Source organism: Zonotrichia leucophrys, chromosome 7, assembly GCF_028769735.1.
Source record: "Zonotrichia leucophrys gambelii isolate GWCS_2022_RI chromosome 7, RI_Zleu_2.0, whole genome shotgun sequence".
NCBI classification, from domain to species: Eukaryota; Metazoa; Chordata; class Aves; order Passeriformes; family Passerellidae; genus Zonotrichia; species Zonotrichia leucophrys.
In genome coordinates, this window is record NC_088177.1 from 19,039,002 (window position 1) to 19,167,090 (window position 128,089).

Here is a 128,089-nt window from a genome sequence, read left to right on the forward strand (position 1 = left end):
AGCTTGAGGGAAGGAAACACTCTGTGAAAGCTTTTGTTGCCACTCTAAACCAGCAAACTGATTAGGCAAAAAAATGGAGGGAAAGATTCAACAACTCAAACCACATGCCCTGTTCGGGACTTTTTTGTCCTGCATTAAATAAGCTTAATTAGGCCAGTGTCATTACTGAAGTCTGACTGCTTCTTTTCTAGTCAGTGTAAAGAACAATCCTGCTCTTCGTATACTTTTTGACACACTAAAGTGTTTTAGCTAAAGCAGCAACCCTAAATATTAATGGAATAAATTGACATGACTTAAGCCTTTGAAACCATTTATCCTCATCTCATACCCAAGCACCTCTTAATGGAAGTCAAAGGCAGTAGAGTTTAAAAAAAAAACCTGAAAAAATGTTATGTTCACAGCAGGCATTCAGTGAGATTTCACACAATCACACCTGCACATGTGAGGTAATTAATGCTGTTACTCTCTGTACTCAGATCTATTCAGTGGTGGTTCATTCTGCCTCCCTCCAACAACCTTAGAGCTGCAGTGCTGGGGAGAGTGCCTTGTTTACATGGGCTAAGAGCTGCCAAAACATCGCTGCCCAAAAGAGCAGCACCCAGACAACACTTGGATGCAGTCATGAGGGGCAGCCAGCTTTACTTCCAGATGTTTACTGCCAACAGCTTGGGCTTATAGAAAAGAAATCAAACTACCAAAAGCCCCCTAAATAAACAACCAACCACTGTATTGATATTAAATCAACTTAGAAGTACACAGCTAGGTTGTTCAAAAAAGGATTTGTTTTACAGTCCTGCATCAGGCACACATTTTTCTGCATTATCTCTCAACATACCAGAACAGGTAGTTTCCTAACCTATTTCTAAAACAAGAATAGTTTTGTGAAGATTAGGACTGAGGAAAAAAGTCCCTTTCAAGCTCCTACTCCGCATTCATACACTCCTCTAATTTAGCTAACAAGAATGAAACAGGTATCAGAAGTTTAAACAGCTTTGCTATAGCTAAAAGAGGAAACTAATTTCACATTTACATGGGGAAAATGCATCCTTGCAGAACAATGGTTTCAGTACAGTGCAAATTTTCTTACCTGCAAACCCCACAGAATATGCCATGTTCAGCTCATGTAGAATTTCCAGAGGGAAAGAGTATTTGTTGGATGTCAGTACAGCAAGTAACCTCACTGCCCCAGCTAATCTATGGACATCCTCTCCTTTCTAATCCGCAGAAACCTAACCTTAGAACTACTCATTACCAGGGAGAAGAGAACAAATCCCCTTAACCCTTTTCTAGCATAAAAAACTACATCATCTCTCACCTAAATAGCTTCTTATTCTCATCAATTTTCCCAGTCAATAGGGTGCTCATCACTTGGGGTCTGTCTGGAGCTACTGTGCCTGTGATTGCAGTGAGAATCTGCAACACCAGTGTTGATCTTCTGTGGCTGGTTACAGGATTTCTGCCGCAGCACAGGAAATACTTGGCTTTCCATTAAAGAGGAAAGAAAAGAGAAAAAAGTAATTACCCTGAAGCAATCCAGCTGGAAAGGTCCTGCAGGTTAACTCATTTCTTTGTTAGTTACAGCAATGCACAAATCAAAGCTGCTCTGCACTGATTTCCTAACGCATCCCAGCCCCGATCGGCTGCAAAGTGGAATCTGTGTCAGAAGCACATTTAATCCAGGGATTCTCTTCAGCTAATAACTGAGCTATATATCAGAAGGACCAAAAATAATCCAGCCCAGACTGTCTGCCTCCCTAATTCAGCCAAGCTCAGTTCATACGTGATACCACTACTTTTTCTAGGAGATTGAGTGTATACATACATACCTCTCTCTGTGTTTATATATGTAAAGGCAGATGTATCCTCTGGGGTTTGTAGTTCTCAGCTTTGCACCATTCACAGCCAATGAAGTTACACCATTATAGTTGCTACATATTCGTAGCTACACCTTGTTCTTGAAAAGGAGAAATAATACACAAGACTTTCCCATTTCTAGTTACATTTTTGGTTTAAGGCACAAAATCAATCTGGGACTTCATATGAAACAAAATGTAATATTAAAATCCTTTCTTCTGAAATATCCAAATACAAAAAAAGGTAATTCAAAGCAGTTACAGGGGAAAAAATCAATCCCAAATCTGTTTTTCATGGTTACAGCTCCCACAAAAGGCAAAATAAATCCTGAACTCAGATCTTCTGCAGATGAAAATTGCCATTGCTTTACTCAGCTGTTCAGCATAGCCGCATTTTAAAGGGCAGTTCTGTTCCTACAGGTTTAAGTTAATTTTATTTTACATGGAGTTACAAGAGATGATTTCATGGAAAGGCTGCATCTAGTGCAAGATGAAATGTTTGAATTTTGCCTTGTCTTTCATTATGGTCTTCACCCCTAGTTGTGTCTTTCCCGCTTCTCAAGTTAGCTTTTTATAATATATTTATTAATATTATTGCTTATCTCTCCTTGAATTATTCAGTATAATTTAAAAAATAAGATTAAGCCAACACCAAGTTGTTTGTATACATGAAGTCCATTCTATATTTTTTCATCACTATAGTCTTATGCAACTTAACAGTAGTTTTAAATATCATTGTTCCAGAATTACCCTTTCCCCTTCTCTGATAAAACTAGAAATAATTTTGAAAAGACCAATTACTTTTACTTTTGTATGAAAACTGCTACATTGTAGCTGTTGTTCAACACAACAGTATTTTGGCATATGGGTTCTTTCCATTTAGATGCCCATATACAAGCCATGACCGCTATTTCAAAACACGACAAGCATTATCTATGGAGTCTAACATAACTTAAGCTATTATAACATTCTGTAATCTACATTTGCCCTCCATTTTGGCTTTTTTTGAGTCAGTCCTGGCACCTACAGTACTTCAGTTACCCACCAGTGTTATTGGTATAAATGAAGTTAGCCATAAACCACAGAACACACACACACACACACACACTCACAGATTCCCTTCCCCAGGGAAATGACTTCTCTGCAGCCTCCGAGGTGAAGTGCTCCAGCAGGTGTGATCAGGATCTTGCTAAGGGACTGCAGGGAACACCTTGTAATTAGTGCCAGGAGAGACAGCCCAGTGTTCCTGCTCCGAGTGGGAAGCATGGAAGCGCCGAAGCTCTGCCTCAGAGGCAGCTCTGGCTCGGCACAGGCAGCACCAGGAGCCACAGCAGAGTTCCAGACCCTCTGGAGCAGCCACCCCAAGGCAGCCTGTGGGGTGAACTTCCCAGGAGCTTCCCTGCAGTGGGAAGAGCTTGGCATTGGTGCCAGGAGTTCGCTTCTGAGGCAACAGCTCTGCATGCTAAGCCCTCCTTCCCAGGAAGGGACTGGACATCACCTGCTGCTGAGGAGGGGAGTGAGAGAGGCACCTGGTGTTAGCCAAGGCCAACCCAGCACATCTGTGTAAGAGCACCTTTCTTCATCGGCCCACAAGGGCTGACAGAGACAGTGTCTGTCCTCAGGGTAAGCAAACTGAACACTGCACAGCATTTCATTCAGTGCCAAAATCTGAAGTGGTCAGTGCCTTTTATTTATTTCATAAACAGAAAGAATGGTAAATGCCTGTATATTTACAATTCTAGTAAATAGAGAAGTCCATAACAGTGTGATTATTTCACAACAGCACATGAATACTGCATTCAGCAATGCTGTTCAACACAGATACCTCAAAACCGTTATCACCAAACACACTATAGGTACCCATTATAAATACTAACATATTTCTATTTTCTTAAATAAACAAACATACAGCTTAATTCAGGAAGACCAAATGGTTCTGTGGTGCAATTCATTCCCTTTAAACATTTCTGCTGACAAACCAGGAATAATAAAAACAAACCCACTGCTTTGGAAGCCATGCGGTCCAGACTCTCACATGTGTTCTATGTAGATGCCATGCCTTTGTGCAGCACGGGTAATTTAAAAGGAGTAAATTATCTTTCTGTTAGAACAGGAAAGTATTTCTTCTTGGTAGGTACTTGACAAACCAAGTCTTTAACTTCACCACTTCACAGAAAGCTGGCTGCAGTCTTGATTCAGTTGAATCTTAGAACTGAGAGTTCAGAAGAAATAACTGAATATTTTCATTTGTAGCAGCAAAACCATAACCAAGTAATTTCTAAGGGCCATTTCAGGAAAGAAGTGGTTATTAGTGAAGTTCCACTGAGCAAATTATCCCACAGAGGCAGGTTGTAAATGATGGTCTAGGTCAGTTTTTCGTGTTGAATCTGGTAGTAACATGCCTGAATGAAAACAAAGCTCAGATTAGCACAATTGCCAGTTCACAGCAAAGCATCACACACAAAAAGGTTGATTTTTTTCCCTATGCAAGAAAACGGAGGACAAGGCTGTCTACAAGCAGTGATGCTACGGTGGCACTCAACACATGAGAACCTTCTGATACATGAGCTAGCAAAATGAGCAACAGGAGACTAAGTTACTAATTATATCCAACACCTAATCAAGCAAGATAGCATGATTTAGGACTCCATACTTTCACAGCCTGTCTTTGACAGAAGGACTCAAAAATAGAAAATATTTTTTACAGGACAAGGATGCAGGGATGAAACAATTCAAAAGCACTCAGAGTGAAAAGCAAAGGGTTTCATCACCCTGACTGCCTGTTGAGAGTTATTCACTTCTTAATGATGGCTCAAATATGCACTGGGTCAGGTCAGCCAGGATCAGAAACTTTATATAATGTCTCAGACAACATTTGCACTCATGGCAAATTAGATTCTACTTTGGCTTCCACCATGTAGGTTCCTTAGTAAATATGAACCAATGCAAACCTTCCTTTTTTGCAACATTATGAAACTAATAGGTCTTTTAAAAAATCCTCTGGAACTCAACTTTTTTGAGTTTGCACAGACAGAAAATGATAACCTAACACTTCAGTTTAAGATTTTTCCTTAAACTTGAGATTAACAGCCTCCCTCCAAAACAACACCACTAAAAGGCTCCACACTGCTGACTTGTCCCAAGATCCACGTGATAAACCGTTTTGAGGTACCAAAACAATGTATTTCTATTATGAATGTCTGAGTGTACAAGAGGATATTCTTCCAAACACATACTCTTCCTTTTCCCATACTTAAAAAGATAAGAATACTTAATAAAATGTGGAGAGTGACAGTGTGGGGTTTTTTCCCCCTAAAACTGCGTTCTTGGAAAGTCTTGATGTAATGTTAGTCTTAAACTTTAATGGAATGGCTAATCTCCAAAGAAGCACTTCATTTCAGTTTTTATAGGGAGAGTAAGGCTTGTTAAGTTGCAGGGGAATGACAAGTGAGCATTTAGAACACTCCAACAGTAACCAATATTACCTTTGAGCAATCCACATTTGCACATTACACCATTTTTCTTAGAGGTACCTGCAATTAGGAGGTTAGCCAAAACTTTACATTAAATTTCCTTGCCTATCCTAGTAAAAAATTTCAATTAAAGTCAAAGAAGTTATAGCCTAATGTTCATATAATTGTCCTAAGCTGATCTTCATTGCTAAAAGCTGATTATTTCCAAAGAAAGCCTTTAATAACTCCGAATAATTTTCATACCTTCAAGGTAGTGAACATGATGCCTTGCTCCCCATGCTGGAGATAGGGATCCATCAGGTCCTCAATTAAGTGCACCTCAGACCCCAGATTCCTTATCCTGCCACATGTGAGAGTGGGAAAGTGAACATGGGAACACAAGTTGCCAGTATAATGTTTCTGAATTCTGAATTCAGGGCTTTTTCACAATAAAGACTGTTCAAGACTTTTTCAGACCAAAGCAAACAGTCAAATTGGAGAATTTATAGTTACAAAAAGCCAGTAAGTAATCCTATAACAAGCAGCAGGAGTGTTTAACACAGAAGTCCTTGTCCTGCCTATGCTCACTTAAGACTGATGCCACCCTTGGTGCCTACCTGGCTCGTAGCACCACATAGAGAAAAACAGGAAATAAGTCATCCATGGACCACAGAAAATCTTCCTGAAGGGTCTCAAGTACACTCTGGGAGATCTCTTCAAAAGTCTGTTGGATCACCTTCAGCTTGTCAGCTGGGGTAAATGTGGTACTGTTTGGAGAGCAAAAGCAAACCAGGATAACAGTAAGCAGTGAGAGATCTGCAGCTAAATTAGGAAGGGTTTGCTGGCCACCATGGCCCTCCCCGTGCCCATGGAGGTCAGTCAGACATTGACACTGCAGCAGCCAGGGCTGCCAAGGCTGCACAGAACCCAGGTTACAAGCACCACAGCAAGGCACACTGCTGCAAGGGAGACTCTCTTCACACTTTTATGGTGTTTTAATATAGTAGTAAAAGGGGAAAAATTCCTTTCTAAAATATTCCTAATTTCTTAAATTCTTGCGCAGCAGACACAGAAAAGCCTCCCATGCTCAGGTGACTTGACCACAGCTGTTTGGAAATGCACATGTGTATTTGATAGATATCCTTATGCCCTTGATTCTAAATGGTGCCCCACAGACACCTTTCAGTCGTGTTCATGAAGCAACACTTCATTCCCCAGCAGGAGAATTTGCATCTTTACTCAGAACTGGAAAATGTCTTAGTGACTTCTCTTACAAAGGTGAACAAAAAAGAGTGACATGTAAAGGATCCCAGTCAAGTAAACCAGATACTACTGTAGCAGGGACAGTGAAACACTGAAAGACAAATTACAAAGAATTACCTGATTTGCTGTAAACATTCAACAGCAGAGGCAAAGCAGGCATCTTTTGTGTTTGATGATACCTGTGTAATTATGGTAAGATTTATCAGGCAGGTTCAGCACCCCCACTGTTCAGTGTTGAGGCTCTTTCAACAAGATAATGATTAAGAATGTAAACTATACATGTTTTCTAAGCAGAAAGTATATAATGATATAACTCTCTTAATTAAGCAGCTTGAAAATCTCTATGCTAGACATTCATTCTCACACTTTCATAACTGGAGACCAAGCAAAGGTCTCTTGATTTCATTGCCAAGTCTGTCAGTGAGTGACAAAGCTGGCCTGATGGCCACTGTAAGAAATCACAGAATGGCTGGAGCTGGAAGGGACCTCTGGAGATCAAGTCCAGTGTCCCTGCTAAGTCATTACTATAGTATTTAAATAATAGGGAAACTTAAGGGAAATATAATAACATGGCATATCTTAAGCAAAGAGCTTGGCCAAAAATTCTTTGATCACTTTGATGATTTCAGTTTCAGATTTCAGAAAGAACCACTGGGCAAAACATGTAAACAAGGCCCAATGAACATACCTTTCTGCTCTCTCCAAGGATGGAAACAGTTCCTGGCCAAAACTTCCTGCAAGAAACATAGTCCACTGAGAAAACATAATCTTGATGTATTGTTTGCATTACAGGAATGAAGTCATTGTGTTCTGAGACACAACAGCCCTTCCTCCAGGATCAGCTACACCTCACACAGGTACCCAGGAAACTGTAATTTGAAATGTCTCTGATTTTGGAGCAACATCAATGTTTACCTCGTTCCCATCCCTTCCACTTCCCTGTTTTGGAAGAGGGAAGGTCTGATTCACTCTCAACCCTTCTAATTAGCTTGAAGACATGTCTAGATGCATTTAAATCAGAGAAAATACTTTAGAAAGCTGGGACTTTGTTTTAGTTGCTTTACTTAATGCCATGCCATAACCTGTGGCAGTTTCTGTTTTGCTGTACTCACGCTTGCACTCCCAGGAAGCTGAGAAGAGCCAGGTCAGTCTGTTTGTTTAGGCGCAAGACGCATTCCCAGTAAATGTCCTCCTCACGCTCGTTGTCCAGGGCATAGAGCATAAACAGAGGGGGATAGAGGCGTGGCAGTAACACAGGGAGCAGCAAGCCAAAACTGGTTACCACGTAGCTGCAACAAAAAACCAGAAGGGGTGGTTTGCAAAGGAAGACATAAAAAACCTAGTTATCTATAAAAATTGAATGAAAATCATTGGAACAAATCTTTCATGTATCATGAGCCTATTCTATGAGGGATAAGAGTAAAGAAATAAGTACAAATCCACCAAATAGCAACTCTGATAAGATTATAAATTACCTCCAGTGCTCTTATTCAAAACGCTTTTCTGAAGCCCAGGCTCAAACCTTAACTTGCTTACCCATAACAGACAAAAGCAAAGAACCACTGCACGGACAAGCACGAAGCGCTTATTACAACCATAACATGGAAGTTTGCTTATCAGAATGTCATCACAACCCAAGGGGAAGAAAAACCACTGCTTAGATCCATCAATTGAATACTGTTTATCTTTCTTCCCCCAAAGAAGAAAAAAAAAATGCAACAAATGCTTTGTTTTTCCTTTATGTACCCTGGCTCAGGAGATTCCGATCTGGAATCAGATTTCCCACTGCAAAACGATCGCCTTCCTTTTGGCTCCGTTGTCAGAAATGGAATTGTGCTGCCCTCTTCCGGGAGATCAGGAAACAAGAACCTAAAAGGCAAAACACGTAAACGCATTTGAGGTCACATCAACACGTTTCCACAGATCTCAGCACTAAGGCAAGACGGGAGAAAAAAAAGACAGCAAAAATAATATATGGTGGGCTAAGACAGCACAGGTAACACACATAGAGTACCAGCTCCCTGGAGGAAAACTTAGCCAACCCCTCCCTTACAAGGACACCTTTCCTACATTAACATCACTTCCCTCCAGACGAGGCTTCTAACTGTTAGTAATTTGGAGTATTTCTGCTTTCAGATTGGCAGGACACATTCTCAAGAAGCTAAGCCAGTTCTTCATAGGAAGATTGTTCATCCATTGGTAAGAACTTTAATGCTACATTTGTAAGAACTTTATGGAATACACTGGGATCCCTATCCTCACTAGTGTTCTATACCCTTTGAACACTGTCTTTGCACAGCACTGATATCCACAGACACTAAACTGTAAATCCATATTCCAGGTGAGCTGCTTACAGCCACATTTTGAAATACAATGTAGGATGTAACACACTAGTTTAGTTTTTCCATTTTTGACAAAATATTCAAGACTCCTTAAAAAGATAGGAAAATACAAACAACCCCTAAAATTAAGTTACAACGCCAGCACCTTTAAACTGTACAACACTAGACGGCTTCAGTACATGGGGCAGCTTTCATGAATTCAGCAGCAGTTTGAAATGAGTCTCATTACCTGACCAGCTGGAAGATGCGTTTGAGGTAGGACTTGATCTCCCTTACAGCCTCCTGCAGCAGTCGTCGATTGGCTCCCACACCAACATAGGTCATTCTGTAGACAGCTACCAGCGTTTCCACCAGCTTGCCCAAGGGGTGCAGAGGAGTATCACAAGCCTGAGACAATGTATATTAAATGGCCAGTCAGATAGGTCAATGGCAAACAAGTTTAAAAAAATGGAATCCAAGACAGATGGGTGAAAGATTCAACAACAGGCTTTCAAGAAAATATTACAAGTATCTAAAAAATGAGCTATATTTAACAAATTGCCATTTGAATTATAAAATTTCTGTGTCAGCTAAACACAATTTATAGGAGTCAAGACAGTACAAGAACTTGTGCTACTACTTGGACTAGTCATCTGCTCAGTACTCTTAAAATCAACATGCAAAAATTAGCAAGTATTTCAAGATGCTTTGCTGGGATCCAACATTAAAGAATGAAAACAGTAACTGAACAGAAAGTGACTTTAAGAGATCATTCATTAGGTATTCAATTATTTTAGTCTTAGTTGTGTACTTCAATATATTAAGTGATGAGCAAACATGAACTATGGATTACAAGAGTGCAAATATGGAAGTAATTAGAAAAGGTATTACAAAGTGAGCTTGTCATGCCTTATTATGTGAGCGTTTCAGTCACAATACCTTTATCAAATATTTTTTTATATTTTCATATTTTTCCAGGGTGAAGGCACCAATGTGTTGTGGAATGAACTCCAAACTTTCCAGTGTCTGAGTATGTGAGCGGCTCAGTAATTCCGGGCTGCAGTTTAAAAAGACAGACATTGTACAGGCTGAGACACACAATGGGGAAAAACCCCTGACATGAACAACTCAACTAGTAATAAACACCAGCATGTCCCTGAAAGGGTTTGTAGTGCAGAGCAGTAAGGTTATGATTTCACTTGGGATTTGCTGCTGCTTTAACTAAAACTTGACAGCCAGTTTCAAGTTTAGAGCTGAGTGCAATTGCAGTTTCCCTCTCCATCCTCCCTTGCTTGGTGACACATTCTCTAGGAGCCCACCTGTCTTTGTGCTGCCGTCGGTTGGTGGTCAGAGCCACCGCAATGTTGTCCCAAGCCTTCCATCTGTCCCCCTGGCCAGGGCTCTCACAGCCAAGCTGGTTCCAGCATTCTTCAAATACTGCCTTCCATTTCTCATCAGGGGACACTGCCAGGATCCCAAGTTTCCGCCTAATAAAATGACCAGTGGGTCTGTTAAAATCAAATAGCAATGAAACAACACATTCAGCTTGAAAACCACCCATGGCTAATGTCAATCTCATCTCTCACAGTTTTACCAAAAGCTGAGAAACTTAACAGACTCTACTGTGAGCCAAGTTTTATCACTAAGAATAAAGTTAGAACCTACTACTAATACCTACATTAGAGGTCAGCTATGAACCTTAGTTTTACTCTTTCTTGCATCCTTCCAGGAAATGGTACAACAAAGGGCTGGTGCTTATCTTTATCACTGGTATCCATTCAGAAGCCTCAGGACACATTTGTATAGCAAGCACACAGCATAAGTAAGTCCCAAGTATCTCTCTGTCCTGGAGTGTCCAAGTAGCACAGCCACATAGATACCAAGGATGGCTACACAGCTTCTGACCCTAAAGTAGCAGCTACAGATAATGCTGCAGGGCATGTTAGGGATGTGCTGATAGAGAGCAAAACCAGCTCAGGCATCCTTTCACTGCCAGACAATGCTCAGGGATCATCTGTAGCCAGAAGAAAACCAAGAGCTCTTTGCATGTATATAGATAAAGATATTTCAGACATATAATGAATTTGCGGCTTTGAAAAGCTTTCTCAAAACAAGCAAGTGCTGTCAGGGTTAACAGGTCTATCTTGAACTAAATCAAGTGTCAGAAATTGTCAAACCTCTCATTAATGTTTCTTCCAGCATATTTGAGATGAGAACTAGCAACACAGGTAATTTCCCCATGCTGCCAGTTTCACAAAGCAGAAAAAGTAGGCTCTAAACCTTTTCAGAAATTATACCAGAAGATTTTCAACTTGAAGACAGTCAGAAGAGGATAGATGAAACCCTTATTTCACAAGCAATCCTCAAAAATATGTATATACATTTATTCATAGACTCCCTACTGGGGTAAAAAGCAGACAGCTGCAAAGGCTGCAAGTGTTCAGTTCAGCAGGGAGGCTCTGCTTAACTTGCATGCTGTTGTAGGTGTCAGCACTGTCAAAAGAAATTACCAGTGAAAGCTTCAGGAAGCCAACTGACAAGTAATCTATGTAAAAATATTAGAGCTGTGTTTCCCATTTTAATCTGAAATTTCAGAGCACGTTTCCAAGACACTGAATCCCACACAGCAATTGCTAAACCATTACATGGTGCTACCACATACCAACATCTCACCATCAACTCTTTACTTTGCTTTCTTTTACTCAAAGATACATCAATTAGAACTTGAACATGTTCTGGTTTTTTCCCCCAGAAATAATTAAGCAAATTGCCCTAAGGCATCTGCTATACAGAGGGGTTTACAGATACTTTTCAAAGTGATCTTTGCCATAGTATTAAAATGTTTTTCTGCAAATCAGCAACCTTCTATTTTCTTACACACTGTTTGGAAGAGGTGGAGGATCTAGTCAATTCTGTCCAAATATATCCCCACTGGCATTATTAAATGATAAAATTCATTAATTTGCTAACAAAGTAATTGGCAGAAGGCAGAGGTCTGTTATCAACTTAACCATTCTAATGGAACTTAAGTCTTTCTCAGGAGCTCAGAAGTCAGCAGCAGCCATGAAGTCAGGTTCTATCAGTCAGTTCCAACATAAACAAAAAAAAAAATTTAGACTGCTACATCACAGTAGCAGCACATCAGCTGTCCTGTAATTTCATGCCATTATTTGCATATTCAAGTAGTAATTAAAGCAAGAATAACTGTAACAGTATGTTTATCTTATTTTCTTAGCAGCAAGAAAGAGGAAAAATGTTTTCAAAACCTCACTGTTTCTTTGGAAGAAGTATTTTTGACCGGTCTTTGAGAAAAGACAATCTTTCTGTTCCTAAGTAATACTGAACTACATTTATTATTTAAAATACTAATTATTTATTATTCAACACTCACAGTGCTTTAGGCTTGTCCTTCTCATTCTCATACAGACTAGGTTTGAAGTAGGTTCCTGTGATTTTTATTCCAGATCCCCACTCTCCACTGAAGAGACCTTCAATATAATCTCCATTTGGCAAGGTCAGTGTTCCCTTGAGAAAAGATAATAAAACATTTAACTAAAATCCATTGGGAATCAAATGACAACCTTTTTATTTTCTTAGATGGTTAACAGTTTACAAGTGACAACTGCAATACTGACCTTTCCACTCAGAGTCCAGTTATCTGAAAATTCCCCCTCATAGACTGTATCATCCTCAGAAAGCAGAATTCCAGTCCCCTACAAAAAGAATCATAAAGAACACAAAGCAGCAATTATAACAGAAGGGCAGACCAAAGATGTAAAGATACACTTTAGAAAACCTGTTTTTAATTCTTAGCAAATAGTAAATTCTAAGCTCTTTCTGAAGTAGTCCTAGGTTAGAGCAGGGACAATAAAGGCAATTCTAAAAGCATGGCCAATAGAAGATTAGAAGAACAGAAAGTTTCCACAGCCTAACACACACTCATCTGCCTCAGAAAGCTGCCACACTTAGAGGAGAAGTCCCTAAGCCCAGGGTCTGGTGTCCAACTCACCATCATTTTGTTGCTGCTGAAGGCTCCTTCGTAGTACAGTCCAAACTGAGTAACCACAACACCATTGCCTTGGCAAACATCATCTTGCCACATTCCCATATACTTTTCTCCTCTGAAGAAAAATGAAGTGGGGAAAACAGAGCCTAAATAGTACATCTCTACTCTTTCTTTGGCTTTACAGCCACAATGACCATTACAGAAATCATCAGAAGAGAGTCACAGAGCGCTTGCTTTGGGTCTGTCAGCTGAGGTTCACCAGACTCTTTTTGATACAAATAAATTAGAGTGAACTTTCTTTTCCAATTCACATTTCAAACTGGCCATATCCAAGCAAGCTGATGAGCTGAAACAGTGCTGCAGCCCTGCCAAGCCCACTGCACGCCCCAAGGAACTTGTGCAGCTTGTTTTGCCAAAGATTTTATTTCTTTTACCTAAAGTCTGATGGCTCAAACTGAAGAGAATAAAAAAATCAAAAGAAACCAAGCTATTCTTCTTGGGGAATAGGAAGGAGACTAGAAAGTCATACATGATGTTTTTGAAATGTTAAGAGTACAAATATTGTGAAGAAACATATCATATTTTACCAAGTTTCTATATAACAGCCTAAAAAAGGTCACAACATAAAAAAAAATATTATACAATTAAAGATTGCTTACAAATAAACATCAGCCTCTTTCAGATATTTAAAATACTTTTGTTTCTTTATATAAGTGCATAGCTGTCAGGCTAGAGTTGTTTGAAACTTAGTGCAAGTCTCAAATATTTCCAAACAACCTATTTTTCCAGTTGTTCTGAAAGAGAATGTGACATTTTCCCCATGCAATTAATAAAAAATTAACTTCTCAAGGCCTTTTTTTCTGCTTTTAGAGGAAAACTAGTCATTGATTTGATACAATTCTGCTTGTTACCAAGCATTTTCCTTGAAATGTACCCAGGAAAAACTATATTTATAGTAAAGAGAGTAAGTCCAAGCATTAAACTAAGCCCAGGGGTGTTTCCCAGCTGACTGGCCCCATGGGGTGGCAGGAAGCTGCTCTGATGATTCATCCTGCCAGCTACAGAGGCCTCTGCTGGGTGAAGGGCCCTTGGAGAGAGATTGTGCATGCCCAGTTACTGGGATGGAAACTCAAAGTCCCACTTGTTCAAATAACTGTTTTGCAAAAATGACAGTAGGCAATAGTGTCTGCAGCTATTCCTTTTTAGTCTGGGCTGCAGAATAAGTGCAGAAAACAAATCCTGAGGACACAAAGATACACAGATTACCTCCCCAAGACCAGAAGCAAAACTGCATCAGGGCAGCTCACTCATGTTTGAGTACTGCTGGAGTGAAAAGCAAATGCCACACTCCTCCTTCACCTTGAATTAACATTGCATTTACAAATTCTGGAGGTGAGAGGATTTGCAAGAAAAGCTGGTATCTATTTGTCCCAGGGAGATAAATGACTAAAGAAAGTATGCAGACACGTCTTGGCACTACAGAGTAAGAACAACCACCAGCCCTGAGCAAGACTAAGTGCAAAACCAACACGAGGAAATACCTAGAGATGTTACAACAGCTCTGTTTCAGAAAAACATCTCCCCTTTACACTCCAGACTTTTGCCTGCTTGGCTTTTCAAGTGGGCTTTCAGTTAACCAGCAACAGTTCCTTGGGCATTCACCAAAAGCTCTTTCCAGAAAAACAACCATTAAATTGGTGACAGAAAGACAGATTATATTGATGTGTGCTCAGGGTTCATTTACTGCACATATTTAGTGCAAGTCTGTCTCTGAGACCATCATTTCAGTAATCTGCCCTGAGAGGAAGCATCTTCCCTCCACTGCACTGGGAGAATAAGCCAATGGAAAACCTGAGCATGAGTTGAAATTCATGAGCACCATTATCTGCCACTGAACAACCCAGTCTCATAGGCCTGAGATGAAAGAATACTCCTCACATGAATTCTTAACACTTTCAGCACATGCACAACACAACGCCTCAATAAGACACCATACTCAGAGCTAGTTTTCAGGCAGGAGTATGACAGAAAACAAGACAAAAAACCAGCGCAATCCCTCCACCACTCACTCCAGAAGCAGCACCAAAAAGCAGTTCCTAGACTCATTTCTTTATACCATCAACCCAGAAAGCCCAGCAATTAAGAAGAAAGAAAAAGACATGCAGTATTCCTGGTACTCACAAATCAAATCCTTTCCTACTCTTTTTGCAATTGCATACTCAAGTTTTAAGGATTGTGGAAGCATTACCTTGTGATATCATCAAAAACTCCATAACCACTCTTCTTGTCCATTATCCACTGTCCAATGAACATACTGGGAGAAGAGGAGGTCAGCTTCCCACTGCGCAGCAGCCCGTGCCCGTGCCGCATGTTATCCTGGAAGCACCCTTCATACACCTCACCCGTGGCATAGCTGCAACAGCAACACAGCAACAGCTCAGAGCCCTTCATCTGCTGCTCTGCTGGGGGGCTGCTTTGGGAGCTTCTCATTGATTTGTTTTGCTGAGTGCTTCCCCAAACAGATAAACCCTCTCTTTTTCCTTCTAGGAACTGCATTACAACCACATCAAACAGCAACTACAGTTAAAGTATGTTTGGGATAAAAGTGATCCTTTAATACAAGTCTTTGGATGTTTTATTGTTTTAAAGCCACTCTCTGCCCAACAAGCAAGGCCATTGGAGGTGATACTTATGTCTCAGAGTAAAGAATCCTCTCTTATTGCCAGGTAGCAGCAACATTAGAGCAGACATTAACAACTGACCACTGTACAAGTTGCATTGTGAGCAAAGCCGAAAATAAGCTACACTAACTACAACCACAAGTCTGCAACGTAGGAAAGCTACACACAGAGCCTTGGTCAGAGCATCAGCCCTGCTCTCCTGCAGCCATGCAGTGCAAGCAACACAAGTGCCACAAGTTACCTGTACACTCCATGCCCACACATTTTGCCTTCCTTCCAGTATCCCACGTAATGGTCCTCTTTATTCAGTGCTTTGTTAGGCACTCTGTATTCCCCATACCTGCCAGGGCAGAGATGGAACACAAGCAGCTGTAACACCAGCACATTTCATTAATAGAGCAATTCTAAAATCAGAATGCTCTCTCTCATTTTTGTGCATCTTTAAATACAGCAGTCACAGATGACAGTTTTTATAAGAGAAAGTAAGAATTCAGCATCACTAGATGGTCAATTTAGTCCATACTGCTCTCCTGTTTGATTGCGACGTTATAAATACTGCTCTCACAGCCACAATGCAGTGTTTTTCTCAGGCCATGAGTCTTTTCAAATCATAAGACTGCTTCTACCTTTATTATTTTCTTCAGCTCTTGATAATTCAAGTACACTCTATTCCAGGGAAAGATAAGGGCATGTATTGCTATAGAAAAATTTTTTCAAAAGATGCTAGCTTCCAATAATGCTCAGTGACAAGGAATTATTCAGAGTTTCAGTATGCCTGAAAAGAATGAGATACACAACTGTATTTATTGATTTTCATCTCTTGAGGAGATCAAAATCCAGTTCTGAAGGTTCTCCTCAGAACATGTCCTCCCAACATGACACTGCTTTAACTGCTGGGACAATAACATGCATGCTGAAATACAAGTATACACATTTGATAATTTCAGCAATTACAGCTAAATACTAATCCATTTCTTTCTGGCTGGGACTTGTTTGCAGTATTACCATCTCCAACAACCCTAAAATCTCCAGGAGTTAGTTACTTAGTTACAAATGACCAAAGCTCTAATCTTGTTTTATAGTTTGACATTACACCAATAGCCAAGAGGAATTTTAAAAAGCTGTCTGTGGTCAGACCCCATTTCAATTCCCCTCCAACCCAGTATTTTGAAAATATATCTCAAAGTCATTAAGACTTCTCACATATTTTTATCCTGCCCAATACAAGCATGTCTGCTCACAAGATGCAGATAAAAATGCCTTTGGAAATAAATTAATAACTCAGCCTCAACGGTGTTCCAAGCAGATTCTTGGCAATGCAGTCCACAGATTAATTCAAAGCTGTGTAATATATTGAGTTATTTTCAAGTGGTTTTATTTGTTTCAGACCTTCCATTCAGCCTACTTTCTGTCTCCTCTGTACTAGTATCTTCATCATCAAGATCACATACTCTCATTAGTTTTCACCCAAACCCTGAAGTCTCAGTTCAAGATTTTGTCTCTTTGCTAAATTACTAAACCTTTGCTCTACCAGAAATATAGCAAAGAAAACACTAGAGAAGATGCATCACTATGTTGTAAGACAGGCCAGTAAGATTCACTGCAAAATCTTTAATTAAAAAGGTTTTGTTGTTTGCTCCTACAACAAAAAGTATTTCTTGCCTGGCTCCACAAGTGGTTAGGATATCTTACCCATCCTCCAGCCCAGTCCGGAAAGTCCCAGAGTACATTCGTCCATCTGCCCATTTTAGGATCCCTCTGGAAAACACAAACCCATGCAAATATGTAAGATAATCAGTTCATTTTGCACTTTAAAAATACCTTCTGTGAGTGAGCCTACTTATTGCTACAGCAACCACTTCATTTTGGTTTCAACAGCTGCATTCCAGTGCTTTTACCTTCCATGGGGTTTTCCTGAAAGCCACCTCCCATCATAAACAGCATCCTTGAATCGAGGGTCCTTGTAGAAGGTGTATTTGGCACTGCGAGAAATAGGAGGTTCCTGTCTTGGCACATTCCCACCAGCTCCATACAGGACCATGTCAGAAGTCCCTCTAAGGGCCTGATCCACTGCTTGGCTTATTGCCCTCAGCCACTTGGTCTGAAACAGAAAGTGGTTCATGACAGAATTTAGCCAGCAGCTGTCTTTGCACTGGCTCTCACCTTTACAGCAAGCACAATCGTGCCACTGGCACTGCTCAGCACAGTGCTGTGCACTGCAACACTGCTACACTCAGGCACCGGACACAGCCAGCCTGCACACTCAGCTGCAGAAAGACTTCAGTACTGGGGAATACTCAGGAAAATCCTTCTCCAAGTTTGATTTCACAACGGGGGAAAAAGCCTCATCTGTATCACTAAAGCTGTTTTAAATTTATAGAAATGCCCACCTTTTCCTGTGGTGTTGAAGAAACAAGAACAAATTGCTCTTCAGGTGTTGTAATCTTCAACCCATTCCTACACAGGGAAAAAGTATTTTAATCTGTGAAATTCCATCCTGAAACCCCACGATTTCTTAGAGCACTGATATTGTGCCTTCTCTTCCCTACCCCAGCTAGCATTCCCTTAAAGTTAGCAATAAAAAGAAGCAGCAGAAAGAAGACTTGCTTTCCTCTCGACCACCTTAATCTTTCTGATGTTTACACAACTGTTTTTAAGACACAGAAATACATTTTCTGAAACAAGAAAAAAGGGTAGATATGGCTGCAATCACTGCATTCCACTCCAAGTTCACAGTAATTGGTTACAAAATGCTCATCTTTTCTCCCAAAAGATCAGCATGTTTCAGCACCACAAGCAAGAATACTCACACATTACCAGTCTCTTCCGAAAGAGCTTCTACCCACAGTGTGGACAAGGGGAAGATATGGTGTGTTGAGAACTGTAGGAAAGGAGAAGGGAAACATCACCAGTTACTGATCCATTAACCCAGCCCCACTTTTTTCCAAATGGTTTATTTTTCCCCCTTTGTTTGAGAACTAGGAAAAACTGAGCATTAGGGACTCTTTCCACCAACTTTGCTTCAAGCAACAGCCAACAGAAAACATTGGCCAGCCACAGGCCAATGCAATCAAATGTTAAAAAGACACATAATGTCAGATTTATTTTTACACTGGAAAAACTTCACTACATGCAAAATATGTGGTGTCTGAAGCAGAGAAAAGGTTTTCTGGCTGCAAGCTGGCTCACCTGCGCATGTACCAGAGCATCATTGAAGAGGATGAACCAGTTCACAGAGAACCTTCCCGCGTGCTGCAGGGACAGGGCCCGGTTGCTGCTCTCGCAGATCAAACGCCGCTCCGGCTTCCGCAAGGAGTCCTGCAGGAGGGCAGCACAAAATGACACAGTCCCACTCCTCACTGACTGTGACTGAAGGTCAGTGCTTTAGTCTTTCACAGGAAAGCTTTCCAAACCTTTCCAAAGTAAAGAGCACTACAGCAACACCAGCTGGAAAACACAGCAAGTGCAACTGGGACAGCAGCATCAGTAACAGACACAGGCACTAAGAGCAAGAGATTCAAGCTGCAGATGGACTGGAAATCATCACCATACCGTCATTTTCCCAGGAAAGGTCTTCCAGAAGCCAAGGGTGTATTCTGCTTCTTTCATTTTTCTGCTAAGATGGACAGCAAGGTTCTCATAACATGAACTAGAATCCTGCAGCTTCTGGTATTCTGGAGATGCCTGTAGGGCACAAGGTAAGGCAGAGCTGAGGGTGCTGCTGATCCCCTGTACCAACACCACCAACCAAGCTGCAACACAACTGCTCATTTTATTAAATCTGCACTAAGGGCATGACAGTTGGTCTGGGTAATAAGCAGAGCAGACAGTTATTTTTTTGGTCACATGTTCTGTTAGTGTCCTGATAGTTTTTAAAAATCACAAGAAGGTCCCTGAATGATACAAGGAGAATGATTAATACACAATTACATGATCTACTTTCTTGCACCTCAACAAGCTGTCCCAGAAGTAGTACTCATAATTGCAGGAACAATACTCTAAATTACTAAATTACTAATTACAATATTGGGCTAAATGTACAAGTAGTTACTGTGCCTGTTCAGTCATCTTTTATTTCAAAACAAAGTAATTATACACATCTAAATGGGCGGTAAAAGTCTAATATATATGTATATATATGTAGTGTTTTTTGTAGAGTATTACAGCCAAGGGTAGCTGCAATGATGCCAGATGAAACTGAAAAGCAACAGGCAAACACCAAAACAATGTATTTGCAATTAAGCACTCAGGCACACAAACAAGTTCTGGCAGAATAACAAGTTTCTACCTGTCATGTGATTTGTGCAAGTGGTGTAAGATTATGCAAATAAATCTACAAGATCTTCCCTGCAGCAAATACAAGTTTGAAGTAGCTCCTCTGAGGAATAAAATGGTTTTAATTACCTGGCATTTGCTTCACACAGTTACTTCCAAGCTATAAGTTTCATGTGTTTATTTATTGCACTATAGATAGAAAAACCATCCTACCACTTCAAAACACGTGGCAAGCTTTAGCAAAGTTCTGGCATAATTATGAAGTCGTCCAAATGGCATGAAAAACAGAGCATTCAAAACTTCTACTAGCTGGAGGTTTTCCTCATTCTTCTCAGACAGTTTCTGTAACAGCTCCTGGTTTTTACTCAAGAAGTCCCTAAATGATGGGACCATTGGGAAACAGAGGGATGAGAGAAGAAAAAAGACATTAAGACATCAGTGATGTGTTATGTAAATGAGCCCAGATTGCCCCTTTTTGAATTATCATAAACCAATAAAAATTGTAAGGGCAAGTGCATGCACGCTGCTTATTCATCTATTTACAATTTAGTTTCAGGAAGTACAGCAGTAAAGATATGTAGCTAAAACTGCAACACAAGACTTGCTTTTTACTTCTAATTTCATATGCTCAGTCATCAAACTGGCTGAAGGAGGTTGACTATGTTGCTCACTTGGAGTGTAACCAATTGCCTTTTTCCTCTTTACCACTTGATGAGTACAGAACAAACAGGTGGGAAAGACATCCCCATTGCTTTTAGAGTAGCAAGTTTCTAACACTCTTGATTCATGCAAGAAGGCCTGAAAGAATCCTAACTTTGCTCTAGTGCACTTCCCTAAATATACTGAAATAATTTCTTCTCCCTCTGTTGTTCAAGGCAACTGAGCAGTTCTTCCCCTAACTACAGAAATTACATCCTTCCTCAGAGAAAGGCAGGAAATCTGTTCAATCCTCAGTCTGATTTCCAAGAGGGAGAACTAATCTAGTTCAGAGAAGAAGAGGGAAATGATTCTGAAGACAATAGATTAGCAGATAAACCCAGAATTTCCTCATTAAAAGGAAAGAACATCTATTTTTCCCTCTCCTTTGCTGTAGGTGTGTGCTCACCAGTGCTGGCACACAGGACAGGTGCACTGAAACACATCCAGCTGGGAAACAGTTAAACCACAAGTTGCAAGAATCAGGTGAGGCTGAGAAAGCAGGCCCCAGGGACAGCAAAACAGATCAGAGTTCACAGCAGGCTCCCTAAGAATGCTACACGATTAGTGAGATGCCATCTCACACAAACTACTGTGCCTTGTCCAGGTCTGCTAGTGGTACTTAAGAACTGTTACTGAACAAGCCTTAGGAATAAAGTCTTCCTTTGAGAGAAGACTGTTTTTCCTAATTTTAAATTTATGCCTCTGGACAGCTTGCTATTTTTAATTTTGAGATACTCACATGGAGGTTTCTCTGTTGAAAAGCATCAAATAATAATAGACACTCATTACAGCTTGTCTACTGTTTTAGAGGACATCTCAAAAACCTGCCAACTATGGAGACTTCCATTGAAGCTGGCACCTTTTTTAAAGTCAGGACTACATCTAATGCATTCATGCTGCAGAACATCCATAAAAATGGGCTGACACCATTAACCATTTACTTAAGACAGTATCCCTCAGGGAAGGAGTGGGGGGGAAATTCATCATTAGCATCAAAGATATTCTTAACTTTCCTTTGCAAGAAGCAGGACAAAACTTGCACACATCTCTTCTCTGAAGTGTTATTTACCTAATGAGACCCTGGTTGCAGGAGGAGAAGCTGTGACACCCAGCAGTGACAACTGAGGTGATGAATTCAGCACTGGGTTATTTCAGTATGAATTATAAACAAGCTTATACTTGAACTAAGATTTCCTCTAAGTCACCCTAAAAATCCTGACCAATGAAAAAAGATTCTCAGTATCTCTCAGCAGGGTGATGCTGTATTTAGACTTTGGCACTGATCCTCAGAGGGCAGAATATTCTTCGTCCTAGGTACCAGCATTTCCAAGAACTTCCAGTACCGTAATTTACACTGCATTCAAAGCGCTCCATAAACATTAACTGAATTAGTCCCAGTTACAGAATTTGTGAAGGAAAGGCAGCAATTCCACAGACAAATTAAAAATTACCCTCAGTACAACTTCTTCAGAGCACTAGGGTGAGAGAACCAGCATGACTACTTTATTTCCTAGGCAAAAACTCTACAGAAATAAGAGAAAAGCTTCAGGATCTGGAAACCTCAACTGTACTGTCTCAGTCCTTCAAATACAATTCCTTCCTCACATTTACAGCATGAAATAGGGCAAAGAAACCTTGAGAGGCAGAGAAGATGCACAGGCAGAAATATTTTTGCATCATTTTAAAGCACTTCCATAAACTTAAAGAATTCAAATGAAATTAATTCATCTAATCTACTAGAGCTAATTTTCTTTGGTATTTTCTTGACAGCAATGTCTGAAAGAATAAACACTAACACTGAATAATGATGAACATTTAACTTCATTTATCTAAAGTTTTAAAAAATCATGACCTGAACTCTGTTTCTTTGAAGGAAATCCCAATAACAAGCTTTTTTTTCCTCCTTTCTCCACCTTCAAGATGAACTAAATGAACTCAGCAGCATTTTAACCTAAATTCTTTATCACAGTTAAGAGGAGGTAACTTTCTCTTTATTTGAAGGAAAAGGAATTAGTGTACTCAAGTATGCTGAGAGCAAGTCTCTGCATGGTCATTACTACACACATGCCCTCTCAATTCTTTACAGTTAATTGATAAAAATGTTCAAAAAATGGTAAAGGTTTGCTTACATCGCTGGCTTTGCAAGGAGCATAAATCCTCCCATTACGAGGAAGTTTGTTACTGAAGTACAATACCTGATATAGGGAAGAAAAAGATCTTCAATTAGAAGGTGAAAACATCCCAGAAAGCAGCAACTGTTGAAATGTCCAAGAGTTTATGATGACCTCTGTAATAGCTTTTACTACACAAGTTATAGAGTACTTGAGCAATACTCTGTTACTGAACACTTGGCATTCACCTTCCACATGGAGCACTGAACATGCACTGCTACACATTTCTGCTGCCATTAGCACAATGCAAAGGGCTTACTTGACTTTTATTTTTGTTTCTCTCAGATTTGGGTGTGTACAGGATAAACTACCTGTTTGAACCATTTACTACTACTAGCTTCTAATTACAGTCAGGATGGAAATTTCAAGAGAGGAATTTTCTCTTTTCCTGCTATTCAACATTCTATGACTTCTCTCCACCACCATTAGAAAAACAAAACAAAACCACCTTTTTCAAGGGAAGAGGTCTCTGCTTAGCACATTTAACAGATGATACTTGTGTTGCCTGACTGATCCTTGAAAGATACTCATGGTGTAACACCAAGGCTCTGATGCCATACACATAAAAACATGTAAGCAATAGGGAGCAAAGGGGGAGAGCAGAAGACAAGCAGTAGTGAGAACAGAGGTTAGGTACTTCAGTCTTTGAGGAAGAAAAAATTAAAACCTTCTATTCATGGTAATGAGAACCAATTTTGAAAATCTAGGTTACAAGAAAAATTCAAGTTGAAGACTAAGTAAGAAAATGAGAAAACACATATTTAGATTTATGAACAATCTATATGATAAACAAAGATGGAAGCTTCTTTTAGGGTGATACAGCATAAGTTTGTCACTGACCTAGCAAAAATGTTCTTGGCTGTGTCTGTGTTCAAAAAAAGTGCAACTAGTTGTCCATCAAACTGCTACTGCATAACAAAGTTGACAACAACTGCATAACAACAAGTAGATAATCTCAAAATTTTGTTTCCTTAGATATTTTTAGATATCTGGTAACGAAGGCTACATTCAGATACAACACTTTTAAACTTTCTGTTAAACATTATTTTTCACCAAAACCTGTAATTATTAAGTATGATGAGACTTCTGTCACATTTAAATAAAATCGTCCAGAAACTAGAAGTTACTGTCAGGAAAGCCAGAGAACAGGCTGAGTACATAGATCGTCTCTCCCAAATGCATTAAGCCAATAAAAACAATAACTAGGAAAATCCAGACTTAATTCTCAGTACTAAAGCAGCTCCAGCTTTTGGGGGACAGGTGTAATGCCAGCTGTTTAGCAGGCATGAGGACAAAAGAATTTTTGTCTGGAAGACAATCTTTAGTTAATGGCTACTGGAAAAGCATTTTGTAACCTCAACAAACCCCCAAAGGCAGCTCTAATTAGCAGCAGTATAACGTGACAAGACTTAACTAGCAATGGTAAATCTTGTCACATTATACTACACAAGATCCTTAATAAGTGGTGAATATTTAGGTTTATAGGCAGCAACCAAAGAAGAATCTGTACCCAGAGTTTTACACAAAGGAAGGTGATGCTGTTCATGCGCTCCACTGGTGAAGACTTGGAAATACATCTCACTAAAAATGAATCCATTTGTGTAAAACTCCACACATTTCTAAATCACAACAATGCAACAGTCACATAGCTTCCTTATGACCTACTTTCCCTTAACTCAGGGCCTGTTGCAGTCAGTAGGTTAAGCCTGCAGAGACTCAAGATGAGAGGGAATTGGATACTTGCTCAGTGTAACTATCCAAAAAGAGACTGGAATGCTTCAGGATGGCCAAGCTCCTGGCTTCTTTTACTCCATGAAGAAAGCTACTTAAAGAAGCTCCATGTTGACCAATGAGATAGCACAGCTTGCTGAACCTGCTTGCCATTTCCTGCAACAACTGGATTGCATTTGCACTGCCCAAATTATCTGTAACAGACCAGAAAGCAATTTAGCTTACCTTATGAAAGAGCAGCACCCAGTAACAGAGAAAATCTCGACATGGTGCTGTTTAGATGTTTTATCAGTATTTTCACCTCACGAATACATTATCCAGGATCAGAAATTCAACAGTTTTAGACTAGATACAGCTCAAATAATGAAGGTATTTCAGGTGAAACCATCAGGAAAGTGCAAATATTAACAGAATGAACACTGTCAAAATGCAACTGTCTTTCACCTTTTCATCCAAACAGGGAAGAAAGCAAGAGCTTAGTTTTATCTTGAAAATATCAATATCTTATTAGGTTTAAATTTTGCATAACAGAAACTGTAGGGGGAATGATATCAAGGAAAAACATTAAAAGAAGGTCTTACCTAAACCTAAAAGAGGTCTAAGAACCTGAGATTTGATCTCACTCAGTCTGAAATAAAACCTTCTCTCGGTAGCAGCCAACTCATGCAAACTGGCAATATATCCCATTACGTTTTTGTCAACTAAGGCCAGACAGTTGTCACCACCAGCTATCACATTGCTTATGTACCCTATCTGAAAGATGAAAAAGAGAAAAGAAAAAAACAGCAGCTTTAATGCTTTTCTTTTTACACTCCAATTTTAAAATAGAGTAATGCAAATAAAGCATATTTTGAAGAGCTAAGTGGTAGTAATTGATGGTAAGCATTAATTACCTTCAGTGACAAACAAACCATTCAATACTGTCTTAATACAGGAATGACAAAAGTTGAAGATACATTTATAGCCACTGCTGTTCATTTTCCTGACTCTAACAAAACCAAAAGACAATAAATACATAAATCATCTTTTAAGGTGGCTCATACTACCAATCCATGTTTAAGAGACAGTGACCTTCAATTCAGTACATCATACATTTCTCCCATTAAATATGAAGAATATAATTTATTAGAGCTATGACTATGCTCTAGACAGGTCCTTTCTGGACCCAGAATATGTCAATTCATTGATAAGAGTCCAGTTTATTGATACTGCAATATTCCTAACAGTAGTACTTTCTTTCCACAGTAGTTCAAAGCAGAATTCTTATCTAAGGTCAGCACAAGTGCCACTGATGCATTGTGGTTCCTCATGAATTTTGGCTCACAGGCAAAAGTGAGTAATTCAGAGTTTGAGCTCTACTTTTATTTCCTTGAATGCTAAATAGAGGATTCCTTTGAAACACTGAGCCAAAGTTGTTCAACAGACAACCAATTCTTATATGCAAGAGCCTACCAGTCACCCTTGAAGAGAAGGGAATGGCTAGCAGCAGTCTTACAGAGGGCATACAGGTGTGTGTGTCTGCATGCACAGACACATAGTATCTCTGTCCCTCCTCAAAACACTTCCCAAACAGCTTTTCTGCTCAATTTAGGGAAATAGCAGTCATACTACCCAGAGGAGCTAAGGCAGAGACACTCCCTACCCTCACAATTCCCTTTTTGTTACCTTAAACTCATGTTGGTCTGAAACCACACACAAACTGGAAGAGGACATGTAATCACAGTTCACACTGCTACCTCACGCCAACCCCAAGGCACATGTAAGATTCAGCTTCATGAAAAAAGCTGTGAGAGGCACCTCCTGTCTCCCATTGACATCAAATGTACATTTTTGCTCAGATCTCCCTTTGCACTCATGTGAAAGGGAAGGGTAGGGAAGGAGAAGGTGCAGAACTCACGGGGACCTTCTGCCCAGTCACTAACAGGAGGCAGAATGGAGCAAGAGAACAGAGCAGCCTGTGGCCTCAGCCTGTTGAGAGACAAGCAAGTGAAGAGCAGTAGCACTGAAGCCTGGACACAAAGACTGGTGAAGCAGAGCACAATAAAAGTGTACATTTCTGCAGCACACACAGATGTAAGGTAATGGATTAACACACTAGAAACACCTCCTTGTCCCTCAAACAGAAGGGAAGGCCCAGAAGCAGGCAGGGGAGAGAACAATACTAACTTGACCTCCTCTCTGCCCCCCATCCAATGTGCTCCTCGTTTGACTACCAGGAACCAACCCTGTGGCTTGGCACCCTTACAGTTCATCCAGCCACCAGCACCACGCTGTTTCCTAAGAGCACCAGTATGATCTGTACTGACTTAAAGGAAATAACACTCACCTTACTACAAGCTACCAACAAAGATGGACTCTTAGAACAGCTATTTTCATTCAAATTATTTTCTGTTGATGTCTCCTGGCCACAGTAATATAATCCAGGCTGGAAGTCTTTCTCATCTGCTAAGAAGAGAGAATAATCTAGTCCTGCTGCTGTAGTCCAAATACCATCACCGCACACCTAAAAGTCAGGAGGAAGGAAGACATTAAAAATCATCATCCAAAGCTGGAAGGAGAGAAAAGTATATAACTCTTCTAGCCACACATGTACATAATTCACCTGCCAAGAACAAACTACTGCAATAACCAGTCAATTTTTCAGCTTCAGTGTCTCATAACATATAAACTCCTTGCACATGTACTGAAGACTCTTTCCAGTTTTCTTTCTAATGGCTGATTTTTTTTGCCTTTCAGTTACAAATCAGTTTTATTTTTAAATGGGCATCAAGTGAGTTTGATTAAAGTGGAACACTATTCTCCTCTCTACATTTAACTGGGAAATCTATATAAAGTTGGGAGACAATGAATCTGCTGTACATTGATTTGCATAAGGCCTAAGCAGGACAACTATGCAGCTAGCTTTCCATTAAGATGAACACTAGAAAACATGGGAAAGGCTGTGGTCTAACCCAAAAATTGTTATTTTGCTATTCACTCAATGTGGTGAAAAGTTCAAAACAAAGAGAAAATCCACTGCCAAAATTCTGCAAAGCTCCGGAAATAAGGAAACGAACAACAAATGTGGCTGTGGTCCAGCCAAGCTAAAAACACAAGAAACAATTGTTTAGAATAAAAACAGAGTTCTGAAGTATTCACAAGTTTCAACACTGCAACATCAATATCAGAGAAATCAAACCTAAGGTAAAAGTGAAATCTGATAGGAAGATAGAACAGTCACATTTCTGAGTTCTAGAACTTCACTGTGGTAAAAACCAGCGGAAGTCTGTGAAAATGATTTTTTGCGTAGATTTTCACAAGCTCATCGAAAGATCATTTCACAGCATAAGCCAAAGAAAACCAAGGGCTCTGTTATTAAATAGCACATAGATCCATGAACAGGTCCTTCTCAGAAATTACTCTGCATTCACTTGTACAAGAAGAGACCCTAAACTGAAGGAGAGAAGCACAGAAAACAAAGTACCTTTGCAAGACGAGGGACGGTTGTTGGGGAGTTCAAGTGACCAAGCTGGCCAGAGATATTACTGCCCCAGGAATACACCTGCAAGAAGCAGTGCTGAACATCAGAATGTACATTTATATACATGGCAACACACTGAACTGTGGTAGTACAACACATCAAGTGCAAACACACAAGTCAAGGCTATAGGAGCCATGTACTGAGAAGCATTTCCTTCATTTTCACTGCCTTCCTACATTCTGAGATTGTCTTCTCATATTCAGAAATAGAATGCATCAAATCAACTCACAGCAATCTTTAAACATAATGTTGATGGTACGTGCAGAACTTGGGCAGAAATACAATTTACATTCCACAACACTTCCGTGCTGCCTCCCACAAACAGGAACAAAAGTTTAGAAGCAAAAGAAACTAAAAACTAGAAAAGACCAAACATGATAATTATGTCAGAGAAACAACAAATGGTAACAATGACTTGTACCTGGGATTTGGCAGTGAGTGCTAAGGAATGATGGCCACCAGCAGAGAGGTGAATCACTTCCTTACCATCAAGGCTTTTCACACACAGTGGCTGAAGCCTGTCATTCCCCAGAACCCATAAGGTGAGGGAAGAGGGGTAGAATGTGGGAAAAAGAAAAAAATATTATCAGAGGTACTGTTAATGTGGAAACACTCAAGGTTTTATTTCCTTCCCCAAAACAAATTAGAAAAAACAAATATATATGGAACCTTCTGGCAATAAACCAGCTTAGTCAAAATGATCAGGAAAGGCAAAAGTTGATGACAAACCTCACCCCAATTTGGACAAAGCCCAAATATCACCAAAACTGTTACTGATTACAAAGGGTAAAATTGGAATTGATTGATGCTCAGTAACAACACAGCATAAAACATATTACTTGGAGAAACTTAGATCACAACACCTGAAAGAACAATCAGATACTGCATGGCAGATGTTTAAATTTGAGAAGCTGAGAGTGTTCAATACTCAAAATTTCCTAGCAATCTACTGAATAAAAAAACATTTTTCAAAGATATCTCACCTTGGCAGAACATCACCATGCCCTAGCTGTCCTTCCTTGCCCTTCCCCCAGCTCCACACCTCTGTTCTTAGAGAGGGCAAAAGAGCATCAGCTTCACCACTGTAGGTTGGAGTCAGAGCCACAGTCCTCATTTTTGCCCGTCCTACCTTCCGTAAGAGCCTTGGGGAAACTGAGCAGAGGCCAAGAATGAGAAAAATTTCTCATCATTTTGGTAAATGTATCACTCAGATTGTGCATTACACAGTAACAGCACTACTTAATAGCAAGTGATCAAAACTTCTCGAAGCAGTTTTAATTCAAGCCTGAGAACAAGGGTTGACAGGTAAGACAATAGGTTATGGATACAAAGAGGTACCACAGGTGCTAAAACCAGGTAGATATCAAGTAGTTTTTACCAGCTTCTAAAATATAGCAGACATATGAAAACCATGCAATTATAATGAAGCAAAGGAACCAAAACAAACTATACATTAAAGTGTTTTGAAAAAAAAATATATCTTTGGAGTGAACAGAAGACTTCAGTACTTCCTAAACCTCCCCTCAAATCCAAGATCAATATAGAACTAAACCATATATACATTCAGAGCAATTAACAGAACTAAATTCTGTGAGGGAACAAAGTCATTAACTTTGAAGTTCAGCAGTGGGAACTGGAATACTTATAGGTCTCTGGCTCAAAACCAGCTCAGAGCAGTGCAGATTACAGACCACAGATTTTTATCTTTGGCTACAAAACCACCATGAAAGATCATTTGGCAATATGACTCCTCCAATATGCTCACTTTACCTTATTTTAACAAGAAAGACCATTTGTAGACCCCCTGTTTTTGGTTTTCTTAGCATGCAGTATCTGCTAGTCTTCACTCTCTCCACTGCTTTCAAGCTTTAAGGTATCATTTAGAATTCATACACATCTTTGAGAGATCATTGGATTTGTGTTTAATAAATATTTGGGGTTTTTTCACTTACAAACCTCCACATTATTATAAGTTTTCCAGTGTTTTTCCCCAACATGCTTGTTTACCTTGTGACAACAAGCCAGGCAGGGAAAGCCTTCGACTCCCTCCTTCAGATTCCTCTTCTCTAATATCTACTAGACTGGAACTCTTCTTCCCCTGCATGGATTCCAGCCTGACTTGCTCCTCTCGGCTGTCCTTCAGAGCTTCGGGCCCCGGGGACCTGCTGCCCGACTGCGATCCCGGCTCACTCGAGGATGTGCCATAGAAGTTCATGACTTTCTTCAGGGACAAGGCTCCAGCCTCGTAGGTGGCAGCGACTCTCACCCCAACTGCTGAGGCACACGAGGCCACCAGGCTGTTCAGGGTGGATGTGCTGCTGCCTGGGGGGCCAGGGATACAAGCACTGAGCTGCTCCTCGTGAGATGGCTAAAACCAAAGGGAAGTGGGAAACTATCAGAGCAGGCAGCACAATAGGATGATGATACACATTCACTATTCAAACCACAGGCGAGACTGAACACCATATAATATTTATTATAAATGTTTACTGTAAATTATAGATGTATTTTAACTGTATATAATATAAATTATCCAGATTTTTTATGCTTAGGTGTACATCTATTGCTCAGAATGATTTTTTAAAGGTAGCACCAAGCACCATTTCTAAAAGGACTGGGCTTTGTCTGTTACACCTGCCCACATAAGAGACTGTAAGTCTGGGGTTTTTAAATACCAACAAAAAAAGGCTCTTTACACACAAATATAAGAAGGGATATAATTTTAAGCTTATTACCAACTTCTTTGCCACCAATGAAAGTGCATCAGTGAGCATGCTCCATTTTGAGAGAGACAAGAGCTCTTTTCAATATGTAAAAGGTAAACAGCAATTCATGGATTCATTTTGCAAGGCCTATCTTAAAACCAAACTGGGCTGTGTCTCCTTACACCGTTGTTGTATCCATACAAGGCTGAGTCAATAACCCTCAAGTCACACGAGGGACAAACTGACTGAAGGCAATTATTAGCCCCAGCACACCATTACCTGTAATAGCAAACAGCTGACCCACCAGATAAGAAACAATGCCCAAAAGGATCTCTGACAAATAGTTTGAATATTAAAACAAAGACAGCAAAGTCCCATTTTCCCATCTAATACACAGTGGAAAATGGTATTATTGCAAGTACTACAGCTCATTTTATTCCGACAAAATAATAACAATCTTTGACTTTAAAGCTTAGGTTAAAGGACTGGGATTGGTTCTATTTACTTCATTCCATTTCTAAAAGGCATACCTAGCAAAGCAGGAAGGAAAACTTCATTTGTGTAGGAAAGCAAAGAAAAATGAAGGATTTTACTAATGCTGAAACGTTACATTAGACCTCATCTCTGCTCTTCACCTTTATGTCAATAGTGGAAGATTCAGTGAATCAATTCCAGTCTTGATTCCTGAAACTGTGCAAGGAAAACAGTGCTCTGGAAACATGCCAGGAACAAGGAACTGACAACGGGAGCATGGATCTATGTGTTTCAGTCATTTCTCAATGCCGGAGCTCTTGCAAGTGTCTGAGGAGCCCACAACTGCTAGAATGCATTCATTACAACAAGAAGCAAAAGGAAGAGCAAATGTATTTATACAACATTCATTTCTCTAAAGGAAGTTTTCCTCAGAGAAAGAAAGCATAACTTGCTGAACTACTAAGTTACTGGACAGATTTTAAAACTATGTGGTTTTGTTGCCATCAGAGGCAGTAACAAAAATCAACTATTTTGTAGGTATTGTGAAATTTATTTCCCAGAACCACTGGGGAGAATATTTTACTGCAACTACTAAAAAAATAAATAAATTTATGTCTGCACAACACTTTAAATGACAAAAGAAATTTTCAGTGTCTGTTTTGCAAATTAGGCCACAGAGCAGCAGGGCTCCTCACAGGACAGCAGTTAAGTAAGGACTGCCAGACTGTGCTGCAAGATTCTGGATTAGTTTTCTGTCTAGTAACTTTTGGGTTCTATCTTCTTCCCTTTCCCCTAATCACATTTCCTTTTTTTTTTCCCCTCTCTAAAACCCAGAAAAAAGTATTTTGTCAGGGAGCCACAAACAGCTCTTAAACCATCATGTCAAGAATTATCTGAAGCTTACTGAGAAATGAGTACTTGACTGTTCTGCTATAGCACCAGAACAGTGTTGTTAAATGATTTTCCATGCTACACAGAGTAGTACTTACACATCTCCCACTGCTTTTTACGAGTTTGTGCCACCCCTACATTATTACCATTAGAAACCTTTTGGTCAAACCTTTTAGCAACCTGCAATTCAGAATTTTAAACTGATTGAGAAATTAGATGGATTTGTGAGGGATTTGTTCCAGGTACAGAAATTAAACCTCCACCTTAAAGGTAAACTGGATGAGTACCAGTAAGATATACTGAATCCTTCTGCCCCACACAAATGGAAACCCATGCATGAGGAAACAGAGCATGGAAATTGGTTTATGTGGTTCTGGTACTGCAGACCACGAGGAGGAGAGATTAAAGCACTGTCAAGGCTGCCCACAATGAAGGCTCACAATTGAACAACAGTGGGGAACAAAAAAATCTTCCACTTAAAAGCTGAGGACCGTCAGTGAAAAGCCACTTGGAAACTATAAAAACACCATAGCTATATTAAATTTTTCATTTGTAAAGAGAGTAATGTTGTCACACATGCAACAGAAGTTATTGCAAATTATAACTGTGCTGTGATTTGTGATTAGGTACCAACCTGATCAGGCTCTGTAGAGATGTTTTTATTCAGGCTCTCATTTAATGAGTTATCTGACAAACCAATTAAGTACTCTTTCCCATCTTTTTTGTCCGAGAACAGAGTATTTCCCAAACTTGAAATTCCACTGTCTTCCTGTCCATGGCTGCTGGAAAGGCCACTTGGTCCATCAGAGTCTAAATCCACGAGCCTGTGTTGTTCCACAAGTGGTTTCTGACAGTTTTCACTTTGGCCAGCTATTACACCTTTCCCTCCAGGGGTGTCCGATGAGGGACAGAAAACGTGGTTTTCTGGCTGGTTATCAGACAGTGCTACACCCAGCGGGCAGCAGTGACTATCTGAAATGATGACATGATCTTCCTTGTCTGTCATGGTAATGAGAGGCTGACTGCAGTGATTGCATCTCTCTGGGATGGGCTTCATTTCCTGCACGGGGAGGCATTGTACCAGAGCCAGGCTGTGGTAGGCTCCACAAGCAATCTGGAGCACCACACGTCCTGCCAGGTGCTCTACCTTCTGTGGCTTTGTCACTGGGAAGGTTGTTGTTATGAGGCCGAGCTGGCAGCCACTCCCCCAGGCCCATATCTCTCTGCTCAGCGACAGCGCCAGCGTGTGCTCCTCTCCACATGCCAGCTGCAAAATGCGCACGGACAGCAGAGGGCTGGTTTCAGAGTCACAGATACTGACCACCTGGGGCTGGGGCACACAGGGCTGGTTGGCAGCTGCACACTGGCCAGCAGAGTTGTCCCCCCACATGTACACCACGCCGCTCTCCGTCACCGCTCCATTGTGGAAGCTGCCGGCTGCCACTGTAATGATACGATGGCCAAGCAAAGTACTCTCTAAGAGAGGACTGTTAACGCATTCCTCAGGTCCTGATCTCCAGGACAGCTTTCCAAAACTGTAGACCTCTCCACCTGGGAGGGTGGAAAAAAGAAAAACAAATCCTAGTATGAGTGTAAAACCAATTGTTAAACCAATGCAAAAATATGAAGACTGCTTCAGACAAACAAATATGAATTCCTAGCTTAGTCCAGGCTCAACAAGACTATAGCTATTGATATAAGAAGGCTGCTGGTTGCTCTCTGCAATTGCTGCTGTTAAGTTCTACACCTCACACTAATGTTACCCAGTGCATGCATGCACTGTTAAAGTAAGTAATGCTTTTCTGCTAAAAACTCAATTTAAGTGAAGCGAGTTAAGTGTATTCGCTGGTCCTTTCTAATTTAAGAACATACTAAAGGACATACAAATGTGTATGAAAAGCACAAAGTACAGTCCTCATCTTCCCAAACACACATCTAATATCACTTCTAAAAGAAAAAAACTTGACAATAACTGAAGATTGTTACTGCCCTAGATCAAACAATTAAAGTGTTTATTACCTTCAGTTAGAAGTAAGCCATGGTGGATTCCAAGGGCTGCCTGTAACACTGTCTTTCCACTGAGGCCTGGGAGCCTTTCTGGAGTCACGGAGCAGGAACCAGCCTTCCAAACATAGACCAGGCCTCTCTCTTTGGCTCCTTCTGCCTCTTCTGAGCTACAAAGATTGCATGAAATTGGAACACAATCAGGATGAAGTTTTCCATGGTTCAGTAATGCCTGTGTAGGAAAGGCTTGGTAGTTCAGACATTAGCTTTACTTTCAAGCCAACATATTTAAATTACTATTATCAAATTGTAAAGTAAATGCTATTTAAATGAAAAGGTGTCTTCTGTTTGAAACCATAAGCTTTTTTCTCATTTGTACTTGTCCATGTACCAATTGGTCCCATTAATAGTGTGTTTAAAACATTACACCTGTAGGAGCTCATCCTTTATACACTTTCATTTCTACCTCTAGAGATAAATCGAGGTTTTGATTGTTTGGGTTTTTTTCCTTCTTTGTAAATTCTTAATGAGTGGCCCAGATTCAAATGAGTCAGCTATTCAAATCAACTGAACCATGAAAAAACAAATATCCTGAAATAGTGTGCAATTATCAGGGCTTGCAGGAGTGACCGGAACTATGCAAACTTCAACACACTGTGGTTTGAATGCTCAGTCAGCAACTACTCCAACTCAGCACAAAGAAATTCCTCGGAATTTTGACAAGCCCACAGTTTTAACAATTTGAAGAATCCCTTGATTTAAATACAAAAAGTTATGTTAAGCATCAATATAGCCTACCTTAAATTAAGACTAGACTTAAATTAAGAGTCAAGCTTAATTCCCTAGAATTTTATATAGACTAGACTGTTATCTACTCAGAAAGAAAAAAATAGGTTTAGATCCTAATTAGACAATAGCCAAGTCCCTCACTCCCTTCATAAATCAGCTCTTGCAGCTTGACATGAACTTGTGGAATTAAATATATTAAGATGGCAAGGGAAGGTTTGACAGTCTAGACAGTCTTGTCTAGAAGAAAAGGCACAAGAAATAAAATGTACTCCAAACCTGTAGCAAACCCATAAAAAAGCTATTCTGATACACCACACTGCAGGCAAACTCATGCAAGTAGCCCTGTTCCTGCAGGCCATGGATCTGTTAAACTGTACTTTGTTAACTGTGGTGCACAGGATGAACCTCTTTACGCAATCTGCCTCTGAAACATTCAAGTTAAGAATAGCTAGGAAACCAAATTATCTCTCATAGCTCCTGTGTCCATCCCAAATATCTTTATTTTTCTATAAAATAGAAAGAAAAGAAAGAAAAAATTTATAGGGTGACAGTCTAGAACTCTTCTAGAATTCAAGTATAGTAAAGCAAACAGATTTAAAATGCAAACAGATTTAAAATGCAGAGTCCACCTTGCACTTCAAATACATAGGACTTGTGTTTAGAATAGAAGTAAATTTAAAATGCACCAATCAAGGAATATATACACAAAGAAAAAAAAAGGCTTAAAATTTTAATATCAATATAAGGATATTTCACCTAAGATAAAAATATAGATTTTACACAGATGGGCAAAGCACTCCAAAGGATACAAAATTATAATATTGAGAATTTTCATCAATATATTGTACATCAAATCAGTTCAACACCCGATATTTGTGCTTTTATCCATTTAACAGGTCTTCAGGAAACAGTGTAAAACAAATCTGGACCTCTACCAAGTATCTCAGTGCAAGAAAAGCCTACTGGAGGACTACTGATCCAGAATCAAAATTCACAGGGGCAGGTACCAGACAGGATGTACTGTTCACTTGGGACTGCTACTTTCAAGTCTGTAGCCTGTGGCTATGGCTCCAGAAATTACAACCATCAGCTTAAAAAAGAAGTTGCTGTTGTAGCAACTTTAGTGTTCCAGCCACAACTGAAGCTAAGATAAGAATCTTCCCTTCAGTGGAAGTTTTAGTACAAGTTACATAAAGAGTATGCTGATATCACTTGATTTTCCAGGATGACCATGAGCTGCTCCATTTCAGGGAGCCTCTGTGGTCTCACCTAGCTGCTCATTCTCACCTTCTTTCCTGTGAGTCCATCTGTCAGTGGCAGCACTCCATCCCCACCAAATTGCTCCTCTTTCAAAAGGAACAATAGAATTTGCACAAACTGAAAAACATAAAACCCAGCAATTTAATCACAAACAACATAAAACAATAACAACAACAAAACCCAAAAAACCTTCAAAGGTTTAGCTCCTGCATTCAATAAATAAACACTTGCACACTGCCAGAAGGGATCAAGTATTTATATTTAGTTCACTCACACTGAGTTGGCAGACAGAAGCTAAACAGCCAGACTCATCCTAACTGCTCAGCTCACAATGGCTCTATTGTAAGGACAGAATGAACAAAACCTCATTCAAAGGCAGAAATTCACATCCATCTCTCTATACAATTCTCATTACACCACTCAAAAAACACCAAATTGATTCATTTTCAGTCATAAGACAGAATTCAATACTCAGCTAAATTTAAGGTGAATAGATTTGCATGAGCAGAAAATGATTAGGAGTTGAATTTGTAACTTAATTCCTGAAGCAAATCACACATCACCATCGCAGGTGCAATAGTGCCTGGGCAGAAATGCAGAAAGCAGAGTCCAAAACATTTCTTCATGCAAACTGGTAGCAGAGTGCCTATGGAGATAAAGACAACCATGGAAGACAAGGGGAAAAAAGTGCCTGCTCTAGCCACAATTTCATCCTTTCAGATTTTGCATTTTGCAAGTTCACCATCACACCTTTCCATCCTCATGAAGATAACTTTGTACTGCTTTCCTTGGAATAAAACAAAGCCACAGTTAATATTTGTTTCTTATGAGCTGTTTGGCTTCTTTTGGTATTAAAAGAACTGTGATTTCTCTTGATCTACTCCTTACTATATGAAGTATTACAAATATTAGTTACATTAATGCATGTGTATAATCACATTTATTCAAAGTTTCACATATTAATGCTTTAGAGCTGTTGCTTTATTATAGTTGCTGTCTGATATCCACTGTAACAAAACAGAAAACAAATAAGTTAGTATAAAAATTAAGACCCAGAATAAGTCATCTGAAGCTTTTTTATGCAGAAATATATATGGCCAGTCATGAATACAAGAGACCAAATATATTCAGACCTGTAACTCTCATACAGAAGTTTCAGAGCACACTTGGAAACAGTAATCATCAAGTTGATAAATAATTAAAATAACTAACAAAACCTCCAACACTTCCACTGGAGTGCTGTGAATAATGAATTACCAAGGAGACCTTCACATATAGAAACAACTCAGCATACAAACAATTCCAGTCCTGCAGATACAGGACCCTAAGAAGAACGATTTGGGCTTCAGAGTTGGCAAGGAACAGATCTCAAAAAGATAAAGCTTTGATAGCATGGTATTGTGATAAGTCATATACACCCTGCTCTAAAAAACCTCAAAAACCCCAAAAACCAGAGCATACTTTCTAGGAACACAGACACACCAGTCACTAGAAAGGTTCTGCTTTCAAGACAGCCTCTCCTTCCTCAACTACAAAAGGAAAAAACCACTTACAATTGTAAAAGTTAACTTTTAAAATATTAACAAAGTAGTCTCACAAATACAAGGGAACTGTCATGTGATGCTTCAGCAGCAGAGGTGTTGATGAAACATCAAAGGAAAATGGAAGTGCATTGTGGAACCATAATGTGTCCTTGCTCAGAGCAAGTAAATTTAGGGTTTTCTTCAGCCTACTCAAAACCACCTAAGCCTACAATTCATTCTCTTGAAAAAGCCAGCACCCCTCCTTTGTGAAGGACTCTAGCTTCAAATAAAATGACTCAGTGGATCACTGAATCAAAGAGATGAACATCTGATAGAGTGATTGAAGTACCAACAAATATACCATTTACATTGCATATAGTTATTTGAGGTTAAGGAACTGAGGCCTAAAATTCTTGACTTCTAGAATTTATGGACTTCTTTAAGAATTTTTTTCATTTTCATGAGCCTCAACTGCAAAAAACTTTATTGTAGTTATCATGAAACCTTCTGATTGTAACAAAATAAAGACAGGCATTTGATTAGCTGTTTTGCAAGATCTGCCTTCAAAGCCAAATTGAAAAACTATTTACATAATTCTTAAGTAAGAAAGCTGCAACAGTGGCAAATTAGAAACTAAGAGCATGACAGATATTCTTTTCTTTACAGAAGCTCACACTTCAGGTTGCATTACCAAGCATTTCTGCATATAAGGGAAAACAAGAGTCAAACTGTCTTCTTTCCACAGAGACATATTTAAGGCATTTTGAAATCACTTTCAAGTTCAGTTCAAGTTCTTATTCACTCCTAGGACAGCACATTATTCCCATTTCACAGCTAATGCAAAATACAAGTTGCTTTGCCACAGCTACAAACTAAGTAAAGTAATTGTAATAGAAGGTTTCTTCCTCCCAACAGAAACATGTCGCTTTCCTTGCTTACCCTCACATCATTTATACATTGTTTCCTTTCACTAAGTTTACCTGAACTGTTATTAGCTGTAGCATTCACGGAGGTGAACGCCCAGGCACCAAACAACACTGGTGCATGGAAGCTCAGCGACACCAGCACCTCCACTGCTCCGCCCAGACTTTCACTGTTACATTTTGCTTTCAACGCTGCAAGTGCAAAGCAGCAAGGAGTGCCAATTATGAAATGGATTTGTGCTACAGACAGATGGTCACTGGCATGACACTGATGTCATACTCTCCACTTCCAAAGTTAAAGGCTAATTCTCCAGAAATCCAACGCTCCCACACCATAACAACTGCCACGGTTGGGAATGATGTGGAGCAAACACTTCTCTCACTATCACAGACTGTGCTCTTCGTTGACCAGTTTTAAGCAAGCACCACAGACATGAAGGTAACCTCACATTCACTGCTGAACAGCAGCAGCTGGTATGCCCCTGACTTTGAGCAACACTGGAACTCCCATGAGCCTCACGTCAATAAACACTGCAAATATTTCTACAGCTTTCATACATGTTTACTTACGTATTTCCAAACACATTTTTAATACATTTGTTGCATCACATTTAGCAATAACTTGCAGGACCAAGACTGCACATTTGTCATACAGAATTACCTACTCAGGTTCTGAAGAGGTGATCTCCAAGTTTCCTCATTCAAAACACAGTTGTCAACATCATTTACTATTGGCAACTGTGGCTTACATACAATGTGTGACTGGTTAAAGAAGCCCTTGTGTTTTGGTCAGCATTAACTACTGCTTTTAACATTGTGTGATTAGGATCTGCTCAGAACAAAACAAAACAATTGGCTACTGAGAGACAGTAGAGACCCCTTTGGATGAGGGCAAGGGTGCAAAGCTTTTAACGCCAGCTCCAGCGAATGCAGGATGGTAGCAAAATAAAGCAGTAAAGAAGCCGGGGGGGAAAACTAACACAGGTGAAAATTAACTGCTACAGCATGCAATTAAAATTTACCGCACTCGTAAGAGACATAAAACATCTGAATCTCCTTCTGCCTCTTTTTTTTTTGATTATACCTAAATTTTGCACATTCTCATGTGGTTCCCCGTCTGAAGACAGTTCACTCTGCAGAAACTGAAAGTGGTAAGTACAGCTAGTTTACATAAGCTGCTGCCCTACAACAGCAGTGATTACTACAAATCATCTACGAGCACCCCGGTTGCTCCCTATTTTCGTTCTGGAAGAGGAGGCCTGTGACAGTGACAGGACACCACGTCACCTGTACAGGATGCTGCAGCCGCAGCAGCACCATCACTCAAAACACTCCAAAAGCCGAACTGTATTAACCCCGAGCAAGCAAGGCACGCATAGGGCCAGGACCTTTAAACGCAAGTGGGAGGAGATGAAGGGCATGTCAGTTACAGTTCGGGGTCTCTTTCCACCATGAGGGAGGGGACCTTTCCGACCCGACAGAAATACAACTCTATATCTGTGCTGTACCAGCCCATCACAGCGCGGTTGGAGTTGGACACCCAGGGTCGGTCAGAGCTGGTCTCCAGCCTCTCCCCAAGTCCCAGAGCGCAGCCGGGGGCAGCGCAGGGCCTGTCCCGCGTGTCTCCGGTGCCGCCGGGCGCTCCCGTCCCGCAGCGCAGGTGCGGCAGGCGCGGGGAGCGCGGCCGCCCTCAGGCGCGGCTCCCCCCTCAGGCGCGGCTCCCGCCCCGCGCGCAGCCCCGCGCGTAGCCCCGCACCTGTTGCCGCTGCGCCGCCCGCAGCCGCACGCTGCCCGCAGCCCCTCGCGCCGCCCGGCTGACTCACGCGGGGGCGCGCGACGCGAAGGGGGCGGGGCCAACGCCGAGCGAACGCCGACGGGTCCCTGCCTGGGACAAAATAGGCAGAGACCGGAGCGACACGTGGGTGTACGTCGGGAAATATTCGAGGCGCAAATAAAAGACCCGGGGCCGCCCCAGGCGGGATCGGTGACAGCGACAGCGCCCGCCCGGCCCCGCAAACCCGCCCGACACCGCTGCTTTAGCGGGGAGCAGGTCTGCGCCACAGCTGCCCCAGGCCCAACGTGGAGCGGCCTGGTGTGAATAGCTGTGCTGCCACGTGTGCGTGCATGTGTTTGTGCGAGCCATGGACACACGTCTAGGTGTGCTTTTCCACACGCATAGATTGCACAGAATACATTCAAATATGTACACATAAATAAAGCAATATCTGTATATATGCAATATGTATGTACACCTAGTGTGTGTATATACACATATGCTATACATATATATATATACAATTTTTTTTTTCAATAACAACAATCAGCAGCTATAAGCATGCTTTCTTCACTTATCATCTCTGGCTACCTGGCAAAAGTTGGATTACTTCTCTTTGTGACAGTATTTCCCCTCTACTCCCTGACATGCAGAGGCCAGGTGGTTGGGTTGCAACAAGAAATCATTCCTGCCTTCCCAAGACATTTTTGCTTTAAATAAATAATTATGCTCAAGGAAAAAGTGTTATTCTTGGACATCTAAACAGTGAAGCAAAGTGAAGATTGCATGTGATACGTTCAAATAAACACTGAAGGATCTAATGGGTCAGCATAAAAATACCACAGGACAATGTCTGCTCCCTCAGCCCTTGTCATTTTCCCTGTGTGGGTTGGGTGTTAATCCTAGGAAGCTGCACAGTGAGTCCTGCTCATGCAGGACTATAAGAAGGGGATTTTTGGCCATCCACATCCAGGGTAAATCCCCTGTGCATTCCCTGCTCCACAGTGGGCAGAATTATCACTGGTTATTCTGACATGTGGACGAGACCATCAGCTACAACTCATTGCACCCCTTGGACACGTAATCCAGCAGGGACAGACGGGTCCCCACACTGATGGAAATGCCAAAGCAAGGGCAGTCAATGTACAGCTCCTGCAGAAAGCACAGCTCAGCCACAGTGCTCAGAAAGCTCACCTGAGTGCCCAGAGGCTAAAGTGTGAAGCCTAGAACTGCTACAGGCAGGGAGGGAAGGCAAGGTCTTCTCCTGTGTGAAACCCAGCCCTTCATTATCCAACTCACTACACTGAGAGTTGCTTAACTGAAATAAGTGTGTACAAGCAGAAAGTTTGGATTTATTAATTCTCCATTGTCAGGTATGAAAAATGTTGCCTGTTTTTGGAGGGCATGTACCAAAGGAACTGAAATCAATGGAACTACTCCAGAGGTGCATTTCGACTTTCAGAAATCACAAGACCCTTTGAGGCAGAGACCTCATGCGAGTCATATGAGCTGTTATTTACAGACACAGAGGGATGAGGAGGAGCAAGGAGAAAAAAAGAGATACAGTTTAATTTAAACAGGACAACATGGGAGACATGCTGTGTGTAAGTGCTGTTAGACCAGGATGCAGCAGCTGCTGTTCAGAGAGAAGGAGCTCCCAACAAGTCCAAGGCCTCCAGCACATGGAAGCAGTGACTACAGCAGAGGTATTTAATGTCATATTGTGATACTTCTGCATTGAGATAGGGGAAGCCTGGGTGCTTCCACTTGTGGGAGTGCAAAGCTGTCACATTTGCTTCTAACCAGACAGCATCAAACTTTGCAGCTTCAGGCTTGTGAAGCTACTGAAAGAGGAATCTACCTTAGATGACAGTAAGTGTCTTTGATGAGATGAGCAGGGAGAGGAGATTGCACTCCAGCAAGTTCTATGCCAGTGAGAGATTGCAAAACAGGGAGGCAGCCAACAACCTACAGTTCTGGAGGAGGCAGCATGCCACAGATTGCAAATCCTGTGTTGACAAATTATAATCCATTCAACAGAGCTGCTTGGGAGGGCTTGAAGCCTGCTTGCCATTCACTGCTACCTTTTTCTATAGCTGAGTAGTTTACAACACTGATATGCTGTATGGGCCAAATTGACAGGCTGTGTAAATTATACAGTGGTGAGGAAGGAGGTGAGGGGTGAGGGATTAAGGGGGAGAAGAATACATAAATGTAAACTTCCTGAAATTTCACTCCTGCATTTGAGTTTTGGTCCCTGCCCTAACAGGTTATTTAGACATTAATAATTCAAGGATAGGGGAGAACAGCATGCCTTTAGCATGATGCTGGCAGAAGTAGCCTCTGCAGTTAAGGCAGCTTTATCTTTGTGTGTTCTGAGTGGGTGCTACCACTTACCAACACAGGGACACACAAACAGTTGCTCCCCTCACAGCCAGTACTGGAGATCTATGACTGGAAGAGAGAGAGATGAAAATGATGTGCATTCAAAGCCACTGCAGTCAAGGAGAAAGAAAAGAAACTCATCAGTAGAATGCAGTTTGCCAGTGACACAGTTTGTCCAATTTTCCTATGCCAGCTGTTAGATGTAACCAGAGCATCCCTTTCTCTACCTCCTCTGCAGCCCCTGCAGCTCCACAGCCTCCAGAACTGGAGCTGCAGGGGCTGCAGCACACAGGGACCTTGGAGTTACACTGATTCTTTCCAGGAGCAAGATGTTGTGGGGGCGTTCACATGGGTGAGGTGCAGCATCCGGAGAGCCAGAAAGGAGATATTTTATCCAATGGTTATTCCAGCCACTAATCAGTACTTAATTACTGAATGACCTGCTAGTAGACCCAGCAATCTAAAACACATACCAATTTCTTCATGAAGCAGAGACTAGGCATCCCATTTGGAGCTGCCACATCCTATATACATCTAGAGAAGCTGTGTGAAGGATCCTGTGCGACTGTGTACAAGGGGATCAGCAGGTGAGCAATACTGCCTTCCCAGTGCTTGCTGAAAACACCTCCCATGGCAGATAAAGGCAAATCAAAAGTCCAGTTTTGCCTTTAACATGATATTTGCAAAGCCCCATCCCCATTTTTCAGGGAACTCCTCCACTGCAGCCGTGGAGGCATCACAAAGACTCTTTGATTCACAGCAGTGTGCCAGGAGATTGTCTGGCTGAACCAGGGGGGAAGCAAAAGTTTTCCTTGAAGTGAGCAATCTCTGCATAGTTGAAAAATGTGGCATGAGGTCATGCTGGCATCACACAGGGACAGGAAAGCTGTGAGAAGGTGGAGTGGGGCCACTGCTCAAAGCCATGCTCTAGCAATACTTGGATAGCAGCACAGTGCTTGTTTAGTCAGGTGGGCTGGTCTGAGCTCACTGCTAATGAACACAGGATGGAGGAGGTCTGGAATTACCTTTGAGTTTGGCCTGAGTGGGTCAGCAAGCCCCAGAAATTTTGCTTGGGTGTTTGCTTGGGAGATTGTTAGTGTTATCATGCCAAGCACTGAGAAGCTTCATGTTACTTTCTACTGTGACCTGACAGGATCAAGAGCCAGGTGGTGGCACTGAAAGTGATCAAGCTGGAGGCAGAGGAGGGAGTGCCCTTTACAGCCATTCGGGAAGGTAAGTCATAGAGGAGCATCACTCTTGAAGAGCATTTGTTTTAACCTGGAAAAGCTCCATGATGTCTCCCTCAGTCCTTTCTTGCTTATTCAATGTGCCAGCTGTCCTTCTCCCAAAATTCTCAGTGTCCTTATCCTCTCATGGAGGATGTCTTCATGCTGGGCTGGACAGGCATGGAATGGACAGAGAAGGAATCTCTGGTGTATGCACTTGTGAGAGATGCACCCATGCCTGTGATAAGAAAAGTGCCAGCTGCAGCCAGAGCATGTTCTTTCTAGCAGTGTCAGGGCCCCCTTGCCCCTTCTGCTTGCTGCCTCCTTCACAGCTGCTTTCTCTCTCCCTCTAGAAAGTACACAGCCTTTGCCACTGCTGCATTGGGCAGTTGCAGACTTGTTACTACAACCATGACACTTTCCTAGCCAATTCCTGGAGCATCACAGATCCCAGCCTGAAGAGAGATACTTTCAATAAAACTGATGTGTAATAACATCTGTTATTTCAGTCCAATGAGAAATTCTTCTTATCAGTCGACTGTAGAACACTGGGCAGATTCCTCAATTTCTTGGAGAAAGAAATGCTTTTGTCCAAATACTTGATTTTGGCTGAAAGTATTTACATTTCCCTACAGACTAAGTTCACAAGCCTGCCTGAAACACCAAGGTTTCTATTTTCATCTGCTGTACAATCCCAAGAAGACCATAATCTCTTTTCTTCCATGCACAGAAATATGCAACTGTTGTGCCAGTCTGTTTTATGGTATTAGTGAAAGATATCCATGTAGGACATCACACATAAAGGTTTTTTTTTAGTTCTTACTGCACTTGTGAAACTAGGGTTAATCTTGTGACAGGGATGGAGAGTCAGGGACCAGATGTGCCAGCTTTCACAAAGCAGCGCCAGCATAGAAGGATTCTCGTAGCAGTCAACTCAGAATAACGAGAGAGGTTACTGAATCCACTCCAGGTTTATAACTGTAATTAAGACAAGAAAGTTTACAAAGTCCTTAGTCCAATTCTGTGTGAAAGCAGAGACACACCTAAATATGCCTATTTAAAAAATGGCTTGTGTTACATTTCCTCATTTGCTGTGGTGCTTTTGCTCTGCATTTACACTTGTAGCCCACCAGTAAAATAAGCCTTAAAAGCTTTATCTGCATTGAACTAATGATGCACCAAAGATCAGCACCCCTTTAACATGCTCTACTGGACAGGCTGAGAGTCTTAACTTCATTCATTATGGGAGAAAACAAGGGTGATCCTATGAAGGGTCTGCTTTAAGTAGGTCTTTTGTGCACTGCTGAGCTTTGCAGCATCTGACACCTCAAATTTACAATGTAAGTCAGTAGCAAAAACAAAGCCCAAGATTTATTAAGGCGGCGCATTCTCTGCTACCCTGGAGGAATGTGCTCCCCTGACAAAGAAACGCTTCACCCCAGGAAGCCCCGCAGAGACAAAATGCGTTTAAAGCTCGGCCCTGGCAGTAGCACCTGACACCTCAGCAGGGGGTTGTAGAAGCAACAAAGTGAGGAGCAGTTCCCAGAAGGCTGATTGAGGCACAGGCGCTGAATTCTCCATTTTACTGTGGACCCTCTGTGCTGCCTCTCTGGAGCAATAATTCCGGTCATATGGAATTTTTGAGGTATCACAGAGTCAGGTTATCATGTTCTGTAGCAGATGGGCTCTAGCCAGAGTATTTTTACTAGATTCACAGCAAGTGTGAAGCATGTTTAAGGTCCATACTGCTATGCACTCGGGACGTACTGGTGGTAGCTAAATGGACTAGTATCAATGGCAGAGGCAGTTTAGCTGCAGCAACACCAAGGTCTGTGCAAGAACTACTTTGTAATCCAGTAGTTGTGCTGAATCAGGCATCCCTCGCTGCTCAGTAGTCTCAGGAGTGACACAGGCTTGGGCCACAGCTGTGTCACACAGTGTAACTCTGGCAGTAGGGCTTTTAGAACCAGGTGAGATTGTTACGGTCACAAAAGGCAAAGTGCTAATCCGGTATAAATTTGCTTTGCCTGCATGAAACTCTTCAAATATCTTTTTCAGATTGTGTGAAAAACAAAAAAGCAGCTTTTAATGTGACCAAAACTCTACCTCCCACAGCTGGCCCATGCTCTGTATTGTGTGCTTCAGCTAATTCAGCTGAAACAAGATTGTATGCCCGTGCCTTATTTGAACAAAATTTGTAGCACTGTGTGGTCTGACAGCAAACTAATTTGGTTTTAATCAGCAGCAAAAAGTGGGTCTGGAACAGCTCTGAGGCTATTCTGCTATGTCAGAAGCAGAACTAAGATCTCCAGTCAGGGACATCTGCTCTTTCGGGGCTTTGGGGCTTCTCTCTGTGTAGTTTGTGTTCTCTGTTTGTGAACAGCTGGGTCAGATTATTCAGTTGTGCCAGTGACCTACAGGCAAAGTAATCCCAGCTTCATCTCTTCCCCACATTCCTCCTCTGTACAGAGTTACTGCTATATTGTCTCATACCTAAGGTAGCAAATGATTAAGCTGTGCAGACTGAGAAGCTGAGTTTCTGCTGTGAAGCTCCTTTCATATGAGTTCTGCCTGGAGCCTGCTCTAACATAGCAAACCCAATGCACAGCCAAAAGGCTCAGAAAGCTGCAGCTCCTCCCTTAGCATAAGTCAGGGCTCTGTAGTCTATATGGGGCCAGAGACTGTGCTGCCCCCTGCATCGCCACACCCTGGATGTGACAAGGCTTGGCAAAGGCAGGTCAGGACCTAAGCACCAGGGACACACAGTTGCAATGATGCTTTTGATAGTTAGGCTGAAAGAAAAGTGTGCCTAAGTTTTATAAATACATACATTTACAAGTTACTATTCACTCAATAACTTCATTCTGCTGCATTCTGGCTCTCGGAGCTCCTAGGTCCTCCCTCTCAGCATTTACCTTGAAAAAATTACATCTCCTCAATTTATAAGCTGACACATAGGAACTGTGAACTGCTCTTTCTGACAGAGGCAGGATCCCACCTCTGAGAGATGGATGGGCTTCTGCCAAGCCTGGAGCACTGATGCTTGCTTCTCTGCAGAGCTGTTCCATCCTCCTTCAGGCTCAGTAGCTGCCACTTCTTACACAACTGCCAAGTCTGGACTATTACTCCCCAGTTTTTTATTTTGGCTGCCTTGTTTTGTGCACGATCTCCTTCCATTTCCAGCAGCAGTAAAGTTAATCTTCCTTTTGTGTTTTCCCAGCTTCTCTTCTCAAGTGTTTGAAACATGCCAACATTGTACTGCTTCATGACATTATCCAGACCAAGGAGACACTAACATTTGTCTTTGAGTACATGGTGAGTTCATGTTTTTCTAGCTTCCTGTGGAGCTAGTACTGGGAAGTATTGGGAAGTGGGTGCAGAATGAATTTACTGCTCTATGAGACATCTACATAGAAACAAGTTGTAATTCTGTAGTGCAATGATTGATTTTCCTTCTTGATCTCCTGCTTTCCAGCCACATAGCCTTACTCTTTTCTTTCTGCATATGCGACAGCTGTATGCAAAAATAATTCCATGTCTTGTGTCCACTGGGGTGACAGACATTATTTACCTCCATTTCTGCCTTGCCAACACAATAAAAGTACTGTTTTTCTGCCACAGCAAGGATAGGAAATAATGATATGAGCTCACATCCCAGCTGGGGTCAGATTTGGCACTGACCCCAGTGGCTTACCATGACCAAGCTGTGAGTTGCTCTCATGGGGAGACCAGGATACCGATAAAATTCTCCACTTAAATCTTGCTACTTCTCATGCTTTTGCAGATAGTCTACCAAATGATAAAGAAAATACAGAGGCTATGTCTTCTTATTGCAGCTTTGTGATTAGTTCTGGCACAAGTATGAATTCTGTTAAGCAGCAGCTTCAGGTCACAAGTGCTGGGTGAGATAACAGGTCAGCCAGGTCCCTGGTGTGGCCCAGAACTTAAGCACATGCTTGTGGGCTGCATCAGACCAGATGTTCACCCAGGTGAAATAGGCAGCTTTGTAGCAGTTGCATATTTTTCCATTTACAGAAGAGGCATTGTTGGTAGAGGCATTTTACAGCAGAAGCATTGCCTCAAGTTCTTTTCTTTTGTTTAGCACACAGATCTAGCACAGTACATGAGCCAGCATCCTGGAGGACTCCATTTGAGCAATGTTATGGTGAGTTCCTTAGAAGACTTGTATCCCTTAAGGCATGAGGAAGAGTTATTTTCCACTATGTATGGTCACTGTAAATTACTTACTAATATTTGTTACATATATGACAAAAACTTGGGAGAAAATCTACCTTTGATGATATAACAAGCTCCCTCTCAGTCTCCAAGCCTTTTTTCAGTTAGCTCCTCTTCCTATTTTCTGAGCCTACAAGCAGGCATTCAGCTTTTGAGAACAATGACATCTTGTGGCAAGGAAACCTATCTCTACACAAATTTTTGTCCTTTTATTGTTACAATGCATTATCTCTCTAATTAAAACTCTCACATCTCACTCTCTTCTCATTTGGAACTATCTTCATATTTGCAGTCATTTAAGTCCCTTTTTTTTTCTCCCATACCTTTTGTGATTGACTGGATCTGAACACAGCCAAACATGTACCCTTACTTTATAGATTGATGTTATAATAGTCTCCTGCTCTCCTCTGTATGCATCTTCACATTTAATTAACTTTCAGGACTGCTGCTGCACACTGGCTTAAGGTTTCAGCGCAGATGTCCTCAGTGAATGCCTGGGCCCTTTTCCTGAGCAGCTTCAGTTATATATCTTACAGCTGTCAACAATAACTTTGTATCTTATCAAACTGCCTATTCATCTGGCTTTGTCAGATCTCTCTGAAGTTCCTCACTGTCACTTGTTATCACAACTAATCTAAATACTTCTGTCATCTTCAAATGTTGCCACATTGTTCACATCTTTTTCCAGATAGTTGTTAAGCAACACCAATTCTGATGAAGTTTTTTGGGGCCTCAGATTTTAAACATCCTTAAAGCTCAGCTACATCTGAGATGCAGTGTAGCAGTTTTGGCACAGATCTCAAGGGTGCTGCTACCAGACATGCTCCTAAAGCACGAGGAGCACATGGCTGTAATATGCACTCCCTGGCATTTCTGTGAATAAACACTAGCCAGCTGCTCTGCTTTCCTGTCCGGAATGCTCACTGTCAGCAGGAACTGAACTGCAAATTATTTACTGCTCCTTCAGGAGGGTCATCTAGCTTGCTTCATTTTTGCTGGCAAATGCAGTTTGTTTTCTCTGAGTGATTCCTATGGAATATAAGTATGCAGTATCTTACAGGGACAATTGTCTGATACAAAAATGACCTATGGGTGTCACTGTTTTTCCTCCTCTTCAGGTTAAACCTCTGGCGAAAAATATCTTTTCTCTGATGAAGTCGTATTACTTTTGCTGTGTTCTGTTTCTATCCATTGTCAAACTTCATACCTTGTTTCAGCCCAACTTATTTTACCCCAGGCTTATTTAGACTACCATGATGGTGGGAGTTAGATATTTATTTATCGGCTTCCTTTCTTGCTTGGTTTCCTTCTTCCTTGCTTGCTTTGTTCATCATATCTGATTTGCTGTATTTTTAAATCAGGCCCTCATGTTATCTCCCAGCTTGAAGCCAACAGTTCCCATTGCCAGGTCAGTAATTTCCCTGCTCCACTGGTGGCATGTGCAGTGGCCATGGAACCCAGTCAGCTGGTGCCATCTGGCTCAAGGGGGCAAACCTTCAGCTCCTTAGGCTTTCATTTTGTGTCTTTGTGTCTTTGTCTTGAGCACTGCAACCAGCACAGCTGCTGTTCTGAAAGCTGGGGTCTGTGTTTTGGCAAGCTGACTTTGCTCCTGCAATCAACAGCCCATTTCAAAAGAAAAGTTAAATTTCCAAAATGTTCATTTATGGACCACAGTTAAACTGCCCTCCTGGCCAAATATTCCACCCTAAAAACCTCAGAAAGCTGTAGGGCAGTCATAACCCACCACAGTTTTCTCCTCCTCAGCCAGCTCTACTCATTTTTGGGATTTTTACTGGTTTCTTACTTGCTTTGTCTCTGCTTTGTTCCAGGGTTCTCCTGAAGTTCAGAGTTAATGTATCAATGCAAAGTCACACAAAATCATTTCAGTTTTTTTGTTGGCTTTTTCCAGCTCTTCATGTTCCAGCTTTTGCGTGGCCTGGCTTACATCCACCAACAACACATTCTTCACCGAGATCTGAAGCCCCAGAACTTGCTCATCAGTTGCCTCGGTGAGCTCAAATTAGCCGACTTTGGTGAGTCACAGTTTGGATACAGCTGTGTATCTGCTCAGGCCAAAGTTGTAGCATGCATATAGATCTGTATCCACAGCCAATTAAGGCAGAGAAGAATAACCTTTTCTTGAACTTCAGGAAACTATTTCTGTGGACAGTGCAGCTTTTCTTGTATTTATACTGATAGGTGCAGGGATTAAACTCATTTAAGTCAGAGCAATTACTGCCATGTAAAACTCGTTCAAGAGAACAAAGAATCAGCCCCTCTCTGTTCAGAAAAGAATGTAAGGTGTAGAGTCCACAGCAATGTGTGACCCAAAAAGCTTTCTTGGCATTGGTTTGGGATAGCTGCTTCAGTCTCAAATGATAAAGCCCTGCAAAACACAGCCTATTACTTGATTTGATCTGCCCCAGAGGTATATTCAAGAAACACTTTCTTTGTCAATTGCTTTGTAAGCTGCATTGAGATTACTTGTGTTTGAAGAGAAAATAATGTCGTGTTTCCAATTATTATCATCTATGCACTGTACAGGTAGAAGGACTGTCCTAATACAGCATTTTTTATTGGTTTGTTGGGTTTTTTTGCAGGCCTTGCTCGTGCCCAGTCCATCCCCAGACAGACATACTCCTCTGAAGTTGCGACACTCTGGTACCGTCCTCCTGATGTGCTGCTTGGAGCTACAGCTTATTCTTCTGATATAGATATCTGGTACTGACCAATATCAAAGCTCTGGGGCTCCCTGTGAAAAAATATTTTTATCTGAATTAAATTAAATCAGCCAAAGTTACACTAGTTATGGTTGTAAGCAGAGGAATTAACACCTCTGAGCAGTAAATTTGTGAGCAGTGTGGAGTTTTGTAGAAGCTTCATAGAGAGTTCATAGAAGTTTTTGGGAATTATCTACTTTTCTTTGGGAATTACTACATCTCAGCTGTGGATTGATACAAACCTCATCTGATAATATTTATGAGAGATATGCATCTTGTCTGGTAACATGTATGGAGCATTTTTGTGTCTTGCAACAGAACACTATTGCTCAATACAAGTGTATCTATGTAGTCAGCTGAGCCAGTAGTAACTCTCTGCAGAAATGGCTTTGTGTGAAAACAATGGACCCACAACTGCACCATCAATTACTTAGGCCTTGGTAACAGAATGTGCCATTAAAGGGTTTCTCAATGAGTCTGGAGATAGAAAGGTGTCTGAGATTTTAATTATTTCTGTGATATTGTGTCCTCCTTCTCAAAGACCATGTCTCAGATGCAGTCTGTACTTCACTCAGGAGAAGGGCTGTGTCTGTTAAAGCCTTGTTTCCTTATGAGCTCTGCCCAAAAATTTTGATGTGTTTGGGAATCAAAAGGAAACAAGCTGCACATTCATAGATGGGAGAGGAGTCTCTGAGAGTGGGCAGAAAACGGCAGAGGATGAAAGCTTAGCAGGCTCCCAGTGGTCTTCTGGGCTGGCTTGGATGTGTAGCTGGACTAACTGTAAGGTTCATCAACCTTCTGGCTTACTTCTGCCCCACCTGAGCCCACTTCCAACAACAGTCCTGACATGCTCATGGGCAGTGTGCAGCTCGTGAAGTTGCAGGAGACCTTCCTTATTCTGGCAATTTTACATCTCTAGATGGTATTGCTGCTTCACCCTTTCTTCAGACCAGTTAATCTTCTGCTTGTACCTGTCCCACCAGTCCTCTTAACTATTGCAGAGTCAAGGGCTGGGAAGGGGTAGGAGTGCAGCAGGCTGAAGAATGTGCAAGATGGCTGGCTAAGTTTGCAAACAGCAAAGCTCCAGGTCTTCACAGGCTATATCTCCCTCCAGAGGTCTGCAGCTTATCAGACACTCCAGTGACCTAAGTCTGGAGGGTAGGTCAGGCAAACGGAAGTTTTTAGATTGTTTACTTCCCTAGGACTGCTGCTAATTTAATTATTTAAAGGCTTCTCTAAGGAGGAAAACCTTGCTAAATTCTAATGGCTTCCAGCTGCTAAGCCAGTCTAAATAGTCCTGTCTACTACCCCCACTACCTGTCATTTTTCCCTCCAGACAGTCTCTCAGAAATGTCTGCTGAGTTTGAAGAACATGCCTGCCTAGCAGATTAGAGGGTTTGTATCAGCCATAGCCTGTTGGTTTTTTTCCCTGAAAGCTGACCCCTGTCCAAAGGCAGCTATGCACAGAAAACATGTCTTTCTGCCTATGCAAAACCAACATCCTCACTGCATAACTGTGCTCTGGTGTAATGAATAGCAATGTAGGAGTGGTGTACAAAGATCCCAGCCCTAGCAGCACAGTGCTCTTGTCCCACTGAACTACATCCACACTATGGGCACCTTTGTTATAACGCCTCCTTATAATAACAACATTCCAAGTGTTTGCCCTAAAGAAAGATGTCATGCTGAGAGAATAGAGAGTACTTCAGTGAGCTCTATTCAGTAACTTCCTCTAACAAGAGTCATTTATTATCTTGATGTACACTGCATTTAAGTTCAATTTTTGTCTATTAGGAAATAATGTGAATTCACACAGATGTTACTTGTCTATTGGGAAGAAAGGGAAAAAACCCCTATGTCCTTTGGGTGCTGCAATTTACATGAAGGCAGGTCAGAATGCCCCTTGGTAATGGCATGAGACAGTGGGTGTCAAAGCCTTGGTTTAAAGAAACCAATTATAACAAAATAAAACATTATTGCAATTCATGCATAGTGTGCTTGAGCAGCAATACTGTCAGTGGGAGGCACGTGGGAAGTGAATGAGGCCTTGAATAGATGAAGAAAGAGATATAGAAGGAGACTTGGTCGCTCTTGGACTAACTAGAAAAGCTGCTTTAATCTCTCTGTATCTCTTTTCTCTTTCTTTCTCCCTCACTATCTCTTCAGGACTTCAGAAGATTCAATTAAGGGATTTCAGGGAGATTACACTGCTTATCAGAATGACTTTTTTTTCTTTTTTTGAAAAACACCAAGTGCTTTATATACAGCCACATTAATGGCTGCAAACATCATGAGTACCTTAAAATGTCTTTTCAGTCAGTCTTTCCTTGTATAATCTTCCATTAAAAAAAAAAGAGAGAAAAAAAAATCACAGTGTTCTTCCCTTGTAGATTCATGTAGAATAGGAGTTCACATGCAGTCATTTAACAAGGACCTGCCAGGCTCACTACAGCCTTCTCCTCAGCCTGGTTCACAGTGCCCCACTATGGCAAACTGGGAGATATTGGCTAAGGGCTCCACTGTACAGAGCAGGCTTGGTGATGAACAAGAGGAAGGATATATTTCTGGTTAAATATAAAATAGTGCCAACAAAAACTCTAAAACATGGAGAGGGAACTGTGGGATGCAGTAGAGATATCTTAAATCTTAATCATGATGAGAATCTTTCCACTGTGTGATGCAGCACTGCAGACGGAGGGCAAAGTACAGTGTTCAGACCTTCCCCAGGCACTGCAGATGGATACAACTGTACTGTCTAAATCAGCTCTGCTTGTGCTCTCTGAATATCCCTGTAACTTTTCCTACTACTTTATCTGTCACTGTTTTGATTTGTGTACATATCTGGCACTTGCTAAAATATCATGTCTAGGCCTCTTCCCAAAAGACCCTTCCCTCTGCCCTATTGCTTCCCAAGGCAATTTTATAGGACTGAGATCCTCTGAGAAACTTATAGACTGGAAGGGGTAAGAAGACTTGAGAAATTAATATTAGAGGGGAAAGAAGGAAAAGGGGAAAAGCAAAACAACCACAGGTCAAAGAAACATTTAGAAACATTTAAAAGTAAATGCTTTTGAATCATCCTCTTTATCAGAAGGATCCTCATAATGCTGTCAGAGCAGTAACTGTCACTCTCAGAGGGAAAGCTGAGGCCTCTACTGCAAGGCTAATATGAGTACCATTAGTTTCCAAAGTTCCTGCTCTTGCCAGTCTAATGGTCCTTTCTAGCTAGGATATCAGAATGCAAACTGTGGTAGAACAACATCATCACTTGTTCCAAAAATACAGACAGTTGTTTCTCTTCCCCCTGCAAATCAAGAGTACCCAAATGGCTTTGACCATGCACAGTTGAACTTGTGCAATGCAAGCAGCCAATTACAGCAGCCCCTGGGGTTGCAAAATAGGGTGAGCCACTTGGGTACATCCATCAGCTGTGAAAACAATCTTGGTATGCCACTGGGCTCAGTAGAATCTATCTGTGGGCTCCAAAGTGATGTCTGATCATGTGGCAGTGCTATGAAACACCAGGAAAACTCTCTGTTGCAAAAGCTGTGGATTTAAGTTTCATGATGCCTGGACTCTGTAAGAGGATATTAGACAAGCAAAGAAGCTCATCTCACAAGACTTGCCAAGGTTAGAGCACGGGAAGCTAAGGGAAAATGCAGCAGAGATGTTTATGAAAACAGTGTTAGATATGGATCTGCAAACAGGCTTGGCACCAGCTGGTGTGCAAGGACAACCAAAATAAATACCACAGATGAGCTCCGTGCCAGGATTTCAACTGACCACAGCCAGGTGGGAAAAGCAACTACAGTACTGCAGAAACAAGGTGCAAAGGGTAACACAGGAGTGCAGATGACCAGAACAGATTGCCAGTTATTGCCTAAGCAAGTGAAAATAATACTTTCAGAGCTTGTAAGACAAAGCTGGGTTTTCAAGAGTTGAGCCTAAAGGACTCAAATATGATATAACCAAAGAAGAATGAGACTGAAACCTGAAGAGTTGCAATGGGGCTTAGTGAAAAGACAGAAAACGGAGAAAAATATTGAAGGAAATTATTAAAAAGTAAATTAGTGCAGTTTTACACCATATAGTAGGAGATGAGAATAGTTGCAAATAGGCAATTCTACCTTGATCACAACTATTTCATCTTTAATGCCATGAGGACTAATCCACCTTAGTAAAATGAAGCAATTTGGCAAGTGTTGGGGTTTTTTAAGCTGTCTGGTTTGTTTTGGAGCAAGTGTAGAGCAGGGGATGACATAAAAATAAGAATATTTTAACTTGCTGTTATGACCAGGTTTTTTATGCTATGAAATTTTGCCTTCAGCTTTCCAGAAAAGAGCTAATTGCTTCTGAAGGAAAATGGCTATAGTAGTTAGTGCCTCTGAGTTCTTTCTGCATCTAATATATCCTTCAACCCATGAAGTGTGTACTACCTCCCTGTTTATCTTTCCTACTGCTAGTATTCCAATTTTGTACCCTTTTCTCATGGAAAGTCCATGAACAGGCTTCTGCCATGATCCTTTTATCACATAGTTTGTAACAGGATTAATGGACAGAGACCTGAAAGCATTTTTTTGGTACTGGAAAAAAAAGATAGTGCTTAGTGGGCTTCTTTTCCAAGGATATCACCTGTCTTGTTTGGATGGTGAAAAGTGAATTTATTTTTTTTTTAGTGAATGGTGCTGATGAGTAAAAGGAAATGGAAACAGACATGTATGGAACCTTGACCCCTTTGGGTTTTGAAATCCTGGAGGCATGTGAATGTAACTTATCTTTGGTCTGCTCCCTTCCTGTTTCTCTTGTGCACTTGTATCAAGATTTCTGCATTTACAAATCAGAATTCCTAAATTTCCATTCCAACCATTATTTCTGCCTCTCTCCCCGCCCATCCTAACAATCATAATATATATATCATTTATGTGAATGAATTAATACCTTGGGTTTCTTGCAGGAGCGCAGGCTGTATATTTGTGGAAATGATCCAGGGTCAGCCAATATTTGCCGCAACTTCTGGTACTCATGAACAACTGGAGAAGATCTGGGCGGTGAGTAAAATGCACTCTGAAATGGAAGAGAAAAAGAATCCATTGCTCCAGCCTAGTTAATTTTGAAGCCCTAAGCATAGGTCCTGTGAATAGCAGAAATAATTTGGTCTCATCTGCCAAATTCATAGCAGACTTTGTAACCCATTTTATATTTGGCAACTTTCTTACAGACACAGGAGTAAATCAAATTATTTCCTTTTGATGTTTGTCATCTCATCAAAAATTTAAAGCCAATTAAAGTGACATCAAATTGAAAAAGGCATAAAAGGTGTGCAGGTACTGCAAATTCTGTTGCTTCTTTTTAAATCCTTTACTTACTGTAGGATACAGCACACCACATTCTCACAAAGGAGCTCTAATGCTGCTCCAGAATTACCTTGAACAGGGCAGGACCCTGAGGTTTGTCAGAGATCCTTCTTCACTTTAACTTGGATAGTTATGCTATCCAAGTTATCCAGTTCATGGTGTGGTTTTAGAGACTGATTTGCCATAACGGAAAGTGTGAAATGACTTTATAAAGATAGTAGTGAGTGAGAGCATCATATTTGGGACCTTCCTAAGTTGTTTTCCCTGCTGGGGAAGCAGCAGCAGAGAGGCACATTCCAAGGGCAGGTGGCAGAGCTGAGGCACTCGGCAGCACTGACAGGTTCTGCGCGCTCCTGGCCGCTCGTGCTGACTCAACAGCGAGGTCACCCAAGCATTCACCTTAGGTCTTGCTGTAGGTATCACCTGGACAAGAGGAGTCTGAGGGGAGACTTCACTGCAGTCACAACTTCCTGTGAGGGGAAGAGGAGGGGCAGGCACTGATCTCTGCTCCATAGTGACCAGTGACAGGACCAGAGAGAATGGCCTGGAGTTATGTCAGAGGAGGTTTAAGTTGGATATTACAAAAAGGTTCTTCACCCAGAGGGTGGCTGGGCACTGGAATGGGCTCCCCAGGGAAGTGGTAACAGCCAAGCCTGCCAGAGCTCAAGAAGCTTTTGGGAAACATTGCCAGGCACACGATGGAATTCTTGAGGTGTCCTCTGCAGGGCCAGGAATTGGAAACAATGATTCTTTTGGGTCCCTTCCATCTCAGCAGATTCTGTGATTCTGTGTCTGCCCTTTCACATTTTCTCCCAAGGATTTACTCTTATGCATAGAGTGTTTCTGAAACATGGGTTTTCAAAGGAGAAAGTACAGAAAAAATAAAATTCATTTAAATAATGAGAAATTACTTCACAGCCATTAGACTGCATAAGTCAGATTTTTAGACTTGAGTTCAGTCCATTTAAATAAATGCTGAATTTCTCTTTCACAGGGGTGGGGGGAAGAATTATTGGGTGGGGGGAAATCCATACTTAGCCAATTAACAAGGTTCAAAGCCAGGGTAGGGTCCAGTTTCTCAGAGTGTGAATGAAGGCTATCCTTACACTTATGTCTCTGAAATCTCTGGATACATTTCCTGTGGTTTGCATTAGAGGGTTATAGCATTATCGTAATTTCTCTGGTATTATAACTAATACCATGATTAACAGGATTTGTGCCACAGAAGGCAAAAAACCCCTTATTTAAAAATCATGAGGAAGTTTAAAGAGTTATGAAATAATTAGCGCTTTTCACAGGAGGTTTTATGATATTATACAGCCTGGAATGAGGCTCTGTGTTAGACCAAGATTTCAAAGCTCCTTAGAGACTCTCGATGTCTAGCATGAGATATTTTGCTGAGTGTGAGGTTCAGAATGGAGATTCCTACTGTTTTCTCATAGTCAGTTCCTTTCATGTACTACTAGTAGAGGCAGCCTGCACTGGTAGAGAGACCATCTGCATTTGTGTGCATGAGTCGCTATGGCCCAGTATGCTCATCTCCGTGTGAGACTGTTGGTTCACACACCATATAGATACATGGTTGGAAAATCCCCATTCCGTGAAATGTGTTTGTCCTGTTGAATCATCAGGACTGACTGGCTGTCATTTTACCAAAAATTGTTCTAAAGGCAAGTGCCACCTAAAGCAGTCTCCATCTCCCATCTCTATCCCTGGCTGTTCATTGCTGGTCTGTGTCAGCTCTCACTTGTGGGGCTACATAAACTGGGGACCCTGCAACTTTGTTTTCTCCCTGGCTTACTCTAAATGAGAGCAGCTTCTTTGCCCTCTCATCCTCTGGCTGCACAAACAGTAGCCCTAATGAGCACTGGTGCTCATGAAGGCATGGCCCAGGGGCAGGGCCAAACATGAAGGGAAGGCTGGCAGTGTTGGTTATGGAAGTGTGGCATGAGTGAATGAGAACTTCAGCATCTCCAGTTTGCTCATGGCATGGAGAGCAAGCAAACCTGACCAACTCAAGATCCATGATTCAAATTTTAAGAGGCGGGCATAGGATTTGCATGCAAAAGCTCCATCTTATTGATTAACATCATGCTGGGAAGGACTTCATGTGGGCTGGATTAGGCTACAGCATGCCACCAGGGTGCTTCTGCTGCTGAGCCAAACTTTGTGCCAAATGAATGACTACAAGGCTCCTCAACACAAAACATACAATAAGACTTCCCAACAAAATTAAACAAAATCAGCAAGGTTGATTCCTTCATCTAAGTCATCACAAGAGAAGCAAGCAGTTAGAGGGCAGAGAGAAAGAACAATGATTTACGCCGTCTAAAAGCACTTGCTGAAATACAAGCACTGTAAAAATGTTTCTGGCTGAAACTGTTTCTTCCCCAGTGGTCTGAACTGACCTGCACCAAGACCTTTCACTATAGAGTGTAGAGAAGTTGCTTTGTTTTTTCTGATGACATGGACAAGAGAGTTAACATCTAGATTTAGGGTAGATACACAGCAGGTAAAACAATTGTCAGAGTATAATTAATTTCAAATAAATAATTGTAACACATTGTCTGATTTGGTAAGGAATCTCACTAAAGGTCCAGGGTGGGAGAAAAGAGAAGAGAAGAGAAGAGAAGAGAAGAGAAGAGAAGAGAAGAGAAGAGAAGAGAAGAGAAGAGAAGAGAAGAGAAGAGAAGAGAAGAGAAGAGAAGAGAAGAGAAGAGAAGAGAGAAGAGAAGAGAAGAGAAGAGAAGAGAAGAGAAGAGAAGAGAAGAGAAGAGAAGAGAAGAGAAGAGAAGAGAAGTTAAATCACTTGCCCCATTTGTTTTCCATTGGAAAACAAAAAGAGATGCAAGTTTACATGTTGGAAAAGTATATTTTTTAATGAAAAGGCTCAGAAAATGCAAATATACATTCATATGGCATTCAGTGATTGGTGCTCTGAACACTTTCACTCCCCAATGCAGTAAAATGTAACATTTGCTGTAATCCTTATGTAGAAAAGTATAAGCACATGCAAATAATTATTTGTTTAAATTCTTCACCAAAAGAAGCAGAATGCTGAGCTGACCCTGTCAAGTATGATTTTACTATGCACTGAACTTGCCCAGTTTCCTCTGATGCCTGGAGAACTGATGTTTGACAGCTCAGGAGAAATCTTGAAGAATGAGGGCCCACTGAGCAGGGCTTCCTGGAAAGCTAACAGGGTAGCAAAAAGAAAGCAAATTCTGGATTCAAGTTCAAATTCCAACTCTCTCTTTCCTGTGCATACAGAGTTTGCTTTGGGCAGACTTGTCCTAGTCACATGATACACACACCAGTCAAGAAGGCATCCTCACCCAGGGCTGTCAAATTACCCATGGTGCAAGCCAGCTTCCAACATCCCCAGCTGGCTGAACACTGCACGACACCTTCTCTTTGGGGAGCTTTCAAGCTTCCAAGGTGATTTCACAGGTGAGCAGAGACAAGGATCCTCCCCCTTAGTGTTTGCTGTGGCAGACTGAGCCCATGAACAGTCTGGAACCATGGGCCACAGCAGCTGGACGCCATGCTAACGTGTGCCAGTGATGAGATGCACACCCTGCTTGTGGCTGTCTTCTCCAGGCAGCTGCGATTGTCACAGCTGTTTCCCAGCTGTGAGTGAGAAAAGTAATCAACTACCTGATGCTTTACAACTGCCACAAGCTGGCTTTATAGTTCTTCCTTCTTTAATGTGTTTTTTCATTGAGGCCTGTTTTCTTGCAATCTTAATACAAATTTTGGGGAGGCCAAGTTCCCCATGTCATATATCTCAGCTCACACTTTCAGAAACAGGAATTGTCTATCATATGCAAAGGGTAACTAATGTGAGACAAATCTAGTGTTGGAGAAGAGAAAGTGAATAAAAACCCTGAAACTTTTCATGTTAAAAATTCACTACTTTTTAAGGAAACTTGATAGTTCTGGGTATTGTCTGGATGAAAGCTTTGAATGCTTGGAGCTAGCAGTACTGATTTATACTACCAATGCACATGCTGTGAACTCTTCTTAAATATGTGGCTTTACTGCTTTAGCACACATCATCCATATCAATAGGCACAGGGCACTTTGCATGCATTAAGTAATAATAATAACAACACTAAACATCTGCAACTGCAGAAATCTGGATACGTCACACATTTCAGCAACTAAAATGAAGCTGGAGGAGGCTGCTCAGTGAGCAGCTAGTGCTGAAGCCCATAATCCTCAATAAAGGCCAAAGACATTGCTGAAGCTCTGTATCCTTCAGAGTGAGGCTCTGCACTGTTTTCTAGCTCCAGCTACTAGAACTGTCTGCCAGCTTTACCTTTTTCCTCGGAAGGGTTTCTCTCAGAGCTCACAGCCTGTGCTGCTGCTGAACATACCAGCTGCTGCCAGTGCAAGCAGGCACAGTAAGTCCCCAATGCAGCTCTGGTGTGGGAGGACACCTTCAGCATTGAAAAGGGCTCAGCTGTGTGACCCCTGGGCTGGCAAACACAGGCAGCAGTGGCACCTGGCAGTGAAGCTGCATATGCCTTCACTGATGTTCCCAGCAGCAACAGCACTCAATCTCAGCAGGAGCCTTTCTGCTACATAATCAAGTGCTAAAATGTCTGTGTCCTTTATGCAAAGTGGTAGATCCAGCACCAGCCAGGGCAGTGTGATTCTGCTTTGCAGGAAAGGCCACCACTCTCCACTGAGAGTGATTCCTCCAACTCCACACAAAGGCAAAAATGGGCAGAAAGAGGTCATTGTTCTTCTCACTCTCTTCTTTTGCAGGTATTGGGGGTCCCAACTGAAGATACCTGGCCAGGACTTTCCAAGCTCCCCAACTATAACCCAGGTAGGATTTAAGTCATGAGAAGACCAGTTTTTTCTCTGAGCCACTAGCCACTCCATTGTTGGGTCAGTAATTCTTATTATGAAAAATTCTGTGCTTCAATGTTACTAAATCCCATGAGCTACTTAATGACAGTGGTGTAGGAGCTACAACAGGACTGGGATTGGATTGGTTTACAAACAGAGGTATGTGTGTGCCAAAGTTGCCTCACTGAGTGTTGGTGTATGTAAGTCTAATAGAAGATTTCATTGCTCAAAGTGTCACAGTGTACTTAGTCTCCACTCCTCAGTGGAGTGGAGCAAAGGACCAATGTGTCCTGGTTTAGACTGGAAAATCTGACAGGCATCTGGAGATGCAGTTTATCTGAACTTTCCTTATTTTTATGGAGATTGGTTTGGGGACCTTTAAACCTCAGCTTTAAAGGTCACTGTCCCTGATTTTGATGTCGGCAAGGTGAGAAATCTGTGTGATTTACAAAGCTGGATTCTTTTATTTCCACATGAGCTGGTAGAGAATTCTGTGTCCTGAACTTCAAAGGGCCAGTTGTCTCTTATTTTGATGTGGGCAGGTTGAGAAGTATGCTTTGAAAAGCTAGCTCAGTCACTCTCCCTCTCGCTCTCTCTCTCCCTTTCTCTCTTTCTCTTTTTGTTTAATGTTTTCTCCTGGGAAAATATATTCAAGTGTCAGTGAGGGGGAAATGATGAGCACTGATTCTCAGCCTCTCAGCAGGATCATTCTGTAAGAGAAATATTAAAGTGAAATATTAAAAACCCTAGAATGTGAAATTCAACCATCCACAATCTAGCCATTCTCTCTCACTTATACCATAGGAGAGTGGTGGGGGGAGCCTGTCTATCTGGACAGGGAAAAAAAGAACAGGGGGGAGAGGAGGAGGGAGAAGACGTGCTTTGAGCAAGAGGTTTACAGGTTTAGTAGAGCATAGTAACATCTTTTCAAAGAAGTGGGTGTTGCTCTGTGACCCAGTCCAAGATGCCCCTCCTTTGATTCTGGTGCATGAACACTAAACAGCCCCCATTTTCACATGGTAGCTGAGATTGGCTGAACAATAACCTGGTCTCACAGTCGAAAGGACTGGAATCTTTCACACAATTAGCTGAGACACATTAATCAAACCAGCGTGAAATGGGAATGTGTCGCTGTCCACAGCAAGTTTAATTTGGACAGCAAGCAAGCACAGAGCAGACAGCTGGAGGAAGCATTTTCTTATCTAAGTTGTGGAAGGCCTGGCTGGATAGTCTACAAGTTGAGAAGAGTAGTCTGGGAGATACAGAAATGCTCATGTGTGGGAGGAACTAATCACAAGGAAGTTTTTTATGCCAGTCATCTGCTAATACAAAGCCTCAAAGTTGCAAACTCTGAGTGATGATGGTTAGGTATCCTGGTGCTGGGTAGAGGCACAACCTAGAAATGCAAGCATTAAGGCTATGTTAGCAAAGAAACTTGCACAGACAACAGAGAATGTGAGGGCCTAGAACTGCTCTGAGTAGTGATTCCCTCAGCTCTGTTTCGTCTGAGTAGCAGTGCTGTCCTCTGCTGCTCTGGAGGGCGCCAGCGGCAGGGCTGGGAAGGAGAGGACAGGCACCTGGACAGCAGGGCAACAACCCCAGTGAAGCTGAGACATCATAAGCAGTTTTCAAGCCTGACTTGCTTTCAGACTTGATAGAAAGTTTCCCTGGAGGACTCCAGAGGGGCAGAATTGACCTGTGCTGTGCTGTGATACTGGAATGCTGGTGCCTTTGTGGCTGGACCAGGCAGAAATGCAGGACTCAGAGGACACTTCTGTTGGAGCACCCCACGGAGCTGGCAAACACATGGAAGACGCTCTGTCAGTGTTTGGGGCAATAGCAGTGTTAGCTGGAGAGGCAATATCCCTTTCCCCTCTTGAGAGCTTAAGGGGCTGTGAACTGTTCCAGCCACATATAGGAACCAAGTTCACACATGGATTACACAAGCCAGTCTGGAAGAAGAAGGCTAGTCTGGAGTTGGACTATTTGCCCTACTCATGAACTAAATCAATTCACTTTTGATGAGACTGCTGGTAAAAAGACAATTGGTCTCTTTGTTTAAAGTTAAATGCCATTTATATGCTTCTTCCCCTCTCTTCCCTGAAGCGCAAATGCTGTTCCCCCCTCAGGAAATGCTCAGCCCCAATACAGTCTGTGGAGTCAGCCTGAGAAAACCTTCTCTCCTGAGGTTTTTCCCAGACCATTTGTGCGAATCTGGGTGCCTGGGTTGGTTCAGATAAGCAAACAAACTTTGGAGCTCTTCCCCAAATCTGATGGTTTGAATTCTTTTAGCTAGTCCTATTGATGTTCACACTGAGCACAGGCAGCAAACAAACAAACAGGTTCCTGCCCGCGGCAAGGAATGAACACGGGCAAAACAAAGCACTGAGGTGTGATCCTATTCTCATTGAAGTTGATGGCAAAACTCCCACTGGATTCAGCAGTGTAGGCTCAGCCCCAGACTGAGACTGTTACTGGAAGGGTTCCTGGGCCAGGTGGGTTAGTAGGAATCTTTGAAATGAAAGCTGGAAACCTTTAGATGTTTTCCTGTCACTGCTGTGGGCTTGAGCACATCCTGCTGCAGTCTGGAAAGGATGCAGCATGGGCTCTGGGGTCTGTGAGTCAGGCACACACAGGGCAGCTGGAGGAAAAACAGCTCCTCCGCCTCCTCTATGGGCAGCTGGCAAGGGATGAAAAGTGCACAGGCATTTTTGACTACCCTGTGCCCTGGTGTCTTGCACAATGTTCAAGAACAGCCTCATGCCCATTCCTTACTGTTTGCCAAAGCCTCAACCTGACTCCAGGTGAATGGGAAGGATGGGTGAGTGACCTGTTTGTGGCCAGCCCTACAGCTTGTGATGTCACCTTCTCTCTGCAGGAGGGACACTTGGGGTAGGGAATCATAGGGCCTGCAAGTAGGTTGGAGAGCCATTCCCTGGAGAACAGGAAGGACTGGGAAAGCTCTTGCCCCACATGTCAGCACAGGCACTGGCTTTCCCGCTGGCTCCCTGGGCTTACCAGCCCTACCCATAGTGACAAGGCTTTGCCCTGTGTTTGTTCATTTGTTCTGTTCCCTCATTTTGCTTCCCCTGAAAGAGGCAGTTGCAGCTCTGTTAACACTATTTTTGAAAGCTCTCATGCTGAGTGAGCTCAAATCCTTGCATTAATCTACTGCTGTGTTCATTTCATTGCGCTGAAAAGCAGTGAGTTTAAATCCCCTCTAAACACCATTGGTGACACCAGAAGGCCAGTGTTTTGATCCAGCCCCATTAATGGTTACAAGTTTGAATCTAGACAGCAGGGGTCAAGGGCAGGAAAGGATTAGGAATCACAGCCCATGACATTAAGCTAGTGCTTTTGCCAAACTGGGAATGCTGAAGCGCCCAATGTACCGAGTTAGTTTTTATTTCCTTTTTCTGAAATTTGGATTCCAAAGAGTGGGGAGCAGTGCATACCTATCTATAACATGATGAACTGAGAGTGAGCTTTACTCCTTGATTTATTGCACAGGCTGAATGATGAACTTGCCTGTGCTAGGTAGTATCTACTCACAGAGGTGATGCAGGTTTCACACAAGGCCTTTTCAGATACATCAATGACTTTCAAATAAAACCTAGTTTTTAATTTATCTGTCGGCTTTGGTATGCTGAATGAGATTTAGAAGCTTTCCAGAATCAACTTGTGCTCCCAGGTATGTTTTCAGTATCTGCTGCGTTTCCAAAATGTCACCAGCAGATGGAGGCAACAAGCAGCACGCCCTGAAATGCAAACTTCCCATGACATTTGTGAAAATGCAGATGAAGTCGGCATTCCGAGTGCTTTGGGGTTTTTTTGTAATCTCACTTTTTATGTTGATGTTTCATTTAACACATGGGATGGTAGAAAACTGAATTCTAAAACGATAAAATTTTTATTGTCATAATAAACTGCATGTGGCTTTGATCTCAAAGGGAAGAGCAGCACTGTAACTAATGTGCAATGTATGCTAGCCAGGGTGTAGGGAAACTTCCATCTGTGTGGCAATGGGCACAGCCTGCAGTTTCCAGCCTGCCACACAGACAGAGCTCTGCTCCTGTCCTGAAGCCACAGAGATTTCACTAATGAGAGAAATTTTCTCTGTGATCCTGCAACCCCACCGCCTTCATCCAGCAGCACTTGGCATCCCTTTTCTCTCTCTTCATCAATTAGGAAAGTTTAACTTTTGTCCTCGGGCTTGCTTGCCTCATTATCAGTTCATTAGCCACTTCCACCTGGGCTTTCAAATAGGAAGGTATTTCCTCATTAGCACACTCTATCTTGCATAAGGATAGAAAATAACAAACCTACCGTGCTACCTTTCAGATCTACTCAAACTGTTAAAAAAGCCAATCAGCCCTACACAATCCCATCATTTCATGTCTACATCATCATTGTGAGATGATTAAATCAGTAGTTCATCCACTTTTTTGAGTGATCTAAATATTCTTTGTCTCCTACCTTTATGGAATAGCTTTTTACAGTGTTTTACAATTTTAGATTGCTCTTAACCTTACAGTAGGGAAAATATTTACTGCTCTGTTTTTACCCTGCTCAACACAATGGGGCCTCAGCATTCTCTAAGGATTTGTCTATAAGGGGTCAATCAGGAGATTAATCTGAACTGATTTAAACTGCATTAGTTAACTGCATTAAGTCCTTGAGCAGAGACACACTGTTTTCTTACCCATATCTTCCATTTATAATCAAAGCTCTGTATACTCAAAGTGGCAAATTTGGCAGTCCTCACTCAAGCTGAATTCTTCACTGAGAGATGTGTTTGGACAGGGACAGGAGTAGTTGGCTTGCTGGCTCTTACACTACCCCTTGCAGATAATTATTAATCTCCACGTTACATAAAAGATAAATTTAAGTCAAGAGGCTTGCTCAAGACAGCAAACTCTATAATTCAGGTATTCCTCCCAGTTCCCAGTAAGCAAGCTGATATTTCTATTTCTAATGTAAAGAAAATCTTATTTCCTTTTGGAATGTTAATCCTGAAAATACACTTTGCAAAAGCAAAGTAACATTTCACTAAGATATCATTGAAACGTTTTGCCCTGCTGTTACCAACTCAACATGCTTTTTTACAGTTCTGTGTTAAACTCATTAAAGAATATTAATGTTAAAATATTTCAGTACAGTACTTAAATAATTTTGGCATTTTTACTAATATTTAATGAAATTGATATATTGTCATAGAATGTTTTCATGTCACAAATCAAATTTTTCTGACAGAAAGTTACCACACCTGAAAGTTTTTGGCCAGCTCTATAAAGAGGCAAAAATTTCTACCTCATACAGAAAAATTTTTTGCCTTTCCAAACCATTTTAAAAATTGTTTTTCTTCTATTCTATCTGGAAACTTTACATTGGTAATTTATTTCTACACTATTGTTACAGTCCAGGGGGCAAAAAAAAAAAAGGAAAGGAAAAGAAAAAGAAAGGTGATTAGTGAAAATGTTACTAGTGATCCAAGAGCAGTGCTCTGCCAGTCTTGGTGACTTATTAGGGAAGGGAGTATTCAAGATGCTAATATATAACTTCTATTTATTGGTGATATTCCAGTGCTCTGGCACATAAACAGCCATTAATCTCTTCCTAAGTTATATTCCCATTTACTGCTCTAGAAATTACCTTAGTATTCGGGTATAGGAGAACAATTCAATTCTGAACTGTTACTTACCCTGTGAGAGGTTTAACAACCTGCTTGCCTGGTTTAATGGTGAAAGATTGCTGCTGGAAAGGTCAAGGGCTGGAAGTTCAGTCATTTGCACTTTTTCAAGTTGTCTGTGCATCAAGTCAGAGGCTGGCTCTGGCACTCTGGAAATGGCCGTGCGGGCAAAAGCAGAGGGGACTCCCACCTGGAGTGCAGGAGGCAGCTCCTGTCCCTGAATGAAGTGCCTGCTGCTTCCAGGCAGCCAGGGAGGGCAGATGCTCTGGAAGGGTGCAGCATTAACCCCAGCCAAGCTCTGAGTCTGCTGGCAGCAGACCAGTGGGGCTTGCCTCCTGGTGGTCTCCCTGCTGTGGGGAATGCTTGTCCAGGCTGAGCTGGAAGAGAGGTGGACACCACCCTTCCTGCTCTCCTTCCCATGACTAGAGTGCCACTGTTCATTCTCTGCTGTCAGAAACAGTGCTCAGGAAAATGTAGGTGGGTAGAAATTGCAGCCTTTCTGATTGCAAAAAAAATCTCTCTGTTCATCAACTCCACGGGGAAATTTTCCAGGCTTAAGCCATTCATTCATATCTAAGCCTGAGAAAATTCACGCTTTACAATAAATCATTTGAGGAATGTATTCCTCTACATTTACCACAATGTTTAGAAATATGTCCTTGAAAAATATCAAGAACACAGACTCCACAAAACTGCAAACTCTGCTAAGTTCCAGTCCAATAGAGATCACAGTAATCAGAGAGTACAAAGCCTCCATGAGCATGGTTAACTGGACAAACAACAAACTCAGTGAGGGCTGTGGGCAAGAAGAGAGTGCTTTGTCTCCATCCCCAGTGTTACTGCTGCATCCATGCAGAAAAGCCCCATGTACCCATGGGGGCAATATGTGAAGCTCAGCAGCCCCTTGGAAAGTCAAGACAATTGACTGGGGATTCAGGCCTGCAAACTTCTTTTTGCTTCCTTTGTGTGAAGGCTTTAGGGACTGATACTGCTTTTATTGATGTCAAAGCTAAGACTCACACTGTAACAGGAGGAGGTGCAAGGCCTATACTCACAGATATATGAAAGTGTTGCAGAACTGGAACAGCCTTATTAAGATCAATGCAGGTACTCAAGTCCTATAGGAATAATGTATATTTATAAATAATAAGATGATAGATTCTATAGGGCCCTTTGAAATTCTGAGCACATTTTTTGTAGGAGCTCAGAGAATGGGTTTTGTCTTGATTTTCATTTAATCTTGTGATTGCATATTACACTTTCTAGAACTGGTTGCTTCCAGGAGACCTCAGAGCCTCCGAGTCATCTGTGACAGGTAAGCTACCTATAACAGCAATGTCAAAATTGCCTCTGGGTTTATTTGTTTCTTTGTGCAATCATTTAACTTGAAATGAGCTCTTTTGGCAAGCTCAGGAAGAGCAGGGTGGCTCTGTAGTAACAAGCAGATCTAACATCAGTTAAGCAACTGATTTTGAGAGATCGCAGCAAAGGTAGACACATAGTGGGTTTATTATTCTCAGAGGAGTAGTGATTATTCTGAGATAAGCAGTGATTCAGTGACTTGGTGTGCAGCTTTCTGTGGGGCACGGTTCAATTGAGAAGGTCATATTTTCCCAGGCCCTCTTGCCCAGACTGAGGACAGACTTCACACTGTCCCAATTTTCATTTTTGAAAATAGACTGTAGGAATGTTGCTCAACAGCAGTAAGGAAGACATGCTAGGACAGCATTTTCATGGGACAATGAAATAATCTTCTGATTAGCTAGGAGGGGAAAAATCACATTCTTAGTGGCCAAAGCTATGAGATGAAGGCCATGGTTACACACACAGCTTGACCAGACACACCAGCACTGCTGAATCACTCCCGAGTGTGCTGAAGGAAGGGAGTGTTTTTTCAGGCACATACGGAGACACACACACACACACACACACACACACACATTGGATATATATGTATCAGTGAAAGAAATTTATAATCAGACAAAGTGCCCTAACCTAGCTGAGGGACTCATTCAAATCAAATCCCCCTAAAATGATTTTGAGGCACACAGCAGGTTTTATAGATAGGTAGGAAAAGACGAGACAGGATTTGTCCTCAGATTGTGTACATGAAGATGCCAATAATCAAATATCCTTTGAGGACATAACCACATTTTTCATTGCTGTTTATTATCTGTTCAGTTGATTGCTTGGGATCCAACCCTGCTAGGGAAGACATGTGCTGCTCTTTAGAGCAGGATTTCCCAGATGCTGCTCTAAATGGCTGAACAAACATGCTATAGTTTTCAGCAAAGCACAGGTTACTGAAATGCCAGCCATTGTCACGCACAGCTTGAGAAACACAGAAAGCTCAATATGTCCCAAACCCTTATAATGCAGGTCCTGGAACAGAACAAATCCTCTCTCAGCCTGAACAAAGAAATAAGTATATTCCTTGTGACTGTGCTATACTGCACTTCTGCTTTTTGGCCATAATCCTGTGACAGACCCCATTTCAGGTCAAACCAAGGGGCTGGCCTAGCACATCCATGGCAGAGCTCTGGGCTGAATGTGGGCCAGCTCCATCTCTGCCTTAGAGTCCTGGTGCTGCCATGGCCAAAGAACTGCCTTGGAATGCTCAGCTTGGGAGAAGGCAAGAGCTGCTGCATACAGACTGCTCAGCCATGACTCTCCATGGACAATTAAGAAATCAAAAGGGAGCTCTCCACAGAGCTTGGCCACCACCAGGAAGCCTGGGCCAGGGTGGGAGGCACAGAACTGTGCTGCTGCCCAGAGTGGACGGGGCAGAAGGTCTCCAGCAAGAACCTGCCATGGCAAGGGCACCCTGTCTTGCAGCTCTAGCAAGAGGCCTCAGACAGGATGCTTTTGCTCCCTGTCCCATCCCTGATCCCCAAGGAAGGGGAACTTGAGCTGTTTTTCTGGAGGTGAAAATTCAGCAATTATCTACCACAGTGAGGCCAGATACCTTCTACAAATTTGTTTCTCAGGGTCTCTTTTTCTCCTTCTGTCTTGGTGTTTTTTCCTCTTCTTTTATATTTTACATTTTATCTCCTCAAAACAAAAATGTCAGCATGTCAAATGTCCTGTATAGGGAGGGGGAGTGCAGGAGCAGGGGGATCCCAGCTCCTGATGTCACTTGGAGGGGAAGCACCGCTGGGGGCAAGGGAGGAAGCACAACAGGCCATGCTCTGAAGCTGAAATGTGATCAGAACAAACAAACAAAGTAAAAGCTGTAAAACTAAATGACTATTTTTATTTGTTTCCTTGTTGGTTTGTTTTTGCTCTTCCACTTCCTTGTCCCCAGCTGTGTACTCCTCTAGGGAGCAGCCACTTGGCATTGGTGTTTGCTGGGCATGGAGCATATGTGTATTACATTTATTTGAAGCACTCATCCTGAGAAACAGATTCTTCTCTGTGAATCCCCAACACAATTTACAACCAGCTGCACTACTGGTACTGGGGTAGGAGAAGAGGAAATGGTATTTTCTTTAGGTTTATTAGGTTTGACCTCTAGTCTTCTCATTGGGCCAGTCACATTATTTTTTACATTTGGATTGTCACTGTAAACTGATACCACCAAACTCTGATATTACAGTTACAACATGTAAAATAGAGTCTCCTCAACATCATTTCCCCTTTCACTTAAACCTTCTTTTTAAAAAACAGAAATAGGTTTTCAAAATTTGTCTGTAAACATGAGTTTGAGCTGAAGTCCTGGATGCATATGACCCAACATAGTCAAACTCAGATGGAAAAGCAAATGTGCTGCAAAGCTGTGTAGCTGGGGTGGGTTTATCCAGCTCCCCTGTGTCCGTCCACTATCTTTGCCTCAAGCTGAGAAGGGCTGGGTCATGTTCTGGTTCCAGCTTTCTGGCTCATCCTCCTCTCCTGTGCTATTTTTTCTTCTGTTTCCCTAGGATGAGCAGGGTGCCAGCAGCAGAGAATTTGGCCTCCAGGATGCTCACAGCTTTCCCTCGAGGCCGAATCTCTGCACAAGATGCGCTTCTTCATGGCTTCTTCAGCTCTCTGCCTCCTCAGCTCTACCAGGTCCCTGCTGGTAAGTTAACTCTCTATTCCATCTCACCAAGAAAGAGCTGCTGCACGTGCTATTTACTGTGACTTGCCTCTCTATTTTGAAAGTCTCTGCCATTCACCTGGATGTCTCTCTTTTCTGCCTGCACTCCCTCCCCACTCCCATAAGCTGCAAAGTTTACATCCTGTGCCAGATTTGACAACTTGTTTTTTTGTTTTCTTCTACTTGACCACTGTGTTAATACTACTGGCCCTTGATGGGCTGCTACCATGCCCTCTGCAAAGCAGAGGTGTATATGCTTTGACAGGTCATCTCTCCCCCATTCTGTAACCCCAAGGGCCTGGATGTTTCCCCAGCTCACACTGTGCATTCAGTGTAACTCACCCGCTGGTCCCTCCTGATGTCCTGAATTCCCATCTGCTCGGCATGGTGTGCTAGCCCCAATTCCCTTGGACTGCTCCTCCCACTCCCTTTTGATGTTGAGACAGCTGTTCCTTGTACCCTGTCACACCAGCTCTCCCTCAGTTTTACCTTGCTCCCTTCACTTAAGCACACAGCTGCAAACACAGTTGTGCCTCTCCTGGCCTGAGCTGACAAAAAATACAGGGTCTGCCAAGCTGCAGTTCTGCTCCTCACTAGGGAAAGCTCCCTCCTCCTGGGCTGCAGGCCAAAGAGACCTTGCTTTCCCTGTTGCCTCCTGGGCACCCTATACACTAGTTACTTTGGTGGTGTTTTTTAAGATAGGGGCAATTAAGAAAAAGCCTTCATGGACTGTGTTTTCAAGCTATTGGAAAACCAAATTTCTGGCTCCTGCAACACATCCCAAGTGGAGAAGCAGCCAGTTAGCATCTCTCCCAATCCCCCAAACTGCTGCCCTTCAGAAGGTGCTCTGTGTGTGTATGTGCTTGAGTGAGAGACATCTGCATTCCTTTTCTGTTCACCCAGCCACAGAGCACAAATCTACTTTGACACTTTTAGAAAAATGAAAAGATGGAATCTCGCAGGAGCCTGCCTGTGCCGGGGGGGGAGGAGGGGAGCACGCACAGCAGGAGGGAAGTTGACTTTTCTTTATACATATAGGGTTTTTTCCATGCAGAGTTTAAATTATGCCTGATAAAAGGAGTTTCGTGGATGTTTCAGTTCTTTCAAACCCTCCTGGCTTCCTCCCAATTAAATGAGGTTTGTCAAAGCCACAGGGCTCTGCTGCTGCCAGAGAGGCGGACAAGCACTTCCCGCAGTGACATCTCCAATCCCCAAGGGAGAAGATGAAAGTGTCAGTGCTGAGAGAGAGAGAGAGAAGGGAGAGAGAGAGAGAGAGAGGAAAAAAACAGGTACAGAGACAGACAGTGTGAGAGAAAGGGAGAGAGTGAGGAGAAAGAGAAGGAATGAGAAAACAGATTGGCATAATGTGTCAGTCTCTCTGATATGCTGCCAGTGAGGGGACAGATTCTTTTCACCTGGGTTTAGGCACCATCCCATAATTATTATCCCCCATATTGCAGCAAGAAGTGTTGTGTGGACAGGAAACTGCATGGTGTTATCATAGCAACCAATGTGCTGAGAACAGAATCAAAGTGCACAGGGCAGAAACAAGTACAGTACGATCATGCAAGACCATATTCATGAGTGACTCATTAAGCCTGTAAAATTTAGGCTATTCTGAATAATTCCCCATGTAGCCATTCCTATTGCCATAATTGTTTAAGACATTTGCTCACTTGTGTCACTTTGGCATAACACTCTTTTGGAATTTAACTGTAGCATTTTAAAATTCTTGTTGCTATGATAACAGTGCAGATTTTAAATATATTCTGTTCCCACTTTGTTCTGGAGGATGCTGGCTATTAGTTGCCATCCTCTGAAAGGGAAAGTTAAAGCAGAAGGGCAGAATGTAATCTGGAGATGAAAGGCGAAAGAAGAGGGGTTTAATCCCAAGGTGTGTAAGAGAGTAAGAGGGAAACAAGATTTGAAAAAATAAAAGGTTCTCTTAAAAAATTATTCTCTGTTTTTATGAAATAATTGTATCCATAACTGTCCTTTTTATAAGTTGTTATGACAAGCTGGAAGCTAGAGGATGTTTTTCAAAGGTCAGCTCCTGGGAAAAAATAATTGGAGAAATCACTGTTTCGAAGTTAAGTACCCCTCCAAATAACATGTTTCTGATTCCTAGGGGGAATGTTAATGGTGAGAGGCTGCCTACTGCCCCTGGGAAGAGGGAGAGGGAGCACAGGGCTCTTTGCTTCCTCGAGAGCAGCTCCTACAGAGTGAAACAGGTTGCTGTTGCTATGCTCATCTGAGCACAAAGTGCTGGGAAAAAAGAGTAGCCTGTGCTCTAAGGGAAGAAGAAGGTTCTCTGTCCTCTGAGTGGGACTGGCCCACAGATGGGCCTCTCCTACAGCTGCTCATTCCTGTGCCTGTAGCTCTAGGAGGGGATTCCTGAGGTCCAGGTTCAAACCTTGCTCATCATCTCGGTGATCTTAATTCCACATGTGCCACCAGCACCTCTGCATATAGAAACAGAGAGAGATGCTGGGGTTCCTTCAGCTTCCTTTCCTTTAGGCTAGTAGCTTAAGGGGTGGCAGTGAGGACCTTTGTAAAACCGGAGCATTTGCTGTCCTTTTTCTGGCCAGAGCCAATCCTGAGACAATTATCTTTGTGCAGTGCAGCCCTGCATTGCAGCAGCTCTGATAAAACTTCATTCTAACCCTTTGCCACCTGCTAAAGCAGAATGTTTTCTGTCCAATTAATCCCTCCTGGAAGAAAGATGAGATCCTTGAATCAAGAAAGCACGAGCTGTGCTCTCAACTCAGTGTCAGTCCTGAAGTGCAAAAGGGCCTTCTGAGGAGGTATCTCACTCTGTTGTCAGACAGGTCAGACACAGTAACAATTGCAGCTTATTATTCTTAGTTATAGATTTGGTTTATTTTCCCTCTCTTTTCCCCTCCAATGCTTTAGAAGAGAAGGGAAGGGAAGCAGTGGGATTTGGGGTTTTCAACAATGCACTCCCAAAAAAACACGCTGCAAGAAGAGCTCTGGCTAAACCTCACAGACACAGGGGCCAGGGAGGCCTGAGCTGGCAGCTCAGATCCTTTCCCCACTGGACCAATGCCCAGTCTCAGGAGAGACCTTTCTCTCAGTGTAGGAGACGTTCAAACCTGGCTGTACCCTCAGCACAGCAGTCAGTGAATTCCAGTACGTGTTCCATCAGGATTGTGTGTTGCATGGATGGGATCTCAGCTTGACTAGGAGGTACTTGCTCTTTTGGGTACAAATGGTCTCTAATTGTTATCTCCCCCAGAAACACAAAATCAGCGCACCAGATGGTGAAGACACTGTACCATTTCTCCTGAAACAGCCCACTATTCAGCCTTTCAGGGACAAGGAGGAGGAGGAGGGAGGCTTGATGTTGACAGTCATTTTAATGTCTGTTGCATCTAAATTAAGACAAAGCAAGTCAGTAAGTGTGGGCAATGAGGAGGTTAAGGCTGCAAGCCATTGCCTACTAAAAATCCCATTCCTGTTGGGATTAGCCAGCACTGGGAAATGTTATTGCAGGGGACATATAAAGAAGAGCTGGCTTTCATCATCCCTTGTTTGGGTTGGCTGGTTTCCCTCGGTTCTCCTACACAGCTAAAAGGTTCATATAGTTCATACTTGATTTTTTTTACCACTTTGCTTTGTGACCTCTGTACACAGCAAACAGATATCCTTCACTGTAAGTCAGATACAGACACCTAGAAAATTCCTACCAGGTGTATGAGTCTGGTTTATAATGTGTCTTAATACGGGAATAAACCAAAGCTGGTGATGAGCAGGAAATCAGCTGCCCCTCCTAAGCCAGAAGCATTCTTATCTGTGAGGTGATAAAACAAATCTTCACTTAACTCAGGAAACCACCCCCCTTCACCTGGTGTGATCCCCGCAGTGGAAGATGTGCTTGCCTTCATACTGACAGGACATGAAAGTTTTGTATTGTGTCATTAAGCCACCACCCTAGGAAAGAGCTGTTGCAACATCTCAGCAGATGCTTGCCAAGTGCACAGGGCCCTGGACATGTTGCCCTGTTGAAGCTTTTCCCTGCATGCTGTCCTGGGGCAGCCACTGTGCTGGACACTGTTTAGGAGCACGGGGCAAAGGGGAAGATGGGAAAAGGAAAATTTCCTTTGCTCACTCCCCAGCTCCTGCTCTTGCAAAAGCAACTGGCGCAAAGTTTGGCCCACATGACTTGTGGAAACAAAGTCCTACAGACATGGATCAAATGCTCTGACTCCCATTGATCTCAGGCCAGAGAATCTCTATAAAGGTCTTATTGTTCAGGGAGACGAACCACTCTTGGGGGGAGTGCTGTTAATACCCTTCGTGGAGGCAGACACTATTGCATCAGAGGTTAGCAGACGTTTTTCTGTGTTTTGTCTAATTGCAAGTTATAGCTGAGGTTTCTTTAACTTCCATTTTCCCTTTAACACTCTTAAATGCAAATCTGAAAAGATTTAGTTGTCTTGTTTGCTGTGAAAAGACATCCAGACTGGAAGTCTCACATAGTAATTTCCCATCCTCAGGTGCACTTGTGACTTCACCCAGTTATCAGCAGAAAAGAGTAAATAGGGAGGTAGTGATCAGATTTCTAAGGCACAAAAGTTAAAGCTAAGTTTGAGATTGTGACAGCAAGCAACCATGAGCATAGGAACTCAATTAGCCTGAAAGACAACTATCTCATTATCTTTCCTAAAATGATATAAATACATAAGAATATAAAAATTTAAAATAAACTCTCTATTGACTGTCTAGATGACTGAATTTCACTGCTCAATTTCTTTAAACACCCACTTTAGTATTTATTTATTCTAAGCGTGAAGCAGCTACGATAATTAGACTGTCAGATTTGGTAAGTTAATGAGGAGTCACTGGAGTGGAAGGTTTTGCATTTGTGAGATTGCTGAAGGAGAGAAGCTCTGTGCCTTCGCTCTATCTCTTTTTTCTTTTTCTTTTTTTCCCCTCTGCTGGGTGGGAAGGAGAGAGCTTGGCAGTGCGCAGATCCATTTGAATCCTTTTGATTAGTGGGTTGCCTTCCTACCACTGTTCTACCAAATAGTATTTTGCTGGTTGCTCCAAGGAAAAGAAAAAGAAAAAAGAAAAGAAACTGCAAATGAGATTTCTAGAGAAGAGTGTCTAGATTAAAGAAATAATTTTCCAAAAACAATCAGAAGGAATGCAGCTGTAAGAAATGGGATCTTGAATTCATTTATATTGCAGCTAATGTCACAGGAGAGCATTAAGAAAGCAGCACAATGAAGGAAAAGGACCCTTTTGCAGCTTTCTGTTTAACCTGATTTTTCCACAGGACAATCAGTGCTCACAGTTCCAGGAGTGAGACTGCAACCTGAAATCTGTGACCTGTTTGCTTCTTATGGAAAAGGCCATGTCTCAGGAGGTTTGAGCAAGTTTTGGTAGAAACCATGGATGACTGAATAATTGTTGGGTAAGCATGTAGTTGCCATTGTCAAAGCTGCTGCCATCACCCTTAGGACATGAATTCCTTCGTGTATTGAAGGTGGGAAAACAGATTTGATAGTCAGGGCTTGATGATCACATCCAGGGTGAGAACAAAGTGGGAAATCTCATATTCAGAGAGAAGGGCAAATGGCCCCCAATGGACAATGTTCAGTGGTATCATGGGAGGTTTGGATTTGTTTTGTCATGTTGCCAAGTCTCAGACCAGTGCCCTTTCCTCCAATGCCTCTGCAGTCAAAGTATTGCTTCATTTCCCCATTGCTTAAACTGACCAAATTGCTTTGTTCTCCTTTGTCCTTGCCTACTGAGTTCATATTTCATACCTTACTTGTTTTGATTTCACACACATTGGAACCTGAGCAGAGCTAGGCAAAATCTCCTTATCTTGTAATATCTTTGGCTTTAATTAATCGCTATTTTAATGTCAGGTTTCAAAATTATGCTTCAGCATCAATATTTTTCATGTTTTTGTTACAGAGGACCAAAAGGTCACTTAAAATCACTGTTATTAAAAGAAATTACCAGAAAATATCCTTTTATTATATCCTGTCTCTTTGTTTACTTTGTGCATTTGTTAGCAGCATGTGTCCTGTCAGTGCCGCTGCTGGGTGTGTGCTTGCAGGGCAGACCTGGAAACTGATTTTGAGGCCAAATTAGTCTGACTGTGTTATTGTCTGCCAAGCTAAGAGGCAGCCTTAGGACAGCAGGACACACCTCAGGTACCCATCTGTGCTTTCAAATGCGTGTGGATGCTGTACCTGCTATAGGATCAGGTCCCAGCACACAGTGCCTGGTCTCACAGCCTCTCTACCCCTTCTGCCCACACCATGTAGACAACAGCAGGCAGAGGGGCCAGCCTGGAATCCTTTGAAGAAAGACCTGACACTGCCAGTGCTGTGACCAGATTGTGTTTTGGAAGCAGCTTGAACGCCTTCCCTGCTCACCTGCTCAGCTGAGTGCAGACAGGATGGCTTTTCCCTCTCTGTGATCAGAGAGGAACTAATCCTGCCAGAAAAGCTGGCTGTCAGTTCCACTAAGGCTTCTGGGACAGCTCACTTGAGGAGGGCACTCATGCATCAATGTTCTATGAACTTGGATTTGGCCCATTTGAAATGATTTAGAGAACATTTCACAAATATATCATCTAAAATAGTGAAAGCTTACGATAGTGGGAGAAACTCTTAACATTTTTGTTATATATTAACCTGTCCTCAAAATGATTGTGTCCCTTTTTTTTAGCTGCTTACAAAGCATGCTAGACAAGCTTAAATGTCAACTCAAGTTTTCTTCTGCAGTTCATTGCAGGAAAACATTCTATATGTGATGGTGTTCATATTATTAATTCTCTTTTTAAAAAAGGTATCTGGATTCAGGCATGCAAGCAAGGTTACAGTAATTTTTTCTGTCATTTTAATAGGCTACCAATGGAAAGCAGGGGCTTCTGTATGATTTTTCAAATCTAATGAGAGGCAGATAGGCATCTAAAGCACAACAGCCTCACGTTGGCACATGAGAGAATGGAATTTCCTGGGAACATAATGAAATTGGCCAGCCTTCCTTCCTTTACCAACCTGACTTACGTTACAAAAATAGACAAAACCAAAAAACTAAACATACTAGGCTCCTTTTGAATCCATGGGCCCTGAGCAACACAACAAGGGTCAAAACATCATCACAGACTCCTCCTTGTTCTCCTTCTGGTTTCAGGAAAAGATGAGATACTGTCAGTTGTCTGTCCCAGGGTGATATATGCTCCATGCCAACACTCCACCCATTTTCTGCCCTATTCCACCCACCACTTTCCCTCTACCTGCTGAGGAGGAACATATGGGTCATTGGAATCTGCTACTGTTCTCATTCTCCCTCTCAAAATAAATATTCAGATATCTAATGCTGCACCTCCTACATGTGTGTGATACTGTACCAGCTAAGTGTAGTTGAATCTACAGGAAGAGAAAAGCCTGTTTTAAACCAACTGTTGACAAGCAGAATAACTGAAGGCACTAGCCCTGCAGAATATTTGTAATTGGGATTTATTTTTCTTTTTGATTCAGGACTTAGCCTATGGATTTTTCCCCTCATAGAGTTCCTCTGCAATAGGGGCAGATTGTACCCTCCCTTACACCAAAGACCTTTGAAATAACTCCTTATATTTAGAAAATGAAGAAAAGTCTTTGAGATTACAAAAAAAAGGACACAGTTTGAGGGGTGGGGTGTGTGTTTTTCAAAAGTCACCTTTCAGTAGAAGGGAATGAAATTGTGCAGATGTCCTGCCTTTTGTTTTTCAGAAAGCAATGTCAGAAGGATTGACTTGGCAACGAAGAGGTAACAGCACAGTCTGGACAGTGGACTTGCAGAATATACTCAGCCATGTGTCACTTAATAGAGAGCTCCCTGGACCAGAAGATCGATGTACAAACAGGACAGATGGGGACTGACAATTGAAAGAATGTAGAGGCTCATCCAAGGCTTACAGAGACCTGTCATTCCTGGGGTATGCCTACAATCTCCTTCAACAAAAGAGCTCCTGAGGGAAGGAGGGGATTAGTCAAAAGTTGAGTGAAGTCTCCAGGGAAGATGGTTTCTTGGATAGAGTTGTCAACAAAAGGAATTGTTTAAGACTGTTTGTGATAATTTCCTAGAGGGAGCTTCTGCCATTACTAACAGGATTACCAGCATACTGGTTCCACACCAGCAGAGCATTAGACATGTGCATTGCAGACTGGTTGCTTAGAGCTGAATTCAGGGGTCTTACACAGCATCCCAAATGTGTGCAGGTGCTGATGAGCAGAGGGGAGATGGCAGAGAATTAAGATGCAGCCAAATGCAGTCCATTTTTGGTCCAGCTGTTGCAGAGAGTCCTGGCTCATTAATGACTTTCCACAGTGTTTTAATCTCCTTGATCTCAAGGCTGCTGACAGACCATAAGAAGGAAAGCTAATCTGAGGTGAGTGCTGATGGGGATACATGGGGAAATCAGAGACCTCTTTTCCAACTGCAGTTACTCTGAAATTTCTCATAGAATTCTTCCTGGAAGAATTGGGAAAGCAAGTAATTTACTGTGTTCAAGTACTAGTCTGCTTGGTTTCAGTTTTCTCAGATACTTTTTCTTACCTCTGGGACATAGAAACCAGTAGCCCTGGTGTAACATCACAGTACATCTGGGAAGAAAAGGAAGACAAAGATAAATCACTGAGGTGCAGACATATAAACCTTCTTGAATATTTTTATTCATCTGAGTAGTGTCACTGGCATGGCTGGAAGAACTCTGAGCAAGAATTATGCAGAGCTTTGAGGCACTGGAACAAAACCAGTCAAGGAGCCATGGGTGGCAGCCACAGAAACAGCTGAAAGGTGAAAAGCTGAAAGGTGAGCTTTTAGTTAAGAGAGCTGCATCTCCAGCCCCACTCCAGTCCATTGTTTACCAAGCACACACTGCAGATCTGGGCAGGAAGCAGCAAAACGGTTTCTGTTCCCCTTTGCCCTTGCTACAGGAATGCATAGATTAGCTATATAAAGGGGGACATAGACTGTCTGCAGGCACTGCTCAGTTAAGAGGACAAGATTTTCCTTATGTTATGTTCCTTAAAATTCTCTGCCTTGATGAAAATGCAAGCTGTATCCCAAAAGTCTTTATACCTGTAGATTGCATGGACTTGATCTCCCAAACATCAGTCACTCTCAATGACCTGACCTCCCTTTGCAATACTGAAGAGAGCAGCTATACATGATGCCCAAGTTGGGACAGAGGTTGTTTTGCATTGCTTTTGCATTTTTGGAGATGTCTGGACTGAGAGCAGTGAAGAAGCAGGATCTCCATGGCCTGCACTGGGGTGGTTGTGGCTGAATGTCTGCTCCTAATTGAGAGCTACTAAATGTTCAAGATATGTTGAATGAAAGGATTTGTTATGCATGGGCAGTGAGGGATCTAATGATGAGAACTGAGTCACTTTTCCTCATGGTCTATCCAGAGCATCAATTGTAAATTTCTTCTGCCCTGAAGCAGCAGGACAGAATGGCTTTGCTGTTTTACATAGCTGCCACCCCATAATGGCCATGCCCTTGCTAAATTTAGCCATATGCTAAATTGCCAAAGAGTCAAATGATACCTTATAATTCTGCATCTATAGGGGCAGAGAGCCAGGATGACCCTGGATATGCTGCAACCCAGCAGTCTTCTGTTCATTAACTCAACATTGTAGGCCCAATGCCTAAAATATGCCAGATCAGAGAGAAACTGACTCCAAACCACTCCTCTCCTCAGCTAATGGGAATACTATTTACATCAGGAGTACTGTCTCAGTAGATTTTCCATCTCCTGGCCTGCACAATCTCAGGGGCAGCAGCCTTCGGGGAAAATTGCTGTAGTGTTGTAATGAATCAGGAGTAGGTAGCAAGAAACATGTCTGAATCCATGTACCCTGTTAGTGCCACCCAAAAGGCACTTCTGCTTCCCCCGTTTCCCTCCCTGCTTCAAGCTTTACAGTCTTTCTCTTTTTCTCTCTGTCACCTTTGTAAGCCCTTGAAGAACTGATTTAATTCACTAAACAGATGGACGACTATGAACTCTTTTGCTGAGTTAGTTTTTCATTGTTTTAGTGAGCTGAATCAGATTATGCAGGGAGAAAAGTACCAGACTTAATCATGGATGAGTGGGGAGTAGGAAAGGAGAAGGTGGAAAAATCCATAAAGTTCATATTCTCTTATCTCCAGCCTGCTCACATCTAGTTCCTGTGGTGTGATCATCCCCTGTCACATTTGAATGTCTGATGTTGTTTTGATATAACTGAATGAGTTCTGGCAAGTAAGTACTCAGTACTGCTGTCATTTATGTTGGCCCATCTCAAATCCAAATGTTTGTTGTTGAACACCTCACAAGAAGTCCCAGACATTAGCAGAGAAGTGCAGGACTGACCTTTACCTTTTTTTTTTTTTTTTTTTTTTCCCAGAAAATATTTTCTTTTGGCAGGGCAAGATGCTTGGGCAAAGCAGGTGAGAGTTTATGAAGTGTATGTAAATGGAGATCATTGTGCTTAAGGGTCATCAAACTGTTCCTTCTCACCACTTAATAAAAATCCAAAAGCAAATCTGAGGTTTTTGAGAAATGCTTTAACATCCTCCTTTATGTTAAGAGAATTTAACATCAGACTTAAATATTTGGTTTAAAAACATCTGGAAGTAAATGAAATAACTTCTTTCCCAGGCAAGGATTCTGTTTTGTTTCAGCCTGGAGCAAGTTTGTTGGCCAAATTTTATATGTCCAAGAAAAGATCCAAGGGCTTTAAAACTAGCAAACCTCTGTCTGCAATGGTGCAAGTGGGCAATGCTCTTTAAAGTGTGTGTGGGGGAGGGAAATGCCAGGAAAATCCCCCTCACAAGCCAGAACTGCATTTGGGGAGCCCAGATGAAAGCTCTGATGCGGGTCATGTGACAGGTGTCACTTCAGTAATGATATTGGGGCAGAGATAAAAGTCCTCGCCGGCTGGTCATGTGACATCGCTTCATTACTGGCACAGCAGGTGGTCGGAGAGACTCAATGCCTTTATTTTTTATTATTTTTTAATTTTTTTTTTATTCTGTGATAATGAGAAAATGTTTAAACTTCCATCCCTGTGTTTAAACACTTCTTCATGCTGACAGCAGCAGGAGATCCCTTGATCAGCTGTCAGATGGGAAAGTGCAATTTTTCTGGAAAGTAAACAGCGTGTTTGCCAGTTGGAAATCATTTTCTGTTTGTTGGGACTGCTAGTCGTGGTGTGATGGAGCCGTGTCACAGCATCTGACAACTCGGGAGTGGGGAATAGAAAACAGGCTGAGAAATGGAGTTTAGACTCTGCCTCTGATAACAGCAGCTTGAGATTTTTGACACTTCGTTATTGTTATTGTGTGGAAAAAAACACAACTTACGGGTTGCTATGAAACTTCTAAAGCAGCAGCTCAGTGCCAGTGTGAATGTCTGGGACCTCCTAAAAGAAGCTCCTGCATTTTAATAGAAACTTTCCTAGGAGAAAAGCAAAAAGGACACAGAGGAGATGGGTAGGTGTGGAGATGTGTGGGGGTGAAAGTGGTCAGATCTCATTCCTGGCTTGCAAGAAGAAACAAAAAAACCAGTCTTATTAGAAAACTTTACATGGTTCTGCTGTCAAGTAGGCTTGGGTAACCCACTGGGAATTCCAGGTAGGAAAAGAAAGGCAAATGTGGTCACAGGGTCATGCAAAAGAGCTCAACCCCACCCTGAGCCTAGCTGAAATCAGAGGTGTTATGGTCTCCTTCGGAAGTACCCTGGAACCCACTAACTTTAAATGCTAATCACATTTTTTTAAATTTTCCTGTTAGGCAAGTACCTTCTCAAAGTCAATTCCTGTTGAGAAAAAGGAGATACAGATATTATACACATAATTCTAATTAAAATTAGGGTTTGAATGTGCCTATGCAGACCCATACACAACATTTTTCCTAGGCAGACACAGACAACATCTTATGTGCAGAATCAACAAATCAACCTGATTTCAACACCGGGAAAGTTAATTACTCATAGCACGGCTCGAATCACTAAAAAATATTTGCAGCAATTATTTTACATGAAATCCTTGGTAGCCTCCCAACAAATGCTTTCCTCTGCTGGCTGCACTGCAGCATCCTGCCTCTTCCTAGAGATCCCAAATAAACCTTCCTGCGTGTTACAGCGGCCGGTGGCTCACCCGCACCCCAAAATGCCGCCCTGGAGCCTCCGTGCCCGGCTGCAGCTCCGCCGGGGCCGCTGGGGCTGGGGGCCAGGCTGCCATCAGGGGCTGGGCCCGACCAGCAGCAAAAACCATCCCAAGCGAAAGATCAGATCAGAATCTGGCCCCCGTTGTTAGCAGTCATTAAAAAACATTGCACTTTTAATAGGAGCTTATTCAATTAGGAGACTAACAGGCTCCATCAGATAAGCTGGGGATTTCCCCGGGAATCTGAGTCACATACGCTGAAGCTGCTCTGCACTGTATGGTTAACCCTCTCCATGCAGAGCCAGCATGAAGAGGCCAAATCCCAGGAAAGGGGTTATTTTTGGGGTTTTAAAGGAGGAGAAGGAGCCCTCCACTGCGCCTCGCAGCCCCCGGAGGTGCCAGTGCCGAGTGAGTCACACACGCCGCAAGGACCCGGGAGGATCGTGGCACCAAACTCGCTGCTGCAGACAGGAGACTTACCTCATCTCCGATAAACACGCTGACATTTGGCAGCCTGACAGCTTCACAGTCCCATAAGAGGCTTCCTAATTAGAGCCTGGGTGAGAAATAATCCACAACTTGAAGTTTGTCTCTAGCTTCCTTGCTGTACTTTTTTTCTCCTCCCTTTTTGTGCCTTTTTTCCCTTTTCAGTGTTTTCTCTCACACATTCTCAATACATCCCCTCCCCGCAGGCGGAAGCTGTTTGAAACACCAAGCAGGATAAAGGGTCACTTTTGCCTGTCCTCTCAGCTCAGAACAGCTCCCAGCAAAAGCACCCCTCTTACATTCCAGCTTTGCCCTTGAAGGAGAGATAAGGCAGGGGAAAGGACAGTGCATGGTGAAGTTTATAATGAGGCAAAGTAAAACCCATCTGGAAGAAAACCAAACCAGTCCCATTCACTCCTAGTCAAGCAAGGAAGCCAAAACTAGTGTTCCTGGCAGCAGGAAAATAGCAACTCTGGGGCTCTCCGTCTGGATCCAACCCTGAACTTTGCTTTTCTCTTCAGCAAGTGCCCCAAACAGCAAGTCATGGCATCCTGAGCCCTTCAGCTGGAGCCAGGATCTGAATTTAGCACTGCCTTCAAAATGTACAGTACCACAATGCTGATGTGTCATAGTAAGACATCCAACCAGCTGCTCATACAATGAAATACACTTTTTAGCAATATGTACTGGTACACAGTCTGACCTTTTAAAGATAAATCATATTCTACTCATTTACCCCATCACATGTATGTTCTCTGAATAATTCCAGAATAGTTCTTCAAATGAAATACCCTATGGAATTGAGATTATATCAATATAGGCTAAGAAAGACAAGTATGACTCTTTTACTGTATTTATCTCTTAGAGGAGTGTTTGCTGATAGTGGGATTGTTCTCTATTTAATATTCCAAAGTCTTTTCCAGGATAGTGAGACAGAGTAGCCAGGCTCTTAAAATACAAGTCATTGTACACACTGCAACAGTTTGAATGTGGATACAAACATCAGAATTCACTTTTTATTACGAAGTTGTTCTCCATATGCCTTGGATAGCCACCAGAAAGAGGCAGAAACTTGGGATTCTCCATTCTTGGCCATGCTTTACATCAGACAGCTCAGTATGTTACTGGTCAACAGGATTCTGATGATGACATGGGAAAAATGCCTACAGGTAGCTGACCATTAGCTCTCTCCAGAGCAAACAGACTCCATTCAAAATACGCAGTTGAAGCTATTTCCAGGACAACATATTTAATGCTGAGATACACTGGAAGATCTCCATCTAGCACCACTAGAGTTCAAAATGCATCCTACCCAGAGGACTGGGGGTCCCTGGGGAGTACTCTTCCTTGAAGTTTCACTTTGGGGGTTTGGTTATGATTGCTGATGCCCAAGTGCTTCATGTATTGCAGATGTCTATATATGGTGCACCTGTGAGAAAAGAACTGTACTGGGGAGAGCAACCCTGCACAAAGACCAAAAGGACCATATGATCATCTTCATCTGTAGCATCTGTACTGCTACAGTGCTGAGGCTGAGAAAATTGGTTATCAGAATGGTATTTCCAACAAACAGATGTTTGTGAAGTAAGCAGAGATATCTCCTGAGGATTTAATATTAATAAATTCTCGAAACAGATTGTAGTTGTGTGTTTTCTACCATCTCTCCCTATAAACTGAAGTTTGGATCAGTATTTATAGATCCCAGCCCACCCACTTGCTTGGAACACCTCTGAAGCTGTGGGAGATGCAGCTGCATTCACAGCCAAATGCCATCTCCAGGCCCACACAGCATCATGGCAGAATTCTGCCTTTCAGCATGGTGGAAACCATGGAAGACATTAGATGATGTACTGGACCTAAAATATTTGGCTCCATTCCTGCCCTGATATTTTTTGCACAACAAATGAGTATAGACACAAAGAAGGAAGAGAGCACAGAAAAGGGGGAAGCTGTCTTGGAGGATTGAGTGAGGAGGACATGAGGCAGAGCTGTCCCTGAGTGACTTGTTCCTTGGGTACCTGTATTTCCTTGTGGCTGCAAAGTGGGCACAGGGGTCAAAAGAACAGCATTATATATACATCTGCCTGTTTGAGATGGACCATTTTAAAATTCGGGAGAATCAGATGTCAAGAGCAAGTGGAGTAGCACAGGAGAAAAGAAAAACTGTGATTCTTTCCAATTAAACCTCATATTTCCTGGGTTTAGAATTTCAGTAATTTAAATCTATTTTAGACTAAGTCTTAGAAATAGAAGTTTGTAGCCTGGAGGAATTAATTTTTTAATAATTTTATTTTAAGAGATTAACTCAAGTTGATAGATTTAGAGCATATTTTAAGTTTGTTGGTTTCAGATGTTTAAAAAGAAATTTAAAATAAACAAACAAATTCCAGTAGAAAATTTGGCAAGGGCTGAATCCTTTGGGCAAAATTTTCCCAGGAGAAACATAGATCTCTGATAAGCAACAGAGGAGATGCTGTATTTCACAGCTGCAGTGCAGATCTGAGGCCTCTCCAGAGACTCCCACACGCTAAACAGGGATTTCTTTAGTTTAAATGCCAGATCCACTTTGGTCCCAGTGAAACTCCAGAGGGGCATTATCTAGGAAAATGGGGCATGTTTAATCCACTTTATCATTAATGCAAAGAATAGTCTCAATATTTGTGAAAATCAAAACTATGTGTTATGGAAGGTCCTTCATATTTTGAGTGGATTAAGCCCTACGTGCCAGCCTTGGCTGGGCAGCTGGGCCATAGTTTGTCTGTTTGCAATGTCTCATGGCTGGGTCTGTAATGAGGCAAGCGTGAGCCAGACTGCTGGCCTGACTGGGCACTTCCCTGAAGGATCTGCTGGAAAATTTATTTCAGTGACTAAGGCTGGAAGTGTCACAGCTGCCAGAGGAAAATAACAGCTCTTAGCAATGCAGTCTCACTTTGGTTTCACCCTTCTCATCAGTAATAGCTGTTGCATTTTCTTTGCAGAATTTTCTCTGCTAATTAAATCTGGACCATTTCACACTTTGACTGGATTTAAAACGAAAAGAGCTCTGAACAGAGCTCTTGGGTTTATCACCATGTGACAGTACTGCCAAGGTGAGCTATCCCCATGATGAAGTGTGGGAACAATTCTTATGAGCCAAACACGATGCTGCTGCAGAGATCACCATGCTGATGTTGCTGAGCTGAGGGCTGAGCTGCAGGACCTGCATGCTGCTGTTGGTGAAAAGCCCCAAGATAAACCACACCATGCTTCAATGGGCAAATGCTGGAGGCTTCTGACTTGATTAGATGCCTGTTTTATACAAAAGCCTCTCAGAGCCATTCAGTTGGACACAGATCCGGAAGATTTAATGACATTGAAAGAAGACGGTCTGCAAGAGACCTGGGAGCAGGGATGCTGACCATCCATTGCAGATCCTGTGCAAAAAGAGACGAAAGATGATTGGAGATAGCTGTGAGCGCCAAGCTTGGGACCATGTTTGAGGCTCCTGGAAGAAGAATGAGGATGCCTTGGGGGCTGAGTGAGGAGGCAATCTGAGAATGTCTTTGAAGGTGGCAGAGAGAAACCCAGGAAAGCAGCTGTCCCACTGGCAGAGGAGGAACCACTATCATTTGGACATGACCAATGCAGGTAGACAGGTTGCAAGCCATCACCACGTCTTCAGGGAGCTGCCTGCATGTGCCAGACTGCATCACAGTCTCTGCCAGGACAGGCTTGCTCCCCTAATACAGGTGAGGAAAAAATGGGAGGCCTGGAGGGAAGCAGTCCATGAGCAGTGAGGGTTGGACCCTTCACATCCAGCAGTGCCTGAGGCAACTGCAGAGACAGGACCCTGAAGGGGCTGCTCTGGGGCCGTGGCCTGGGGGAAACAGCCCCTTTGACCCCAACTTCTTGTACCCTTTCATAGCAGGCACTGCTATGCCAAGTCTCCTTTGGTTTGTAAAGTGAGGCAGAGAGAACATAGCTCCATCTTACAGATTTCCACCTGCCTGCCCTGTGGCTCCAGATGAAGTTTTGGAGGGAAGTGGAGCAGAGAAACCTCCCCAGTCGTGAGCGTCTCTGGGCAATGCTCACTTTTGCAAGGGGTGCAGAACTTCTGCAAATCTGCACGTCTTTCAGAAGGAAAAGCCACATCATCCAATTCAGCTGAACATTCTGCTTCCTTCAGACAGATCCAGCTGACACTGAAAGGCAGCCTTAGGCGGCTTTTGAACCCACCCAGCATGATCATCACATTTACCAGACCTCCAAACTGCTTTCAAGGGTCTGAAGATATCTTCCATTGCTAGTATGATTACAGCTCTAATGAGATTAGGAGCAAGCTGTTTCTTCTAAACAATGGTGCTATCTCCTTCTAACCCATTTAGATTATAATCTGCTCTTCCAGATATTAATATTTTCATATTAATGTAGATCCTTTTATCCCTGTAGCTTAGCACTGGTTTCTGATTTATTAAATAGCTGGCTCCCTCTGGACTAGAGGAGCAGGATGCTGTGTTGTGATGAGCTTAATAACTCCCTGCTCCCTATTAGTAAATCACAGACTAGTGCTTCAAATTTGCAGAGAGAATTGGGTTGACTTTCCCCTCAGTCCTTGAAGCAACTTAGTCCTGTTGTGCAAAACTACCTACTAATGATCTTTCTTAAATGAGCCAAGTGCTCTAATATGGGTTCAGCCCACTCGACTGAACTTTTACCAGCAATTTGGGGAGTGAGGGCAAGAGCAGAGTTAACAGATTTCACTGGCTTTTCCCATCAAATGGTGCCAGGGCACTTTTCTGGAGGCACTAGCAATATAACATCCAGCAGAATTAATGTATTTATTATTTTAGAAGAGCTCATGTTTTTTTAATATCTCCAGGTTTAAAGAAAAGGTTGAAAGTAAGGGCAGCCTATTTGCATTGTGAATAAAGTTATCTGCCTCCTCCACCCCTGCCCCTGCATCCATGACTGAAATATGCAGAAATAAATGCCTTCTAATGATCCCTGGGGGGCTGAAGCTTTGATATGGATCTTGCCCGGGGTATAGTGGTTGGGAGAAGTTCTGCCAGACTGAAACCCACATGGAGTGGGGGAGCAGGCAGTCTTCCTCTGAGTGGGAAAGAAGGGAAATTGGATTATCTTGCTAGCAGTTGGTGTTTTTCTGTCTGCAAGAATTTACAGATGAGAGGCCCCAGCTGGGAAGTTAAACTCAGCCCTCTGCAGACAGCAATGTGTGTTTTCCTCATCTAAATAAAAGAGATGATCCCATCCAAGTTTTGGAAAGTTTTTTTTCCTGCCTTGGCTGTGTGCAGGGCAGGTGGGTAGACAAGCAAAATTGCAGGATTTGAATTTCAGTTTGGTGGCTGTTGAAAATGTTGAGTATGTGTGGCCATGTGTTTGTAAACACAAATTACTCTTTGGATATGACATCTGGCTTTCAAGAATCTCCCACAGTAGGCAGAATTACAGGAGCACACACTTCAGTTCCCTCAGACAAATCTATTGTAGGACACTATTTTGCAGTTTACAGCACACTGAGTAAGCTCAAAAAACCCCAAATGCCCCTTAATAGAGAAAACCTGTTTAAATGGGCTGCTTTCTGGGAACAAATTGCTGAATAAAAAGAACGCCCTGGCAATGGGAAAGTTTTCTGCCTTGCCAAGAGGTTCCATAAAAAGACTATTTTAGAGCGTTAACCCATTCCCTGTGGAAGGCAGAGTACAGCAGAGGATCGCATGCTGCCTGGGAAGGGGCAGCACAGAACTGGAGCACAGCAGCCAGACAGGGCTCACAGCCCCCGGCAGCGGCTCAGGTGGGCTGGTGCCTGGGGAGGATGCCAGACCCAGCAGCTTTTCCCCTGCGGTGCAGGCACAACACCTCCCTAACAGAGGGCGATACCAGGAATGTGAGCAAGCTCCCAGGCACACAGGATGTGCCAGGGAAGGAGCAAAGGGAAATACCAGATTTTTTTCCTCCCAGGAGTCTTCAAAAGACCTATTACAGACAGAAAGGAACCAAGACATAAAGTGCTGCTGTTGTTTTTCAGTTTTAGGATGCCTCACAGTTAGTTTCCTAAAGCTCCAGCATCCTTAAGCATCAACTGCAAAACCCCAGTGGCAGCATTTTGGGATGATTTGCACTGATTACTCGAGAATTGCTGAAGGGTGTTTGAGAGAAGCATTTATTCCCCTTACTCCTTCTGTGCAAACTGTAGGTCAGGCCTGGCACACAGGAGAACACTCTGGGCAGGCTGTGGTTGTGTTTTTGGAATGAGGGCTACTTACATAATTTTAAGCAATCCTGCTCCCCTTCCACTCTCTGTTGCTTTCTTGACATACCCTGCGCCACCAGCTATGCCAGCATGCTGTCTATGTAGCACATGGTGAATGACACCAGGGAACTCATCCAGTTAAAAAACAACTCTAGGAAAAAAAATGTTTATTTTTCAGATGTATTGGTTCATGCCCTGGGTCACTGCACAGCAGGGAGACTCAGGGATGAGAGCAAGTGCTGAGGATGGGATCTGTAAACTGTCAGTTAGTAAAGGTCCCCACCATCACCACAGCTTTCTACTCCTCTGTGTGGTGGATTACAGTTCATTTTATGTAGGGCGTTTTCTTTCACCCAAGTTTAGTTTTCTAACAGTTGCAGATATGGGATTCAAACTACAACAAGAGCTTGAGAGTCTTCTTATCTCACATAACAACCTTGGAGTGTCAGGCTACATCTCACTGTGTGGCTTGCTGCAAGGATCCCCAGGATCCCAAAAGCTTAAAAAATTCTGGGGCGGATTTGGACTACATGGCCTTTAAAGATCCCTTCCAACCCAAACTATTCTGTGGTTCTACCTCCTGCAAATAGACTTGTCCATTTACATGCCACCATCCAGCAGCACTGTGTGTGTAAATGCAGTCACAGGAACAATAGAGCTCTCTTATTAGCATGCTGTACAATCCATACATAGCTCTTTCCTTTTCAGCTTGGTTTCTGGTCACAGGGATGCAGCAGCTCTGCTCTCAACTCTGGGATTAGTGACTTCTGGCAGTGAGTGTAAGGGTCTGTCCCATTCTCTGCTGCAGGCAGAAAAACCCCGGTCAGATCTCGTGAGGCACCTTCTCACCAGGCTGCTCGAGACTTGTCTGCCTTCCATTGCAGTGGGCTACTTTTAGCACCAACTGCTTCAGTACCAAAAGGTGTCATGGAATTTTAATGGCCACAGATGGCCACAGCTTCTGTTTTATGTCTTATCTGAGCCCCCCACCCTCAAGGCAGCACCATGCTCCTCTTGGGACAGGATGGGGAGAGAGTGGACTCAGGTGGGTGAAAGCTGCCAGTTCAACATCTCAGCTGCCTGCAGCTCAGCCTGGATTTTCCTTTCCTAATACAGAACCTGTTGGCTGCATGCAAATATGATGGAGTCAGGCAACAGAAAACTGTAGGTGAATATCAAATAAAATAGTTTTGATCCATCTCCTCGAAAACATTCCAAAACCATGTCCTTAGGGTCTTTGAGGCACATATTAGCTGGAACACCTTCTTTTTGTACTGGATGATTAGATTCCCACATTTTTCCGTAGGCAAAGGAAGCATGCCCAGATACAGTTCATAGCAACTGTGCAAATTCATTTTAAGTCATGGCCAGATGTTGGCAAGAAGAGACTGAAGAAAAGCTCATGCTATTTTCTCATTTAAGTATATAGGAAAATGGATCCTCCTATCCAGCTGTGAGCTTTTCCAGAATACACCCCAGAGTGCAGCTGATGGATGTGCCTCCCACAGCACATAGGGTTTGATGCTGTTCCAGACATGCTTCATGGGGAGTATTCCATTCAAAATAATTCTCAACTTGAATAGAGTAAGTACCAATCTATGCAAAACCCACTTCGTCTGTTGCCTGGGAAGAGATTACAAAGCACATTTGGCTATTGTGTGCATGCTTGTAAATTTTAAAGTCCTGGGTGAGATCTCTGTATCTGGAGAGCATCAGAGGATCTTGAGAGCACTAAGGAAACGTGGAACCCAAGTCTTTCTACTTCTTCCTCCCAAAGGAGTCCCAGACTGTATGCAGTAGAAGTCACCATCTTCAGTAACTCCTAATAAATCCTACACTGGCTTTAGATTTGGAGAACACACACAGGAAAAACCTGCTCCCAAACTCTCATCTCCCATCCTGGTTACATTAATTTCTCCTTGCTGTCCTTCCCTGACATCCATAAGGCTCCACCTCCAGCCCGGACAGATCAGTGTAGTGCAGATGTGACTCACGCAGCATCCCCACCCCCTTGCTCCCAGTCCCTCCTCTGTAGCACCACTTTCATCACACCACGGCAGGGCCTTCAGGCTCCTCACTAACCCTGCTCTCTTTTGTCCTCCCAAGAGATCTTCTGTTCCACTGCCAGTGGCATGCAGCTTTGCTTCTGCAGTGCTAGTTGCTTATTTTCCTCATTGGCCTGGGACTTCCAGCCACTGTGGTCTTGTTTCCAGCCGCAACTCCTCCCCTCAGCACAGGCCTTGGAAGGTCTGCACAACAGCACCTTCCTGGATACCAGTATCCTTTGCAGTGACCATAACAATCTGCCCAAATTAGTCCCAGGCTTCTATACTTCACTTTGACAGAGGTTTTCCTTAAAAGAACTGGAACAGTGGCTTTTGAGGTGCATCTCAGTTTTAAAGAACATGAAGGCAAATGAGACAACAACCTATGTGTAGTTTAAGCCCACAACAGACTCCTTGAAGACACAGTAGGCTGGAAAAGTCCCCACTGTCCTCTGAACATGCTGCCAGCTGAGTTGCAAGTAGAGATTCCCCACACATGGTTGAGGTCTGCAGCCTGGGCCACAAAGTTTTGAGCTTTAGGCTGCTGCTTGATTAGAAAATAAATCTGACTCGGGGGTTCCTGTATTGATCAAAAATGCCACAGCCATATGACATGAATCATGGATCTAGCACTCCAGCAAGTTAAACACATTTAGAAAATTTAGACCAGTCAATTTTTTCACTACAAGGTGTTGGAGTAGACCAGCTCCTACACCACATGACTGTCCTGCCAAATCAGCTAAAAACTGTCTACCACAAGTAGACATAACAGCATAAAGTTGCATAAATTCTGTGTTGCGTGCTTAGACTTCTTTGACAGAAATGCACTTGTATGTATGGGATTGACTCAGGTTAACTGGGAACTGCTGGGTGATATGTCAGAGCCCAGATCCACAGTGCTGGTAAAACTTCACCTTCAGAGCATTGTGGGGTTATTTCTTGCAGGACAAGGCATGGTTTTCAGTGTTTGCAGCTGCATAGTTAATCCTGCTGCAAAAGCTGATGCAAAGAGGTTTGTGTGGGCTGTAGGCAACTTTGAGATTCCAATAGGGATACTGGAGATGGCAGCTGTTAACGCTGAGAAACCTCCTTCTGAGATGAAAACTCCTTGCAGGCAGACTGGCTGCTCTAAAGCACATCACATACCGTGAGTGAACTGTGCAGTCTGCCACAAGAATATTGTAACCAGTCACAAACACAGGCAAAGGTGAGAGCCCTGTGCCGGGAAACAAGCACAAGCAGTAGAAGGGGATGCGTTTTAAGGAGGGAAGGTGAGTGAGAGGAAGTGCCCGAAGCAAGGGATGTTGGCGTGGGTGGGGTAGTCGGAGGAAATGGGGCAGCCCGGCAGAATGGGCACTCAGCTAGGATGGGATACCCAGGAATATCGGGTTCCAGGGTAGGATTGAGCACTCAGGAGGTTTGGGGCTGCCCAGAAGGGATGGGGTGCTCCTCCTCCTTTCCCCGGCAGCCTGGGAGAGGGCTGCAGAACAGCGGAGGCAGCACTTATGTCTGCAGGGAAAGGAAGGGGTTAACTGGATACAGATACCCCCCTCTCTGTTGAACTCATTGATTCATTTTCTCTGTTCCTATTTCTTTCTCTCACTTTCTTCTTCTCTCTCTTGCAGACTGATTAAAAACTCTTTGAGTTTGAAGGTTTTTGTGTCAAAACAGCTCAGATGCCAGCTGGGTGCCAAGCAGTGAATATTCATGGTATTTAAATGTGACAGTGCGGTGGGGGCTAAAGGACGGGCTAGTTAGCTCTTTTTAGATGGAGATTAGCTGCCTCTTTGCTCCTAATCACCACTGTTGTCGAAATATTACAGCTTCTGTTACAACTATTAATGTCCTAAATGAAGAACAGGCTCCTCTGAATAACATCAAACACAAAATGGTCACTTCCAATTTTAGCCTGTTTCTCTCCTCTTAGTTAATGCGTGTTTTCATTTCTGTCTGGGGACCTGTCTTGGTGCCATACGGTGGGTCAGCTTCAAACCCTGCGGGAGAGGAGCTGGCCTGCCCCGAGGAGCTGCTAGAAACCAAAGGAGCATTCATGTCCCCAGAGAGGTCAGTAGCTGGCCAGAGGCTGTTATTTAGCTCATGAGGATGGTGGCAGCTTGGAGTTGGGAATGGGCACCCAGCTGCAGGTCAGTCCTACATGGACAGCCATTCAGCACCTACAGCTGAAGCCCCTGTTCCCTGCACAGGATGGATGAAAGTTATTTTCCTGCACTAAACAAGAGTGCAGGGAAATGTGAGTTGAGGCCCATCACTGGAGTGGTGTGCAGGAGGGCACCATGCTGTATTGCTCTCGGGGCAGGTGTTTGCCAGGGCTAAAATGAAACCCTGAGCCTTACCTTCCACCAGGAACATTGTAAATGGTGAGGTAAGCCAACAGGCTCCTATTTGAGCTGTACTCAGATAAAACTCCCCCTAAAGTCAGAGGCTGGATAAAATCTGTGACAGGGTGGTGTGAGTTGGTCCTTTCATGGCAATATCTGGAGGGAAGCCTGATGGAAAATACTTTGCAGCAAAAGCTGCCCAGATGTCCAGTGTGTGTTTGGCCATTTGGAAGCTCTCTGCGTTCATCCCCAAGAACTGCCTGCCGTTATCCGAGAGCATGCCTGGCAGTGTGACGAAGAGGAGGGAAAGCCCATGTGTGGTCCTTAGGCTCTGGCAAGAAATAGCAGAGCAGAACACCAGGCTATTGATTTCATGTTTGCTTTAAAAACAACCTAAGTGCATTCCTGGAGCAAGGCTGGTCTGGAAGCCTAAATAAAATAATATTCTTCAGCCTTGAAAACTGACACTAGACTTCAATGGGTGCTTTAAAGTCCTGCCCCCACTAAGACTTGCACATTTCCTAAGCTCTTGTCTACACACAAAAATGGTGCTACTTTAACTAGATCAGTGTAGCTAAAGCAACACATCTCTCCTCCCTTCCATCCCTTTCTCTTCCATGCATGAAAATTGTTTAAAAGCATCCTTATTTGACAAAACCTTCCTTATTAGAGGGAAATATCTTTTTACGAATACAAAACTTATTAGTGTCAGCACATCTAAGTAGGACTAGAGATAGCGTTACTGTTTCGGTAGCAAAAAATCACATCCATAAACAGCACGCTTAGTCTGTCAGAAGGGATGCACAGAACAAGCCTACAGAAAAAGGCAAGCAAAATCGATCTAACCCATCTTCCTTATGTCCTGCACTCCACAAAGTGCAAATGGTCCCATCTGAGATAGTCAGGGAACTTCTGGGACTCTCACGAGGCTGTACAGTATCTGGATAAAATGTGTGCACAGTATTTATAATGTACAGGCAACACCACAGAGCTCAGACCTTCCACACCATGAGCAGATCAACAGGAACTGCATGTTAGCTAGGCTCACTAGAAAACAAACAAGAAATCCCCTAACAACCAAACAGAGGCTGCAATGCATTCACAGACACAAAAAATAGATTTGCACTCTGGTCTGTCAGAAATGCTAATTTCCATGGACGGTATCAGAAATATGTGGATCTGACCCTTTGAAATTTTTTCCTTATAGGAAAATTGCATTGGCTACCAGTGGGCTCCTGAAAAAAAAGACCTAACATATAGGATATAATACATTGCCTTCTAACAGAACATCAGGACTATGGATTTCAACAAATTGCATTTGATATTCAAGACACTATTGAGCAATGCAGTTGTACAGGAAAACCAATACAACTTCTCATTCGTACCTTTGTAAAGGCAGACTGGAAATAATAATAAGAAGCATCATCTTCATCATCGTCAAACTTCTAACTTCTCTCTTGATGCTCTCAGGATTTTCCTGCATCAACCCTATTCCCACTCCAGCTGAGCAACTTTCCAAATTTCTAAATGCTGTACTTCAAGCTTCACCAGTTCTGATATCCTCAGTAATAATACCAAAGTTCAGGTGCCTTATCCATTGAAGTTAGGATGACCCAAATGGCATTAGATTTCCCCTTCAGTGGTTGTTTCATACTTTATAAGTAAATCAGATGGTACTTAGTACATACTCCTGGTGGAAGAAGAAACTAAAGACAGATGGATGTGGCTCCCAACAAGCAGCAGTTTGAAAACATGGCACCAAATACATCAACGGTCCCAGTCTGCTCTCTGACATATCGGAGTGCCTGAACATGCATATCCACATCTTTCTTTCACTACAGCCATGTAATCTCCCCTCTCCCCATTTTCTAGTTCACCCAAACCACACAGTTGCCTTCTTTGCTTCTTTACAAGTCTCATCTTCCCTCTCTCTGCTCCATCTGTCCTCCTTCAAGACTTCAACTGCTGACCCCATGCCCTGTTCAGTGCCTTCCCCTTCCTGCTCCCTGCCTTCCTTTGTGTCCTTTCAGCAATTCTGTCTTTATCATGCTGATCTCCCCTCTGCAGCAGAGTGCTACAAAGCCTTCCCCAGCTCCTCCAGAGGCACCACTCTTTAAAGCAATCCCTTCTCATCACCAGGCTCTCTCTTTGTCAAATGCCTCTTGAGTGTTTTTTTCACCTGCCTGAATTGATAGGTGCAGACCAATGTCCAAATTTGATTTCTAGAAAGATTAATAATGAGGAATATTTTTTATAATGTGCATGGGTGTACATTACAACAGACACTCACAATTATGAAGCTGTCTCAGGCCTCCCCTGTCTCGTGGTGTTCCAGGTAGCCCAGCAAACAGAGCCTTTCCTGTCCTGTTTGGCTGGGTTTTCTTTCTGCTCTGAAGCTGGCTTCAGGCTGGGTACTTGCCCTGCACACTGCAAGCTCACTTGGCTGTTGACTGAAGCAAAACTCAGTTTAGCTGGGAGAACTCACACAGAGATCCCTGAGTTCATGGTGCTCGTGCACTGAGCAAGCTGCAAATGGGCTCTGAGGAATACCTGAAGATCAATCTCATTAAGTCCTCTCTCTAATACCATCTCCTTTATTTTCCAACTTCCAGAAGCAAAAAACCCACATGTCTGTTAACAACTCCTGGACTACTTTAACATTGGGCTGATGCAAGTTAAAGCAAGGGCTGAGGCCACATGATACAGGAAAGTTTCTCATGAAAAAAGCTGGAGGCAATCCATCTCCTCCTAAGTGAAAGCTGAGAATAGGTGGTAAATATACAAGCATCTCTCTCCTTTACTCACAGCTCAAAGCATCCAGTTGCCTGCATTCCTGCTCATCCTGGCATCATGCCTTCTCCATGTTCATCTCCAATGCTGCTACTTCCAAGAGTGCTGTACAAACTGACCAACTGTTCATGCACTCATTTTTAGAAGTATTTTCATGAGAATACATGAGAAAACATGAATGAATATTTCCAGTCATTCACCCCCTACCATATTTTAATTTTCTTGCTTTAATCACTCCTTTTGGCTGTCTGGCACATGTCTTAGCACAACAGAGACTGGGGAAGGCTGAGGTGAATCCCCCCTCACTTACAGCTTACCTGAGGGACTGAAAGGAGTTTTCTGTACCAGAACACATAAGATCAGCACTTCTGTCTAGTCCATTCACCAGAACAAGGGTATGTCTCACACCCAAAAGCCCACTTGGGTGTCTGTGGCAGAAGGCACAACAGTGGCAGAGGTGACAGACCTCCCTGGTATGTGCTTGTTTGCTGACTCTGCTAGTGTCTGTCTGCTCTTCCCTGTGCATGGACCCCCAACCCTGGCCCTTCCCACCAATTCAATGATCAGCTCCATCTTCATTTTCAGTCTCTGTTTTCATTTTCCTCTTGCTCTTTCTGCCAATCAGGACACTGTTTGGTTACTTAATAAACTTATTATTTCCATTTTTTAGCAGAGTTTGTATCCTGTTATGGATTTGTTTAATAAAATTACCTGGATTTGCAGGAGGGCCAGTTAACTTCTCAAGGCATTGCCTCACTACAGATCTGCCAAGCAACATCAAGCAAAAGCAGAAAATTGAATACAGGGATTCTGGATTCTTTTCACAAAACCAAGGGCTGGCTTTTCTCCAGGGAATGCAATGTCTCCACCTGTCCCTTCTGCCACTTGGACCTACAGTCGGGCTCTGCAGGGAAGAGCTCTGAGTGAAGAAGCCCTGCTAACAGAGGGTTAGTAATGGCACAGCTCCTTAAAGCAGACCCAGCTTCAGGATCTAAACCCTGGACAGGATTAATTACCCAGCAAACAGCTTGTTAGAAGCTGTGTTGGCACACAGATAAGGGGAACTGTAATGGAATCTGCCAATTAACCAGCCGATGGTGCTGAACTAAATGTGACCCCATCGTTAATTGTGGTTGTTTCTCAGCAGTTTTCTCATCACATTGTGTGCTTAGGAGAGGGGAGAGAAAGAGGGCTTATCCAGGTGCTTAATTTATTTCTGCTCACAAACAGGAATCATGGGATATAAACTTCATGACAATTACATGGCAGAGCTTTAAATCTTATTACATCTACTCTCCCTGAAAGAGAAAGGAGATGAAAGTCTTGGAAAAGCAGAAAAGAAGGAATCCTCACACTTTTCATAGAGTAAACAGCTGTCCAATATAATGAAGCCTTCTTAAAGTAGTTTACCTGAAGGTAAATTTTCTGTGTGAGTGGTGTGTGAGAGGAATTCCTCTCACTCTATCTTCCACATGGCCTGTGGCCCATCTGCACCGTGCAGAGCAGAACAGAGCCAGTGCTCTCAAAGAAAGCTGACATGAAAAGCTCAGGATGGCCTCGAGCTACAGCTGTGGATCTGGCTCCAGACTTCCCCTCAGTTCAGAGGTGTTTGAATCTCAGCCCCTTGCAGAGCTTTTCAGCCAGATGGAAGATCCAGGAATGACTTTCCTTAAAAGTTCAAGAGGGTTCAAGAGGTTTTGCTTTAAATCCATCTCTAGGGATGACCTAAAGCAGTCAGCGATGCAGAACAAAGTTCTATCTTCTTGTGGCTGCTTCCCTAAAGGAAATGCTTGGACAATACTTTGTAAGGAATTAATCTCACATGCTCCTGAACAGCTAACTCCTCCCTGGAGTAGGACTGTATTGAAAGTCAGTCACAAGAACTAGCACATTAATTGCTAACTATGGCTTTGCTTCCTGGAGGATGTGGAGTCTGCACTGATCTGGCCACAGCTAGACCCCTAACACAGCCTCTGCCATCGCTGCCTTGGACTTTAAGTTCATCTTCTTCTGCATCCACTCTGGCAGTAGCCAATGCAGCAATTAAGGGCAAAACACGGGAGAGGAACAGGATGGAAATCCCCCCAATTTCTTGTAATATAGAGCAAAGAAACTCCTTGAGCTGGAGGTTGCATCTGCATCCCAGTTTAGCATCCCTATTTAAACTACATTCACTTTCCCAAACCCTTTGAACTCATTTATTAACATGTCACTGACTTGTGTCCTGTGGTAACCAGTTCCAGGTTTGTGCATGCGTGGATAAAAAAGCTATTCTTTTTTCTTTCCTTTAAACTTTTTCAAGATAACTTTCTTCCTTGTCTCCCAGCTCCCATGCTGTGATAAATAGTGAATGATCATTCCTCATTCACATCTCTGTGCACATCACAACTTGACCAATCTCCAGTGTAGCTCACTCAGCTGCCACTGTTTCAAGCTGAAGAGCTTGGTTACTGTCCCTTCATAAGGGAGTAATTTCTTACCTGTTGCCTCAGTGTTTGTCCCTCCAGACCAACAGCTCTTCAAAATGTCACCCTCTGGCTGCTCCCAGCTCTGTCCCTGCCTCTCACTCCCAGCCAAAGCCCCCTGTCACCCTGCAGGACTCCTGCCAGGGCTGCCACACTTTCTCTCATTTCGCTACGTCCTCTCTCAGGGAGCAACTGCAGGCAGCATTCAAGACACATATGCACCATGGATTTATACATCAGTATAATGATGTTTTCTGTTTTGCTGCCAGTTCCTTTCCCAGCTGTTCCCTCCTCCCACCTCCAGTTTGACTGATGCTGCACAGTTTTCCTCCCCAGGATGGCTCCAAATCTCCCTTCTGGGTGGTAATAGCTAATAAATACTCATCCACTTATCATTGTTTTTCCCCACATTACTTCTACATACATCAACATGGAATTTCATCTGCCATCCTATCACCCACTCACTCTGTATCCTGCAGCTCTTTGTTCATTACAGCTTATTACAGCAATCTCATGGAAAAACAAGCTCATTACAGCTGAGAAACACACGTCTTATTCCACTGACCGAGGGGCTGCCTGTGTTGGAGGTGGTGCTGACTGCTTGAATTTCTTCCCAGCTATTAACAGAGGGCCCAGTGTGCACTCCCATCCCCTACCCAGAGGGGCAGGACTGATTGAGGCTCCTTCATCAGCCAAAAGGGCAAAGGATCACATGCACAACACACCATTATTTCCCTACGGCTGGCAACTTTCTCCCTACAGACTGCTAATGGCAGTCACCTACCCACATCCCCCTCCAATGCTACCCTTTCCCAGCACCACAGCTTCTCAAGAGAGGGAGAGAGATCAGCTGAAGCAAGGCCCTTCCCAGCACAGCTCAAACCTGAACTTAAGGATCCACATGGAACAAGGAGAAGGGAGGTTCTCTGGGCAAGGCTATCAATATTTATCATAACAGAGAGGTAAAGAACAGCACGAAAACCCAAATCCTTACTGCAGCAGCTACTTGGACCCATTAAAATGGAAGAGGTCAGGGCCAAGGATGTTTTGTCCAGCTGTGTATGCCATGCAAAAGCACTTCCTCACCTTTTTCCCAGACACTTGTATGTGGGGTAACCTGGGGAGAAGTGACCTCATATTACTGTCAGTTATGTTTTATAATTTTATGCCACTATTTCTGGTTATAGCCTGTTATACCCACCTAAACTATTCCTCTACCTTTTGGAACTCACAGCTGGCAAGCACATGGACATACATAATCTCATTTTTTTTCAGGCTCCTTGTTATCTATGTTGCCTTTTTTTTTTTTTGTCGCCAATCAGCCTCTCCAGTCCTACAGTACTACATCTCAGAGCCTCCCCCTGTATCCTCATGGATTTATCTATACCTTTCTACTGTGATACAGCCCAGGACTGAAAGCAGTCTATTTTGTTTGGGATGTCATCAGGCATTGAGAGGAACCAGTGCCTCCCTCAGCTGTGGTTTGATGCCTTTTCATACATAGATAAGGATCTTGTTGGCTACTTTTTTTTTCCTACCATAACACACTGTAGACTCACATGATTCAATTTGCTGTCTACTATCACACTCCCATCTCTTTTAGCAAAACAGCTTTTCAAGCCCCTCTTCCACTAAATCACTCTGGGCCAGCTGTCTGAAATGGTGAATTGCATCAGTTAAAGACTTGGCCTTTTGTTTGGCATAAGTCTTTTTGAGGCTAACCAACCTTCTTCATTCCAGGCCAAATCTCACTCCACTTCTTGCTCCAATTGCTAATCTTTGCAGTTGCTGGGGCATTTTTCTCAAGGGAACAGTCATAACTCCCTACTCTGATATCACTTGTGCATTTCCACCCACAGAGCCCACAAGATGACTGAGTACCAAGCACCTCTAGAAACCTTTCCCCCTAGAATATTGCATTTCATTTCCATCTATTTATACACTGTCTGTACATGGTGTACTTCTACTCAGCAGCCCAAGTATGAGAATTGCTTTCCAGAATGACTGGAAATGTGGAGTTCAAACAAAGCCATACCTGACTTTCCACTTCTCCGCTTCTGGTTTCAGTGGTGGCCACGCCAGTGTGGAGCCAGATCCCGAGTGTCACAGCAAAGTCTGTAAGAGCTGCTCCACAGCCCATGTCCACTTCCATCACAAGCTTTCCAGGTTTCATATTTCATCCAATTCTATAGAACAGGGCTAGTCCTACAAAGCCCTTCCAGAACTAGCTCTGCAGTGCACATGCCTTTTTGCCAGATGCCCTAAATATTGCACAAGCGTTTCCAGGATTTAGACCCAGATAACAAAATTATCTCAGCCTACATCTCCTTACCAGCAGTGGGAGGCTTCAGGGAAGTGGGAGACTTGTCTCATTGTGTTGTTGACTGGCTCTTTGTTGCCATGAAACCCTGAGATTAGCTCAGTTGATTAGAGCATAGTGCTCTAATCATGGTCAGTGTTCGATCCCCATATGGGCTGTTCACTTAAGAGTTGGACTTGATGATCCTTATGGGTCCCTTCCAGAATATGATGTGATTCTGTGAAAGGATGAGATGTTATAAGGGTCTTTTACTTGCTCTTTGGAGGACTGGCATTCCCAGATGAAGTGAAGAGTTTGGTAGAGCCTCCTAGCCACACAATACAATGATCAGACAGAGAGCTGGCTGCAGTGTGAAAGAATAATGGGGGATGACAGAGGGGACAAGTTATCTAATCACCTTCTTACCATGCTTGCCCTGAGAAACAAAGAGAATCCTTCCCAGCCCATATACAGTAGCCAAAGATATGTTATCCCCTTTATATCAAAGAAACACCCTATCTTGTTCATACAGGCTCCAAAATTTTGTGTTTGTATTGCAAAACAACTGCTGCAGATGTAATAAAGCATATTGGTTCTGGGACAGGCAGAGGAGCTAGAAGAATCAGCAACCTGTGGTGCTGGCAGGGCAGGGCTGAGAGGCCTGACAGGGTGCCTGCAGGCTCCTCCTCCTGAAAATGAAGGTTAATTGTACCTGTGGTCATGGCTTGTGTGGCTCCTGGGGAGAATGTCACCTGGCTGTGCAAGGAAAGACTAACGCAGGCAAAATTTATTACTCCAGGTCTACTCTTGGTGTTTTCAGAGTGACTAGCTTTAAAAGCAAGTAAAGAAATTGAAACACATGGGTTTGAAATGCTAAGCCTGACTCTGTGAACAACTTAATCCAAAATAAGGCAACACAAGTGGGGAAAAATGTGACTTTACACAGTCATACATTTCCTGATCAGTTTTTAAGCTGTCAGGAGCTTTCTTGGTCTTTGCTGAGAGTTAGGGCCAGCAGGAATTGATCACATTAATTCCTGGGCTGCCAAAGTGACCCCATGAACTCTCCTAAACTGAGCAGCACCTTAGCTGTACTTGCTGGTAACTTCCAGAGCAAGTCAGCTGTATGGGTTTACCAAGGAATTCCAGAGATTCCTGCTTATGTTCCTGTTTATCATTCAAATCACCTTAACAATAATTAGCACAGATAAGATAGATAGTGTGGGACAATAGATTTCCTCCACAGATTTCCTTTATCTTCTGCAAAAGGTAAAAGGTCTGCCAGACTTTCACACCTCAGTCTACTCAGTCAGTCTGTTCTCAATACCCATACAAAGACAGTGCACAATGTTACTGCTCTTTACAACTGCTGAGGGAAGGCCCTGCAGTCTGTGCCATTAAGTTGTTTCAGGATCCAGACTCCCACTTGGATTATGGCTCTACAGGAAAGCAGACCCAGCTGGAGGGAGCCCAGTGCCAGTTTAGTGTAAAGCACTATTTACCAGAAACACCTGAGATGTTACTTGTCAGCTCGAATTTACCCCAAAAAAGAAAAAAAAAACAAAAGAGGGAATTTAGTCCCGGTAGTCTTGATGCTGGATCAGGTACTACACTATTTCCCAAACCTCCTCCTCCTTCCCTGCAGCTAACAGAGGCCAGTACCACGTGCAATGCAATTCAACTTCCTAGGCAGAAAATCATTTGGGCTCCCTCCTGATGCAGACGAAAGCCGTGCAGCCTCGGGAGGCATTACCGAAGGTACAGCCGTGCTCTTAAACCAAGCAGCTGCATGCTGTGCAGCTGCACCGGGCGGCTCCTTCCCCGGGCTCCCTAATGTCCCCAACATGTGTGACTGCTTGGTAGCAACGAAGGGCTTCATCCCCTTCACTGGCTCCTGCCCCCAGGGGCTTAGCAGAACATATTTTAAAAACCCTCCTGGGAGCTCACTCAAGCTCTCTGTTTACACAGCAGATTGGTGGCTTCTCGTTTGAAGTCAGGATTTAAGCTGTTCTTTCTAATTACAGAGAGACTCTGAAACCTGAGAGATCTCTGCTGGTGAAGACTAAGCACAGAGGAAAAAAAAAAAAAAAACCCAGTTGCATAGGCAGAATAATGCTACATCCAAACCCTAGAGTTTGCTATAAACAGAAGGCCCCTGCAGCAAAATAGGACATATGCTGTTATTCGTCCCCTATAGTCTCTTTTCATCATGCTGTTTTCTGTTCATCACCTCTGTTCCTTGCAAGTATCACCAGCACTCAAGGACATTTGTTCCATTTTGTCTACTACAGAGGATGAGGGATAGTAAAAATATCTAAATCCCAGTGAACTTCCCTAGACAGATGAATGAAAGCCAGAATGAGTCCTCTCCAAACTGATGGCTGCCATGGGACATAACTACATTAATAGATTGATTATACACTGAAATTCATTTGAACTGATCAGTCACTAATGTTTCCATTAGGAGAATAAAAGAGACTATATTACCACCCCATTTCAGAAAGGCAGTTAGTTTTTAAATAATTCTTTTGTAACTCTTTCTAAGAGGCAGAAATTTCTAAGAGGCAGAAAGTGATATCCTGGTGCCCCAGTTCCTGTGTGGGTGTTCTTTCACTCATCCTTGCAAGAAGGGCAGGATGGAAGATTTGGGGCCAGGTGGGACAATGGTCACTCCCTCCCTCAAGAGCCCTTTGTCTCTGACCAGTGCAAGGCTTCAGCCCTTCGTTACAGCATCCCGAACCTGCCTGGAGCCTCCAGACACTGCTATCAGCTGTGCTGAGATGGGACACTACCTCGATTCCTTTGCTGTCACTAGCGAGTGTGATGTTTTGGCAGCTGACAGAGGAGGCAGGAGGTGGAAGCAAGGTGAGAAAAGACTTTGGGAACTTTCCCAGCAGCACAAATCCATGGTTGATTGGTTCCCATTTCACCTTGGGAGTGTGAGCTAAGTGGGGGATACGTTAAATGGAAGGTAGAAAGTAACACGTTTGAGAAAAGCTGAAACACACGGGTCTAATCACGTTCTGAAAGCAAGTCCAGTCCTTTCCTCACCTGAGTCTCCTCAGCAGAAGAGAATTGCTCTCCGCTGCCCGAGGGCAGTGATTTCCCCTTGGCTCACTCTGCACTGAAAGGCCAGCACTTCAGTAATCAGATTAAGAGCCTCAAACAACAGCTGTGTTTGTTCTCGGATTTAAAGGAAAAATAATTATAAATTATTGTTTTCCTGTAAATTAAAAGACTGTTTCCTCTTCTCCTGATTTCCAATTTGTTCCCTGAATAAATACACCACAGCATTAACTGCTTGGATCATACTGATCTGTGCAGGCTTCATAACACTTACAATCTCTTATCTGAAATTATTTAAGGGAAGGGGCTATAAATCCCATTGAAAGTGAATTCCTTCCAGTGTTATCCACCATTCAAATGGATATAGGTTGAATAATTGGACCTGATTAATTAAAAGCTGCAGGGCACCGGTGGGAAAGACTAATGTAGGTCTTCACTGAACACCCTCCCCCCACATTTCTGCATTATTTTAAAAGTCACAACCCCCAGTGCTCTGGCTTCATTTGCTCCAGACCAAGTGACACCAGAGCAGGACACCTGTGTGCTGTGCTGTGCATGACATGTTCCTTTTGCCCTGCAGAACAGAAGCAGCAATCACCCCACCACCATGCCAGCACACCATTGTGGCAAGGGCTCCTCTACTCAATTTCAGGGACTCCTTGCACATATAGCAAGTGATACATCTTAGATGCTTCTCCTCCTCAGAGCATCTATCAAAAAATCATGACATAAGCAGAAAAAGAATTATGACAGGAGCTCACGTTCAATGTCCCATCCAGATGACGTGGTGGACACAGCTGCAATACCATCTTCCTGCCCACTGCTACAGCCTGAGACACGTCCCTGCTGCAGAGAAATCACCACTTAAGTGTAATGGTATTTATGTGGCTGAAGCAAGACAAACCATGAATTAAGGTAACACATCTTGAAGGCAGTCTCTCAAAGCAGTTATCAATAGTGCTACTGAAGATAAATGGGATTTGAGTGTAATCTGCAACGCTGAGGCAAGGCTAAGCTTGCATCCTGGTTCTGCACACCAGGGGTGTGTGGAGCCTGATGGGATCAGCTCATGCAGAAACAGCTGCTTTCTAATTCTTTTCTTTTTAGGAGTGAGGTTTTCTGCTCTCTGAAACTGTAGATAAATTCTCATCGGCAACAACAATATCAACAATTAACACTGTAACACATTCAAATCCCTGGATCTTCTTGTGCTAAACACGACTCTGCCTCTTCAGCATGTGGGTGGCTCAGAAGACTTGGCATAAACAATTGGCATTGGTGGGGTGTCACAGTAGGGCATCTTGTTACTGCTCATCAAATATAGCAGCTTCCACTGTGTGCCACAGGAACAGGCAGGAGAGTGTCTCATCTCATCCAGTTTGTGTGTGATTGTATCAGCATTTTTCTGAGATACAGTTAGTTGGGTTCTAGTAAAAAGCTGTCACTCCACCTTTGAATAGATGATAGTAACATTTCACCTATCTCCAAAGAAAGAGACACTTGCCAGAGATTAAATCATAAACCCTGTCACCCTCCAGTTTTAAAGTGCATGAAGCAATAAACCCTGCATCTCTCTGGCAGTAAACAGCATGGCAATTAGCACAGAAAACTCTCCCTCAAATACTTCTTGTAAATTAAATACCTGGGACCTTGCCTCAGTCTAAAAAGCATGACAGAGATAGTCATGACTATCCAGTGACTCTTTCCTGACCTCTCCACACAGCCCTTTTCCTACAGACATGGGAGTGGGGAGAAGAGCACTGAGTCCCTGCCATGCAGACTTTTTGCAGTGCTCTGCCCCAAGCAGAGGAGAGGCAGCCTCCTGTGAGCTACCAAGGGAAAAAGACTGCTTTGATTTTGCTGAGGCACATGTACTACCTCAATAGCTCCCACACTTGCTACAAGGGCTGCACTGATTTTCCACGAATCAGAGAAACCAACACCACCAAGAGCTTAGCCCATGGCTTCCCTCTGCCCCTGGTTCTGACAGCCCAGCACAGGCACAGCTCATTTTGTTCCCCTCACAGTGCACATGGGGTCCTGGATGGTATCTAGATCCTGTTTCTTCTGGTTTTCTTCTTTTCAGTGAGTGATCTTTTCTTTTTCTGCCTTTTATTTTTTTTTCTTTTATTTAAATCAGCCTGAACCCATTATAGCCTTCTTGCTTAACACTGAATGACCACTGGGTGTTTTTCCATGTTGCCTTGACATGAGCTACTACATTTTGGAGGATGACTTCTTCTATTCTTATTATTTCCAAATCTCAGTACATTTGACAGCTGCTGAACATACTCCACATGCTTAATGGCTTCAGAATAAGACAGAAGAGAAATTTCTAAATATGGGTTTAGAAGCTCATATTTAGAAGCCCTAGAAGTTTTCCACCTGGAAAAAATGAGTAGCTATTTTACAAACCAGTTTGAGTAGTCCATAGATTTCCTTCACACTCAAAAATATGCAAAGAAATAAAAAGAATTAGCAGTTGTGATCACACTTATGAAGCAAATTCCAGAAGCTAGAAACAGACTTGCTGTGTTTAAGTAGAGCATTCACCCTTTGAGGGCTCTATATGTGATTTATAACATTTGTCTTTAACTGCAACAAATTTCAGCTCCTAAAACATGTAGTTCCTGAGAACCCAAAGTCTAGCAGCAAACAGCTGGGCAGAAAGAGCAGAAAAGCCTTCCTACAGTGTATGTCATGCAAATGAAGCAATTGAGAACCTTGAAAACCAGAAAAATACATCAGCAACATGGGGTGTCCTGCCAATGCCACTGACATGGCATCTTAAACCCTTTGCTTTCAGATACAGTACTTGAGGCCCAGACCTGGGGTGCTGAGGGAGCTGAGAAATGATCAGCAAGGCAAGGCTGGCTCCCAACTCTACCTCTGAGCAGCTCTCAAGAAGGTAAGGATCAATTAGATGGGTGGTGGGTGCTGTAGAGATCTGCTGCAGACAGCAAGAGAGAAAGCTACAAGATTACAAGACTAGTCTCAGTAGTAAAGTTAGAATGGTTTCCCCTCTCTTCTAATCGGTTACTCCCTGCTTTTAGTCCTGCTCCTGTTGCCCAGCTCACCCTTTCACAACCAGCCATAGCCCTTAGGCTACCTGCCAGCAGACTATTCTCAATCACAAGGAGGTAAAGAGAAGGCACAAAGCCAGCCAGTCAGAGGAATATTTACCAAACCGCACAGGCAGCAAGTCCCTTTCTGCCTCCTTTGAGTCCATTCAGGATATGGATTCTTACCATGCAGAGAAAGACCTTCAGTATTTCAAAGCAGAAAAGGCATCTGGGCTTTCTTTTGTTTGGTGATTTTAACACCAGTTACATGTTTGTCCCAAAAAATTTAGCCAACAAGAGCTTTAGTGAACAAAGAAACGCAAGCCAACCTGGACTGGAATGAGGCTGGAAGGAAAGCAGATTGGGTTTCCACAGCAGTTATGTAGGAAGCCATCATTAGATGCTGCAAAATGCTCTCAGAATTTCATGTTGGAGTTGAACTCAATATAATCAATGCCAGCTGCTCCATCAGTTTCAATAAAATGCTTGTCAGGCCCTTTGGAAGCAAACCATAAGTTGGCACCAGTTTTCCCTTTCTGAGAGCAGCTGATGCTCTTTTTCCCTTCTAATAACACAGGTTCTCATTTTCTGATGGATGTTGGGCTGATAGCAGAGTCCTGATGGTAACTGGTCAGTTGGAAAACCTAACAAGAGACAAAACAGGAGAACCTGGCTTTCCACACTGATTACTCCCAAGTGAGTTGCTGAGACTCAGGGTTTCCAGCAGCTTACCCAGTGCTCAGCTTCCAAGAAAATGCAGCGGGTGCAATTCTCTCTGTCATGCTACAGCACTTACAGCAACGTCAGCAGTAGTGAAAATGAGAGGGGTGGTCTCAGCAAGGTAACCAACCAAAACTGGTTGGTTTTGAGCACCCTTTCCTTAGGCTATCCTGTCTTTGTTACATGTCATGGAGCCATCCTGGTTCTTGCTAAATAAAGCAGGCTGCCTGGATGGGACAGAGCTTCCAAGCCCTGCACTCTGCTTAGATTGCCTGCCAAGAGAGATGCCTGGTAGCAGAATCTGGGTTCAAACTGAAGTGTATCCAATGTGACTGGGGCTGAGAGGCTGGAGCAGAACACCATGGGTGCACCAGGTCACCCAGGACACAGAGAGGTAAAAGCAACATTTTTTGCTCAAACTGTAAAAGCACAGGAACAGATGCTCAGTTACATTCTAGTTCCCCTGTGGCACACAGAGTTGGAAATGTAGCCAGGTCTCCACTCCTAGAGGAGATATCTTTACAATTCCTGTAAGAAATCTTTAGGAGTAGCAGTGGCTCTAATACAGTGTTTGATGCAGGCCAGATGCGCTGTGGGGCTGAGGAGAAAGGATACCTGTAGCAGAAGAAATCACCTGAATCACCTCTGTAAAATCCAACTACTCTGGACTTTGCAGAACAGGTTTTTGGACCTGGCTGTGATAAGGAGTGGTTTGTAGAGTCATCCTGAGACTGTTAAATGACAGTAGGATTTAGCAAAATGCTACAGACAGAAGCTCTGCATGAGAAATCTCTGTTTCCAATTAGGACAAATGTTGAGGTCCTTCCCCAGGGCATTCTCCCTGTGCTTCTCATGGCAACTTTTGTGACTGCCTTTTCACAAAGACTCAGGGATTTAGGCACCTGCTCTATTACTGATACCTTAATTCCTATGACTTTGGAAAATCTTGACCACCATTGCAGTTCATACAGCACTGAAAAGCAGAAATTATACAGATGACTTAGTTACAGATACAAATGGTATTTAATGCTTTAGCCAGGCAGACTAGGCAGTCTAGGTTAGAAAAGCCTCTGAAGAAGACCCTCACACCTATTTTTATCCATTCTGCACAGGTAAAAAGGCCTTTTAATTTTATGAAGGAGCTATTTCCTCTCAGAAGGCTCTGAGTCTCACATTCCCAAGGGTTGTTTACCCAACACTGCTCACTGGTTTGGTCAGAAGGGTGCATGAAATAGATCAGCCTTCAAGCCAAGGCATTCCATAAGGTCAGAGTAGTCACAGGGATTTAATAATATAATTAAAAGCTAGTTTGCTTGTCAAAGCAGTTTTACCATTACTACTCCTAGTTCAGATGCCACTAACTCTTTTTTTTAATATCTTAACATAAACAGGCCTTAAAATCCTTTCCAGCTTTGTGCTGGTCCTGGGCTCTTTGCTTCCACAGGGTGTGCGTCTGCTGCTGAGCCTTGTGCCAGGGAAGGAGCACTAGGAAGAGCAGGCTTAGCAGAGTGCCAAGTGTCACAGCCAGAGAAGAAGCTGGTCACTGAGAGGGACGAAGCAAGTCGGATGGGAGCTGGCAGGGCCCAGCTACTGTGCCAGCTGCTGAACAAACCCTCTTCACTTCCCTTTGCTGGGCTGCCTCCCACGCACTGTGCTGACAAGGGCTGCATTGCTACATCCAACACTTCATTCTGTGCTTTGAAAGTCCGGAGTAATTGAGTGACAAAGTCATTCTGCCTTGCATCTCAGCAAAGAGTTTTACTCTAAAGACCCTTTCATCTTCTGACCTTCTCCTCTCTGCCCTTCCTGAAGCCTGGCTAGCCCGAGGCCCAAAAGGGCACATGAAGGGGCAACTGAACCTTTCCAAAAGTACATCCTGTGCTCTCCTAGCCTGAGCTCTGCCAGTGCAGTTGGTACTTGGGGGAAGCATTTTGCTGGGAACCACCAGCATATCCATTTCCTGAGAAGAAACTACCCCCTCCACAAATACAATGGCAAGAGCCCTCCTGTTCACAGCACTCCCATCAAAGCACAACCTCTTCTCATGCTCCACAAGCACGTCTGGATTACAACCCCGTCAACCAATGCTGTTCCCAAAGACAAAAAGTTTAGGGTCTTACAAAAACACTGCAAACACATGACCTGGCAAGGTCCCTAACCTTCCCTGCTTCCCTATTGGACACAGCATTAGACAAGCTTAGAATAAAAAGTGGAAATGGCAAGGATAATTATTCCAGAAAACACATAACTCTGGCTGCCCATACTGATGAGCGTTACATGAGTCACTTGTCCAATTTCTTAGTTCTGATGAGGCAATCTCTTAGAAGCATTAAGAGTAATAAAAGTTTAAAAATAATTAAAAATATAGAACTGTCACAAAAAATTAGGGGAATGTAGTATGATCCTTAGGTATACAGCTCCCTGAATTTACTATTATTGCCAGTCTTGCTAGAACAGTAGGCCAATCCCTCTTATACTGCTTTGATTTCAAAAACTTTATCATTCACATCACCTCCACAGAACTCTCCCTGCAGTTTTGCCATCTCTTTTGACATATGCTCACATGCAAGGGAGACAAGAAGTAGGAGAATTTTGCAACCATCAGGATTTCCAGTGATGGATGCCCAAGTGTTTTTTCCTTAGAAGGCATGTGTTTTCCTTCCTAATCTACCCAAGTATGCCCTCCTTTCTCTCATGATCCTGTATTCTCAGCAGTTCAGCAGAGAACAGTCCTGCGGTTGAACACACCAGAAGCAGAAACAAGCAGTTTCTGAGATATCTCCCAGCTGGGCTACTACTGACTCACTTTGTGGTGTTTTCCCTCCACATTGCACAGACAACCTCAGGAAGTGTTTTTTTGTTTGTTCTTGGTTTTATTTTAAAATGCCCTGTTAAAATTCTCATGCCAATATATGAGATTCCTCTCTGCCTCCCTGAAACCCCCATGTCTCTTAAACTGATGCTTTCTTTCTTCACCTTTAACCAGCCCAATCCACCCTGTAGATGATCTGTCTCCCAAGGTAGTTCCAAGTGTTCTGCTGCCTTTGCAGAGGAGGAGGGGGGACAGGCTGCCTGGGCAGAGCAGAGGAACACCTCAGGAGTAAAGGACAAGTGTTCCCTGTGCCTGTGAAGAGCTTGCAGCTCTTTCACAAGGGAGGAAGGAGTGGTTGAGGCCATGTCTCTTCCTACACTCAATACAGAAAGCAAGAGCTCTTCTGCTGTTACAACCTGGGTCCTAAAAGGCAAGGCTGGACTGGCCCAGCCTCAGCTATTAGATGCAATTATGACACCAATATAAACTCCAGAAATGCCTGCATTTCATGGAAGACACAGATTTTACCTTTGCAAATCTCTATGAAGAAAAACATGGGATAAATGTAAGTATAAATTGACACATATCTTTATATTTATGTCTTATGCAGCACTATATTACTTGCCTAATAGGTATGTATGCATAATATATATTGAATATCATACAGTCATAAATATTAGAGATAGAGCCAACTAGTGTATAGAAATTACTTTTCTCTTGCTAGGAAGCTAATTATTATCAGGTGAAATGCAAGGAGCTCTTTTTACTAGCTTATACCATTCTGGAATGTGAATTTTAGTCCAAGAAATGATGGCAGGATCTGTTCTGAGGGTATAAGGCTACTTTGCTCCTCATACTTTATTCTGTGTAAGCATCCAAAAGAAGCCATCTGGTCTGAAAGATGGCTATGCTATCAATTATCTGTGAGGATGTATTTTCAAGGGAAATTATATCCTTTCAAGGTTTGGCTAGTTTGTTTAGACAACTTTACCAGTGGAGAATTTGCTTTTAGGTGCCTTAAGTGTGTAAAATTTCAAGTCTGAATATTTGTGAAATAACAAAGTTTAAAAGGTCAAACAGGAAACTGAAAGGAAAGCTGGCTGTAGTCTGTACTATCAATGGTGTACATTGTTCTGCCAGAAATCACTAACTGGGAGGTATTCAAGCCCCTGTATAAGCATACAGAGAATGCCACAGAGAAAGACATGTCCCCTGTTAAGTTCCTGAAGAGCAGAAGCCCACAGGGTAGATGGGGAGACTAACAAAGGAAAAGTAGAAATAAGGATTCTGCTCCTATATGCACTGCTGGGAACTGTTCAAGGAGTTCAAGTGCTAGTACAGCCTCTGGGTGCAGTATCCCAGAGACATTCCTCCCCAAAACATGGCCAACCTTGGCTCCTTGGCTGCAGCATCTACAGTCACAGTTCAATGATGTCAGGGAAAAGAGCATTGCACCTTCAATATTGACTGCTGATGTCTCATCTCTCCTACCTTCTTTGGGAAGACTGAGAAGCTGAGAGCCTCAGCACAAGCATAGCTGGCTCAGCTGGGCCAGGTAACAGAAAAACTGAGAGTTTGAGATCAAGAGTCGACTTTGCATGTTCTCCAGGGTGCCAACCTGCCTGTTGGAAATGCCCCATTAATCTCAATATATCACAAGTGAATATAGTGGTGACTATCTGCATTTCTTAGTATAATAAATAAGGCCTCTTGGCCTGAAGGTGGAAGGATTCTCTCTTTTTTTTAACTTTTAGTAATTCTGATCTCTTATTTGGTTGTTTGCTTTGTGGGATTTTTTTGTCATCATGCAGTACAGTCTTCAAAACATGATAGCCAAATATTTCTGTTGAAACCTGGTTTTTAGCAAATACCTGCATTCTCACACTCTACACATCTACAGCACTCCATGAAAACTAACTGGCATGACTGCCATCTTGTTCAACACCATCTGGGAATAGCCAGCTGTAGCTCTGCACCTCCAAAGAATAGTGAAAATGAAGAGTAAATATCAGTTTTGAGAACTTAGTAGAGCCAGGAAATTATTAACTGCCTCTAATTAGTGATACATATTTATACCTGGAGCTACTAGCTACTGCTGCTTCTCATTCTTGTGTCCTGGAAGAACTAACTATATGCTGCCATCACCTTGGAGTGATGAGCAGCAGTCCAGTCCTGAGCAGCAGAGCTGCAGTTTGACAAACCCTCTTAAACCACCTGTTATCTCCTGGGAGTTTTGGTTGAGCCCTTGCTGCAGCAAATACACATCTCTGTATACTAACATCACCCATTCACTCCACCCAGATCTTGCAAGCACGGAGTTCAGGTTCTGCCTAATGATCACTTCCTCTGAACACAGTCACTTACCTAGCTCAGAATTATTCCCAGAATATGGAAGTACATGTGGTTTTAGGGCTCTGGACCAAAACCACTGCAGCCACCTAACTTAAGATGCTGATCTAACATGAATTTACTCTTCAAGTCTAAATTGTTGAAAGACTTGTGGAGGTTTATCTTTGTGTGAGCAAGCTTTATGCTGGATCAGGTACTTTTGGTTCATGCCACTCTTCCTCTACATGAATAAGACATCACATTTCCAGAATAAATGAAGGAAACATCTATAACCAGTTCAGCTGGGCAGCATGGTTTATTTGGATCAAACTCGTGCTCTAACCTATGGAGTGACCAAACCACCAGCAGTAAAACCCACCATACTCTCACCTTCGGACCTAGCAATGTTCTAAGATATTGTTCCCAAAGACTGAGGTGGTTCTGTTCCATGCTCACCCAGAGCCTGTCCCATGAGCTTTACTGCCATTCCACCACGGGTTTTATGCCATTAGCTATTGCCACCAGCAGCCATCAAACACAGGTCTGTCTGGGTGATCAGCTCGAATGTGTTCCATCCACTGCCTCAATTCTCCATTCATTAACTGTGTGCAGCATCTCTCACTCAAAGTCTTCAGCCAGTACATCAGATCTGGAGTGTACAACACCCTGCACTGACCTTCACAACCTGATGACATGCAGCATGCACAGCCGGCAAGAACTACAGTACTTTGCTCCTGGTCTGACACCAGTTCATAAGATCACCTTGGCAAAGCCATGTCACCCCTCCTTGCCTGAGTTTTCCCAGCTGTTAGATATGGATAATAATGTTCTTTGAAGTCCGTCCAAATCCTTTGATAAAGGTCAAAGATTTTAAAACATTATTCTTGACTGTACTGTCTTCAGGACATGAATTGCATCTTTGGCATAGGCAACCTCTAACACACCACTAGTGCTAACATTGCCCCAGAGAGAAAACAACAAACTCTGCACTGGCTTATCACTACAGGCACTGGAAAAATACACGCTGGTTGCTGATACACTCTTGGATTTTGGCAAGTCTATGTGTTATTTCTGAACACAATCACAACTTGCTTTGAGTTCAAAGAATTGTTCAGCGCTGCTCAGGGTTATCTAGGAGGCAAGTCAACCTCCGGCTGTATCACCCTGTGTCCTTGGGAATATTCCTCTGGCTTGATCTGAAGCTGAGTGGATTGTGAAGACACACAGCTGGGTTTCTGGGCATCCTCTTGTACTATACATGCTCCAGTCAATGTATTTTACTTGCCAAGAGAGTTTTAACTTTCTTATTTAGAAGAATGAATTGTGGTAATGGGTGTCTACATTGGCAATGTGCAATCTTTTTGTTTGTTTGTTTTCTTCCCTTTGCTGAAAGGTCATATAATATTTGTACTAAGCAGTAATGACCAAAGGAGCATACACAGCTCTAACTCAGAACAGAGAGGGTCCTTCTTATGTCACTGCTGTCAACTTAGGACAAAAACTGCGATGAATAGGAAAAAATAAATAAATCTTTTGTTTTCAAAGCTAAATAGCCAAAAATGCAGCTAGAAAAGTTCCATAAAGGTTTAGCTTTCAGCAACACATAGCGGAAACAAAGCTCATTCCTCCTCTTGCTGTGCCCCCTGACCTCAGAGTTTTATATGTCACTGCCTAGAAGGCCTCTAGTCACGGCAGCCTCTGTGCATGGCTTTCCCAGGACTTTAAGAGTTTTCCTTGGGGGATTCTTGAGTGGGGGAAAAAAGGGTTTTAGCACCAGTCTTCGATTTAAAATAGCAGGGGGAGTTTACTGATTAATATTCATGAGAAGGGAACAGTCTGCTTTTTGTTACTGCAGTCGTTTCCCATGCAAGGTGGGTTGAGAGGGAGGAATACATTAAGGAACATATCCTACTGTCACAAGTACCACCACCTTTAGAGATAGAGAAATCAGGAGTCTGAGCAGAGCTCAGATGGTAAATATTTAACAGGGAAAGGACTTGCCTCCTCTTTCTGCCTGTATATATTAAACTCATTCTTTCATTTTAACAAGGGAACTGTGTTTTCCTGCTCTCTCAACCCCCACCCCTGCCCCTCACTTAAATTCTGGGACTAAGTGGATAGTTCACAACATGCTATAAATCCCCTCCACCAGTAAGCCAACTGAATGTATTTCCTTGTTTGGTTGATTTCTAAAGTCATTGCTAGTCCTTCTCCAGTGGGAGATGTTCATTATATTCACTGAGGCACAAGGAAGAGCAGGACTGGTTCCCTTGCACTTATACCAGAAAACTTCTGGGATAACCTAGCTGAAATCCATGATTCTCACACCCATCTAAAACTGGCATATAAAGAAAGCACAAATGAAGAAAAGTTTTTCAAACACAGATGCTGATTTGTGGTGCCTGTGAATTGTGTGCATTCAGCTCAAAATGCTGCTTTTCACTTGCCAAAGCGCAGAGCATGGTCTTCGCCTTGACATCCTCAGTTCTTCTGCAGTCAACTCCACCAGCACCTGGGTTCAGGGATCCCAGAACCAAGAATGATTTCTGAAAAGTACAGTGAAGGGTTCAAAGCCTCCTCTGCAAGGATAAGCAAGGACTTCTTATTTTCTGTGCAATCATGGGGAAAATACACCAGCTCATTTGGCAAAGTCAGCTTTATTCAATAACTCCTTAGAGATGGGAGATTGTGCTACACCTCCAGTTCTAACATCAAAAGTGGATTTGCACAGGAGCTGACAGACCTCTTTGGTAAGAAACTTGTATCTGTAGTCATGACCCTATAATAGCAAGGCAGTAGCAAAGTAGCTGAGCATTACCATTTGACATTTTCTCTTGCACTGAGTGAAACAAACTGTCCTGGCACAGCCACACTTCAGCTGATGCAACCAGCACCAGACTGAGCACCGGAGCAGCGAATATGGGAACTCCTGGGACCTCGCAGACAAGAATGGGCCCTGTGAGCTCATACACTTGAAAATGAGCTGATCATGAACAGACTATGGTAGTGCACAACTTAAAGCATGTCTGGATAACAAGACCGCATCATCACCCTGAATGTAACCTTCTCTCTTACCTCCAGAGAGCAAAAGAGCATTAGCAGATCAAAATGGCAATGCATGTGGCCTGTGTAGGGACCCCTCTCTCACAGAGGGCAGCAAGGGCCACACTGAGAGCCAGGTTAGCTCTGCCACCAGCTGCTGGCAGGGCCTGGGGTCAGGCTGGATTTGGATGAGCTGTGATCCCAGATCAACCTCACTGTTTTGACAAATGTCCTTAGACTAAGTACAGTGAAATGGATCAGTACAGTCAATTTCACCTGGGGCAAGGATGGGATAATGAAGAAGAGAGGAGCAGAGAGAAACGACCAGTTTCACCACACCAGCTGTCCTTCTCCCAAAGACCCTGCCCCAGTGCAATATCCCTCTATCTCTTCAGCATCCAGCTAGAAAATTTTGCCAGTGGAAAAATGTTGGCTTTGCACTTTTGTGAAGATAAAACCATGAGATGGCTGTACCAAGAGAAGTGGTTTTGCCTGTACAGTATCTTTTCCCTGGGAACTGAAACATTCCACATTGGCAAAGGACATCTCCTGTCAGAAGCTTCATTTCCACTGCTTGGGTAGCAAAACTTGAGTAACTCAGATAAAGCAGATAATAAGGCTCAGAGTTTCTCACTGAAGCCAGAGAAGTGAGGTTAGGATTTGGTTTAAAGGTGGCATGATGCATGAGAAGACACTGCATGGAGATGGGAATTTGATAACAGCCAAGAGCAGCTGTTATTGCCATGCCAGGCCAGGCTAAGAAGAAAGGAACTTTCTGAATATGGCTGGGGAAAGGAGGGTCTCCCTGACCTTGGCTGCAGCACGCTCACAGCCCAAGCAGTGCACGCCTCGCTGGAGCTCTTGCTTTGAAGAACTGCGCCTGACTTCAAGGTGATTGTGAATGCAGAGCATGACCCATTTTAAACAGGTAGGCCAAGCAAACCTCCATCTCTCTGCCTTTAGGGACCTGTTTCAGAATACTGAGAACTTACCTTGAAAATGTTTTCCATACTGTTTGATGTTGTGGAACAGTCAGTGGGAATACTGACAGCATTAGATGCCTGGGTGGCTTATTGATTTGTTCTAGTTTTATTAAATCGGCTAAAGTTCATTCAGAAGTCTCCATTCCCCACACACAAATACTTATTCTGAATGTTGCTTTGAGAGGAGTAAATGGGGGAAAAAAAGAAGGGAACTTTAAAGTTGAAAAATTTATCTAAAGAAATCTGTGATGTGAAAATGGACTTCATAAAAAGTACATATTATTTATATCACTAGCATAGTCTTCTGGGTTCAATACCTCTAGCTACTTAAATTCTGCAAAAAGTTGAGTTGCTGTGTGCATGATATTTCTAATGACACATGCACACAAATGTGCGTGTGTGTGTTCAGAGGGAGAGACTCCTGAAGAGAATAAGAAGGATTCTACCACAGAAAGAAATTTTCCTTTTGTCAACCAAGTAATTAAAGAAAAGCTTAGACCGTTGCCCTATTTTTGTAAGAAAATTGAGAATTGTGCTCTTGGTAACCTAAACCTATGAAGTAATGACAGACAAATTAAATGGCTGAGGTCACGCAAGACCAGTCCAGACCTTTCCCCTTCCCCCAACAGTAAGATGAGAGCCCCAGGCAATTTCCAAGAAACTTTACAAATTGAAGTAGGAGCTGTGAAAATGGCCAGGGCTCAGCAGCTGAGAGAAGGACTCCAGGATTTCACACGGACAGGGTGTCAATGGCAGAAGGAGCACGGGGGAAGAAGAAGCACAGTGCTGGTGTTGTCAGAGCCCAAGTGCCCCTCCAGGGCAGGTCGGACAAAGGTATCCTACATATCTCCTTGGATCGAATTCCAGATCTATCCATTCTGAGGTGATCCAGAGAAAACTGTCAAAGGACTGATATCTGCCAGAACAGATAGGTAGAAAGTAGAAGGTAGAAGACCTGAACTTCATCCATCTCTGTTTCTGTGCTGAAACAGAAATTAATTTCCATGTTACTAACTCTAAGGAGACTGTACTGTTATTATGGTCTGATTGAGACACCAGGAGAGACTTGGAGACTCTGTTTTCCTCAAAAAACCCCTTCTACACCACCTCTGGTTTCTAAGAAAAGACCACAGATTTAATCTGTTAAAATGTCACTATTCTTCTCTCAAAAAGTAGTGATGTTAAAAGAGCTTACTACTCTTCAGCAGACAATTTAAAGGCACAAATAAGTTAAAATTTATAATTCTTCCTGCTGTCTAATTCTGGATATATTTTAAGATGCATTTGTGTTTGAACAGGATCTTTTAAAAAGATCATTAATTGAAGCTGTCTGGCTCTGTCATCCTGCCCTCCCATTCTCCACCCAATGAATCAGTAAATTGTAACAAGAGAATCTGGCTAAACAAGTTCCTAATTCAAACGCCATCTTATGGACAAAGAAGTCTTTGAAAATAGTATCCATCATCTGGCTCCTTGCGATGGAGCGGAAAGTTGTTTTTATACCGTTCACAGAATCCATCTCTCCCTTCAGCGCCGTCAAACGTGGAGCGTGGTGCGGTATGAGAGAGGGGAGGCCTCTGTCAAGGAGCTCAGGGCAAGCAATTTCCTGCCAATTAACACACAGCTAGCTTTAATATTTCTCCCAAGACTAGAGTTTCAGATAAGGAGAAATTTTACACTGGTTGATTCCAGGTTACTGATAGAGCTTTTTTTTCTAAGGTCCAGTTGTCTTCTTGATGGAGTGACTGGCTCCAGTGCGAGCACTCCGGGGTCTCGGAGCGTGCACAAGCCAGGCTGGCTTTGATCACAGGAATGAGATGATTGGCAGGAGAGTCCCTCTTCCCAACAGGAGAGATCTCAACAGCAGCCTCTGAAGCTGAGCACACAACTTGTCATGGCTGTTTTTGTGCGGGTGTCACTAAGCTGTAGCTCTCCCTGCAAGCCCTGATTCATAAGCCTCTGCATTCATAAGCAGAGTTGCAAAGTTCACTGTGCAGCACTACAAAACTAAATTAATTAATCTGTGTAAAATGATTCAGAGCCAAGCACTGTACTATCCATAATAATACACTAACCAAACAAAATACTCCTGACTAGTAATCTATACTGATTTCAAATGTATTCATTAATGGCCTTATAAAGAAAACTACTCTTGGCAAGGTGGCAATTTTATATTTTTTTCTTTTCCTTTTCAGCTGTTGGAGTACCTGAGAGCAACAGAGCACATGGACATCAGAATAAAAGACATTTGTTCTAGGAATAAATGCACAGGGCATTTTGTGAGGAGACCAGACCCTTTTCCTTTACTCTCCTGCATCTTGTAGCTTCTTTGAGGAGGCTGGTGGGAAGAGGTTAAAGGTTACCTAGAGCTGCCAGTGAGAGTGAAAAATGGTGGATAGTGCCCCTGTTCTTGACTGTGAGTTCCTTTATTTTCTTTTGTCATGGCAATACCTTCCCAGGGAAGGCCTGAATGTTGCAAATTAGTGTACCAACTTATCTTTATAATTACCTCTTCAGGTGCAATACTGAGCCAGCTGCTTGCATGAACAAAAGAAACTGCTCAGTAGTGTCTGTTTACTGCTATCTGCCACAAACTTTTTTTTTAGGCTTATCAAGTATCTGGCTCATTATTAAACAAAAACACTAACAGAATTTTACCTCTTTTTCTGGGGAAAGATCTTTCTCTGAAAACTTCAGCCTGATATAAAATATTCTAGGAAGAAATCTCAACTTACACCAGTATATCTGAAAGTGATAATTAGAAGAACATCTGATAAAATCAAATATGTGAACTGAGTTTGAAGAAGCAAAAATTGAGTGCTGCTACAAATGAGAGAGACACTGGGCTTGGGGAGAGTGAATTCTGCCAGAGCTGTGTGAACAAGAGCTGCAGCTTTTATTTCCCACCACATGCTTCTTGGGCACAAAGGAAAACTCGCTCTGATGGGAAAAGATGATGATTTTGGTGACCGTGTGTGAGAGAAGTCTCAGGAGAAACGTTCAATTCCTGTGCTTGTTCAGAAAAGAAACCTTGGAAACTTGAAACAAATTCCCAGGAATGCTGTTGTCTGTTGTGCTCAGGCTGCCTCCAAGTACTCAAGTCTTCCTGGGAAAGAGGGTGCTGCCATGGAAGACTCCTTCCAGGTGAAAAAAGCTGTGGTGTTCTGCAAGAATTGTCACCAACAAAGAATTGCAGGAACTCAAAGGACAAGACAAAGAGATAATAGACCATTGTTCAGGACTCTATATGTAATCATAGACAACACAACTTGAGCAGGAACTGAACCCATCCTGACAGATGGTGGTCCAGCCTCTAGTCAGGACAGGGAGATTAGGTTAACCCAAACAAGCCTGGCCTAAACAAGCTGGCAAATCAGGAGGGCACATGAACCAAGGCATGAGATCTGACTCAAATACTATTGTGGTGGAAAAATCTTACTCACTGTCATCAAAGCCGACTGAACTCTTATTAGCAATATAAATAGGCACAGACAAAAAATACATATATTTATACGGGACTTGTGGCCAGACAAGATCCTTATCCAGCTATACTGAAGAATGTAGTGTGAGTTGCAGTGAGGTGAAAGAGCTCAGTGCAATGGACCAAAGGCTCTGTCTTGGGTGCATGACGAAGTAAAATCTGAATGGCCAGGTATCTGGATCTAGCTAGAAATGTTGACTCCTTAAAAACTAGCCCTCAAGGGGTTTTTTTGTGAATCTGGCCAGTGTACAAATTTTCATTTTCAACTCTGACTGGAAAATCCTGTCACTAAGGAACTATTCTCAGAAAAAAAACCAAAAACAACTTGCAATGTTATGTCAAAATATAGCAACCAACCAACACAGCTTTTAGGTAACAGAAAAATGGAAAATTGTTTTCTGTATTTCATTTATACTCCAGTGTCTATGTTAGCATGGTGGTCCAGAGCAGCAAATGCAATTCCCCTGTGCATCCCCAGTGAGTAGGAACTGGTTTACTTTGCAGAGTAGTTTTGGTGTGCACCAGCCCAATTGCTCATGGAGAATGCTAAGCCAGAGCTGGTTTGGATACACAACTGGATAAGCTGCAGTCCATAATGGAAACCTGGGAATCAGAGTCAACACATGCTTCTTTGGAGAGCTTCAAAATACAGCCTTGGTGGGAACATTTGGTTCAAGCAACCAGACCATCTCACCAAAGAAAAGCTCCCAAACTGCCAACAAGTCAGATGAGGGGTTTTGGGACCAAGTAACTTCTGTGTACTGATCCACCCATGTTGCAGTAAATAACTTTAGACACAGCCTGACTGACTGAAAAGATGCCAGGTGTTTACTGTTCCCTAATGAACAGTTTCAGAGCTGTTATTCCAGCTCACAGCAAATTACTACAGCCAAAGTATAATAAATAAATCAGTGCTTATACAAAGTCATGAGGAAAACTGCAGCAGATTAGACGCTCATTAGAAATTAATTTCCAAACTATAGACTGAACAAAGAACTGATGTGATACAAAAGTTTTCACTTAAACCCACAAGGTTCTGGTCATATTGTGAAAACAGATAATGCATTCTTATTGGCTTTTCATGTTTAGCCAATCCTGAATAAATTTATTAAAATTAGAGCTTTGCTGTGTATTTTCTGTTTGATTGGTAGTGGAACACTATCATTTTGCCATGAAATAAGAAGGAAAAGGTGAAATTCAACGTGATTTTAAAAGCTGATTTCAAAATCAGCTTGGAGAGGTCTTTGACAGGTTCTGGTGCTGTGGCACCTGTAGTAATTCAGAGAGCTGATCAGTCCGTTCAAGTCCACACTCAAAATGGTTCCTTTTTCTCCCTCTCATAATTTAGAAAAAAGTCACTTGTCAATGTCAGGCTTTACATGTCAAAAGTAAAACACTGCACCAGAGACAGAACTGTTCTTCTAGAAGGCAGAGAATTTTCTTCCAACTATTATCATATAAACGGGATAATAAAGACATGCCAGAAAATTCAGTTAGCTTCAGTTATTATTTAATGCAAAACACTGCAAATATTTCTTCAGCTATTATGTAGTTCATCATCAAACCCCCCTATTTTGTGTGTTTACACAGTTCAAGCATGTGTGTTCACACCACGTGAACAGATCTGATGTCCACACAGGGAATTCTCTTTCCTTTTTTGCATATTGGATTGTTCCAGTTGCTAAAAGCTACAATCTGCTGAAGATGACCTATATTTACTACATTATTATACTATACATTGCTCTTAGAAGGCAGGGACATTGCATAGCATAGCAGAGGTAGGTGAGTGTTTAATTTATAGATTTCAGCTGCCTAATTTCAGAAACAGAAGGCAATGGAATGGTAGCCAGGTAAGAGACCTGTTACAAACATGTTACCTGAAGAATAAAAAAATAATAGTCCTTGTTCTTTCAGGGAGCTAGGGATGTGAACCTATTAAGCTGCATACAGTTACTTCATTTACATGAGACTCTGCATCTTGATACTCAAGGCCCTCCCTCTGTTTGGTGCAGAAAAGCTGTATGTCCAGATGATTTCAACAAGAACAACAAGGGCTTTGCATGTCATAGGCTCAACCAGTGACCAGCAGTGTCAAAATGTAAAAATGGACTCTGGAGAACATTATACTGTCCCTACAAACTATCATTAAGGCAGATAAATTCTTGATACCAATTTTACACAAAGATGAGAAAGGAATTCAGATTTAGCTTTGTTCCAATTCCACATGCTTCTGTGAGAGGCTGGTCTCTAGCTAAGCACTTTGATGTTTTGATTGGAAGGTGATCTCCAGTGAACTGATCATCCTCATCTTTTCCTGCCCACAGAAACCTCTGTCCTTCTTACAAAGAGGAAAAGCTGAGAAACAAAAGGCCCTATTTCCATTGTCTTAAAGCAGAACATTCATGATCTGAGAGTAGCCATCTGCAGGGATGAAAGGGAGGTTGGGAGAATGAATCATGTACAGAACAAAGCCAGCCAAAATTCCACCAGAAAGTAATGTTTACACCTGAACAGAGTTGCACAGAGAGAGGAAGGAACAGACTGAAGGCAGAATCCCTTTCTAGCCTGATCACTAATTAATCTAATACTTGGAATATGATTTTCCCTGTTTCTGAGAGATTTAAGGTGGTACATTCCTCAGAGCCAGTGGAGGGGTCCGGGTCAGGGACCCCTTTGGCAGCACTCTGGCTAGAAGGACAAGCTAGGGCATCCCAGCTCCGGGCAGCAGCCACAAAGCCAGGCCCTCCCTTTCTGAATGACCCACAGCTGTTCATTCAAGTTGTCTTTTTTGAAAGCCCCAGCTGTGATCTGAATGCAAAATGTAGAGGAGTAGTGACTTCCAGAGGCATTTAAACCAGGAAATTCTTCTTGGACATATTTCCGGGCAGGATTTTTAATTTGAGTGGGTGATATGTCACCACTTATCTGAGAGGACATGAAGTAAGAGCAGGGCATTCCAGCCCTGGCAAGGTATTCACCTCTCCTAGCTGCCACACCATAGCCCAATGAGATTGCTTTAGTGCCTTCTGACTGAGTAGCCAAAAGCCCTACCCTGGAACCCAGGACAGGTGACAGCACCTTTTTTTAAAAAAAATTTTAATTTTTTTTTTTTTTTTTTTTTTACATCCTTCTCATTTAGGGAAGTTTCAATGCTGGGATGCTGGGTGGTTGGCCTGATCCAATCTCCGGGCTACCTGGAACTGATCAGTTTCAGTAAGAGAATTCAGAGTCCCAGATACTTTGAATGCAAATAAATGAAACTTTTACATACAAATTTGCCACTAAGCAAACACAGTGACTTAAGAGGAGACTATAAACTGGGAAAAAAGAGAACACTGAGTGGGAAAAGTATTTCAGATGTTGATACTGTGAAGACCTTTACACTAATTACTTTTGACAAACACTGAGAATGAAAGGCTGCATCAATATGCTAACATTACTCACAGCAAAGTGTGGTTTTAGACTGCCACACCAGTCATCTTCTGCCTGATCTCTCTGCATTTTGCAGACATCCAGCAAACAGATTAGAGCACGGCTAACACGTCTGGGTTTAATTGGACGTGCCCTGTTCTGCCCACAGATTTTGTCTGGAAGGAAGGGAGACTCTGAGGACCTTCTTCACATTTACGTGGGATTTCTACAGGTCCAATACCCAGCTGGAACTGCTACGTGGTAGCAACCCCAGGTAACTCAGTGTCCAAAAACCACAGATGTTTCCACAGGATCTGCACAGATCAGCTGTGGAGACCCTGCAAGCAAGTCCAACACTTCCTGCAAGTGTCAGAGGGGCTTGTGGTGCAAGTTGGAATCAGCTGTGAAGCCAGGGCAAAGTAAATTCAATGTTTCCCAAACCAGTGGGCTTGTGGTGCACGTGCAGACCATCTGTGCAATGCACAGATGATCTTCTGGCACTATCTGGTTATGTTTTCTCTTGACAATAATTTGCCAGCATTCTGCAGAAATACATACAGTAGTTCTGGACTAGAAAAAGAGCCCAAGGAAAATGATCTGATATGAGCCTCGGCCACTATTTCTGCTATAATTAAGAATATATTTCTAAGCTTGGGTCCTAACAGCTACAATGCAAATACATATGCACCCAGAAATGCCAGAAGGCTAGAGATCCCATGGTATCATGAAAGCTAGCTTGGTATGAAGGCTGCAAAAAAATATCCTTCTGGAAATCTGTTTGGGAGGGGTAGGGGATGATCAGCTGCTGGATAGAATAGAAAGAAAAGGTTACCAAGTTTTACTTTTGTTAGAAAGCAAAATGCAGCAGAATCTGATTTTTGGTGGACATCAGGGTGAAAAGAAAGATGCAACTAAACCTTTCTTGCTTCTGAAGTAACTCAAAAAGCCACTTAGAGAGAGAAGAAACTGCAGGACTTTTAATCATCACCAGCAGGTCTTTAACCTCACAGGAAACAGAAGAGGAAGGACACATTGTAAAATATCCAGACAGACTAAAGGTCATTCTTCTTTCCCTCGGGATGAAACATTGCATCGCGCCTTAAGGACAAATATGCATCTACTATATACACACTGTCACACAGAACATCCACATCTCTTCACTGGCACTCGATAGTGGCACAGCAAGTTTACATTTGAAAATAGAGATAGACACAGCAGCAGTGAGCAAGCAAGCAACAAAATAGGAAAAAACCCAAGACACTTCTTTACAGTGACAGAAAGATTGACCCAAGCCAGAAATATTTAGTGGCTGTGTAGTTAAAATCATGTATATTACATCAAAATATAATTCTTGTGGAGTCTAAGTTGAGAGGTAGGAAATTAGTCTAATTAAGCAGCCCAGTGGAGAATACACTTTCTAGAGCTCACCAACATTTTCACAGATTTTGGTCAATTCACAAAACCTGCAGGACACACAACAACAGCACAGAGTAACCAGGCTGGCTGGGACAGTTACCGGAGGCTGAGGGCCAACCAAACATGTTGCCCTTGCCACACCTTTCACTGAGGGAAAACATCTTGGCTGAAGGACAGCTGGACACTTTCCTGTCTGAACACATTCCTTCACCCACAGACAGTTTCTTTAGTTCTTGCAGTCAGTTGATTCATTTTTCAGCATCTAGTCTAAGACCTAGGAGGGGCCACCAGCTGACAGTTTGGCTGCAGATAATTCACACATTTTCCTCTTTTTGTCTCGAAAGCCTGAGGGCCAACAAGGGCTGGTGGTGCTCAGAACCCAGTGCTTGTTCCCTCAGGCCTGTGGTGCAGGAGGGAACACTTCACTGACCCCTATACACAGGGCTGCTGGGAGCTGCTCGCCTTTCTGAGGCCACCATGTCTTTCAGGGAACCAAAAAGGCTTCCACTTTCCATAGCTAGGAGCACAGAAGAGAGAGATTTTCATCTCTAACACTTTGTGCCTGCAGAAGGAGGGTGGAGATGGCCCTTCCAGCAACACACTGCTGCGGCTAATTAGAAGGCAGAGGGGGAACTGTGAGCAGAAAGGAAGAAGTTGAACATGAGGATGGTTCTTGCTGCAGCACTTCAGGACTTGTTGCTTATTCTTACATGCTGGTAATATCCTTAAGCAGCAGGAAAAAATAATACCCTGTAAAGCTTCTCTAAAATGAGATATTATCAGCAAGCTTACTCTTTGACTAATTACATTAGTTACACCGGAGGGTTTAGGTTGGATATCAGGAAAAATTTCTTTGCTGATAGGGTTATCAGGCATTGGAACAGGCTGCCCAGGGAAGTGCTGGAGTCACTATCCCTGGAGGTATTTAAGAGACAGGTAGATATAGCACTTCAAGACATGGTTCAGCAGTGGACTTGGTAGTGCTATGGTAATGGTTGAACTCTAGGATCTTAAAAGTCTTTTCCAATCTAAAGGATTCTATGATTCTATTTATAGACAAAAAATAAGAAATGACAATTCAGAACCACTAAATTAAATTATCAAAACCAGTAAAGGGTGATGTCCTACCAGCTGTGGGCCCAACTCTCACACCCTCTGTGCCAAGTCCTGCATAGGGGTGTGAGGGTAAGTGGCCAGAAGCAGGTCACAACACCCTTAATGCACAGAGAAACTACAAAACACTGGATTTCCAATCATGCCTAAAAAGTACTTGAAATCCTGAAGTTTTGCCTTAGCTCAACCACTGAAGACACGAACATTTCAAAACATAAATTGTCAGTGATGCCCTTATTCTACTCTGAGGCTGGAATCTGTATGGTCTTCGTTGGTGCCTGGGACAAAGGAGACCAGGACTCAGCTGCACACTCCAAGGGAAGGAAATAACCTAGGAGAGCTGCTGACAAAGTGTCTTGAGCGGATGAGCTCAGGGACAGAGGCCTTGTCAGGGTGTGAATAGCCCATAGGGAGATGCTGCTCTCCCCACCAGTGCAACCCCACTGTGCAGCTGCTGTCCTTCCACAAAAGGCATGCACCATCCAGGCAGCTGTGCCAGGAGTGTGGAGACAGCTGTTCAGGTGAGCCCTAACATCTGGGGAGAATGGCAAACCCATTCAACACCTCCCTGTCACGGGGAGGAGAGGCAGCTCCCTCCTCCGCCTGTGTGTTTCTCTCCTGCAGGGTTTACAGCTCAGGTGGGTTCCTCTTCTCCTTGAACCGCTCACTGAGAGCTTGCAGGGAGCCAGGGCCATGGCTGGAGTGTGGGACAAGGCCAGGACAGCAATTGGAGGGCACGGGGCCTGCTGTTCTAGCAGGAGTGAGGGGATGGGGCTGCTCAGCACTCCCTGCCCCGTCGCACCTTAGGGGCTATGGAGCCAGCGGTGCCGCCAGCAGCCGGTGTCTGCCGCCCTTGAGGCCGGGTGCCATTGTCTCAGGGACTGGCACCGAAGCTGTTAACTCTCCCTGAGGGGATGGCGAGCTGGGGATTTCACATCTTGA

The 128,089-nt window shown here is 42.8% G+C and overlaps 2 protein-coding genes across 6 annotated transcripts; one reads left to right on the plus strand and one right to left on the minus strand.

Moving 5' to 3' along the window:
• Window positions 1–3,522: 3,522 nt before the first annotated feature.
• Window positions 3,523–83,818, minus strand: ALS2 (alsin Rho guanine nucleotide exchange factor ALS2). 5 transcript variants are annotated; one of them, XM_064719123.1, is made up of 36 exons: window positions 83,520–83,818; window positions 79,444–79,490; window positions 55,821–55,946; window positions 36,123–36,212; window positions 34,062–34,216; window positions 32,677–33,593; window positions 29,980–30,340; window positions 28,956–29,124; window positions 28,394–28,490; window positions 27,916–27,993; window positions 26,779–26,955; window positions 25,034–25,205; window positions 24,466–24,646; window positions 22,680–22,745; window positions 20,065–20,227; window positions 19,129–19,260; window positions 18,766–18,894; window positions 18,387–18,457; window positions 17,967–18,033; window positions 17,475–17,677; window positions 17,269–17,334; window positions 15,818–15,916; window positions 15,144–15,308; window positions 12,899–13,010; window positions 12,525–12,602; window positions 12,281–12,414; window positions 10,209–10,397; window positions 9,829–9,946; window positions 9,140–9,297; window positions 8,315–8,437; window positions 7,681–7,857; window positions 7,257–7,302; window positions 6,686–6,747; window positions 5,923–6,072; window positions 5,570–5,666; window positions 3,523–4,255 (listed from the first exon to the last, which is right to left on the minus strand). In XM_064719123.1, exons 4-36 carry the CDS (start codon window positions 36,140–36,142, stop codon window positions 4,217–4,219), a joined length of 4,971 nt encoding a protein of 1,656 aa, XP_064575193.1. In that variant the 5' UTR covers window positions 36,143–36,212; window positions 55,821–55,946; window positions 79,444–79,490; window positions 83,520–83,818; the 3' UTR covers window positions 3,523–4,216. The 5 variants fall into 5 exon arrangements, with proteins under 5 accessions (XP_064575193.1, XP_064575194.1, XP_064575196.1 ...); XM_064719124.1 differs by lacking the exon at window positions 79,444–79,490; XM_064719126.1 differs by lacking the exons at window positions 55,821–55,946; window positions 79,444–79,490; window positions 83,520–83,818 and adding an exon at window positions 40,298–40,422 and having other exon boundaries at window positions 10,209–10,376.
• CDK15 (cyclin dependent kinase 15) lies at window positions 41,831–76,640 on the plus strand. The gene is made up of 12 exons (XM_064719128.1): window positions 41,831–42,021; window positions 43,190–43,287; window positions 43,854–43,933; window positions 47,147–47,241; window positions 48,029–48,091; window positions 50,072–50,195; window positions 50,763–50,883; window positions 55,837–55,930; window positions 61,010–61,073; window positions 68,052–68,100; window positions 70,703–70,842; window positions 76,160–76,640. Exons 1-12 carry the CDS (start codon window positions 41,902–41,904, stop codon window positions 76,267–76,269), a joined length of 1,158 nt encoding a protein of 385 aa, XP_064575198.1. The 5' UTR covers window positions 41,831–41,901; the 3' UTR covers window positions 76,270–76,640.
• Window positions 83,819–128,089: the final 44,271 nt, after the last annotated feature.

Coding starts and splice junctions, on each gene's coding strand:
- ALS2 (XM_064719124.1), bottom strand. CDS start 36,142: ATGGACTCACAGGAAAGAAG. Junction 27,994..28,393: donor CACTCACTGCCAAATCCCAG/GTACAAGTCATT, acceptor TGCTTCTTGCAG/GTGTATTCCTGGGGCAGTAA. Junction 17,335..17,474: donor TCAGGAAAACCCCATGGAAG/GTAAAAGCACTG, acceptor TGTGTTTTCCAG/AGGGATCCTAAAATGGGCAG.
- CDK15 (XM_064719128.1), top strand. CDS start 41,902: ATGGGAGACATGCTGTGTGTAAGTGCTGTTAGACCAGGATGCAGCAGC. Junction 42,022..43,189: donor AAGCAGTGACTACAGCAGAG/GTATTTAATGTC, acceptor TTCTTCATGAAG/CAGAGACTAGGCATCCCATT. Junction 55,931..61,009: donor AACTGGAGAAGATCTGGGCG/GTGAGTAAAATG, acceptor CTTCTTTTGCAG/GTATTGGGGGTCCCAACTGA.